Consider the following 115,617-nt stretch of genomic DNA (forward strand, 5'->3'; position numbering starts at 1 on the left):
AGACCAAACAAAATTCTTCTCTGGGTGCTGTACTTGACTTGAGAAATGAAAAGTTCCTGCTTTCATGCACTGAATACTCATTGTGGCCTGTTGTTTCTTTTCCTGCTCTTGTTTATGCAAATGATTTTTTTTCACATGTAATGAAAAAGGGTGGTGAGTATTCCCTGTCCATCCACTGTCATTGTCCCTCCACCATTCCAACACTGGGTATCAACAGATTCTTCTGGGGCAGCTGCAAAAAATTCCATTGTGGGTAAGACTTGCCTGGACAAGAAGCTGCTTCTTTTTTCATAAGCCTGGGTAACCAGTAAAAGGCTTATGCTCTTAATTTTTCAGGTCTAGCAGGTATTTTCAAAGAAAACTGATTTTTTTTAAACATAAACATGTTATCCTAACATGTATACAGTAACTTTTGCTGGCTAAAATACAACAATTATGTATTTTAAAAATAAGATAAAGAATAGTAGATTAAATCAGTTTAGTCAGATTTTTTTTTTTTTTACTCTGAAGATGGTTCTACTGATTTTCAGGCACAGATGTATTCAACTCATTCCAAAAACATCACTGCATTTCACGAGAAACACAGCTACTGTTTATTAATTTCTACTGCTATTACAGCAGAAAATAATAAATAATACATTTTCAAGGTAATTTTAAACACTGGAAAGACCAGGGGTGGAAGCTGACTCGTAAAACCCAAAACTTAAGGCCAGAAGGACTGTACTCATTGAGAAGTAACCCTAAGACAACGAGCTTCCTTAATTTGATTTTTGTGTGAAGCATGATCCTGTATTGGTCCAGCTTTGAAAACCTCTGGTTTTGCACAGTGTAACTGGAAGGTAATTGTACTGCTCTGTTTACTTGGAAAGCATGCAGCCTGTTCCCTATGACTCAGGCTCCTCAGAAATGCCAACTATGTAAGGGAGAAAGGTTATGTGATCGAGGTTTCCGTTTAATGTCTCCATGAGACCTAGCCTGGCACCAGCTGGGAATTAACTCCTATAGTTCTTTGCTGGCTTCACCAGACCCAAGGTGGCTCCTGCAGCATTGCTCAGCAATCATCTCGGTATTCTCCATGGTGAGACTCTGTTGGATCTGGTCCATGCCCAGGCCAGGCATGTACCCTTCTGCTCCTCCAGCAATTCTGGTCTGAATATGGTTCCCTGAGCAGCACAGATAATCCATGCAGATACTAGATCTGGGCACAAAAGCTTATGTAAGATCAGGCTACTCCTATATGTACTTCTATGGTACTACTATAGATTGTACCAGATGTTACTTTTTACATCCTCAGACAAAACACAACATAACGCATTAGAGAGGTCAGCCTGGGATTCTTCAGCCTGGCTCCCAGAATCTGCTGGTAGGTGGATGCCCATATGGATCACAACTGAAGGATTTGAGATTATGTTAGTGCAGGATTTTGCCGAGGGCAACACTTTGCCAGAGGGCATACCACTGGGTTTGAACTTGGTTAACCTCTTAGCCCTTGATCAGTGCTGTTGTAATCCAGGGCTCAAGTTGACACCTTTACAGAGAGATACCTTTACACCTCCCTTAAGAGAGCACAGAAGCAAAAACTCGACCAAGGGAGTGCTGATTTTGCTGTCTTTTGCACCTTTCAGCGTAGAGCCCAGTCTATTCTTCTATTACACTCTCCTGCCCACAAGCCACAGGGCATCTCAAGACCAAACTCCTTGTTTTAGAGCACAAATGGCTCTTGGTGCAACAACAAAATACTAATCTTCCCTTGCCCTAGAAGATCCTGTGCTCTGAACTTAGCAGTTTGTGAAAGGAGGATGTTCTGCATGGTGGCTGAAATTAGCTTGGTCCAGGTGCACCAGACTAAGGGAGCTGCTCCTCTCCAGCTGTTTGCTTGCATCCACAGCTGCACCCTATGAGTTCCCCAATTCACCCACCCTCCTTCACCTGTACTTCTGATGATTAATGCTACCTCCAAGCAGATGCAAAATTAAATGATGCAGACTAGAACACTTTGAAGAGAAAACACTCTTACGACCCTGAAAAGCAGCATAAAGTAAGTTAAGGCAAACTCATAGGAGGGGTAACAGGACCATGACCTTTACAGAAGTGACAGATACATCCACAGCTCTTCAAAAAGCCATTTTTTTTTTGGAAGCAAGGCGTTGCACGCAGCTTTAAAACCGGCTGTTTAAGAGCACGTGCCGCAGGAAAGAGTCTACAGCAGTGCAGCTCTTTCCCACACGATGCGGCGCATCGCCTGGGCTTGCGAGGCGGCCGCCACTCCTCCCACCTACTGTCGAGATGGCGAGCATCCCCAAACCTGTTGTTTCTCTCGGCGCCGGTACCGAACGAGCTGTGCCAATGCGGCGGGAGCCGCTCTGAAGAAAAAAAACCCCAATCCCACCTGTGTGAACAGCGGCACCTCGGCAGCCCGGGCCGCCGCGGGGGCCGGGAGCGCGGGCAGCCGCCCCCGCACCGCCGCCGCCGCATAAGCGCCTCCAGCCCGTGAGAGGCGGCCGCTCCCGGGCGGCGGGCGCCGGTTCCGCCCTCACCTGCAGCCGGGCAGAGCCGCCGGCGGGGGCGGGGGACGTGGCGCTCACCTGCCCCGGGCCGCGGAGCCGCGGGGCGGAGCAGCCGCGCTCGGCGAGCAGGAGGAGACATGGCGGAGGCCGCGGGCAGGAGCGGCGGGCGCCGGCGCCCCGCAGGTGAGCAAGCCGCCGCCGGCCGGGGCGGAGGGAGGGCGGGCGGCGGGGTCGGGCCGGGGTGCGGGGGCCCAGCGCTCCCGGGGGCGGCGGGCGCCGTGCGGAGCCGAGCGCGGCGGGGCCCGGCGGCCTCGTCCGCAACAGGTGCGGGGGCGCTGCGGGGGCTGCGCTGCTTCCCCCGGCACCGCCGGGCCCGGCCGGGGACAGCCGCGGGTCGGCCCGGGCGGCGGGCAGAGCTGTCCTGCTGGCGGTGGCGCGCCCGAACCGTGCCCGCCGTAGCAGCGAGACCCCTCCCGGGGCCGCGCCGTCGTTCCCGGGTCGCCGCCGGTCGTTCTGAAGCCTGCGCTCCGAGGGCTCGGAGTGCCGCGGGGCGCCCGCACGGCGGCGGGGATAACGCGGGGTGCGGAGCCGCCCGGCGTCCGGAGGGGAAGGGCTCTGGAGGGGGCGGCCGCCGGGCTGCGGGCTTCGGCTGGGGCTTGAGGTAGCGCCGAGCTCCCGCAGTGAGGGTGGGTGGATAGACGCAAGACGCTGCTAACGGGGACGGGGTGAGCCCCGGCGAGGGCGGAGGGACGGCTCGGCAGGGTCAAGGCACCTGGGGGCAGCGGCCCGGCGCCTGCCGAGCGGGGCCCGCTGCGGGGCCCCGCGGTTTGGCTGCGCCTCAAACGCGTGCGAGCGACGGGCTGCTGCAAGCCCGTGCTTCCTATAGGGAAAGCGAGGAGATGTCCTTGCCTCTCCTCCGAGGAGGGATGCGCACTGCGAGAGCGTTTTAACTCGCTTTTATTTTGGCCCTAAGGGCGAGGAGGGTGCAGGGAGGAGATTTTGGCTTACGCAAGCGGATCGACCGCTGTATCACTGTTGTAGGCACGGATGCTGTTTGCTTTTGCTGCTTGCTGGACTGTGAAGTCCGAGTCCAACTTTTAGTCGTCGTATTTTTTCCTTTTTTACCTTCCTCCACAGTCCCATTCTACTCACCCTTTGCTAGTCCTTCTCTAACATATGTCCAAGTTTATCTCTAAATCAAAGAGTGAGCTTTTCTATCAAAACAGCATATGAATAGGCCATATGGCTGTTGGCTGATTAATTGTGTTTCCTCAGTATATTTTTAATACATGCTTTATGTAATGCAGACATGCAATCATAAGCAATGACTGTGGGCAGACCCATCCGAGTGCTGTCTTCACTAGACTTAGAAATACAGTGTTTTTGCTCAGAAATCCTTACAAGTACCTCCCAGGCATCACTCTAAAGTTCAGGTTCAGAAAGGATGTGTGTCTGCATTCCTACGTATTTCAGAGTTTGCAACTGCCCTTAATTTTCCACGGGAAGAGCTGAGTGTCTGGTTTTTTGAAGCCATTTCTAACAAACTCTTTTTGAGTTCTCTGCCTTAGATTGCTGATGTGGTTTTTTTGTTTGTTTGTTTGTTTGTTTGTTTGTGGTTTTTTTGGTTTTTTTTTTTTTTTTTTTTTTTTTTAACTGGATCATCAGTCTTTTTCTAATTCCTTATCAAAACTAGAAATGAGCCAACAGGTGACATGTATTTTGCATATGTTCTGTTTTAAAAGGACTTACGTGCCTAGATTTATTCTGAGTTTGCTTTCTGGTTTAAATTCAAGCTGCTGTGTTGAACTTTTACTCTTTGGGACATTTGTAGACAGAAGGATCTGCTTGCATAAGTTTTTGAATATTTTGATTTTAAATTGCTTTGTGCTGTCAAAGTTCATTTGAAACTACTTCATGAGTGAAATGTCAGAGTTAAACTTCTGTGAGGCTGTTTGTTGTCTGCTGAGATCCTTTTAGGTCTCTGAGTTATCGCAGGGGCTGCTTTGCAGGCGTTCACAAACAGGAACAACCTCAGAGCACATCAGGGATCTGCTCCGTGGCTCTTTGGTCCATCCATGAACGAGCAGATGTGTGTGCCCAGGGAGGGCCATGCAGATGGCTGTGGCTGCTGTCCGCTCTGCAAGCGGAACACCTGTGTCTGGATCCGGCTCCTCAGGAAGGTCAACATCCCATCTGTGCTGGGTGGAATTACTTACTGGCCGACCTATTGCCTCTGTTGAAAATACAAAGCTCTGTGTGTGTTGTGGTGTGTGGTTGGTTTGTTTCTTTCCTTGCCTCCTGTGCCTACACACATGGACTTTCAGGCCTGATCCTGGGGAGAGCTTCAACATCACCACAAGGGTTTTGCAGGGAGATGTTACGAGTGGCTCCCTTGTATTGGCAGATGGTCTGCTGCAGTTAACTAGCTTTCTTTGGGTAAATGGCTTAATCAGGGTGAAGGTTTTTTTTTTTTAAAAATTCTGCTCTTCATACATGTATAGATGGCAAAGTGAGTACAGTGCTCAGGGGATATACTAGCTTATACCAGTTGGAATTTTTCAGTCATAGCTACTCGAGCATCTAATAGTGCTAACAAGCTCTTCAGTGATTCCTGAGATGAGAAGGGCCCTCTTGTGGGGAATACCACACGGAGAGGCTTCTGAGGCACCTCATTTTATGGCTGCCCATCCATAAACATAGGCATGTCTCTGCCTGTGAGAGTTCCCCAGGCATGCTCTGGGCTGCCTTGGCCAGCTCCGTGCACAGGTAACAATTTGCTTAAGCTCTGGGGTACCAGAGAGAGCTTTGTGTTTGTGATGTTGCAAAGAAGTTTTAATGCCATGTTTTTGTTTACTGTTGTGGTTAGTTCTTTCCTCTAAGCAAGCCTAGTATTACTCTCTACTTTTTGCAGCAAAACAAATCTGCACTTTAAATGATGTTAGTGCCAGGTGGCTTGTGAAAGCCGAACACTTGAGGTGCTCGTGCTTTAACTGCTGATGCGACTTTATATCTGTTGCTTGCTTTTCCCGGTATTTTCTCCATCTGAGAATAAATCAAATTTCATCCTGCTGTGTTTAATTTTTTTTTTCTAACAAATACATAAATTACTAGAGAAAACACAGAAGTGCAAAAAGCCTACAGCGGCTGGGAACTGAAGGCGTGCCCTGGTTCCCATGGCTCTTTCCCAGCGGTGCCAACGTGATTTGCTGGGGAGGATTTACACGACTGTGTTGTGACACACGGGTTTTGTCTCTCTGCCGGCTCAGGCGATTCGTGTTCTCTCCGAGGGGAGCTGCCGGGTGCAGGACGCCGCTGGTCACTGTGGCCAGAGGAGGGGATGGACTGTGTCCGTGCCCAGCCAGCGGGCCCGCGGGGATGTCCCGGTGCTCAGCGGTACCGCCCGAGGCCACCTCCGCCCCGGCTCCTTGCGCTCGCCCGTGCCGTAAACAGCGGCTGTGGGAGCGCCAGGTGTGAGGAAACGGGGAGGGCGGGTGCTCACAAACGCTGCAGGTGTTGAAGCTTGTGTGTGGTGGGCGTGCTGTAATTTCCATCCATCATTACCTAAACGTTAGTGCATGGCGAATTCCTTCTATCTTCTAATATATAAATCGCAGATCTGCAATTCTTCTATTGCCACCCTCCGCCTGTGATGAAAACCTATTGAAACTTGGAAATTGTATATTAGAACCTATGATTATATCTTTGGTCCCACATTAACGATTTTTTGAAGCAGTACTGAATGCACAGAGACTCAGATTTATCAAAACCTCGTGGAATGAAAATGATACAACTAAACTACATTTAGGTTAAAATCCTCATAGAAGCCATCCCTTGACTTCAGAAAGCTGTTCAAGTACTGTCTTGGTATCTCTTATTGGTCAAGTAATGTCTGGACTCACACTGTGGGAAAGTTTGAATGAGCCTTTTTATGTGCTTATTGCGTAATGGGAGTCAGGCTTTCTCCTCCCACTTATGTATTACTAGGGGAAAAAAAAAAAAAAAAAAAAAAAAGCGTGTGAAACAAACCACAAGAAACAGAAACTCAACAAGAAAAATCCAACCCCATCCAAACTAAATCCAGCTCCAAAAGAATTCAAAACCAAAGTAACACTACACACAGACATATAAACCCCACAAAGCCAAACAGTGCCACAAAAAATCAACCAACCAACCAAAAAAACCTACCCAAACCCCCCAAAAATTCCGAGTTTATGAAGAATCAGGCCTGTTAAGTGATGGTCAAACAGGTGCCTTACATAGTGCTTCCAATACAGAAAGAGAACTTTAAATTAGTAAAAGTAACATGCATTGCTGTTTTCCTTGGGCTTAATTTTGAAGAGAGATGTATTTGTGTATGTGCTGTTTCAAACTGCAAAAGTTGTAAATTTACAACTTTTACAAAATTTACAATAAAAGTTGTAAAAGTACTCTGAGATGGCTAATATTTTATTTGCACAATTTATTATCTCAGATAAATTTAATAAAGCTGAAAATTACTTGTGGTTTTAAAGGTAATTAAATGATCAGAGCAATAATTACCTCAATTATGTAAATACTGTATAACCTTTCAACAACATACTTTCTTTTCCACTTGAAAAAAAAAGTATAATTCTACAGCCACAATATAAGCCACAGTGTGCTGCTCCTGTTGTGGTGGTAATTCTCTTTGTGTATCTATCCTTCCTTCAGAAAGGATGATTCCTTATTGACTTCTATTAGAGGAATGCAGTGGCCTGCCAGGGACTATGGCAGAAAAGACTATGTGTATATTATATATATATATATATATATATATATTTTTTTTTTTTTTTTTTTTTACCTTACACATGCATGAGAAATGGTGTATTTGTGAAACTTGTTCAGGTTTAGTTCTGTAGCTCTCCCTCAGTGTTGGTTCTGGAGTCATGCCATATTTGCTTTCATGAAATCAAGTAGGCGTTGGGGAGAAAGCTTGAAAATATGTATTCTAGGGGATATGACAGAGTTCAAGGGGAACAACCACAACTTGCCTGCTAAGATGACATGAAGGACTAGATGAAGGACTAGGCTGTCTGGCTGTTCAGATAAATGGAGTTAGAAACCCTGACTCTTGTTGACAATGAAATTCTTCAGAGAGGTGATGGAATGATTTCTGCTCCAGAAGAAGAGTCACTGTGAGACTAGTGAGGGGAGAAATAAAGTACTGATGCTCCTCATCTCTGTATCTGAAACGCTGTCCTCCCTTATCCGAAAGTCCAGACATCTTGGTCATCCCCTAAGAAACATGTTGGGAACTAAGATGTCAGGAAAGCACTGCTAATTAACACGGTTCACAGGATTACATCCATCAGATACTGTCAGTAATATAACAATGGAAAAAAATTTTAATTTGGTCTTGGCATATTGCCTTTTCTTTCATGTCCCTGTTTCCGAGAAAAAGCTTGGAGCCTTTTCTTTGAAGTATTCATTTCTACTGAAAAGCTTAGTACGTACAGTACATAAGTTCTCTTAATTTTGAGTGCTGTACAAATTCTTGGTTCTCTTGACCCGTATAAAACCCATGTATTCCGAAAATAAGCTTGGTTGGGTTTTTCTTTTTGTGGTGGTGTTTGGTTTGTTTTGTTTGTTTGTTAACAGACAGAAGCAGTGACAACATTGCCCTGGCTATTAGTTGTAGGGCAATTAGAATTCATAACTTCTGTCTTCTACCAACTTCCTGTTTATTACTGTCCTGTGAGCTCCCAATTCCTTGCTGCCTTTCCTTATTTAACTTACCATCGGTTGAAGTTACATGACATGTTCTGCTGTAGGGCCTGATCCAATATCATTCTGTTATGTATACGGAAAGAGTGTTGACTAAGAATGATCGAATATGTTTTTGATGCATCATAGTGTGCCTTGTGCAATGTTTATAATTAGTCATACTATGCAAATCAATTTAATTAAAAAATGTGACAGACTTGTTCATGTAAGTCTTGTATTAGATTGTTTTATTGTGTGTATGTGTGGAAAGTGTGAATGATGAGACTCTTGATTAAGTTCTTGATGAACTCGTCATGTTCATATGCCTTTTTGTGCTGATGAATGAGTTTGACTGAAACAGGGCAGGGCTTCCAGCCTTTTTCTAAATTTTTCCTGTGCACGCAAATGCACACAGGTTTGGATTCCTTTGACAGTAGGGGAAACAGTTAACACTTAGCTTCTGAGTCACTTCTGAGCAGCTCTTAACAGCTCTTGGTCCAGTATGTGGCACCGTGCATGTCAGGGGGACAGCAAACTGGAAAGGAGGTTTCCCTTCTTACTCTGTAGCATTTTTTAGTCTGATTATTCCAAGGGGCATTTTTTTCCTTCCAATAAGGTGAAAAGAAGAAATCAATTATTATATCAGATGTTTATATACTGAAGCTGTTTAAAACCATTTCAGTAACTGCAGTAGAAATAATTGGCTGGTCCTTTGTTATCTTGTATATAGAAGAGATATCTTTGAAGAGAAACTTAGAAACCTCTATAAAGACAAGGTTATTATGGGTAATTTTTGGAAAATAAGAGGTAGAAGGAAGAGAAAATAAAGAGCAGCAGTGGAAAAAGTTAGGTGTTTGAGATAGTGGTTGACTTAATGGAAGCAAGTGTTTTTTCTGGTACAGTGGCTATTTTTGCTATTTCCAAGTTAACTGAAAAAAACTCACAAAACCAGATGCGGGGATGAATCCTGCCTGTCTTTTTAAGGCTAGTTTGTTTTGTCCTAGATTTACATGCCATAGAAAAGGATGCTTCCTGTCCTTTGATGCCAGGTAAATAGCTGTTTTCTCATATGAGCTCAAGGGGGAGGGGGGGGGGAAGCCCTCCTTTCTCCATCTTTTAAGCCTGACTTCCTGATTTAAAACTTAGTGAAGTAGAAAGTAAACAGACATATGACTCCTGAATGAAACTAGGAATAGATTGAGTTTGGAGTTTAGTTAGTGTATGTGCATTCCAGCATAGTCCTGTGAGGAACAGGGAGTTGGAGTTAATGATCTTTATGGATCCCTTCAAATTTGAGATATTCTATGATTTAGCACTGCCTATATTATGTATTCTAAATGAGTTCTTAGAAAAAGCTTTTTACATACAATGGTTAATATTGAGAGTATGAAAATCTATACAAAATATGTTTGTGTGTTTTGATGAGTAGGTACGTTGATTTTTTTTTTTTTTTGTAATGTTTCTGCAGAACAGGATAGGAGATTTTAACTGAATTTTCCTGATCTTTTTTTCCTAAGAAAGAAGCATTTGGAACCTAAGTCCCAAGGGAACCCTATTGTTTCATGCAGGGAAAACATGAATATAAAAGCAAAATTCTTTATCCTTTCTTGTCATAGCTATATAAGATATATACCTACCTTGCCCTGAACCTCTCAGTTATAAGAAAATCATAAATAACAATGAAATAGTGGCACTCTGTAAAGGAATGTGTGCTAAAAATAATATATTTACTTGATCTATTCCCTGATACGAAAAACATGTACGTTGAGGGGAAGTTATCACAAGGCAGTGGCTATGGAATGTAAAATTATGTACAACTCCTTATACTCTAAATCACAGTAATGAGCTTCATGGGCAGTTTGGATAGTTTACAGGGAATGAAACAATCCTGTTAATGAAAGAAGATAGTAAGTCTTAGAGTTCAGCCATGGTGACTGGCTTCATCTTCCTTTTCATTTCATGGCTAAAGATATCAAGTATTAATACATGATGGTAAAGCAGAAACATCACTCAGCATGTTGTCATTGGTATTTACATTTCCCATATCATGACGTAATTGTCCTAATAGTCCTTGTTCAAGCTACTGTTTAAGACTCTTGCATATCAGATGATGTTTTGTGCAGGTAATTATACCTATAGAATCCAGTGGGTGAAAGTGGGTGTGTTTAAATGTAATGGTTTGTCTGATAATTAGTTGGCAGGTATTGTAAAAACGAACACCTGAAAATGACCCAGTGCCCTCAAGATACACAGTTGCCCTCACTCCATCTCATGAGAGAGTCTCGCTCCATCAGTAAGAGAGCTCAGCTGTGATTGTTTTAATACACAGGATGACTAATGGTTAGAGGGGGGGAAAGAATCAGTAATAGGGGTTATGTAAGAAAATTGTTCCTTTTGTTTTGTTTTTTTTTTTTTTGGGTTTTTTTGTAAGCATTTAACAGCCTTGTTACTAAAATTATCCACCCCTTTGTTCTCTTGTGGGAATGTTGCTTTCATCCCAGTTTTATATAGAAGCTCCCATGTAGATGAGACAAGGCTGAAATAAGCAAAGCTTTTCTGCTAAGAGTACCTCAGGAACTTTTTTCATCCCTGGACCAATGGATTGAGGAAGGGGCGTTGTCAGTACAGTCTAGTATGCAGTACTGGTACCTTTAATATATGTTTAATACTATTTTTAGGAATGTTTTTCAGAAAAAAAAAAAAGCCTAAGTGCCTAAAGTTATGGGGTATTTTTTATTATCATAGATATCTTTTATATGTAATAGGTGGCATTTTATTAGGCATTTGGAAACATGTTGTGAGCTGGTATAGTTTTTAACCACAGGGACCTCGAAATAAAATCTTGCCATGTAAGCTGAATGTGCTGTTGATACTTTTCCTCTGTCACCTCTGTGTTATTAAATCAACAGGAAGAAATACGTACCAACACCTCAGTTGCCTGTGTGTCATTGCCCAAATCCATCTGCACCAGCCCCTGAAGCATCAAACGTGGTTGTTACTACATTTTGTATGGAGGGCAAGTCACTCCTTGTGGGTGTGGGGGATCCTGCAAGGACCAAGGAAGGCATTCTCAGTCCTGAAGCTGTTCTGCATGACTCCTTCAATAGTAGGGAAATGGAGATGTTGAAACAGTAAACATACCTGTAAGCTGGGAAGCCACTTCAGTCAGGTGTATTTTTGTGTGCAATACATTTTTTAATCTATTTTGAAATGCCTATTTAAGGAGTTTAGCAGTCAAAGGCGATTAAACATAATTTTTAAAAGGGTAAAAATCTTTACTTAATGACTTAAAGCAGCAAAATGGGGTAGAATGATATTTAATGAAGCTGCCATATAAATACTGTTTTTGTTGCTTTTGCTCTCTTGGCAAGTCTTGGCACATATGAAAAATTGTGATGGTACTAACTACTGTCCACTTTGTGTGGAGACGTGTGTTCTGTTATGTAGTGTCTGTGGGAAGCTGTAGGAGCATCCATGGACAGCAGGGAGAGGGAACTCTGCAGACCTGAGACACTTTAGGAACACGTGGTTTTTATTACAAGGGTCGTGGGTAAAAGGGCCTTGCTTCAGCCACCAGCCTCAGCTGAAGGGATGTCCTAAAGAGAGAGGGAGGAAAAAGCTGAGAGGTGGCAGGGGTAAGGGAGGTGAGGTAAGAGAGTAAAGTAAGATCATAAGGTAAGAGAGCGAGGTTCTTGTTACAATACATTATATCTCCTTTTGTGTTGAATATTCTGATTTACGTGGACCAGCCGGTGCGAAATACAAAACCTACAAACTTTGCATACAGCCTATGAGAACTGCTGCATTACCGTATCATTCTGTATTCTAAACTCTAAAGGCTACTTTTCTTATCTACCTTTTCTTGGATACCTTGGGGAGCTACTCCCTCGAGCACCTTTGTTTGCTATCACCCAACCCATCACCAGCTAATCGCTGTTTTCCTGCCTGCCATGCTTACATCTCAAAGGTAGCTTTCATTTCTATTTCACTCACAGATTTTATATTTTTAGTATCTCTTGCCAGGCAATCATATTTGTAGGCTTTTCCTGTCTCACCTTTCCCAACAGGAGGCATTAGGTGGATGGGATTTGAGGAATGAAGCTCTTTCTCTTTATGGAATAAAGTAGTAGTGCCTGCTGTATAAACACCAGAAGGCAAATCGCTGAGCCAAAGAACAGCTTGCGTTAGAGCTTTTTACCTTACCCTTTTGTCCACACCCTGTGGTACAGAGCGTCTCTAACTGCAGACAAATGTCATCGTGTACAGCTTCCGTGTACGCCCAGAGTCCAAGGTGTAGCCAAGAGGCAGGATGTGGCCGGGAGGAAATACATACTAGAGGTGGGCTCTGGCCTCGGTTCAGAAGTGGTGTCCTTCTGCAAAATGCTTCTGTTCTGGTTGGGTGTTTTGTGCCTGTGCTGGAGAGGGAAGAACGGTGCAGCTGAGCCTTCAGGTGGTGCTGTGTTCTTCTCCATCTGCTGTGATCCTGGCTCACAAGCCTGAGATGTGCAGCAACAGAGCTATCCTGCCAGCTGAGCAGGATGCAGGACTCCTCTGTAAAGAGCATCGCAGGCCACTGTGGCAGTCAACATAGTTTTTATCATACATTCTGACCCTTTTTCAGTTTTGTTACCTGTGTTGTTGAGGTGATCACGTACATCTGTATAACTCGCAGTTTTCAATGAGCCACCTACAGACTCGTCAGCTCATGTCTGTGCCATCTTGTGGTAGCTGATCAGGTTACATCAAGAATCCCTTAAAAACAACAACAACAAACCAACTAAAACAAAACAACCCTGAAGTGAGAAAAAACCCCCAAACACCAAAACAAAAACAAACAAACAAAAAACCCCCAACCTTTTAAAATTACGGAGTGATTCTAGCTAGCAGTTTTTCTGTGGTAGCATTTTGAAATTATGAGCACACACTGAATTGAGGTGGAAGCGGATGGAGATTAAGGTGTCTCTCAGGTGCAACATCCAGCATGTTGCATAGTGGCATATGCAGCTGTGAAGGATGGAGCATTCAGATTGCAAAACTTGTGAGCAAGCATTCTGTCGTAATTGTCTAAAGAAAATCCAGAATGCCAGCACAGGAGGGAAATCAATTAGCTAAAACTGCCTGGGCTGTTTGGACTTTGCTCATTTTGCGAGTGTATGTTAAAGGTTGATGCTGTAAAACTAATGGTGTGGTGCAGAATTTTCAGAATTTTGTTGTCCCGTGTTGTCCACACAAGCTAGAAATTCTCATTTTTGCGTTTTCACACGTGTAAAAGAATGTTCCAACACCTGCCTGTAATTGTGGGTGTATGCATTTCTAATGCAAAAGGTATGTACTGCATAGGAAGGTGATTAAGGGGGGTGGGGGGCGGTGGCACACACGACACCCAGCACATGCAAATACAGAAGAGGACTCATCCTCATTGTTTGAAGTTAAGCTAAAATTTCTAAACATGAATAAGCAGAGCAGCTGAGCAAAAAGCAGGTTCGTGCCTGGAGCCTTCCAGGGTTCTTTTCACTCAGTGCTCATCTGCTTGTGCAACCGCAGCTCCATTCTCCCGCTGCCTGGAGAGGAGGAAGGAGCAGCCCCTGCTGCCGAGGTGCTTCCAGCTCTCCACAAGCGCGCAGGAGACAGCGTTCCCAAGGCCGGCTGGCTGCAGCTGAGGAGACAGCACTCATAGACCCTCCTTTGATTAGGATGTGTCCGTGTTGTCAGGGCAACTGTTAACAGCGGCGTATCATATTTTCTCCTCTTGTATTGCGTGCTGAATATTTTAGTGTGCTGTGGCTGGCAGAAGGTTGCAAGGGAGAAGGTGCTGCTGCAAGGAACCTGGAGCTGTGGTCTGGGATCTGATTGAACAGGTTAAGACAGCAAAGAGCAGCATCCAAACCAATGTGCCTTTAATTAGGGCTTTTCTTCAAGAAGAGGAAGGACTGCAAGGCTTTTGCTGCCGACTGGATGTTGATGTTTGTCAGCTGTTTGCATGCTGCTTATCCATAGAGGATCTGTTACAAGTGCTCAAATGAACAGACAGCATTGCAGCTAGCAGCTAATCAGAGGCTGGAGTTTCTTACTTTTTTGTTTTTTAATAAGCAAGAGGCAAGAGTAACATGCCTGGTTCAGCTACTGCCCTCCGACAAGAGAGACTGAAGAAAAGTGCCAGGCCAAATCCCCCAGGTTTATTCACCATTAATGAGGAGGACGAGCAGCAAAAAAATGGGAATTCCACAAGACTGAAAGGTATGTTTCTGTTCTGCAGTGCAATCAGGGCTTCCTGTGGGATAGACTGCACAGCAGTGTTTTATTAGCTCTTCTGTGTGCTACAGAGACCCTGTGAGTGACTGGTGCAGTTTGGCAGTTCATGTTGGCACTCACAAATGTGAGTGTGCATTTAAATCCCCAGGCTTGTTATGCAATCGTCTGCTTTGGCTGTGAAGAAAAAAATACTTTTTAGTTATTAATCACATTTCTTGTGGTAGGGATAATGGTCCTGCGTCAGGAATAGATCAGTGAGTTTCTGTGTGTTTACTTTGATTTCTGTTTGCAGTCTGGGTAAATAACTGGTAAAAGCAAGGGGAGTACAGATTGCAATGCCCGCCTGTTATAGAAGATGGCTTTGCCAAAGACAATGTGAAACTGTCTATACTTCATTCATGTGCGGGAGGGGCAGTGTGCCTTTGGCAGAGTACAGAAAAACACACATTGTTCAAATATGCTGACTTTTATAAGTCTGACAATAAAACAAAACAGAAAACCCAAACACAAACCCAACAGAGTGTTAAAGAAAAATATTTATGGTGCTTGAGGTAGGTAAGCAGTGGTGGCAGAGGGATGCTGATGGCCATTGATTTATAGCAGGTCTGTCAAGCCTGTGTAGCCACTGTCAGTCTTGCATCATGTAATTCCTGTTTCCTGCATGGCTCCTAGTGTTTAAATTCTCTTAGTCTGGCAGGGATTCTGCTACTTACACTTGTGACTGGAATTTTGTTCCTTTATTTTTTTTCTGTGCTCAAGTGATTCTATGTGTATGAGCACTCCTTTGGTGGGGGGGAGGGAAGGGGTGGATTGTATCAGTTTTTGTTTACAAAACAAATGTTAGTTTGTAGCCTCTAGACACTGTTTTAAATTTCAGTTATTACCTTTCTACCATGTAACAGGAGAGGCTAGAAAGCATTTAAATAGCAAATCTATGGTATGTGTATTTATTAGAGCTGAATAATTTACAGCTAACTGATTATTTTCTTTTTCTGAAAGAAAAACGTAGCTAGCTTGGTAGTCTTTACAAATAAAATCAGAACTCGAGGTTTTGTTTGTTGGGAGTTTTTTGAGTTTGCAGCTTGTCCTCCTTTTTTTTTTTTTTTCCCCCTCAGAACGGTAAAAAACCTAACTGGTTAAAGCTTCATGACAAAATATATACTGCTAGTCATTGTGCACAAGACCCTAACACAGTAGGTACATTAACATAGTTACCTGCTCTTGTCTGTATTTGAAACTGTCCATATAAAATGGAGATCCAAACTCTAGTGTGAGGTTATTGAGTTCTTAATGTCTTAAGAAGCATATTACTTCCTTTCTTCACCCACTGGATGGCTTCCAGAGTCAACAGTCTATAAAGCTACAAATCAGTAATTTTCCTGTTTTTTTTTAATGGTACAGCTAGTTTCCCAACAGTTTGTTGACTTTGCTACTCTTTTCTTCTTGAAGGAGGTATACAGATGTGCTTATCCATTATGTCTCTTGTTTTAACAGAGATTAGATTTTTGACTATTCCTTTATTTTCTGTCACTGCTGTGAAATGTAAGTAGATGAATGTGCACAGTAGTACAGATAGCAAGCAAGCAAGTTCACGTGGTTTTTAGAAGAAAAAAAATTTGTCAGCTTACCTTGACTGGTCCTGGTGAAAAAATAATATAAAATGGTACAAAATATTCTGGCAGTATATTAATTTGCTTTTCATTTTACTAAATTCTTAAAATAGCTCATAGTGTCTCTAGAGCAGTACACCATTTTCACAGCGATACAGTGTGGGTAAATAGCTACGTTTGTACATTTGAATGTTATCAGTGTAGGTGGGTTAGGCTGGAATGCCAGGTAGCGCAGAATGCATGTACTCAGGGTGCTGTTCATCTCAGCTGGTACCAAGTAAGGTCACTCCAGTGCAGCCCTGACTGGGTGTTGAACCCACGTGGGGTTTTGTGAATCTTTTGTTCTCTTGCTACTTTACAGGGTTTGCCTGATCTTAGTTCTCTACCTGTTGTTTCGCTCAGCAAGCAACTGCAGTTGCTGAGATGTTTCTTTTTTTATTTTTCTTTTCTCTCTTGCACATTCTAAGTCAGTGTCATCTTTGTGGGAGATAGGCTGAATGCTGTCTTCATCTGAAGTTTCTGGTATCATGCTGGACCTATCTTTGTACAGAGCTCATAACCCAAGAGGCCTTTAATGGATCTGAGATACTCCAAAGTAAAGTTCTTTCCTCCATTAAGAGTATTTGAATATCACCACAAGGTTTAAAATAATCAATATTTTAAACTATGGTTCAGGTCTTCTCAGAGTGCTAAGGCTTGATTAGACTTTTTATGAGAGTTGATTTTGTGATCTGGGAAGCAAATATTTATGTGGATCTTAAAGTGGATGGCATTTGTGAGGTTTTCTGTAATTGTTTTTGGTATTGGCCATTCCTTTGCTTGTCTGGCTGTCTGCATTGTAATTGGAGGAGTCTGGTAGGCAAAATGAGCTTGTTTCTCCAGTGTAAAGAAATAATTTCAATGTTAAAGCTTTTTCTTTTCTGTCTGGAGATACTAAAAGCCTGCAGTGACCTTTCTAGCCATGTGCTCCTGATATTTCCTTTCTTTTCATTTGTTACTTTTTCAACAAATATTTTAACTTCCTCCTCTTGGCTTTGGGACAAGGCCTGCATATTTGTTAAATATCTGTATGGCACCCACTATTGCAGGGTCTTGAGATCCTGTTGCGTAGTAGAAGAGTGCAAGTAAAAATTACTTTGAATATCCTTTTTTACCTTTACCAACAGTATTTATTCTCCTTTCGTGGAATAACGTACAGGAATTTTGCTACTTACTGTACTCTTCAAATACAATTTCTATGGGTTTACAGAAGCTTATTTTGTACTTGAATTTGCCTATTGGTTTAGCTTTCCTGCAGTTCTGCAGCTTTCCTGCAGTTCTGCAGCTACATTCACAAAGAAACTGGACAAAACAGGAAGAGAACCACACTTTTAACAACCTCAATGCTTCCTTAAAGCTTGTGTAGTAAAACAGATATTGTTTCTGTGACTGAAGTGAGTGTGTGTATGTGGTTCTGCGTGTAAATCACAAAGACATGACTTTGGGTAGATTAGTGTTTAATTACAGGTATCCATCCTGTGTGTATGCACTTCAGCCTCAGGCATTCCTTGAATTCAGGCACAAACACTTCAATCTGCATTAGGATTTTGCTCCTCTGCTTGGTTAATTTTGGTGCACCTTGGATGTAGTCTTAAAACCTTACTCAATTTTATGAAATTTTAAAGTGATGCCTCCCTCCTCTCCTTCCTCTTAGAAAGAATACCTTCTCAACTGTTGATGATGTGTTTCTAAAACTATCATTTGACAAGGCTGGAAAAGCAATGCTCATGCTTCTGGGTTATGGGTTTGAATACTAAATAACTGAAATAATTATGATATTTGTGACAAATAAATGAAAAGTCTCAATTTAGCAATGGAATCCTTCACCATCCTGCTTACTTAAAACTTATCCAGGGAGGGTGCCTCTAATCTGCTGAGTGTTGCTAATACAAAGCTAGACATACATGCCTTAGCTTTCTGCACAGTAGCACTGATTCTTTGTCATCTTGAAAACAAGAGAAGGGCCTTTTTCAGTCCTTTGGTGAATGACAGTGATGTCAGTGATCACCAGCAGATTTTGCCAGTGTTGTGTGGCTGGTAATGTTTGTGCATACTGCTCATTTCAGATGAAAGGTTTGTTCTTCCAGAGAGATGGAGGAGATTTCATGACCGCCTGGGTGCCTAGTTGCCATGTTCTTCATGTATTAGTGAAACATGTATTTCTTTTTAGACTCAAATTGTCTAACTTTTAGTTCAGTTGTTGTCTGTTACTGTGTGTCTATACCCAAAGCAAACTTAAGATACCTGAAATAAAAGGGAACTTGGCATCTTCAAGGGTATTAAACTGATAGTCCTGGAAACTGAAACTGTATACTTACGAAACAGGTATTGCATGGGGTGTGGAAGTGTAATTTTATCCCACGCTGCAGAGTCTGTGCCTCAGGCAGGATCCAGAATGACAGCTGAGTCTCTGGCTTTCACCACACTTTAAACCAGCAAAACTGCCTGGGATGGTGGTTCTCAATGGGGCCTCTTGATGCTAGTCAGGAGGCTGACCTCCAATTTGTTTGGGGCAAAACAGTGAGCAGTTGTTAAAGCTGATGAGGTAGCTTACCAAAATCAGGTACTGGAGGTTTTTCTGACAATATGTAGCCCTATCTTGCCCATCTGCATCTGAGGCAAAGTGAGTGGAAAGAGTGGATGGAAGAAAGGAAAGGAAACAATTCTCATTATGATGCTGGTTGTGTGAAGGGGCAGGGCTGAGACAGTGTGGTCTGGTGTCCTGCACCTTCCAGTGAGTTCTGCTGATGTCTCTGTGCAGTCCTTTTCTTTCTGCTACCCAAGGCCAGGAGAAGAGGGGTCCAAAAGTATCTGTGCTTCTTCTGGACACTTGTTTACAGAATCATGGAAAAAAGGTGAGTTGGAAGGAACCCACAAGGATCATTGGGCTCAACTCCTGGCCCATCACAGGACCTGAGAATCACAACATGTGTCCCAAGAGTATCATCCAAACATTTCTTGAACTCTGTCAGGCTTGGTGCTATGACCACGTCCCTGGGGAGCCTGTCCAGTGTCTAACCACACTCTGGCTGAAGAACTTTTATCTGATTCTAACTTAAACCTGCCCTGACACAGCTTCAGGCCGTTCCCTCACGTCCTGCAACTGGTCACCATAGAAATCAGTGTCTGCCCCTCCTCTTCTCCTCACAAGGCAGTTGTAGATTGCAATGAGGTCTTTAAAAATGCCTCTCAAAGTATCTGGGAGGTACATTCTTAAAAAAGTCCTGCATTCATTGCTTACAGTGCAACTGTTGGGGGTACAAAAGGAACTTGTGGTTTTTTTCAGGAAACTGCTGCCTCTGTTTGTAGGGAGTCCCTATTAATTGCTGTAGCTGCCAGGTAGCAGGAAGCATCCCATTTTTAACCATGACAAAGAGATCCTAACATGAAGTAATTTATAAGCAGTAAAGCAAAGAGACTATGCTGGAAGTCTGGGGGATAGCAGGGAATGTGCCTGCAGACCAGTAAAGCAAATCTGATTTGTTCAGTCCCTCTGGCTTTCAGAGTGAAAGTCCAAGGTCTGAGGACTTGGCTTGTGTTGTAACACAGGCTGTTCATCAAAGTGTGTGCTGGGATTACTGACGGTGCTTATCTGTGCTGGGTGAGAATCATCTTACACTTCTAGCTGAGCCCTATGAGAAGAGGCTTCCACTCCTCATTCTAGAGGATTCTGTTCAGTTCTTTTAATGACTACTTTTTGGGGGGGGAAACAGCCTGTGTTCTGTTTGGTGCTCAGGAGCATACTTGACACTGAGTACATCAATGGCAAAACTAAAAAAGAAAATACAGTGTTGACAGTCTTGAAAATTTAAGTTGTTTAAGTGCATTCAGTTCAACTTGGCATGTGAACTAGGATAATCCCTTTTAAGGAAAGACTGAATTTTGCAAAATAGCTTTTGTAAGTAAGTGGGGTTATTTCAACCAAGATCCAAATGATAACACAGTGTTCAGCAAAACTGTCCTGAGAACTGAGAACAGGATGCAACATTTGAATGCTGTACTCGCAGGATAGGATGCTTGTTGAAATGGCAAAAAGATTGTGGTTCAGTTTATTTGAGATAACTCTCAAGAAAGCTTTGAGAAAGGTATGAGAAACACCACTCATGAAAGATTGATACCAAGCACTGGAGTTTTCTCTTTATTCACTATTACTTCTATAAAAGTCATGACTTTAAAAACCTGGAATTTGGTGTCTGATTCTGTGTGGAAAATAAATGTAAAGGAAGTGTGGGTTCATGGCCATTTCTTATGGGGAAAAAGAGAAACCTGAAAAGTGATAGATCTCTCCCAAGAATCCTGAAATTCTCCATGGTCTTGTTGCATTCTTTTTTGCCTGAAAATATGCAAATAATGCTCTTTCAAGGACTTTATACAGTAATATGCCTTTGGAATGAGATGACAGCAAGAAGAAATGAATGGATTTCTATGTCCTATTGTACTGCATTACATACCTAAGTAGTACTATGTTTTTATTATGCAGTGAAAAATTGAGGCAGTGGCTAAGCGCATGTTTTTAAAAGCTTGATCCCCTGATGTTTTTGTGATTATGGTTTTGTCAAGAGTCTTGGTGTTCTTGCTGCTGTTTGCAAGGCTTGCTCAGAAACTGCTGTATCTGTTCACTCCCTCTGAGTTTGTTTTGTACCCAGGTATGTGGCAGTCTGGATTTATTTTTAAAGAAAAGCTTTTGCTTGCCATATTGAACTCCAGAAAAATTAATGAGCACTGGCCTCTAGAGCATTGCTTCTGGCTATGAGTGGTGATGGAGCTCTGTGTATTACTAGGATCAGCTGATTCAGTGGGAGTACATAATTTTTATTCCTACACAAGCTCACATGTGTGTGTTCTTTGCTTTCTCATCTACCTACAGAGTAATTTTTGTGCCTCTTAAATTTTTTGCTTCTTTAAATTTAATCTGTACTTTACAACCGGCGATCTTGTTTTTCTGTTATTTGAGAATTAAGAGTTCTGAATGCAAGCATCTCGAAAGAGTCTCCTGGTATTATTGGAAGTCTCTCCAGAAGTGATTTCTGGATGTGGGATTTTTGGTGTTTTTGGTGACAAGTGCTATGGTATTATTTAATCAAGTCTACCCAACCTCAGGCCAGAGGTTATTACAACAGTAATATGCCAGAACAAATGCCACAATGATTGATGCAGTTTGCTCTGTTTTAATGAACTGCCTTCAGTCACTTGAAGGTGCATCTCACATCTCACAGTGCACTGTCTTTGCAGCCAAGCACTACTTGAAACTCACGAGTTTTAGATGCATTGAGCTGAAGTATGGTTTGAGTGGACACTATGTCTGCGGGTCAGATTTGTATGATCAATGTAAAAGACACTAAGGGAAAATGTTTAATAAGAAAATAAAAATGCAGATCAAATAATCAGAAATTAAATTAGGGAGTATTCTAAGACTTGGACTTTGAAGTCTTGTTGCTTGAAGTAAATTATTTTCCTTTTCAGCAGAGTGGAAACACATTTACTAGATTCTGCATAAAACTCTCATTGATTTATAGGTCTGACTATGAGAGCCATTAAATAACTAGATTGTCCCAAGCCCCATCTTAATGTATAGATGCAGCTGTAACTACTTAGTCAAGTTCAAGGGAGGAATGACTAGGGAGGTAGTATGCAGACAGTATAAAATTTCCTTTTATGCTGGCAGTTTCAGAGGAGAACCACTTGAATGCTAACTTCACTTTCTCCTTTAAATGATTAACTTGCTGATAATGGTTAGAGTAAATAAAGCTCCAGAGGCAGGTCACTGCAGCTTAACCTGCATGCAGGTTTCTCCAGAAAGCAGAATTGTGTCCCTGTTGTAGTGGAGGAGACAATGGGCTTGGAGCAGGCTATACCAGTGGAAAACTGAATTGCTTTGTCAGTACTGACACAGGCCTGTAGTTGTATTCTGTGTTTTTCTGCTGGGGAACTCTTGGGTTGTTTTGAAGTAGAATAATACCTTCTGTAGCTTCAATGGGATGATGGTACAAGATTGCCTTTCATTATTGTCTGTTGAACTTTTTTTCCCCCTTTTATTCTGGACAAATAGATTTTCATTCAGTTGTTTCAGATCTGTTAAAGCCTAGTTTTTCTTTTCAGCTCTCTGGAGGAAACATAGTTTTTCTCAGGGACTAGCTGTATTTCTGCACATTTTTATGCAGTTTATCTGTGCGGTTGTCAACAAGAAGAAACTAGGCTTGAAATTAAGAGTTGGAACAAATCAAACACAAAATCTGCTGAAATGTAAAGTGGGGCAAGTAGCAGAGATTCCAAATTATAGAGGTCTTCCAGTTGATACCTATCACACATGAATAAAAATTCAGTTAGATGAAGCACTCTTCCTTTTCTGGTACTGGTGTCTGTACAGATGGCTTCAGGGAAAGCAGGAAGAAGTCACATTTAGGGATTTTCAGCTGGTCTCTAATCTCAGCAAGTGGTCTTCAGCAGTGCATGTTTGGGGCCAGATCTACAATCAGCTTCATTCCTAGGCAAACTGACTTGTTGCCTCCTTTTCTGCTAATTATCCAAAACCCTCAAGAAGCCTGGAGAAATGGTCAAGGTACTGGAGTTCCCAGAAGGGACTCTGTACTTAGAGACTGAATTTGTAGTTTGGTTGCTGGCCACCTACTCATCAGTCTTTATTTCTTTTGTTTCACACCCAGACCAATAGTCTGAGCCTCCAGTAATGCCTCCTAATTGGCCTAGTCTTCACACAGAGGTTGATGATTTATTGATTTATTTTCACTGTCAACATTCTTCAAGGTTGTCTTCTTATATCTGAAGCTGACCTAGGACCAAATATCTACAAGATTCTACAATCTGGCCCACCAGCCACACTGCTCACAGATTTCTTCTGCCATCTGCCACTGGCTTTTTGCGTAGCATTGGAGGGCTATGTAATGAGGCTGGTACCACTGCACACCCCTGCAGGAAGTACTCCAGCTGGTGGGATTTTGTCTTCAGAAGAGCTTTGCTGCAGCATAGTGCCATACCCACCTCCTATTGCATGGTATGCTGTGCTAAAATATTTCTTTCCTAATCAAGGACAGGATGCTCCCTGAAAGATCTGAGGATAGTCAACGACATAGAAAACATTAGGAAGAATTTTTGTCATCTTTCTGCTGGGAGGCAATAAGGAAAAGGATTGAGGAAGTAACACTTTTAAAACTAAGTTTTCTGTAGGATGCCTGAGTTCTGATTTGATTGCTGGGAATACGGTTATAGTGCTGATGTCCTAGGCAGACAGTCTGAGAAGTTGAAAGTCCAGTGAAATCTAAATCTCATGATACTCTAAAATATTTTGTTAAATGTGCTGGAGAGGCTTGGGTGGGTTTTTTTTTCATTCTTGAATTCCTGATCTTTTTCAGATTCATTTTAAACTCCTGCACAGACAAGGCATATTATAGAAGTGCTGACAGAACTTGATTCATGCTGTTGTATCTTGGTGTACAAAGCTATCTTGTTTCTCAATTCTGCTTCAGGAAGCTTTTCTGAAAGCTGTTTTGGAAATGCAGGTTTATCCAGTTACCCGCCCTTGACATAAGAAGTCATTCTTTTACACAGCCTGTTCTGGCTTTGGGTTTTTTTTCTTTTTTTCAAAGTCAATTTCCTCATCTCCTGCATGCTGACTTAATGCAGTGGTGAAAATCGGAGTACTGAATTTGGGCTTGTATGCTAAGACACCACAAATCACACCAAACACATCTGAGCTGTTTCTGAAGACAGAGATGTCATGTCAGTGGAGTTTGCACTAGTTTATAGTGCAGGAGTGTCAGTGTGGTGGAAAACAATCTGATGAACCTTCTTGCCTGTCATTCCTTCTTAACTGTAACAGTGCTTTCATTGAGGAATGTACATCCCATCTTGGACATGCAGTCCATACAAATTCTAGATAATGCTACTTTCACTTTTTGTGTGCATTTCCTTTCAGTAGAAAAATAAAAAACATGTTTACCTCACTCTTATTCCCTGTAGGAAAGGAAGAAAATGTAGGTTTTGTTTTGTTGGGTTTTTTTAAACACAAGCAACTTTCTCTAGCCACCTAACTATGGCACTGATGTGGTTACTTGCAGTCTGAACTGCAAAAAAAGAGGTAAAGAAAAAAAACAGATGGCAGTTGCCGTCTGTAAACCAGAAAAGGACAGCAACAACCAGCTGCTGAGTGAAGTATTGGCAATAAAACCAGGCTGCAGACCTGGTTTGTGCTTGTTGGGCCTGGGTTATCGCTGTTTTGATATGTTCTTACACTTCCAATTTATTTTTTCTGAATTATGCTGTAATGTATTGATTTAGTTCTGTGCTAGTATTTTTCTCTACCAGGTTATCCTCAATTTTAGGAAACATAATTGTCATAGTTAGTGTCCAGGGAGTTTCTATGAGCCTCACCATCCCTGTGAGTTAAGTAGAGTCATGCTGCTGTAATCCATACCTCACATGCTCAGTGTCACTGAAGGCTGCATGCAGCACAGCTTGGCTTTTCACTACAGTGTGTTCAAGCTAAATCTTTGTAGTCAATAAATGATGCAAAGGAAAGCAGTGCTGTGCAGATTGTGGTGCTCACACACAGCCCAGAGATGCTTGTGGATGCCTCCTTTTTTGGTTAGGCTTTTTAAAAATTCCTGTCAGATTTCACATGCTTGTGGCATCTGCATGATGAGCAACATTCCAGGACTGGAATATTTAAAGTGGTAGTGTGATGGTTTGATCTTCCTTTCCTGAGAAGTGAAGGCAGCATCTCCATGATGGTTGTGTTGCAGCTCTGAAAAGGCTCCTGCCCCAAGGTTTGCAGAGGTGATTTCATCTCATTTTAGCTCTGCAAACAGGCCCTGCTACTGCCTGGCTGCAAACAGTTCAGTGTGTTTTGCTGCTACTGGCAGTTTCCTTTAAGGGAACTCTTAACTAATCTCCGTGAATATTTAGCTTACACATCGAGAAAGTGCTGCTGTTCAGCCTTTTTTTATACTCCAGGGTTGGATTATGGACTTTTCTTAAACTTGTCCTAGGATTTCTTTTCAAAAAGATATAGATAATTGCCAGTAGCAGGCTCTTGTCACTAAAATCTAGTTCCAGGTGGTTAAAGTGAAGCTTTTTTTTTATTATACATCAAGGCACGAAGGTTGGCTGATATCAAAGTCTGCCAGCCAATTTTCAGTAGAGTTCCTGGGCAGGAGTACTTTTAAGATGTCATTGGCCTCTTCTGTGTTTCTGGCTTTTTTGTGGGGGAGGTGTGGGGGGTATGGTTGGAGTTTTTTTGTTTTATTTTTGAGGTAGGGGAAACGGCAATATGGGTTTGGAAACCTGACCTGGTGAGTTCCCAGGAGCTTTCAGAAGGAAGGGAGTCTGTGTTAGGGAGAGAAGTTACTCTCCCTCTTCCATTAACTTTTGTGTGCCCTTTTCATGGCTCCAAGGAGTGTGATTTGACACACTTCATCCAATGAGTCACATAAGCAGACTCATGAAATTGTATGAGCTAACATAGCTTTAGAAGGAAAAAAGGTAGGGAGCAACTTCATGATAAGGTTCACTTCTGAATTTCTGGTGTTTGGTAACATGGTTTACCCTTAAAGTGAGCCAAGATATTTCTTAAAGTGGATTGGTAGAGTTACTGAGTGCTTATAAATGGGATGTTCTGTAAGTGACTTCTGTTCTGAAGTAAACAGAATCCAATACCTTTAAGAAGAGTAAGATTTTTTGATTTTTCTCTGTGGTTATAAAACCTGTTGTAATGTGTGTCTGAGGAGAGGGGGAGGTATTTGCTTACTTTTGAAAGACTCCTGCCATCCTCATTCTCAGCAAATTCCTTGCACAGAATATCCAACCTGACCTCACTTTGGTGGACTGAGGTAGTGTGAAATACACTGAGCTAGCTGATGCTGGGAGTGAGCAAGAATCAGAGAAGTCAGGAGAATCACAGAATGGTTTGAGTTGGAAGGAATTTTAAAGATCATATAGTTCTACCCCCCTGCTGTGAGCAGGGACACCTTGCATTAGACCAGGTTGCTCAGAGAGGCATCTACAGCTTTCATGAGCAACCTGTTCCATTGCCTCACCACCCTCACAGTGGGGAATTCCTTTCTAACATCTAATCTAAACCTGCAAACGTTCAGTTTGAAGCCAATTCCACCTTGTCCTGTCGCTACATGTCCTCATGAAAAATTTTTCTCCAGATGGCATAACAATATATTTATAAAAACTGAGACATGCTCTTCATCTGAGGAAAGCTTGTTTTTCAGTTTTAAAACTGCTGCCTTCTGAGACTGGTTATTGGAAAATAACCAGTTATTGATTAACAGTCCTTTTGAGACTGGTGCTGCAAAGACTGCCTTTTAACATGGAAAGTCTTGTGACTTACAGAAAAAATTTAATGTCTAGTAGCATTTACAGGAACAGTATCTGTTTCCCTCTCTGGGGAGAGGGAACTTGTTTTTGCAGAACATCCTGACAATAATGATTATAATGAGAGCTTTCCCATCTGATTCAAATATTTCATGCTGTGTAGAGATTATTCAGTATTACTCTGTGGAAAAACAGTCAGCCAAAGAGATTCTAATTACTTGTGGCTGAGCAACAGAGCACCTACTTTCCATTCTCTGCACAGGGTTTTCTCCCTTTGTTTTTGTCAGACTTTGCTTTTGCTTAAACGTTCTTTAAATAAAACAGCATTTATTGTATCCTCCGGAAGGATTTAATATGGAGCATAACATATATGTGTTTGTGAGGTGTATGTCACAAATACTCTTTTAATGACATGTTTTGCCTGTAAATGTTTGAGAAGACTTTGCTACTTGCAGGTATTAAAAGGACACAAAATCACTATGTGCATGTGCTTCAACCTCTGCTCCCTGTTGCACTCTTGGATCTTTAAATGGGAAAATCCAATGAGATCTGGCTTTTCTGTTACATAACACACTGCTGTGCAATTATAAATGCTAAAGCCACGTTCCAAATATCTTTTATTTTGTGCTGTACTACAAAGCAGTGCAGTGTTGGATTATGTTTTATGCTTTGCTTTTTAAAGGGAGAAAAATAAAATGAGGGAAATCGGGAGTCTGTTGGTGTCCTGCATGCCTTTAAGATTAATTGGGACTTTGTACTGAAAGAGAAGCTAATTTGTGTTGAATACAACTGGCTGCTGAGTAAGTGGAGCGTTGAGGCTTATGTTAATTGGCAGTTGTGCCTTTTCTGCTGTTTCCTGGTGCTGTACTCGGTGACCTGGTTGGGCTGGACTGGCCTGGCTTGTCTGTGGTCAGAGCTGCTCACACAGTGCTGCCTGCAGACTGGGGCTGTTTTAATGGGACACTTGCATAGCATGATGGTCGTGGTGCACTGAGCTCTGCCTGTCACATGCCAGTACAGCCAAGAACTCCATGTGCTGAGGTGCTGGTGGCCAGGCAGATGGCAATGGAGATTGCCTGCCAGGCTGGTTTGCTGGCTCTGCTGCCATTGCATTGGATTGCCTATTCATGGAGTTGAGATGGAGAGATGTACAACAGTTGTTATAACCTTCTATACAGTTTGAATATATTTTGGTAATTTTTTTGAATACAGAGCTGCCTGGTCAGCCTGGGAAATAACAGAATTTTAAGTATTTCCATTACCTGTCCCACCTGGGTAAGACATTCTAACTAATTATAGTGTGGTTTGTGATTTTGGTGAAGCTTACTGCCTAAACTTTTTACATCAGTGATGTTTGTATTCCTTCTGTCTGTGGGTACCTGTTGGAAGATGTCTTAGTGTCAGAGCTTTCCAAGCAAGGGTTGCTACTGACTGCTGTGGCAAAGTACAGAGCAGTGCTGTGGTTAAGTGCTTAGTACTTTTGATGTGAAGAGAAGTCTTTGTACCTGTATCTGCCCTTGTGCAAGTAGGGTACTACCCTTCACTCACATACTGTGATATAGATGTTTGTGAGGTGTTGTTGACAACTCTTCCAATACTTGAAATAGATTATTTGAGAAAGAACAATAGGTAAATATTACTAAGGCATTCCCTTACCCCCAGGTAAACTGAGTAGGAACACTTACCTATGGAGGAGATGGGGTGTGGTTTGTTTTGAGGGGTCTTTTTGCAAAAATCCTTAAACAAATACAGACATACAAATACAGGCAGTTTATTAATGCCAGTGGAGTGTGGGAAGAGGTGACAGTATTTATTGAATCACAGGCTTTGGCAAAATGAAACACAAAGCTTGTAGACACTGATTCTAGATCCTGTTCTTGCTCTATTGTGTCAAGTACTTTCCTTCTAAAAGAGTGGGGGAAAAGCTCTGCTAGGCTATTACCTGCTGTAGTTAATTCTACAAATAGATAGACACTGAATTTTGTAGTCAGCTGTCATGACAGGAAGGACATCCCATGGTATCTTTTGAAATCCACCTAGTAAAGGACTTAAGTACTTTTGTTTATAAGCACTGGAAAGCTAGGTGTCATGTGTGCTCCTTTCCCATGGTTTTCAAAAACCTTTTCCAAAGGTCTTTTAATAAACTCTCTGAATAGGAGTTGAAATAAAAACTGTATGAGGCAAAAAACAAGGCTTATTGACCTTGAAGTATTTAAAATGTTGCATGGGATAATTCCAACTGAATGGTTTACTCTTTTCAGAGCTGCAAATTTTTTGCACAACTGTAATTCTGCTGTATGTAGTTGTAACTCATGAGTAGTACAGAGCTCAGTTTGTCCTAAGAAGAAGTGCTATGTGTGGGGAATTCTAAATATGTCTGGCAAGAAGATCCATGCTTAGATTTGTCCAACACCATTAAAAAGGCTAGGCCAACTTTGTCCCTGTTTCACTCTTCTGAAGCAAAGTAAATTGAAAAAGTAGTGAAGCCGACCACTCTTAAAACACTTATATTCTTCTCTTGATAATGGACTGAAAGGACTTACTGCCCTGTCTGGGTCTCTCTGGCTTTATTGAACTGAACTGTATTTGCAAGTAAACAATTAGTGGTCTAATACTTGCTTGAAGAAAATACCATACAATATCCATTTCAAAGAATAAGAAAGCTCCCAAGGACAGGTATAACTATAGGTCCTCAGGTTGCATTGAAGAAATTGGTGCAAGTTTCTCAGCAGCCTTTGAATCCCAGATCTGTTTATCTTCTGAATTATGGGTAGGTCTGTACATCCTGCTGTCATATCTCAAAATAGTAGAACTACAAAAAGTTTGATGATTTCATAGCGGAATAGTTACTTTTTAAAACTTTTTTTCCTAGCAAGTGGGAAATTAGCAGGCTATTAGGCAACTTGGAGAAAGGGAGTTTGGAGCAAGGAACTTATAAAATGAATCATCCATCTCCTCAAGGCTGAGGCATTCTGGCAGGACTGGAGGCAGTGCTGCTCCAGCACAGCCTGGTATTACTTGTATGGAGAAACAAAGGGCTTCAGTCCTCAAATACCCAGCCTGCTGCTCATCAGAGAACAGGGCTCCATAGGATTTGGTGGGAAGATAGGTCAAGTGTTTGGCGCAGGGAAGAGAGGCAATATAAAGAAGAGTTGCTTCTGCTTTAATTGTTTCTCTTGTTCCTGAAATCTTGCTTTTTCACAGTTCATGTTGTTTTATTGCAATGTGTACTTACCTGGGTTTCCCAGAAGCCTGCGCTGTCTGTTTACTTGGAATAGTGTCTATTTGTGTGCCAGTAGCTCATCTGACTTGTGCTTCAGAATTTCCCAGAGATCAAAGCTGCATTTACAAGAACTGGAGAGACGCTATGCTGGACTGGGTCCAGATTCCTTGGGTTTGTTCTTATGCTATTAGCAGTGAATGTCTATATTGTTTTGCAGCCATACCATCAATTTGCTACACTGCTTATGCTGGGGGGACCTGGCACTGAGTTTGACTCTGCTGCATTTATTTTATTGCAAACGATGCATCATGAGTCAGAGAGAGGTGTTAAAATGATGGATTGTGGATGTCATCCAGGATGTATGAAGTCAGCATTTTCAAACACAAAAGACAGAAGTGACTGATACTGATGCAGTTAGCCTGTGCCTCAGAGACACTATCATAAAAAAAAGGTGAAGTGGTCCACTCAATTCTTTGATATGTGGCCTCTAAAGTCTGCATTATTTAATAGTGAACTGGTCCCAAAAGTTACTGGCTATTGGGAGACTTTCAGTTTGTATTTGTTGGGATGTTGTTGTTTGGTTTTGGTTTGTTTGGGGGTTTTGTTTTGGTTTTGTTTTTTCTTTGTTTGGGTTTTGAGGAGTTTTTTTGTTGCAAGTACTTTAACATCGGCTAACAAGGCTGCCGCCTTAAGACTAGGATTTGGCTGCAGCTTATGAACTGCCTCAAATAACACTTTGGGGAGTAATGAGGCTGCCTACTCTGCTACTGAATCAAAGACTTAACTGCTGCATGGTTGTTCAGGCTCTATTCACTGTTCAGTAATTGCTGTATTTGATAGTGTGGCTCTGTTTTTTAAATCTGTTGACCAAATTCCTTAGTCCAGAGCAGTTTCTTCAAAGATTTGCCAAGCTTACAGCTTAACTAAATGCAGAAGAGACTGTTCTTCCCACAAATTTTTTCTGCTACGAGAAAAGAACACAGCTGGGAGGAAAGGTGCACCACATTAGGCAAGGTGCAGTTCCTGGCAGTTGTCACGGAAAGGATGTGTAGGTGTGTAGTCACATCTGGATACAGATGTGCTTATTAAAAAAGTGAATGGACAGTGTTTCTGGAGGGTACATGCATCCCATGGATACTTATAGCAGTTACATATATAGAGCACTTTGAACCTACACTGAAGCATTTGGGAAAAAGGATGTGCACTTCCTAAGGAAAAGGGCCCATCCTGGAGCTGCTAGTTGAAGCTCCTATGTCTTTCCAGTAATAACATCCTAGTGAAACTAACTTTAGCTGCTTTAGCCTGCATTTCTAGGAGCTCCAAAATGACGGTAATAAACAGAGATATTTTTCTTTCTTTAATGCTACTGAACTGCAAACTATGGCACTTCGAGATTCTGGATTCTCTCTCTCTTTTCTTATTAAGGAAGCGTACATGCACTGCTTCTTAACCCTAACTTCTCATGACTGAAACTTGCCTAGTTTTGCTCAACAGTGGAAGCCGTGACTCTCCTGACAGCCTCCTACTGAAGAGTGTATCAGACATCATTGCTTAGGTACATAAATGTGCAGAATAACTCTTTAAGTTCTCTCCTCTTCTAGGATGCTGGTACAAGGGAAGCAAATTTCACCCTCAAGTAAATTCCCTCATAACCATATTATTAATCAAAATAGTAGATTAAAAAAGAAAAGAAGGATTCTGTGGATATATGCCTAACTGAAGTCCAAAAGTGTATAGTGACATAAACTACACTTAAGAAAACTTGAAATCAAATTGGCATCCTAAGGCTCATACAAATTAGTTGAAGAAAGTTCTTTTGCTAAAACTGTGTAATCAAATGTGCAATTATGGGTTAAGAATAAAAAATCTTGTGTGTGTTTGGATCACATTGTTGGGCAGAAAGAGGGCTTTTTTCAGCATCTAGTGAATTGTCTAAGACTACCTGGATCACCTACAGATCTTGTTCCTGGTAAATGGCTCATGAAGACTCAAAGAGACAGGTGTGTTTCTCTCCCCTTTCTGGAATGGGAATTGCAGAGCACATCTGGTATCTGTCAGCTTCCAGCCATGTATGGCCATACTTTGCCTTACACAGGTTGTTTTCAGGAGAGCCATGGAAAAGACTGAACTTTCAAAAGGGATCTTTACATTGTTGTTCTTGGTCTTAAGCCAATGCACTCATCTGTTTTCAGCTAATGCTCTTCGGGGTTTGGGGAGTGTTTTCAGCATGAGATCTGCTCTCAGTACCAATGCTTCTGTTTTAATTGTTCTTTTTAATGTTTATATACTAGCTTGCTTGTGAGTATGGGGGCATTGCCCTTCTGTGTGAAGTTGGAAGGACAGAGCTCACACAGTGGGCCAGGAGCAAAGCCAACAGAACAGTGGAGATACCTGATTTCTGCTTATTTTCATGCCACAGTGACTACTGACTTCTACAGAAAAAAAAAAAAATAGGTTGTGTTATTACTGCCAGGGGGGAAAGGAAGTGACTGCTTGTTCAGATTTTCAGAAGCTTTTTCTGTTCATGTGCTAAAATAATTTTGTGAGGACATTGAATCTACAGTGAAAGCATGTCTTGCCAGGAAACTCTTCAGCCCCATAATTGTGATTTTTTTTTCCTGTCCACCAGAAAACAAGTAGTTTAAAAAATAGACTAAATCTATACGTGTATGATAAATAACTAATAGGCTAATTCATTATGGAGACATTTATAGACACAAAGGAAGAGCAATAGGTGGTTCACAGGCAATTTAAGAAGGCCCACCTGGAGAGACAAGTCAGTAAGTGAGGAAGGGCATGTGTGGTGATGCCTCTTGTCTTTCTACTGCTGATCTGCCTCCTGAAGGTGAAGCCTTGCCTGCCTGTGTAAGGCAATCCTCTGCTAATCTGGGGAAATCCATTTTGTCTCAGTCAGTTGATATAGGCAATGATCTCTTCACTCAGACTGAGCTTTTTTCCTCAGAGGCAACTTGGAGGATAGCATTAGAAAGATAGAACACTGCTCTCTCTGCTGCAGAGATTAGCTCTGGTCACTCTCAGTATTTGACTGAGAAACACACACTTTTCAGTGCATTCAAAATCTGTTGAAATGAAATGGCTGAAGTTTATTAAGATGAGTGTCTGATGACACTTGCTTGTGCTAAAGTGTTCTTTATTCATCCATGGAGGTCTCTTGCCCTGCTGGCCTGATTTCTTACTCGTTGGAATGCATCATTCTTGAACCATTCTTGGCAGAAGTGATCTCAACTCTTATGGATCCTTCTTCCCATGGGAGCTTGTTCCTATGGGATTCTTCAGAGAAGATCCCTGAAGAGGCTAAAGTCAGCTCTCCTGATGTCCATGGTTATAATCTTACGTGCTGCCCTGCTTCCTCCTCACCTAATAAAGAACTCCACAATCTCGTGGTTGCTGCAGCCAAGGCTGCTCCCAACCTTTCATATCTCCAACAAAGCTTTCCCTGTTTGGTAGCATGAAGTCAAGCAGCACACCATTCCATGTTGGATGCTCTACTACCTGCAGTGGGAAGTTGTCACCAGTGCTTTCCAGGAACCTTCTCTACTGTTAGTCTCTTCTTCACTGTGTTGCTGCTTCAGCAGGTGTCAGGGTGGTTAAAGTCTCCCACGTGACATTGAGGCTGCTTCGAGCTGCTGGTAGAAGGGCTCATCTGCTTCCTTCTACTGATCAGGAGGCCTGCAGCAAACACCCACAACAGAGTGTTTCTTACTGGTCTGTCCTTTTATCCTGACCCTCAGGTCACCATCCATCCCAAGACAGAGCTTGATACATGCTAAGTGTTGTCTCATATAGAGGGCAACTCCGCCACTCTGTTCCTGGTCTGTTTCTCCTAAACAGCACATGGCCCTGCATGGCAACATTCCAGTAATCCCATCCTGTGGGAGCTATCCTGTCATGTCTCCATGACTGCAGTGAGGTCAAAGCCCTGTGACTGCACACAGATCTTCAGTTCCTCCTGTTTGTTCCCCATCCTGCATGCCCTGGTGTACAAGCACCTTACAGAACTATTTGATTGTGCCAATATCCCCATGGGGAAGCAAAGGGATGCCCCATAATCTGATGTTGTGATTACATCTTTGGCTGCTTGTGCTGGTTTGAGGTATTCCCTCTTTAGCCTCCTTTTCCTGCTAGCGTGGTTGCTACAGTTCTTCCCTTCCCACACCCAGTCTCTGTTGAGCCTATGTCCCCGTCCCCCTTCCAATCTCATTTACAGCTCTCTCAGTGAACGCTGCTAACAGACAAACAGGGTTCTTGTTCAGGTTGCTTGTTGCCAGCAGCCCCAGTGCAATAGAAACTGACCTAAACACTTAGAACCCTGAGCTTTACTTGTTTAGCTCTTCCAGCTTATAGTATTTTATGTGATCTAGAAAAACTGCTAAATTTTCCTATGCTTTTCAGAAGAAGAGTAGGAAGGGATCCTGCTTTAAAATCAATTTAGAAACTGATTAGGAGAAACATCTACCAGTGCTCTTGTAAACTCGACTCTCAATTTATTCTCTTAAAACAAACAAAAAAAGCGCACGTTTTTCTTTTATCTGGCTTTTTCATAGAAAGCCTCTACCAAGTGTTTTAATAGGCTCTTTTATTGTAATGTTTTGTGTATATCTGCATGTGTTCCAGCTCTCTATGGAAATAGTTTTCTCCCTTTTAAACTGAGCTAAAATATCATCTTCAAGGATGGAAATTCATCTTCCTCTCTCTTTTTACCCGTGGTCTGTTATGAACCTTAGTGCCTAAGTTTTCCTTGCATTAGTGCTGCTCAATCTTTATGGCCTACATGTATCTAGGGCATTCTGCAGCTACTCCAGCACACTCTGTGGCTATTTTTGGCAATGTAGCTTTTGTCTGGCAGTGCTAGAGAGGGATGGCATATGCTCACTGCTTTGCATGTGACTTGATTTAAAGGTGAATGATGTGGTTTTGTTTATGTATATGTATTTTTCAGAATTTTAAAAAACCTACTCTGTATAATGTAGAAACCCATACAAATTTAGTATGCTTGACTGCGTGAGGTTTTATTCTCCTTTTTTATGTAATTGTATGCTCAGTGAACTGTGCATTAGAAAGTGAATTAGCAAGTTAATTTACCCTACAATGTCAGTGACAGAATAGCTCTTACCTCCTCAGGCCATGTGATCTGAACTGTGTGTGAATGTATCAGAATACACAAACACTCCTTTTGGAACCATTGCTGGGAGGGGTGTTGTTAGTTTAACCTGTTCTCTCCCTAGGTTTTTAATTCTCATTTGCAGTCACTATCAGTGGGGTGTTTTTGGACATGGTCTGAGTGAGCTGGGTTTTGGGGTTTTTTGTGTGCTTTCCATACTTCATGTGCTGTACCCCAAGGGGACCTCTTGCAGAGCAGGTTACCTGCTCATCAGCTGAACAGAGATAATAAAATTAATTATAATTAATCTTTAGTATTCCTAATTAAAGGTAATTAATATTTACATTTTATTTTGAGTTTGCAACTTAAAATGCATAATGTTTAGCAATTGACTTCGCTAATATTCCATCAAATCGTCAGGCTCAGTTTCATGGGAACAGCTCTAGAGTCTTAGAGTTCCTACAACAGGGTAGCCAGTCACCTGCAAAATTTGGTTTCAGATGTTTTCAGTTGTAGGACTGAAGTTCGAGAATGTTTGCATCAGAACCAATAATTTGAATAAATGGATGGTAAAAGAGCAGAGAATAGGAATGTTTTCATCTAAAGATGTAGATCCAAGTTGTGAGAGGCTAAGTGCTGGTTAGTGCTCCTGGGATTTTCATTGCTGAGGGAAGGCTCTGACAGGACCACATGCTCAATCCCGCTCTCCCAGGCTCCCTGGTTATATCCCAGCCACATGGCTGCTTTTCACATTGCAGGACAGGACTTTGACTGCTCTGTGCCTTTTTAAGCTCCTGTGCATGAGCCAGCACACAGAGGGGGTGGGACAAGCCCTTGTGCTACACAAGTACAGTAGTTATTATGGCGTAGCAAATGGTTAGTGTAGAACCAGCAGGTTTATTAGCTGTTGGTACTGAAATGGGAGGTATAACGATGCCATGATTTTGTTGGTCTGACAAATCCGATTTTAATTGTTTTAAACAAAATGTGTAATGAGGAAATTGGAGGGGAGAATTATGTTTGGTCATATTACACAGATGTCTTATTGTCTTAGTCTTAGATGTCTTAGATGTCTCTTGTGTCTTAGTGTAAAATTAACCATGGCATAGAGTAGGTGGCCCTAGAGCACAGGTATTTCATAAAATCTGGATTAAATATGCTAATTATGCAATTAGCATATTTTTTTTAGGATGTAAGAAGTTGTATAGCAGTTGGTATTTATTTGCTATGTGAAAAAAAAGGTTCACTTTCTATGTAAATTTTAAGAAATAAGTTTATTAGAAAATAAGACGATCAGGCATTCAGCCAAGTCCACAACTTGCTATTTCAGAGGGTTTCTTTAAATACCCTTTCTGTTGTATCAATCTGTTGAATATCCATATTTTTCCATAAACTAGTTTCCATATTCCAGGGACTGTTTTGCATGGCCCCTCCTTGGGTCCGCCTTTTTAGAGTATGCGTGTTTCTTGGCTGTGTCTTCATTATCACCTCCAGATTGGGCCTTGGTCCGTGCTTTCTTCAGATGGGAGATGCTGATAGCTGGTGTATCAATAGCAGAGTCTTCTTTACATGTTCACTGGATATTATCCCAGCCAAACAGACAGTTTAAGCGTACTATATCAATACTACCACTATGCCTAATTTTCTTTACTAACAGCAGAAATAAGAACTTATATCCTTACCACAAAGTTATTAATCATATAGCACACATCTTGCGAAAAGCCAGCTTTATAATATGTATTTATAACAGCTAGTAACTTATTTGCCATGTTGAGCAAAGTATGGACATTAATGACTGCATTAGGCTTGTGGAAAAGGCTCATTTGTTATCAAGCCAATAGAAACACATCAAAAATTACCTGATGTCAAAGAGATGTTAAAATGCCAAATAATATATTTAGTACTAAAATCTTGGAAATGCCTAAGTAAGCAATCTGCTTATGTACACATGCAAAAATTCTTTAAAATCAAGGCCCCATCTCAATTCAGCTTTTGATCTTGAAATGCTTGTTGGATTTTTTTTTAGTATTGCTGTAACTGATCTTTGCATCAAACTGAAAAGGGAGGTGAGGGTGTGTTTTAAACGATAGAGCTGTTCAAGGCAAACATGGAGGCTCCACTGTTTGACTTCTCCATTTTATTTGGGAGCAGGTTGGAGCTGGCTGCCCAAGGCCTCCTTCCCAGGCAGTGTGTTTTGAAATAGGAAGTGGGGCAGTGTGGTAGACAGCTGCCAGCACCAATAACCGGTGGCTTGAGCTGCTTAACAGAGGCTAAGCCCAAATCTACTGACGCAGAGCAGGGGAAGTGCTCCACAGACTTCTCCCCCCTCCCTGTCCTTGAATATAATCTCATGATGCTGTGGATGTGACAAACTCCATTTTGATCAGATGTTGGGCCAGAAATGGTGAGAGTGGGTCAGTTTTGGCCTGGAAAGGATATCCTGATGGCATGAGTCCTCCACGCTTTCTGGAACTGCACCTTTTTCTTCCGTGACACCACCTCCTTTCTACTTCAGGTTTGCAAAACTGCTGGCCTGAAATTTTTAAATGTGGGCTGGGAGATGGAAGCCATGCATACAGGGTGATATGGATCATGCCATGGATGCACAGTAGACCTCTGCAGTGCAAATGAGTGTTCAGTACTGAATATAATGGATGAAATAGGTAAGCACCTTGATCTTCGTATTTCTGGAAAAAAGACCTTTTAAATAGCTTTCCAATTAAAATTTGTAAATGGAAAACATTATCTCTAGTTGTGGGATGCATGTAGTGGTTTTCCTTTGTACTTTCACTTTATAATTAACTGTAAGGAGTCTAAAATCATGCAAGGAGTTGCAGAAGAGAGATCTGCTAATATATTGATATTCTGATTTTCTTTCTTTCAAGACAGATTATGAAAGGGAAGGGTTTCCCTTTCTGCAGTATCTGCTATTAATATCTAAGTAATTAATTGCTAATTGTTTTCTAAAATACCAGGTTACTTATTAAAGTTGACTTCTTGGTTGTGAGTAGCCATCCTCTTGATATATAGTGTAGTTAGCTACTTGTTCACAACATCATTCAGTCTAATTAGTTTTAACTTGAAATCTATGAAACAGGAAGGGGCCTGTTTATCTGTAATGAAATCTTTTACGTAAGCTAGGGCCTGCAGTTGCTAAAACAGCTGCAGTGCAACATCTCAATTCCAAAAATACTAAAAACTTTGGTATCAGAACATTTCCTTTCCTTCATCCACTCTAGGGCAGACAGCTGGCAAAAGATATCCTGTGGTATGGAAGTACTGCCAGAGCTATTCCCCAAAGGGTGAATTAATTATGCCTTTTGTAACTTTTAATCTCTTTAGTTATTCAACTTTGTACAGGCACAGCATGAAAACAAGAGTATTATTTTATGTTTTCCCTTCTAACAGTTAGGCTATTTTCTAGTGAAAAAACACAGCAAAAATATTTTTAAAACCCCAAAACAAAACAACAAACCATTTTTTGATGAAAATACTTTTTTTGCTGTCTCAATCTGTCATTCAGCATGTCTGAATTTCTGGTAACTGCCTGCTGTGTTTACTCTGTAAACTTTGGATTGTGTCATAAGGGTGTCCTTTTTGTTTACTATGAACTGTCTCTGAAGTAATCGCTTAATTGCTCTTTATTTCCTTTGCTCTAAGTGCTACTTAACATACCTGGAAGGTAGTAGCCTGATATTGAATAGTAGCTTGATGTAATCATGCTTTCTGTATGTAACACCTTTGTCTGACCTTTATTTCCCCTCATGGATTGATAGCTCACAGTCCCTTTACAGAGATGGTCCTTTTCTTCATTCTCTCTACCCCAGGTGCCATCTGCAACAGTGTTTATTTCCCCCCAGCTGTTGGTGTCTGGCATGTCAGGCTCTAGAACTTACCTGGATGGGGTGGAAGTCACCACAGATGCTGTAAACAGAGGAGTCAGCACCTCCTGATGATGCCTGATGTTGTGGTGCCTGCCTTAGCACACAGCAGTGCTCAATCAGCCCTTGCCCATCATAGTACCATTCCAGAGGGCACAGGATGCATTTGTGCTCGCTGAACAATCAGAGGTCCTAGGAAGTGTGGCCTGATTTGATGCCTGCAACTTCCATTTGCTTGAATCATTGCTATCCTATTTGGATTATTCTGAAAGTGAATTGAGTATGAGGACTTTTTATCTCCAAGTAAGGTTGTGAAGTTATGATAATGAATAATCTGGGAGTTTTGAATTCATTAGTTAAGTGGGGCAAGTGAAACTTAGTGCTTCTGGAAATAAAGGGCTGCTAGCACTATTTGATATCTTATTACTGTTCATGCATGCTTAACTGTTTTCCTTGATGGTTATAAGAATTTCTCCCTTTTTAAAATTTCTGATCTTAGATTGCAGGCTTTTTCTCTTGGGAATGGAGAGTTCAAGGAAGGGAAAAATGGGGATGCTGAGCTGTGGAGTAGTTGTGAGGGGAAAAAGCAGTAAAAGTAAGCTGAGACCACCCACCTCACTTTAATTTCAAATGTAACTGGGACCTTCAGATATGAAAAGCTGTTGCTGTAATCTGTTGCCAAAACATTGCCAAAATCTTTAGAAATTGAATTAATCTGAAATATTAATATTGGTTACCAAAGCAGTGGAATTCTGCAGCTATCAGATAATGCTGGACAGTAGAAATGGAAGTATAATATAATAAGAAAACCATTATTGGAGGATATTATAAGGCCGTGATCAAATGAATTTGTAGAAAAAGGCAAATTTTTAGGTCGTTATAACTTAGGTTGATACATTTTTTTTACTTGGCTATTTTTAAAAATCAGTATAATAATAGAATTACTAAATTAAACAAGAAATTACTATGTTTTGAGGCTGGTTTAGTAGAAAAGAAGAATAAAGAGCTGGTGTGGAACTCTTCACTATTTATAATAAGGAAATAGCACAAAGTGAGGGGTTTTGATGTCGCTGTGTCTCTTGCCTGTGCAGTGCTACAAAGTCAGAGCTGCTACAGTTCTTAAAACCTGTGTCCAGTGGCCAGCATTTGTATGGGAAACAAAAGCAGAGGCCAAAGCAGTGTAAAATGATGCAGGTTGGAGGAGTAGGGAACGTGGAGTAGCTTGTACATTCACAGGCACATTTATGTATGCACATCCTCAGTGCTTGACTTCCAGCCCCCTGGTCTGGTTGGGAAGCAGATCTGTATTAACAGAAAGGTGGCATTGAATAGGGACAACCAAAGGTGTCATCCTTATGAAATAAAAGGTTTGTCTTGACTTTTTAAAACTAAGCTCATGTATTGAAATACAGCTTCACTTATGTTCTTCCTCCTTGTGGTTAGGGAGGTATGTTGCTAGGATGAGAAGCCCATCATACATCTACAATAACTGAACAACCTGTTTGATCACATAGAAATGATAATGCTTCTTTCATTTGGTCTATTTTTTTCACCTGCAAAGAAGATTGCACAGGTTTCTCAGACTAAAAACAAAACAAATTCCACAGTTCAGGATATGTATGGAATGTTTGCTGCTTCTGCCTAGGGAGATAGGATAGAAGCAATTTTTTGTCATGTATGCAGAACAAGTCACAGCTCAGACAGAAAGCAGATCAGCTCCAGCTATCTGAATCAAAGCAAATAAAATTTCTGTGGGTTTTTTTATTCTAGGCAGTAAAAGATTTGAAATACACATATTGCCCAGCAACAAAACATCTTTGAAAAAGACATTTATCCACCTGCCTGAAATGCATATGCTCTTTCTTCTCTGAATGTGTACAGTCAATGCAAGAAACAGAATGAGACTTTCACGTTTGGTAACAAATGTTCTTTGGAAATGTTCTCTTCCTGATTTTGAAAACTTTAACACTAAGTTGTCAAAATAAAAATGAAGCAGTGTTTGAAAATCTGCCATATTTGAAATTATAATTATGCTCTTAAATGAAAGCCTGAGGATAGCTGAGACGTAGACAGGGACTACACATACCTCCTTTAGTCATGAATAATAAAAATGGAGATGCTAATAAATAGCTGTTGCTTGTACTACTACTTTTATAATATTAGTTTTGGGTTTTCTATGATGTCAGAGGATATTAATAGACACAGCAAATTTACAGGGTTGTGTAGCTTTGACTTTCAAGCTTAAGTGGTATTTTTAACACAAGATAGCTGAAAAAAACATTTGAAATGGCCCTCTGTTATTTTTAATGTGTCTAGCACTTTAAAAAAATCCATATAATCCTCTTGAAACAGATGGCTACAGTGAGTTAAAATCACATGCTAGGATTTGGATTTTTACCTGGTACTGAAACCAACATCATGACACGGACGAATCACTGAATTTGGAGGTGAAAACTGATTTCAACACTATAAAAAAAAAAAAAAAGAGGGCTGTGGGGAACCGTGGAGTCCCTTTGGATGGAGAGTTGGCTGTTAGATTGATTTCTTTTAGTCTATGTTGTCTTTTCCAGACTGTATTGGAATGTTTCAACTAATTAACTTCAAAACCTTCCTTTCTGTGAGAAATTGAAAATAGGAATCTAGAAAACTTTTAACTTTGAATCCTGTAAATACGTGGTATGCCTAACTAAAGACGGGATTTCACCTGAAATTTTTTGGTTTAACTCTGTATCAGGATAACCCGGGAACACTCTGGGGGAGAGGACTGAGGTGTAAAGAGGAGGATGTTAGTATTGGTCTTATCTAAAACTAAAACATGCATGTATTTTCTTTTTTTCACAGGCCAACTGCTTTTTTTTTTTTTTTTTTTTTTTTTTTGTCTATAGAACCACAGTAGCAGATGACAAAACATTGGTGTTCTTGTCCAGATAACTGGAAATAATTTAATATAGCTAGTGATTAATGAAAGGATCACATAGTATTTCAGTATGCATCTTTCCTGCACTCTTCATTGTGCAAGGAAGCAAATGAATGGAAGGGTATAGTGTTGACACACATTTAAGTTTTTACAGTTAAGTCACTTAGTAGTTAAAATTTTTATCCTGGTGCATTCCAACAGATAACCAGAGATTAATTTGAGCCAATGGACAGAGAAGTTGCAGCCTTTCCTAGAATTAAGATCTGAATTGCATTAAAATGTGATTAAACTTAATAAACACAACCCCCTGTTCTGACTGTTCTACTATCTATTGATCAAGTGCACAGAAGACAATATTCTGTGTTCAGCAGGGACAGGAAGAGTGCAGCCCAAGCTATAGCCTCAGCTGGGCAGTACCCACAGCTCTGAGGATGCACACGGGCCCTGGTTGATCTCTGCCCTCAGTTCTCCAGGAGTGCTCAAGCATTTGCACCTGCCTTCTCAGCCAGTTTTGTTACCAACTGCAGCACTCAATGGGCTGCAAGTATGTGAGTATTAACAGATAGAGAAACAGTAAGCAGCCTGATAGCAGGTAAGAAAGGACCTGAACTGTGGGGAAGTGAAGCCTGGTTTTTGAACATATAATTTTAAGGTGATGTCTTGAGGTACATTCAGGACTTCCTTATGCTCCCCTAGTTTTCAGTGTAGGTCATTTCTAGCAAGATGAAGGATAAAATGTATGCTAGAATATTGAAGATCTTTCAAGAGATGTCAGAGAGATTCTTTACTGAATAAGTCCCTCAGGTTGGTAGCTCACAGTCTGTTTTTTCTAAGGCTCTTACTGCAAAGCCTGCTTTAGTGTTCTTAGTTTATTGCTCTAATACAGGCAGATAGTGCTTGGAAAAGAGCAACTTTGGCATCTTGGCAAGACCAATAGACATTTGAAAATATCTTTGTATTCTGGGAATGTTTCTGCTTCCTGGTGGAATTTAGGATAACTGGGTGATGCATGTCGGAGGTGAGAACTCATCTTGTAGATGCAGTAACTCAAGAAGCTGAGTTTCTCTGGTCTTCAGTGACAGGTTGCTGTTAGGCCCGTTGGCACATGCTAGATTTAATCATTAATAAGCTGGTGATGGGGCACAGTCAGATTTTTTTTTTTCCTACTCTACTCAACTTACTGAGAGAGCTTTTCATCTTGACGTGCTCTTATTCTCAATTTCTTAATGCTGCTTTAGCTAGACTTGCATGAAACTGCAGAGCAAGCAGAGTGTGTGAAGAGGGATATTGGGACAGGGAGTAGGTGGTTTGAATGTGTTACATCCATTAGGAATGTCCTGAACAAGAAGTACTGCTGCTGGGTCTGCCAGATGAGTAGTTCAGAAACTAGGTTATTGTGAAATAACATGCTACTGTTGCAGTCACTGATTATTTGTGTGCTTTTAGCTGAGGAAAAGATGGTGTATTTGTGCTAAAGCATGCCACTGTTTTGTGCCATGATAAATACCTCTCTGCTGCTTTGATCTATACTTTTACAACAGCAGAGGGGTATGGTAGTCTTAGGGAGACAGCTTTGGACGAGGCACCCCAGTGACTTTGTTTAATTAAATTATAACCAAGTCCTTCCCTCCGCTGTATGAAATGCAAAGGTAGCTCTTAAAGATGCACATTTAATAGCCTGAATGCACACATGGAAGCAAAGGTGATACTCCACAGGACTACAGCAGACCTAAACGTGACCTGTAAAGGAGGCTGTGACACTGGAAGCAGTCAATGAGTCCTTAGGCCCTTCCTGTACTTTCTGTAGTTTTCACAGTGGGCCAGTGAGACCTGGTCCCCCAAGCCTTGCAGTCAGTGTTAGTAAACTCTTTTTGCTTAATGAAGCTGTATTCCCCAGGCTCCCAGGGGCTTGCAAACTTATGCATGATGTAGTACCTTCTGTGCACTACTTTGTCAGCCACGAGTGGGTGATGTGCTCATGATTAATGAAGCTTGATCACCTGTCCTGGAAGAAAACACTTCATGTATTCTGTCTAGTCCTGGTGAAATATGTGTATGTGCAATAACAGAAGCGCCTGTAAAATAGAGACGAGATTTATAAGGGTCTTTCCTCACTGCTTCAGCCTTGAAGCTGGCTGACACACTGACCACAGAGCCCCTTGGGACTTAGTGCAGTGTAGAGTGTGTATTAGCATCAACATCTGCCCCTTTTTTGTTGGACTGCTACTTCTGCCCCTTGGGCACGCAGAAGGATGTGCAAAGAGTGAGGACAGGAGGCAACACTAAAAAATTTGACCCTCTCTTTTCCCTGACTGAAGGCTGAGCTCCACTTTCTACTTGGTTTTTCTTTAGAGGAGTCATCCTCACCATGTGGCAACTGAGCCCAGGGCTCCACATGCTAATGCAGAGGAACTGTATTATTTCCTTTCCCTTCTATAGCTTTCTTAATTAACATTTTCATTGCTTAAGCCACATGTCTCAGCCTGTCTGCATGCCTTCTCTTGTTACAGTCTCTGAAGCAAGTGATTTAAGAACTTGATAATTATATACCTGGAAAAGCTAATTTGTATAATCATCTTGCTAGATTCAAAACACCTGCTTGCTCTCTAGTTACTTTTTCTCTGTGGAAAGACTGATATTATTGATGGCAAAATTAGGAATGGACTCAGTGTTAACTTTTGTGACATTGAGGACTGTTAGAGATTGCTGAAACTTCTTCACAGTAAATTTTCTCTACCTCATGGTTAAAATAGGAGGACCACTTTTGAGTAGGAGAATGAAATATGTCTGGTTTGTTAAAATGTTTAAATTTTGTGACTCAACTGAGTGTTGCTCTGATCTCTCTGGGTTTCCTCTTCAGTCCTCAATCAGTATAACATGAAGGGCTTCTGAATTTCAATGCTCAAGTACAGCAATAATGTAACAAAGTCATGTCAGAGAAAGTGTTAAAATCAGCTCTAAAATGTAGTCTCGGATTAAAGCACTTTGGGATGGTTGCTGCTGTTTGGTACATCTGTGTCCTCATACCCAGAAGAGTACTAATGATGTCTGTGGCACTTACTAAGAGAAAATGCAGTTGTGAACACCTCTTCTGCACAAACAAAGCTGTAAAAACAAGTACGCTGTTGCAGATGGTTTTATGAAGAAAAAAATCAACCCAAACAAAAAACCCCAACCACAGATGAGCGAGCTGCCAACTGTTATGTAAATATAGAGAAATCCTTAGAAATCTGCACTAAGATGTCTACATGTTTAATACGCCATTAAGTGCTTAGCCTTGGGAGGGAGGCCCACACAAGGCTTTTTCTCCATCTTCAGAGCAGTAGTTCAGTAACCATTTCTCAGTGGGTCCGTTTCGGCCTGAGTGCATGTAGTGAAAAGAACCATTTCTTGGTTTGTGTGTGGTTCATTGAACAGGGTGGCTGCTTAAAAACAGGAGCGTTTAGTGTTATTTGTCATGTCACCCTTTGCTTTTACCCCACCTGACCTTTCAGCTCTGCAGAACGGAGCACATGCAGTAATTAATCAGCCTACGCTTATTATTTCAGGCCACTTGCATGGTTTAGACAAAAGGAAGAGGAATAGAAATGCACAACATTTTCTACCATTTGCTTTTAAGGGCAGGGTGGAGCACGACAAGGTGGGCCATGGGGTTTGTTACAGTGAGTTTAGGTGGTGTGCTGCCTTTGGTGGTGGAGAATAAAATATATGCAGTTGGCTGGGTGGCCACCTCTTAAATAGGAACAGCCAGAGCCTCCTTAGGCTGCTCAGCTACAGGGGAAGGGGCTGTCATATTTGCATTGGAAGGATTAAGTGCTTTGTGAGGTACAGAAGGAACATCTTGAGCCACTTCTTTGTATTCAGAATGTTTTGTGGTAGGAATTGTTACTAGCTAGTGGTCCAGGGGACATGGTATGCTTCAGACCTCATCAGGCAAGCAAAGTATCTGTTAAAAACAATCCTGGATACCTCTGAAAAGTAGTTTTATGAATAAATATGAAGAACATACATGTAACAATGTAGTTAGTTATTTGTCAAGTGTTTCATGTGCTTAGCAAACTAAGCTCTCATGGGACTTGTTTTGATAGCTTTTCTGGGGGGAAGTGGTGACTTGTCCTATAGCAGCAATTAGACACTGGTGAATCTGTGACATATTTAAGACGTTCTTTATGATAGTATTGGAATTGGAGAGGCATTATCTTCCCACTCACCTGGTATGGTTCCTTCTGATTTGTACTTATCTCAGAGGAATCTATTTGTTTTCTCTAACTTGCCTTACTTTCCCAGTTTGTCATAGAGTAAAAGTCTAGATCTACAACCTAGAGTAAAAGTCTGTTCTGTAGCAATTAGGGATTGATTTGTCAGTTCAGATCTCTGATGAAGAGCCTGAATGGACTTAGATTTACGCATAATAGTCTCTTGTTTTAAGGAGGGGTTGCAGATCTTCTGCAAAGGAGGAGATGCTTATTGGGTGGGAGCTTTGAGTACTGATATTGTGCAAAGAAATTTTTAATATATGAAAATGTGTTATGAAGCTTCCTACTGAAGATGAATAGCCTGACTCACAGTAGCATCGCCTGATGCATGAACTACTTGGAGTACAGTGTCCTTCTCCCAGGTTACTTACAGTCTCTTAATCATTACAATATCTAATCCCAGATTAGATGTTGAGGAAGAACAGTTTCCAAAGCCAGTCAGTGTTCTTTAGCTCCTGACCAGATGACTCACTAGCATGTCTTTAAGAGATTTCCTTGGAGTGTCCGCAGAAGATTATTGTTCTAGAGGAGATCTGAGAGCGTCACAGACAAATTCATGTCATCTAAAAATAACATTAATTCTTCCAAGGGGAAGATAATTTCCAACCCTATTTTTAAATTTTTTTTCAATATTATCAGAATGAGCTTCCCAAATAATCATATTCACCTCTGCATGTAACTTGGCATGTTATTGAATTTCTTCCAAATAGGGAATTGACAAGTGTTCTGTCCTCTTCAGTATAACTTCTATTCTTTTGAGGTAGAATGAGAATTGTTTTGGTTTTAAAATCAAACTGCTTTTTTCCAGTATGCACTGAGCACAGCTATGAGGGGAAGAATGAAGTTGTATACATTCTGCAAGTCAAAACAAATTACATTTTTAGCACAATCTAATTCCACAGGTCTAGTCTTTTACCAAAATAAAAATAATCTTTTCTTGGCTTACCAGAAATTAATAAAACCTGGAACTCCTTAATTTATATTATTGTTTCACATTATTTACCATCAGAATTCGGGAAAAAGGTTCTGAAGGTTCTCTCCTCAGTTTGTGAGATTGTTAGTGTCATCAAAATAAAGTCAAATGTAAACAAAATAAATCTATATATAGGGTACAAATTAATCTCTTTTCTTGCTACTATTTTACCTTAAATATTTATAAGTATATACATATTTATAGTTGCTTCCCAGTCTAGATGTAGCAATAGCAGGAGGTTTAACTTGTATAGCTAAATTTAGACTGTTCCTAATTTGCACAATAGTAGGAGGAGATGACAGCTAGGACTACCTACTGCTAATTTTGCAGGTATGAGTATCAGTTCACTATGACACTAATTACTGTTCATTTGTGTAATTTAAAAAACCTGTAGGTTTGGCATTAGTTTTTGTTAGTGAATTTTGGAACTCTAAAAATAGAGAGTTCTATTTCTCTCTGGCTTTGCATAGTGGCCCTGATGTAGTGCTGCCTTGAATCAGGTGCTGTTGTTCAAGGTGGTGTAGAACTGCCAAGAATGATCTATGCAAATATCTGACAAGTTTTTAAAGCTGTGTGAATGTTCAAAAATTTGCAAAGAATAGTGATTCTCTTGATAAACAGTTAAAAAACTCAGTGCGTTGAAGAGCTGTGGTGGTTAGAATGCTTTGGATGCTTTACAGGCAGCCTAATTCCCATCCAAAATAGTCTGTATTGTGTAAGAACACTAAGAATAATAATTTGTTCTATTATGAAGGCTGCAATCAGTTCCAAATTACTCTGTTCCTAAGACCTCTCTGAAGATCACATGTCTCTTTTTAACATTAAAAAATCATATTCAGCTTTATTGTGTTGTTAGATGGAAGATCTTATATGTTGCTGCTTTTTTTTTTTTTTTTTTTTTTTTTTTTTTTTTTTTTTCAGAATCTATTTTTCTGCTTTCTGGGCCTTAGAATAAAACTGCTTTTGATGCCCTTCAAACATACTCCAAAACAAAGCTATTTAAAAGGCATAATACCATTTTTCCCACTTATCTGTTGTGATTTCTGCTGCAAAGCAGACTATGGACAGCAGAGTAAACACTCAGCTGTGAGAGATTCCACCCCCAGGCTTGTTGTCAGGCCATGCATAGCATGGGACTTGTCAGCTGAAGAGCCACAAGAGGTGTTTCAGACTCTTTACTGGGTGAAAAGAGAAAAAAGAGAGTGGTCAGGTCACAGATCACAGATTATTTTGAGTTGGAAAGGACCCACAAGAATCATCAAGTCCAACTTCTAAGTGAGTGGCCCATAGAGGGATTAAACTCACAACCTTGGTGTTTTTAGCATCATGTTCTCACCAACTGAGCTAGTCTTAGGGTATAAAGAGAAGGGATTGTGCTCTCTATAAAGGAATGGTTTGAATGTTTGAAGATTGGCCTGGGGCACGTGACAAACCAGTAGAAATGTTGGTGCTGCTGCCTTTAGGTAGCTGGAGAGAGCCTCAGGCTGTAGTACTCACGAAACTGTTTTGGAAGGAAAAGTGCAAATAGGTGCTAGAAGCCAGGAGATGAGTTTAACACATTCCAAAACAATTCTTGATGCAGGTGATCAGTGAACTGACTAGCAGTCATGCTCTGCTGGACCTGCTGCTCACAGACAAGAACTGGTAGGTGATGAAAAGGTTGAGGGCACCTTTAAAGTGCTGTCTGGCAAACCTTAGTTTTGCAGAGTGTTTGTCTTTAGTTGCATCAGCTTTTGGCATTGATATTCCATTAAAAGCAGGAGAAGGAGAAGTGCTTGTTGGAAGTAAAACATTCTGACAAGTTTCTTTTGGTTTTGTTTGTTTTAATTGCAAAGCTGGCACAGCAATAGGTAAGCACTGATGAAAATAAGTTAGTTGGCACTCCAGTTGCTGGAAGTAATGTTTTAAAGTGTTTTGGACAGATACAGAGTGGATCTTGTTATTGTGTCCTCTGTTGTTATGGTTGTGATATGAATCCTGATTGTTCAGAGCCTGGTCAGCAATGTTCTGCTTGGCTGTGCTGATCAAGGGGCTGCGAAGCAAGGTGATCTCTTACACAGCAGCATCATGCTTCAGAGTGATTGACTTTGAAATATTCATTGTGTTGAATGAAGATAAACCAGTAAGGTGGACATGAATGATGTTATTTTAGTCACATTCCATAGAGCTTTAATAATCTTGTAGCCTGGAACGTCACTGGTGATGAGCTACTCACTGCCCACAAAAATACTTTTACGGAAGATTGAAGGAGGGTTGATGTTCTGTCTCCCTGTGGAATGGCAATCCACATGGGTAAGGCCTAAAGGAATAACCTTTTAGAGAAGTCCATTTGCATCCCCCAAAAAATTTCCACAGTGCAATAGAGGGAGCCCAGGAAGCACTTAGTACTAGCCTGGTTTCAGCAGTAATTGATCTATTTGGTCCCAAGTTTTGTGCAACACACACAAAGCCTGGTATGTGTCTCCCATATAAGCCAGGAAGGGGAGTGTGGGGATCCTGCAGGCAACTTGTGGGAACCATTGCATTGTTGGTATGGAGCCAGTTCTCTTTGGTGGTTGCACACAAAAAAACTTAATGGCTCTGGCAGCCAGCCTCCCAACCACTGTCTCTGTGAGCAAAGGAAGGGCTGGAGGACGGCGCTTGAGTGACTTGCCTGAAGATGAAGCAGTCTCGAGCACTTTTCTATCTCCATTTCACCTGTTTGAGGCAAAGAAGGGAGGTATGGTCAGCCTGTCCAAAGTTACTGGACCCGCTACCATTGGCTATCAGGCATCCAGCACAGGCTGCCTGGGCTTTCAGATATGTAATTCTAATATGGTGAACAATGCTTTTCTGCATAGAGTCAAATACTGTGATTGCAGCACTGCGGTCCTCATCCATTTTCTCCTTTTTCACTATTTATGTAATACATAAATTTATGTGAGGCTTTGTGTTTTGTGCTGAAGTGGGATATTTGAGGTGCATTATAGAGCAGTAGGTTGACTTTGAAGTACTGCACTGATGTAAGTCACTTGCAATAAACACCCCAATGAGACACTCTGTTTTTTTCTCTTTTGATTGACCACATAGAAGACTCAGAAGCAAGAACATGGTCTAAAACAAAATAACTGTAGAGATATACTTGGTGATATAGAGATACACTATAGTTTACTTTAGTGATTCTTGTAAAACTCTTTAAAGGCAGGGACACAAAATATATAAAATACAATATTAATGTTAGAAAATGTTATATAAAATACTGTTAACAAGTCCTCATTGTTTCTAGGGTCAAATTTAAAGACTTTTCATTAAATTAAATATTTAGCTTTGCTATCAGAGCAATTGGAATCCTTCATCTTTTTTATTAGGTCTGTCAAGGATACTAGGCTGCTGCCATGAAGTGTGTGGCTTAGACATCTAAATTCTTTGTTTTCTCAATCCACAATAAGAGAGGAGGCCACTTTATTGTATTAAAGAGCTGTAATTCCGTGAAGCATTTCAGTGATGTTGTAAAATCAAGATGTTTTGCATAATAGAATGACCCCAAGTGAGAACTTTATCCTTCTCATTCTTAATTTGAATTTTACAAGGCAGATGGCAAATAATAAAGGTTGCATAACATTTCCCATTTAAAGAGTCTTGTTTCAATCTCTTTACAACTTTGATAGATTTAAATTATTTGCCCTCCATTTCTTTCTTGCCAGGTTCTCTCCCTCCTTTTTGTTTTCTTCATCTTCAGCAAATGGACCAATTGCTAAAGAATGAGATATGGGAAAGTAATAGGGAGTTTTGCTTCTTGAAAAAAAAAATCTTAGTATCAGTCTCGAGGGATGGCTTAAGGCCACAATGCTTTAATGAAAAGATTTGAATCTGGGAACAGTATGAATTTGGTTTTAGAGCTACGCCTCCTCTTGACCTTATGAAAATCTATTCAAATTAGCGACATAAAAAGTCACAGCTCGTGCCTGTCAGGGATGCATTCAGCATTTGAGTGTTATATTTCTGTCCAGGATTTTTGGCTGAACTGAGGCAGCAGCCTTTCTTCTCAAATGCTTTGGGCTAATCAGTGTTCAAATTATTCACGATCTCCATGGAAAGAGTTGAGCATGGTCCTTCCTGGAGCTCTGGGGTCTGAGGGGAAGCAGCCAGGGAAAAAAAGTCCCAGTCTCTGCAGGCAGCTTTGGCACCAGGTGCACCAGCTAGGAGTGTAGAGGCTTGTTTTTCTCCAAGGCTGTTTGGTTTGGGTTTGCAGGAAAAGTGATGTGATGCCTCTAGGGAAGCAGAATGTAAGAGGAGGAAAGAGGCCAAAGATGTTGTTCAATAGGATAAGAGGAACAGGCGGACATCTAGTGGAAAGGAATTTTGCTGGTACATAAAGTTACCTGTTTTTAATGCTTATATGTTCCTAAATTTGGGTAACTGATATATGTCAGTGCATTATGCAAGCTTTTGGTTAACTTTTAAGGTTTCAAATTCAAGAACTGAAATTTAGAAAATCTCAGTGTGAAAGTTGACTCTGCACCTTGTTTAATGCAACTTATATGTGACATACTATCGAATAATTTAGTATGTGATTGTGTTATTGGAAATTTATAGCCCTCCCATCAGTAAGGGTAAATAACTGTGAAGGCAGTTAGGCTTTGATCTATCTCAGTAGCACTGTATACCTGAGGTTGTGATGATACAGCTTAATGGAAACTTCAAATATCCTCTGAGAGTTTGTAGTTGAGTTACTAGAAACAGCCCCAAAGCAAAGATTTGTGCACATCTTTGTATTAAGAATGAGAGGCATTTTTAGCAAAATACTGAGCACTGGAGGATTTTAGTTTAAAACAATATCTGGGTTTGTTTTTTATTCTTAAAACTTGGTGTTAAATAGATTTCTTTTGATTACAGGATGTTGCTGTGCTTAGAGGTTTTACATTGCATATTCTGTCATGTCATCATTATAAACCAATTAAAAATTAGAGCAGAAAGGCAAGGCTACAACTTTAACACTTACTCTATGTTTTGTGTGTTAGACACAATCCAAACAGCACCATGGTGGATTTTCTCCAGGTAACTAAGGCATCAAATCCAATGACAATAGTACTTTTTTTTTAACGCCCTATTTGATTTGTTGGATATACAGACCATTTATATATATAACTAAAAGCAATGGAAGTGGGTAAGGCAAGATTTTTTTCTGCTTCTGTTAAAAAAAACAGACTAAGATATGTTGGGTTTGATTTATTTTCAGTAGCAAACCATTTCTCCATGTGTTTTTTCTTCAGAAGACTTAATTTTCATTGGATGTTATAACCTGAGTATAGCTGAATCCTCTCAGACTGGTTTTGGAATTGTGGAAGGTGCTTAAAATAAAAGCATGTCAGTCAGAGACCGAAGGTTTCTCTGAAGACAGTAGAGAGGCAAAAAGTGAAATTTATGTCTCCAAAGGCCTAAGAACTGCAATGCAATCACCAAGAGAGCTAACAAGCAATTGCTTGGAACGCCAATGACACTAATGATTAGGGAACTAAAAGAGAACCTTCATGGACTTGGAATGTTTTATGCTTTTATGATATATGAAGAGCTGTTGTACTACTGCGCTTAGGGCAAATGTTTGTGCTGCCAATAGAGTGGTCTGTGTCTAAGAAAAATCCAGTGCCCATGGAGATTCTATGGAGAAACAAATTTTGATTTTTTTAAAAGACTTCTGCAGGTGGTGAGTTTGTGTGGAGAATGTGGGGTGGCAGTGTATAAAGACAAGATGTATTTTTTAGAGGTGTGACACTCGGGTCCAACAGCGAACCCAGGTAGATACTATACTTTGGTTATGAATTATTCTTATAACACAATGGCCAAAGAGCTATAGCAACCATTTGATATATTCATAATAAAGACTTTTCAAAAGTAACTGTTTGTGTTATTTAAAGGTTGCATGTAATACCTTCCTATTGAAATATATATCTTTGCCTTTCTAAACACATGTTCATGTGTTATAATTTTTTTATAATTTTAAAATTTTAAAATACAAGGAGCTCAGGAATTATTAAGATTGTTTGTGCAGACTCAGTTTTGTGCATGGAGTATTGTAATTAGCAATTAGAATCTGCTGCCTTTCTGCCAAGCAGTATGTAGCTCCTCAGGAAGCCCTATTTCCCGACAGCTGGACAGCAGTAAAGAACGGCTCCCTGAATGGAAAGTAAACTTTCCAGTTTCCTATGATGTTTACTTTGAAACACAAGTTTTCCTGTAAGAGGTGTCTTGAGAATCTTGTTGAGCTCTTGGCTGCTACTAGCTATATTTGTCTTCTGCTTCCTTAAATGTGATAGTGTAGGCCTGGCACAGCTTTTATTTTTCCCAGTGATTGAGGTGATTAAAGATAAGTCATGCAACAGAAATATATTTTCTTAAGTCAGAGTTTCAGCTCTGTTCCCTGCTCAGCAATGGTAGGAAACATTCCTTTTTGCTTCACTGTTTCTGTGTACATGCATTTTGCGCCACACTAAATGCTCGTTTTATTTGGCTTGCACTCATAGCATATATCTCTTAAATAAAAAGAACAGGAGACGAAGCAGCAAATGGAGTGTTGCACTTGCTCTGTGTAGTTACAGCATCCCTTCGAGCGAGGCAGAAGCAGACTACCAGAAAATCGCCTGTTTTCCTCAGGCAAGAGTACTCTGAATTAGAGTAATGGCTTGAACGTGTGCATCCAGGAACTCAACTGCTAAATAACAGCATGGAGTCTTTATAGTTTTAACTGTTTCAGAAATAATTGTCTGTACAGAGTAGGTTATATAAATGAAGTCCAGCTTCTATGAATCTTCCTGCTGTCTTTAGTTGAGAGGTGATTGTTGCTATAGCAACTTGCAGGCATTATTCATGTTTTATTTTTCTGAGGCTGGAAGGAGGACTCTGAACACCTCTGCAAAATCTGAGCTGCAGGGAGCTTTGCCCAAGAAAACCTGCAGCAGTGAAATGATTACCTATGTTACTTGTATTGATCCCACTAACTTGTAGGTAGTCTAGAATTTATCTCTTTGGAAGAGTAATCCCCGCAAATGTCCCAGGCACAAATCTAAGTGGCCTAAAGTGTTGTTGTGTGAAGATAATTAGGTACCAGGAGCAGCATAGTTATCTCAGTGTCATGCTTAACTTGGCTTTTCAGCCAAGTCAGGCTCCTGCAGGGGACTCTGGTGTTGGCACGGCTCTCCCACATTCAGTTCAGAGTGCCAAGTCAGGAGATGAAACCCATGTGGCAATGAACTTTTCCTTAGCAAACAAGGTACTGCTTCATTACTTTATTCAGAAAACTCTGCAGCTTCTATAGCCAATTATAGTAAATTTTTCTCCATGTTCCTTTGCATGGAGTACTAAGTGCCTTAGACTGTTAACATTAAATAATGCTTCTTTTCCCCCATACTCTCTTCTTGTGTTTTGAATATCTTTATTTTTACTCGTTCTCTGGTAAAGATTTGATAAGATCTCACCAAAGACAGTTGTCAGGGCCTGTGTATAGCAGTTTCTTGGGAGTTCTCCTGTGAAACTAAACCACAATGGGTATGAAACACTTTCAGTCTAAAGACACTTGTCTGTGTGTGCAAATGCACTTCTATTATGGCTGACTGTAAGAGGAAAATAGCCACTAAATCAATAGGCTGGGTTGAAATTATCCTGTTTCTCTTCTTGTGATGAGTGCCCATTTATTCTCTCTCAAATGAGGTAATTGAACAAAGTTACTCTTGCAACCCAATCTTCTTCCTAGATGCAAAAGGATGAGAGTGGAGATGCTTTAAAGCAGTTATGGGATGAAGGCCAGGACTCCACTTAGTTCAGCAGATACAGTGATTCTGAGTTTAAAGTAATTGAAAGCAGAGGAGGGGAAATCTTGGATAATGGATTTCTCTTAAGCTTTATTGTAGATGTCTTTTAATGGGAACGGGTAGTGAGGGAATAGTCATTTGTGTGACAGGCTAGTAACTTGGAATCCAGTAAGAGCTCCTGTACTGTTGGCTGAAGCTCTGTAGAAAGAAAGTGGTTGGAGGTACTGGAAGGTCAGGGAGATGGTAAATGTATTCTAAAAGTAATGCAGTGGGAGAGTCATGTTGTAATCTCAGTTGTATATTGTGTAAGGTGGCAGTGCAGAGTAACCAAATAAAGAAGGCTTTGAAGGAGAATAATTCTATTTTTGAACTTTCTTATGCTTAAAAAGTTCATATCACTTCATTTGTTAAGTGTCTTATGCCTCTTGCAGCTGCTCTTGTGTGTGTGAAATGCTAGAAGTGCCCTAGTTTTAGAGTGTGCCTGCAGCTGCACACACAGCAGAAAGAGATTATTAAAGCCAAAATCTGAAATAAAAGCAGTTCTAAAACCTCATTTATTTCTGTGGTATTTCTTGCCCTTGCCTGGCAAAGGCAAGCCTCAGAATTCACATGCTGGTGAAGATAACACGTGTTCTTAGGCAGGGCACACTGGGACTGCACCTGAAAATGGTGTGTGTGTGTGTATGGGGGCGTCCCCACAAGAATCACTTGTTTGCTGTAGATAGGAATTAATTACTGTGACACAGAAGAAGACTACTGCCTTGCTTTTAAATGATCAGTATGCTGACATGTATGAAGGAATTCTTCACCATGAAGATGGTAAGGCACTGGAACAGGTTGCCCAAGAAGGTATGGGTGCCGCATTCTTGGAAGGGTACAAGGCCAAGTTGGGTGGGGCTTTGAGCAACCTGATCTCTAGTGGAAGGTGTTCCTGTCCATAGTAGAGTGGTTGGAACAGATGATCTTCAAGGTCCCTTCCAACCTAAACCATTCTATGATTCATTCTATGATTCTGTAGTGCCAGGGGTACCACTATTATGGGCTTACTCTGTCTAAAACATGAGGTTACCAGGATGGTAGCTATGAGCTTTAGTGCACATAGAGCTAAGTCAGAAGAGTTGAAAGCATGGGTATGCACTGAGTTCAGCAGGAATGTGGTGACTTGTCAGTGGGGTGGCAAGAAGAAAGCACTGTGTCGGTCTGAAGACGTCTGTGTTTGTGGATTAATCAGTAGATATTATTCATTTTGTGGCATACTCATTTAAATTAAAAATATGTATTGCATCAAAAGAATGTTTCGTTTTCTTTTACATCAGCGAGGAGAAGTGATTATGTCCTCTTGTTGCAAAGCTGAGACCAGAGATTGCATTGTTTTCAAAAATTACTTTATCTCAAGATCAAATTGCTCAATAGAGCAATGTATAGCAAAGTATCCATTTTCCCCTTCTCTCCATGCCCACAGTCACTTTGCTGCAGTTGCTATCTCACTAAAACTCCCAGGCTGCAATGTGCTTTGATCATTGTGCCCTCTGAGTGAGGATATCAAATAATGGGATACTCAAGTTGCTTTTTCTGCAGTTCAAGCAATCTATCTCACCTTGGGTTCAGTGTGATACAGAAAGCAGGCTGGTCTGTGCCTAATTCTCCATTTCTCAGCAGTAGGTGTAAGCTTCTTTGTGGCTTGGAATTAGTCACAGGAATTACCTCATAGTTTGGAGAATGATCTCTAGTTGAAGTCCAGAAGAGTTTTTCATCTAGAAAATTGTACAGGTGCTCTATTTCATAATCTCTGAGGTGACCTTCCATGTACAGCTACTGCAGCAATACAACTGACACTGATCCTGGGTATGGGAATCTCTCTGACATTGTGTGGTAGCAAATGCTGCCTGCAGCAGTGAGAAATCTGAGGAGGACAAGCAGCTGGTACCTTGTACCTTGGCTGAAGGTGTTTGCCCTTGTGTAATAGTCTGACAAATAAATCACTGCATCTTGCACATTGCTTGCTTTTGGTGTTTGAAAAGCACATGGCCTAAGACAGGCCGCACAGCACAAATTGCTGGCTCTCTGGAACTGAGGTTGTCCTGCATACCCTCAGGCAGTGATATTTCAGCTTTCACTTTGGTGATGTGTAATTAAAAAGCTTCTATTCACGTGTCTCCTCTGGGTTTGGGTGAGCTTGCTAGCCTTCTGGTCAGCTGCAGAACTGGCTTCATAGCACAGGCTTTTCCAGCAGAAAACAGGGATCTTTTTTCCAGGGATCCTTTCATGTTAATATCCTGGCTTTATATTGCAGTAAGATGATGAAATCTAATTATCTAGAGGATATGAGTGTCAACTTTTTAAAAAATGCTGTACAGATACTGTGTTCCTTTTATCATCCTTAAGAGATTCTAAGACTCTCCCTACAAAGGCATTTGGTTTTGTATCTTCTACATTATTTAATACTTTAGGATACAATGCTTTTTAAGCTGACATACTCAGCCAAAAGTAATCTTTTATAAATATGCATCTCCCAATGGAGCAGTTACACAAGTTTAATCTTTAAAAAAAAAAAAAAAAAAAAAAAAAAAAAAGAGCTGACCCTTTCCCGATAGCCAGTTGCATCATCCAGATTTATGTCTGTGGATTGTTTCCAAATAAATCAATTTATGCTTCTGGTTTTAATGTTTTACAGTTGAGTGCTGAATTAGCTCTGACAGTTTAAAATCATCTGTTTATCTTTCTAGTCTACAATATGATGAAAACAATGACAGCTTTTATACCATTCTGTGAGTAGTAAACACTAATGCTGGTGAGTTTTCATTCTGCTTCGCTCAGCCAGGACATTAGAGATGAGATGAGGAGCATTGGTAACAGTGCTTTGTTTGGCAACTCTGGTGGTAGACTTCTATGGTAAGTGCCAGAGCAAAAAAAACCTGGTATGCTCACTGAAGCTTGGTGTCATGTAATTTATTTATATCTGCAAACCAGACTGGTAAGTTCCACAATGTTGGAAGTACAAAAAGATGTACTAAAGCATCGAGCTTTTAAGAATTGAAAATATTTTAATATAAAATTAATTAATAGGTGTATTTAAATAAGGCATGAACTTTACTTTCTTTTTTCAGTGAATAGAAATGAAACACAGATATTCTGTCACTCTTCTGACTCAAATCTCCAACTTGAAAATGTACTTTGTAAGTACAGCTGTTTAGACTGCAGAAGAACAGGCATTTTCCATTTGCTAATGATGGAAATTCCAAAAAGTTTTTATCTGAAGTTGTATTACCTGCATTAAAAATAACAAACTGGTCTATATCTAGAAATACTCTTGCTTCTCCTTAGTTCCCCAGAAATCACTTCAACCTATTTCCCTTAACAAGAGAATATGTGTGTTGACATCTAACCAAAATTAGGTACATGTCTTTATTGCTTCAAAACAGAAATCTAGATTTTAGTTTTAAAATACTGGAGTGCATTTGATCCAAGACCTCTGCAGAATTCCTGCAGTTCTTTCTGCCTCACTGCTAATGAGGTAGCAGTTGGCAAAACCTTGTAAATCTCTTGAAATAACTTTATCAGTGTTGTTAATTAGAACAAAAATTTGTTCCAAAAACATTTAGATTTGATGGTATGGCCCTATCCATCCTATGAAGAGTTTTCTGAAGACTGTAAATTAAGAAGCCTGAAGGAGTTGGTTTTGACATGTTTCTATTTTTCTTCTGGTAGCTCTGTTAGAGAAATCTTTCTAGTGTCTCTTTTGAGCCTTGTGTTTAGTGCATTCAAGAGGGCTTGGGGTTTTTTGGGTGGAATGGAATATGGGCAGTACATGTGTAAAGTTTCCAAGCTGGTGCTTCAGTTCTGTTCCTATCTATATGCTCTTCCTCAAAGGATTAACCTGAAAGAAGGACAGTAGCCCATCAGTATCTTGATTTCCCCATTGCCTAGAAAGCTTACATCTCTTGTGAGCAAGCTTCTGCAAAAGGTAGGTTGATGTTGTGCTCTCCTTGTCCCTCTTGCAATCTGTTGCTAAGTACTACAGTCCTCCATTCTCCAGAGATATTTTCCTTGTTTCCCATTCTGTTGTGCTAAAAAATCCATAAGATCTGAGCTCACCCCAGCACTGCTCTGAGCTCAAACTACCTACTTAACTGGTCACTGAACTTCCCCAGAAGGACCAGGAAGCTCTTTGTCCATAGTAGGTGTTAGCGAAGGTCTCTTAGTGTGCCCTTTGGCTCCTGTCCTCAGCAACTGCTCAGGGAGCATCTGCCAGCTACCAGGAGAGCACATCTGCTACACAGGAAGGGCTCTGCAGCCAGGGCTTTAAAGGATGAAGGTTGCTCCAAAATGGTCTGTGGATAGGAGCTGACTACACTGCTGCCAGGCTGCTTGTACTTTGGAGGCCAGCAGCAATGCACAAGGCACCATTTATTACTCCCTGTACAGAAGGGAAGTTTTAAGTTGTTGCAGAAAAAGAGGGAATGTTTTAACCTGATAAAATGCCAATGCTTAGTTCCTGTGCTCCTGAACAGGTTAAGGGTGAGTGTAACTGTCCTGCACACAGCTCTTCGGTGCAGTTTGTAAAAATGGTTTTTGGTGATGAGAGGACATGGTTTGGTTTTGGGTTCAAACTGTTGTGTTTGGGTCTCTAATCCATCTTTAAGCTTCTCAGCAGGGTCACATTGTAGCATGTGGTAATTTAAGGTGAGAATTTCCTTCCTACCTTGTTTTGAAGGACATGACTTTGGTAATGGTTATATTTGCGTGCAGGGGAGTTTACAAAAGCAAAACCAGTGCTGGTGGCAGTGCGATTTTGGTTCACTCAAGGCACTGTTTTATAATAATCTTCTGAAAAGCGTATCAGGCCCTGAACAAGATTAGGGCTCCAGGGTACTTATGCTGTGACAGCAAGGAGTAGCATTGACTTAGTGTTCAGCTCAGACACAGATGGTAGAAGCAGCAGCATAAGAAATTTGGTCTATTCTATGTTCAGTACCAGTGCAGAAGCACTGGAAAATTTTTTCTCCAGCTGTGCTGGAACAGGTTTCCAGGCCAATACCCACCCCGCTCTCTTCTTGAGGGGAAGTTTCAGAGTCATTATTGACAAGTGGATTTTGAAAACTAGCCTCTAACGAGTTTTTAAATCCGATTCTTTAGAACTTACTCTCTCCAACACCTCTAAAGAAGAGAGCAGATCACAATTTTGTCCTGACTTACTCTGAAGGTTTTAATAAACATCCAGATGCTTTTGTTTTACCTTTTAATCTATCACCTATACTACATGCATCTTGGTAATTTTTGGCCAGCCACAGAACTTTGAAACCTGTTTATCTGTGGAAAGATTGCTGTCCTTTGCTCCCAAGCTTACAGTTTTAAAGTGCAAGTAACAAGAAAGTATGGGGTGCAAGTATGGAATGAATGCATTACTTAACTTTAAAACAGTAAATTGCACTAAGATATTACTTAGTATATTGTTTGTCTAAATATATATAGACACTATTGATAACATAAAGAATATGAAATTCTAAGGACTTGCAAAATATATTTTACTGTAAACATGGAGAGTAGTTTTTGCATGTCTTACTCATAAACTATGGATGTGAAAAGAGGCAAAAGTCACATGCAGTGGAAAAAGCTTTAATTTGTGTTGAACTCTGCTTTTCCTTGTATTCAGCCACTAGATCATGGCTCACAGAATTTGCTCGTAGGATAAACAATCCAGTTTTGCCATTAAAGAGGCTCTTTAGTCTTAAATTTCAGTGATGTTGCCTTGGAATAGAACAGGTGGTTGCTGAATGCTCAGATGCTTATTCTGGGCCAGGTACTCAGGATTTTGGTCTTAATGTGTTTCTGAATTTAAGCTAATAGATTCTGTCAGCTCTGACCTGTATCTGCACTTTCAACACACTCTACCTAGCACAGCAATACCTCTGACTTGGCTGACAGTGGCTAGCTAGCCACTGTTTCCAGTGTCTAGAAAAAACTGCCTGCACTAGCCCCAATTCTTTATTATTGCTTACATCAACTTAGAATACTCTGTTCTCTGCTTCATTCTGGGTAATTCACGCTATACATTTTTTGCATTGTGCATGTGTGACACGCTATATAAAATAAAAATAGGCAAATGAATTTAAGAGTGGGGCTTTTGGTTTTTGGTTGGGTTTTTTTGTTGTTTGTTTGTTATTTTAGGTGTTGGTTTGCTTTTTGTGTTTTGGTTTTGGGCAGCATTCATAAGGAAATAATTGGAGGTAACAGGATGGGATGCTGAGGAATAAAGAATATATCAGTTCCCAGATAGCTCTGTTCTAAATTTCCCAGTTTAATGCTGAATTTCCTCTGCTATGTATTGGCAGCGCTTTTTTACTGAGGCATGAGTTTGTTCCAGCTGTCATTTCTGATGCCTTCCCTATCTCTCAACACACACCCCCGGCACTCTTTGACAGCTAAAAAAAGTAGCTGTTCAGTCATACCAGGAGGATTAGATGACAAGTGGCAGGTACAGAATAGCTAGATTTTCTTCTTTTTTCCCTGTAATCCCTCCTCCTCTGATTTAGCTATTTCTTTTTCCTTATGGCTGCTTCTCAGTAGCTTCTCTCTTGCTTGTAGAATTAGAGCAGGAAACTGGAGACTGCTCTCTCCCCTTTGGTGCTCAGAGCAGCCTGTACCCAGAGGTGTACCTGCGCTGTCAGGCACACATGGCTGCCTGCAGGCCTGGGGCTCTTCTGTGCCTGTGCTCTCCTCCACAGCTGTGCAGCCCTTACACAGCTCCCCTTTCCAGACCTGTGCTAGGATGCAGTTCTGGGGGGGCTGCTGTGCACATCCTGACCTTGACACAGGTCTGGGCAGTACTTCTTGCTTTTGGTCCCCAAGTGCCCCTTCACACTGCGTTTAATCTCTTGAGGCATACGCTTCTGGGGGTAGAGACCTTCTGGAAATAGAACTGCCTCTGTCTTGTGGCTGATTCCCTTCTTCCATGAAGCAGAGCTTAAGCATCTTCTTTCCAGCTCCTCAGCCTTGCTGTGGGGCCTTTGGTTTGCCATTCACCTCACTGGGAATAGCTGGATCAGATTGTGCAGACATGTGCTTGATGTGCCACAGTCTGAAAAACAAGTGTTTGTATTCAGCACAGCTCTTATGTTTTTAAAAAACCTGTCAAAATGCCAGTGTGATCCTTCCTCTCTCAATGTTTGGCATTCAGTGGCTTTTCCAGGGTCTGGGTGAATGTTCTTTCTGCTTTCCAGCACATCCTCCCAGGGGCTCTAATTCCAAACTTAAGTTTTCCCCCTTGAGTGTGTTATCATGTCTCTCAGGCCGTTCTTCTTTGACCAGAGCTTACCTGGAATATAAAGAAGCACTAAAAGATTATGGTTTTCCTCCTTTCTCAGTGTTTTCTATGAGACTTTTCCTTGACTTTGAATCTTTTCAATCTAAACTTTCTCTTTGTGCTTGTTTTGCTTCCCACTGCTAGCAATTCCTACTTCTGCTCACACAGGCCTCCTTTGGGCAAGCTGGAGATAGTGCTTTTGTTACTTCAAGAGGAACACAGACTGTAAGGTTATAAAGGCATTTTTGTCTGGCAGACACTGATCATGGAACAGCTCTTTCAAAGTAGTTCTGGCTATCAAACAGTGGGGTTTTTCCCTGTTAGGAAATAAACTTTGGTACTGGTACAGAGATTGTTAACTGCTGTAGGAATTGAGTGTAATTATAATGGCTGTATGAGACATGGAGTGAGCTGACATCCTATGAAATTGCTTATCAGTCCTTCTAGAGCTTGTACTTATCCTGGTAACAGAAGTATTGATTGAACCTGTCTGATTGTGAACACACAGATTTATCTAAACTACTCAGAGATTTCTAAATAGATTTCATTTCCATTACAAAGCTGTTCTTTTAGGAATAATCTGCCAGTTTCATACTTGTCTTGGTTCAAAGCAAAGCTAAAAGTTGAGCCTGCAGAGATCCTCCCTAGCACGAGTCATTCTTATGGATCTCTTTCAGCTCTGCCCCTGGTATATATACTGAATTCTGCGCTGCAACTGGTTTTACTTGAATGTTCAGCATTTACAAATACATGCATATTAATCAGTATCAATACATATATCTTTTCTCTCCTTCCTTCTCCCCCGCCTATTTTTTCCCTTCTTTCCTTGGAAGCTGAGGTACATTTTTCTGTTTGATGGTGTGCCATATAGTAATGGCATCGCTGAGAGGAGCTGTGCTTCACAGGAAATGATCCATCTCTAACACTTCTTTGTGCAACTTTTCTTCGCTTGTGTAAAGATGAAGTGGTTCAAGATAAGCAGCAGAGCAAGTATTAGGTAGTTAAATTATACCTCTTCTGGCATCTGTTAGGTATTGAAACTGGTGTTGTCAATATTTAGGTATGGATTTTAGATGTTTTGTTGTCTGATTAATCTGTTTGTATCCTAGAGCAAGAGGTATTTTATGTGGGAGCACACCTCCACTGGTTACTAAGTACTTGTGCCAATTCTTAGTTGATATCCAGCATAGTTAAAATTCATGGTGTGCCATCTGTTCTTATCATCACTTGTCATATGAGTGGTCATATGAATGTGTATTTGAACTGTGTCAAAAAATATTCTGAGGAAATGTTAGACAAGGAAATATGGGGGGGAAAGTATTATTTCCTCTATCTAGGCTTTTTTCAAGTGTATTTTCTGGATGGCATTTAAACCACCATTTTGAAGTTAATGGAGTGTTGCATAATCCCACAGCACAATACTTGAAGAAAATAAGGCATGTACTCAGTATGAAAAATGCAAAGAAATTTGTGCTGACACTATTAGAACATCAGTGTACTATTTTATGACAGTTTCCTCTTCTATCAGATGCCCTAGGCCAGGCTGATGGGATTTGTGATGTAGTCCCACTGAGTTACACTGGGCCTTTTCCTGAGAATATTCTAAATGGTTGATACATGCTGGAGAAAAGCTTGTTTTACTAGTATCTTAAATTTGAGAGGGAGGTAAGATATAAGGAGTTTAGAATCATAGAAGTGTTGAGGTTGGAAAAAATATCTAAAAAGAAGACATCTAAAATGAAGCTGTTAAACTAACACTGGCATGGTCACTACTAAACCATGGCCCCAGTTGCCACATCCCCAAGTTTTTGAACACTTCCAGAGATGGTGATTCCACCACTTCCCTGGACAACCTGTTCCAATGTCTGACTACTCTTTTGGGAAGAATTTTTTCCTAATACCCAGTCTGAAACTCCCTTGGTGCAACTTGAGGCCATTTTCTCCTCATGTTGTTGCTACATGTTCTGGGAGAAGAGGCCGACCCCCACCTGGCGACAATCTCCTTTCAGGCGGTTGTAGAGCATGATATGGTTCCCCCTGAGCCTCCCTTTCTCCAGGCTAAACACCCCCAGCTCCCTCCCCGGCTCCTCTTAGCATGTGTGCTCCAGACACTGCACCAACTCTCTCAGCTTTCTTTGGACTTGCTCCAGCACCAGGTATGGATTTTTATAATAGTGGATCCTATCATGCCTGGTAGTGCAAGTGTTCAGTGATGCTCAAATTACCTTGCCTAAATCAATCCATCTACTCATAGGTCACACCAATCTTTTGTATGAGGCCTTTAAAATGGCCAATACTAAAATCTTGTGTTGGGCTGCCTTCAGGGTGTTGCAGTTCTTATTGTCATATTTTTTAAATTCAACAGTGGTTCTTTCTGTTGATTGCAAGAGACTTAATACACACGTCAGGAAGAGGAGTGTCTGACAATTATTTAAGGTTATAATTAAGGACAATTATTTAAGGTTTCACACAATTTCTTTGGTGAGACCACATGATTTTTGAACACTGTTCTTGGCAATACATTGCTCTTGAATACTAAACATTTGATAACAGTATTTTTCTATTTCCCTCACCCACCTTCCCACTGCAAAAAAAGTTACAGTACACATAACATACAGGTTCTTCCTGCTACTTTTTAGCCTCTAATCCTGAAATATGCCTGTGGAAGGAGGTAAGCAAGGAAACAAAGACTTCTGTGAGGCCATGAAGGGAATGAACTCACTGAGGTACTAAGTGCTGAGTGTGTTAAAGCTGACATGTGTAAAGAAATTGCTTGGAGCCTTCTGAGGAAAATTTGTTTTAATTTTGTTCTCTAAAGTGGATCTAATACATTAATGCCTGTTTAACTTTTAAATCTGGAGTAATTATGGGTTTTTTCCAACTTTCGTTTCTAGTGGTATTTTTATTCAAAGGAATCAGTGTCTTTCATCCCCTAAGCTTTATTTATAACTGTCTTTTTATCTTTGTTTGCCAATACTTTCAAGCTTTTTTGGGGAGGCTTCTTAGAATTCTTAGAGTCTGCCTTTAGGCTGTTCCAGATTGGTATGTTCTGGACTCCAACACTCTTAATAGTGAAACTGCTGGATACAAAGATGAGTAGTTAGATGAAAAAATCATGGCATCTAATTTCTTGGCTTGTTTTTTAATTAGACATAGATGCTGAACCAAGGATATGGTTTTGGATTGAATAATAGTAATGAATCTTCTGGGGTTTTTTTCTTCATAAAGGGTTGTTGAAAGGTCATTCAGAGCTCCAGAATTAGATCATGTTCTAGGCTGGTAGGGCTAGATCAAAGGTCTGTTGCAAATAATGGGAATATCTCCTTGGTTAGATTTCATTCAGGTGATTAATAGTCCTCTGTTCAGTCCTGTATTACAGGTGTGTTAGTATTTTGTAAATAAGTTTTTACCATTGTCTTCTACCATACCTTTAGAAACCTGGGATCTGCAAGTCATCTTATAAGTCTTATTAAAACACACTGTTAAAATGAAATCTTCTTGTGGCTCTTTCCTCAACTTGAATTGGGAACTTGTAATGCTTTCTGTGTAGCCTTTGGGGCTTTTTTCTATGCAAAATGATGTAGAATGGCTTTAAGGTGAAATCTTGAAATAGTCTGATTTTAAAGGGAATCCGGCAATATTTAAGTTTCGTTATAATAAGGAGAGTGACCTATTATTAAGTAAAATAGTTAATTAATATCTTCTTTTCTTCCTTATTTTAGCAACTGAAGGTTCTGAAACACAAGATAAGAAACTCACTTCAGGACAAAGCAACGCTGGAACTAAACCAGGTACACCATTCCCCATGCTTCATGTTTTAAGGCCATTTGCCTCAATGGTGTGTGGAAAACAGCTGTTATCACAGGAACTTCTTAAGTTTCTTGCTTTTGTACCTCACTTACTGTTTCAGACAAAACTGGTGGCTGTTCATATTTAGATACACTGGAATATGTGATTGTTTACAAAGAAGCTAAACTGGAAAAATCTGCATATATTTTAGAGTAGCTTAGGAATGAGGGTTCAGAAGTGAGAAAAGACAACAGAAGCCACTGTGTTTGCATCTGTGCTTGAACGAGAATTACGTGCTGTAGGCAAAGATTTGCAGGTTTATATAAATGTGCCTCTGTTCAGGCACTTCCTCACTTACCACAAAGCATGCCATATTCTGTAACACACTCTATGCAGTGGGCAGATGTTTCTCATTACTTCACCCTACCTCGCAGGTACATTATGTGGATTTAATTCACTCTTTCCTTACACAGTTGAAAATGTATGTGCAAAAAAGCTTAATGCAGTCCTTGGTGTCATGGGTCTGTTCCACTTGCATGCTTAGATCAAGATCTAGATACCTAAATTTGGCTTGTGTTGCAATTCAAGTACCCAGGATTAAAGTATGCAGTTAATAATGATTTTGCTTAGATGCCTGGGAAAGCAGAGGTGCTTGTGTTGCTGGGGACTAGGCCCACTGTAACATTCTCCTTTCAGCTCCTTGACAGCTTGGCAGCTAAGTGACTGCTTTGCAGTGACAGCCTCCGCTCTATCCCCAAAAGGGATGCCTTTGGCCTCCATCCCCAGAGGGAAGGAATCCCAGCGCTGTCTGCGTTCAGATCACACCTTGTGTGCTCTGCCAGGCACACTGGGTCCTGCACAAAGCACAGGCATCACAGCTACTCTCGGTCAGAGAGGCAGTAGGAAAAGGAGGAGAAAAATAAAGACAATGTTACCTTTTCCCACAGCTCTTTGTGTTGGACAGCGTTCAATATTTGCTTTATTCTGCAATAGTTTAATCCAGTTTTCATTTTTCAGGAGGGAGTCCTAGCTGTTCCAATGTTCCTTTCATCTATGCTGGTGTGTAGAAAGGAATACAAAATTCTTGGGGCTGGAGCAAGGGAAGGTAGAGTGGAGGTGTGATAGTATGAGACACAAAAGTCATATTTACAAAGTATATATGACAGTTGTTAATATAGGAACTTAATTTCTACAAATATAAATTTTGCTTAAGAGTTTGTTGAGTCTTAGTTCTATAGAAGATTTTTAAAACTTGTTTTTTTCCTTTTGTTACTATCATTAGGGACAAAAACCTATTGATGTTTCAGTGCTGAATTTCTGCAAAACACTGTTCACAACTTCTAAGCTTTCAAAATTAACTATTAACTTATTAAAATTCATTTTGAACAGACACTAAATGTTCTAAAATATATGGATATATACTGTTTTCATATGTAATTTAGAGGCCTTATTTCCAGCAGCAGGTATAAAATTAATTTCTCCTGTGTAGAACTATAGCTTATTTCTTTTCCAAACATCCCTATCATACAAATGCTTAATTCCATGCCTTTTACATAAATGAAGGGAAACAGTTGTTAAGTGCGACTTTCCACATATTGCAGCATTAAACAGGCTGCAACTTCCAAGGCAGCATGTGGGTCTTCCTGGAATGTTGTCTTAGGCTTTGCATATGTCCAGTTGGCAATTATTTCTCAAAAAAGATGAGAAATTCTTGCAGGATTCGTTGCAGCTGACATGTTTCCCATTTCCTTTCACAGTAACTTAATGCTTATGATCTGATGATGAATATGAGCAAAAGAGAGTACAAAGTACTTTGATTGTCCTGATATTCCTACTGAGTAAGAAGAAATGCCAGTCCCCCAGGTATTTGCCTGGTGGGTTTTTAATGCATAGAGACATGAGAAATAAAATGGAGAGCAGTCCCACTGAACTCCTCTCTTGTTTTTGAAACTATTGATGCTCTGCACAGGTGGTGCCAGCAGAACATCTGGATTCAGAATGCAGATGTTGGAGGATGGGGTTGTGGCCAAACTATGAAGGATCGTTTTGAAGACTTAGAGAAGACATTTTAATTATCAGTGTAAGACTTACACTGATAATATGTGCTCCAGCTTCTAGCAAAGCAAATGCAATGTTGGTCTGCTACAAAGATGTTACCCTCATCTTTGCGTTAATATTGATTTAGCTCTTTGTGATCCCAAATGTATGCAAAATCGCCTGTTACTGAAGGCACACACTCTGCATAACCTGCAACTTGATGCAAATTCTTTAGGATTGTTCTAACATCCTAGGGTGTTGGGAGAGGGGCTGTTTTTGCGTGAACACTATCAGGTGTGTGATATGGAAAAAATAATTGGATATCTTCCAACAGAGTGACAGAGGGCAACTTTAAAAATTTATTTTATTCCTTCCTTTGCTTATAATTAGGAATTCTTAAGGGAGACCTTTTCAGTTTGCCTGTCTATGTAACCCTCCTGCTTCTTTGAAGAATTGTTGCCTCTCCCTGATAGGGAAATCTCTCTTCCCAAGAAAAGGGAAAAAAAACCTAACTGGAAGGATATTCTGAAAGAAGCAGGTTTCTACATTTTTCCCCAGTGCCTCATCATTTTCTGTCAACTCAACGTTACATTGACTTTGCTGACAGCCCTTGAAGGGAATCCTTGTTTTCCAGGGAAGATGTGCATTATTCCACAAGCGCTAATTACTCATGCCACAGAAATTCGTGTTTTGTGAATGTTGTGTGCCAGTCACCAGAGAGAAGGAATATTATTACCCCTTTGACCCGTGTCTGCATGCTAAAGGGGCTGCGTGTGAGTCAGCGTGCTGCTGAACCTCAGCCAAAAGCAGATGTGCACCGTGCAGTGGGCAAATCTCTGCCATGGCATGGCTGAGCACAGTGTCAGAAATGGCAGCACTGTGAACGAGTCAGCCAACATTAAAGTTTTGACCCATAACTGCCTGACAGATTACCTTTGTCTTTGCTGGTGACCTTTTCCTTGTTGTGCCTTTCACTGGGGCTCTCGTGTTTGAAGGTTCTCCCTGCCAGCTGTGCAGTCGGTTTTCTCCTTGCAGCTGTTACTTTGCACTGCTATTAAGACTCTTAATTGGGACTCTAGTCTGACAGTTGTTGAGATAATAATTTTTCACTAATTAGAGTTCAAGAGTAACTAAAGTGTACATAGCTGTTGGTGAACTGGTTCACCCAAAAAGTCCTGTCATGCTTATGCAGAAACTTCTGCTACAGGATGAAATGCACGTTGTTTTTTTAAATTCAAATAACTATTCAAAATTAGTCTAGCACAGCCTCACTTCAGGGACTTATTTTGCAAATATCTTTAACCTCAGTTTAATGTCCCATTGTGTTGTTTTCTAATAACTTTTTTCATAGGTATGCAGCCTATACACGAGTAGGCTGACTACATGTTTTTACAAGTTGCTTACATGTGTATTCACACCGGGGAGTGAAAAGGCTCTGTTGTCTTCTGCACCTTCATGATGACAGTATTCTAGGTAGTTCTTTATCTTAAAATTCTTAAAAACAGACTTTCCCTCAATACTAAAATAAATCGGACAGTTTATTTATACCCAGAAATCTTTTTGAATTTTCTGTGGGTTTTTTGTTTATTGTGTTCTTGTGCAAAGCAGATTTTTTCAGCGCTACTGAAAAAAAGCATAAAATTAGGAGCTTTCCAGGTTTAACAGAACAGGCTGAGTAGGAAATTAGTTTTGGCAGCATGCTGAGATGAATTGCTAACTTGGATTTTGTTCCTTTTGTCTGGAACAGCTCCATTGCTGAAACTGGAAGTTGTATGCTAGCTGTTCAGCACTTTGTTGTTTTCCAGAATCATCACTGAGCAAGCAAACCTGAATTTTTAAACTGAAACTTGGGCTCTGACACAGATCTTTCATATTATCCTCAGTTTTACTGCTGTGATCCAAGCAGCCAGTTGCAGATAGTTGTGAAGTACTCATGTAGCTAAATTTCAACCTACAAGAATAGTTAAAGCTCTCATCTTACTTGACTTGTGTTATACCAGTCCCTGCATGTGATGCCTCACTGCCTTTAATATATTTGCCAGAATTTTTAACACATGTGCACACAAACATCTCTTGAGATCAATATCAGGCTGTTTCCAGAGTCTCAGCCAGATCAGTGTTTTGATCCAGCCTGTTTCACTTGACTGCTGAGGTTTTTGTGTCACATCGGGCTTATTGGTTGTTCTGGGGTGATATCAAGGAGAAGACAATGCTTTATTATAGTAGACTTTCTTGTGCATTTTGGGGAGACGTTATGGAGTAATAAACAGTATTTTTTAAGAATGCTCGCTAACAGTCCAATTGGTTTAGACTCAGAAACAAAACTTCTTCCTAGGCTTTCACAAGCAATAGTCTTGCTAGGTATTCACAGTTACATCTTAGTCTATTCTTTGGAAATATTTTACATCTTAAAAAGTATGAATGCATTCTAATTATCAGTTTTCTGCCTTTTTTTTTTTTTTTTAAATAAGATGGATTTCTGAAAACATGATCTATTTTGACAGAAAAATTAGAGTGGTTTAACAGCCATTTTCCTAAAGGTTTGGGCTTGGTAGTATTTGATTTTATGCTATTTGCCTAATACTCCTCTTTCTCTGTTTGTAGATCATCCAACAGTACTAAGGGTTGATGACAGGCAACGACTTGCCAGAGAACGGAGAGAAGAGCGAGAAAAACAGCTAGGTAAGGCCCAGTCTGAGGTTTGTTTGTTTTTAGTGAATTATCATCTGCATGCAGTATTATGGCCAGTTTACTTTCAGGGGCAGTCAGCAAAATGATAATGCTAGATATGCAGTAGTGTCATTTTAGATACACTATCCTATCTTTAGGGTAGATGTCTTAGTTCATCAGTACTATATCTCTCACCTGTTCTATGAATGTGAATGAAAAGTAGGTTTAATTCTGAAATCACACAGGGGAGCTTCATTGATGTAAAAGGAATTTTGAACTTTTAGAATACTTTACCAGTTAAGATTAAAATGCTGAACACCAAAAAAGAGAACTGCAGAATATGTATGGTCTGAATTTTTTAATGCAAACTTGGGGTGTTTTTTTTCATGTCAAACCTTTAGTAGGTGTCAAAGAGGTGTGCTCAATATTTTATGTCACCTGTGTCTGCATATGTATAATACAGTTCAAATGAATAGTGAAGCTATTTAAAAGTGACTACTGAGTGGGCAGTATACTGAGTATGGTGCTGAGAGAATTAGGAATTATGTGAAGGCAAAGTGATGGCTTTCTGAACAACGTTTATATGTTTGACTGCCACAAAGTTCTGTGGTAATTGGGAGCTTGGGCAATACAAGTATTTCCTCTTTTTTATATGTTTACTCTGATTTGTTTCAATGCTGGATTGTCCTTAGGACTTCAGAAACAGAAGTTCTTTATTTCCCATTTCTAACTTCTGAAAGTTTATTGAACTATATTATGACTCTAGCCAGAATTATGCTTCTTTTTCTAACCTGGAGAGCCATGAGTATTTGTCACCTAAGTCTTGATAGCATTTATATCCTCCCTTTTTTACAGCACCTTATAACATTGCAGTAGCAATGAATAATTAGGATTGTTTTGGAGGGGAAAAGGAAAGCTTTAGTTTTGGCTTGCTCAAGGGGTAACATGACAGGATGTTTGATAATCCCTGAAAAGCTGCTCCTTGAGTTGAGGTTGATGGTATGTGTAGGCTTAGTTTCTTCAGGTTTCAGAGCAAATGGATATTACTAGCCCATTTTAATTAATTTTTCACAGACGATGGTTCTGTATCTTGAATTTGGGTTTTTTTCCCTCAGGTTTCATCCTTCTATAATAACAATGCTTTACTGAAATGCAGAGAAAGATGCTTTCCTTGAATTTAATTCAACTCTGATTTTTCTAGCTATTGATAAATGAATATATGTTACCAGAAGGACATGACTTCTGTTGATAAATGTGTTACTTTGTGTAACATGTTTTAAAAGCAACATCAGGAGTTATTATAAGTTGACATGGAATCCTTTATTTCCAAGAGGGAGAGATCTGCATGAGAGATCATGCATCTGTGATGTATGAGTGTATGGTGTGTTCTTGCTTGAAGAATTATTTTGAACTAACAAGAAAATTGAAAGTCCCATTGTACTTTTATCTGTTGTTTTGTCTGCTATGATTTAGGAGCTATCCCTTGAGATTTGTCTTCCAGTACAGAAAAGCAATGATTTTTACAACAGCATGCAACTTTATCTTCTATTTTTTCTTTAGTGCAGAGCCTAGATAAGCAGTCACTCATGTCGTGTGAACCACAGCAGAGAAATTCCTAAGCTGTCTCTCTTAAACTTTAAGTTGTATAATATTGTTACATAAATGTGTCTTGCTAAAACTTAGAGTTGGATTTTGTTAATACTGGGACATCAGCCATGCAACAATAAAGCAACTGAAGGAAGGAATTTTTTTTTTGATAGAATTAAGTTGGATTTAAATTTAATTCCTTTCCTTTTTATTTAGGGGATCTGTCAGGTTTAGCAAAGACTTCTATTTAAACGAAAGTTGAGAATTTCAGTCATACCTAAAGTAAAATTATTCTTTGCTTTTAGAAAAAGGAAAGGACAGTGTTCAATTCTCTAGGTGTAGAGCTGGTACTAATTTTGTTTTGTACTTTCAGCAACTTGAACTCCTGGAGGTCATGTTATCTGTCTTTCCAAGAAAATTAAGTTGTTTGACCCTTCTGTTAAGAACATGTGGAGTACCAGTTTAATAAGGATTATGTTTCTTTATTGGGCAATATTCTGATGTTAAGGGAGAGTTCATTTAAGACCTTTTTTCTTTCCCTCTTTTTTTACTTTCAAGTTTTTTTTTTTTTTTTTTGAGTTTCACTGTGCTGTGATAGATTTGGCTTTCCTGTGGTAAGGTGGGTTGGTGTGTGCTCTGAACTCTGGCGGATTTGCTTGCACCTGGAAATAGTATTTTAGCAGTCTTCTCCTATTTAGCACACTTGGCTGTCTAAGTCTTGTTTTTAGTGAGAGTTTAGAGCACAGGAAATGCTGTTATTTTTGTTGTCTAGGCATCTACCCCATGTATGGGACTGTCAGTATCTGCTGTTTCTTGAGGATCATGTTGAGCCACCTAATTGAAAAGATTAAAGAAGCTTCTACAAAAAATGTGCCTTTTACCATTAGTATATTCATGTTTTGTTTTGGACCCCTTTTAAATAACATAGAAGATACACAGGGACACAGTCAACAAATCACATCATCAAGAAGGAATGATTGTTTTAGTTCCTCCACTCTAGGGAAGGCATTGCTTCTGAAATGACATGCCAACAATTCTAAAACATGAGTTCTTTGACTGTTTTCTGTGCAGTTCATTTTGCATGACTAAAATAGTATCAATTTCAGGGGGTGTTTTTTGCTTCAATCGTTTTATTCTCCTGACCATTTGGGAATGTGTGTATTGTTGATACGCACATCAGACCTTTAAAGGATTATTACAGCGATCTTACTTGGTTTTCTAAGTAATGCTTCCAGTGCTGTCATTTGCTTTTTAGTAACCGAATTTTCCTTTTCGTGCTATTTCCAGTGCTCTTTCCCACAGCTGCTATGCATAAAAGTTAACATCTGTCCTTTCAAATACAGATATCAGATCTCTCTGTGTGAGACTAACCCTCTTGGACTGTGCAAGACAGAAATCCCAAGAGAGGCAGTGGTAGGTGAAGGTGGTAGCTGTCAAATGGGTCTGTTCCCAGGGACCAGAGGGAAGGGAGCTATCACACTCTGGCCCCAGCTTGGCACTTTACACGTGTCAGGCTGAGCAGCTGTGTTCTGGCGCTGGATGCTGAAACACACATGTTGGAACTGACCTGTTTGTGAAGGCAGCTGTGGCAGCTGAAGGCAGCTGGAAAAGGTTACTGAAAACTGCTGGTTTTTCATCATGTGGACTTTCCCTTTATCTGCCGTACTGATTGTATCTGTACTGCCAAACTAGCAGTGCTGAAGAGCATTCCCTGGTGCTAAAACTTAATTGTTCTTGCTGCAAAGCTGTTATGATGCATCCTGGCAGGGTGTTCGCTCCAGCCAACTAGCTATCTGCTTGCTGATTCCCAGACAAGGTTTGGTAATCGGCAGGGAAGATCCATGGGCTTTTGTGCATGTGCTAATCAAGTGCTGTCACCATTTTCGAGGATAGAAGTTTAGTAGTAGAGGTGGAAGTTGCCCATGCCAGTTAGTCTCTGGTTCCAGAGCACAGACCTGGTCCTCCCTAACTGGAAAGAAAAATCAAAATGTGTTTTTCAACAGGAAAACTGGGATTTTAAACTTGGTTTCATTCTGGTCACCTTAGGTAATGGCCTAGCAAAGAGGAAGAATTTTCTTGTTATTACTTAGCAGTATCTTGGTCTCTGATTGTTGAGAAAACTGTTTTAAGTCTCAGTTCTGTGCATGTTTTATTTACACTAATCCTGCTTGAAGACTTATCTTTTTAAAATCAGAATTATGATCCTGACAAGGACACATGGTTCGTTTAGTTTCTGGCATTGGGAACAAAAGATGGTAATACTGCTTTTTTACTTAGCACACACTTCCTTAAATGAAGAGTGATTAATCTTAGCTCTTTAAATATGTCTGAGTTTCAAGGTGGCTAAATTAATTAAATTCTTAATGCTTACAATGTATAAGCATTAAAATAGTATTTTAAAGATCATATTATCATGCAGATTCCTTTCCCATTTGAAAGTGATCATTAGCAAAATCATAACATTAATAAAAATTACAATCTTTTTTTCTATTAATAAATTCCTTCTGGTCTATTTTCTTCCTTGACACTTTATCTAACAGAAAGAAACCCCATTGGAAATGGGAATCATTGACCCTAGCATATGAATAATTTTGGGATCTCTTTAGTGAATTTGAATGTTGAAAGGGTTTATAAGACAAGAAAACAATTTTTAAGGATGACTAGTTTAAAAATTTCTGTGATAAATGTGCCTCAGAGCATGGTTACTGGGGAAAGGTTGGCTTAGAGAATCTCACATTAACTTCACCTTTAATTACAGCTCTGAAGTTCACATTCTAATTCATTCAGTCAGCCACTTCTGTGTAATGTCCCCATTTTTAGGTATGGTTAAAGCATCACCGATCCATTTTACTGCTAATGCAGCAAAGGGGCAATCACAGCCTCACTGCAGAGCTGAGGTGAGCAAAGGTGAAAGAGTGGTCAGAGGAGAAAGCTACTGCTGAGCTCTGTGCTGTAAAGTTAGGAGAGATAAAGCTGGAAAGTGTGACAAAGACTGTAGGATTTTGGCTCAGGTAAGCTGTCTGTCTGAGGTGGATTCAAAAGGCAGACTGAGAAAGCATGGCGCTAGATCTGCCTTTGTATAGGCAGTAAACCAGAATAAAAACGACTGAAGTGGAGAGACAGCAGGAGGAACAGAAAAAGAGAATCTGGGGGCACATTCTTTGCTTCACATAGATAAACAGAAAATAAAGGCTTTGACACTTAGTGCATGCTCCTCCTTCCCTCACAGTCTAAAATCCCTGCAAAGAATATTTCTGAGTGCGTGTGGTTGGGGAAAGAAACAAAAAAATTATTTCCAAAAAAGGAACATGCATGGTTTGTAGCTAACATCTTCCACATTACGTTAGTTAATTGCAGTGTAAAATTAATTGGTTTCAAGGCTTATGAGTCTCTTAATATTGGAGCATCTCTTTGTTGATTGACCTTGTTTTCTCTTGCTCTGTTCTTCACCTCAGGAGTGTCAGAAACACAGCCTTAATTATGCTGCTTTGTAATCTAATCCAGTTTACTAGTTTGCAAACAAGCAGAAGGTATTCAACAGCATGCCTAGGGCTTAATTTCTAAATCTTGTTTTTATGCTCTAATATTATGTCCTTGTATCATGTGACTGGGTTGAAATATATTGATTGTACTAAGGAATGGAATAGAAAATGGATCAAGCTGTGACTTTTGTTTGTACTTTCCAGCTTTAATGTAAATTTTCCTATAATATTTAACCTTTCACTAACTTAGGTCATTGTATTTGTTTTTGTCACCTATAAGGTAGGTGACAAAAACAGAGCCCATAAGTTCACAGAAGAATGTCAGTAGTGCATATAGGAAGAACTGAAAACAAAGCAGATGTTCTCCTTTGATTCTCTAAAAAGATAAAATGCAGAAATTGATACTTGAAAAAAATTCAAAGTAGTTAAGATTATATCTCTATCTGTCAAAAAAGTTTAATTCATGAGAATAGATACTACACTTTTTTCAGCAAACAGATGTATCATAAATCATACTTTCACATGCTTGTTAAATACTTGATCCAAACATAAAATTAGTAACTTCGTTATGTTAGCAGATGGGCACATATTATCTGCTGTCTTTTACCTGTAGCCTTAAGGTATTGGAAAGATGAAGCTTTTGTATTTGTTTTGAACCAGATCTATTATTTTTGTTAAAAGTTATTCCAGCTGAACACTTCCATTTGTCTGGGTTAATCCATCACTAATGAGTGTTTCTGTTATTGGGCTGTCTTGCTGTATCACAGAAGTGTGGTTTTTATCACCCGTTCTCAGAGAAGCAGAAAGCTGAAGATAAGTGTCTTGTCTAGAGATCCAACATCCTGATTGTCTTACCAGCACTAAGAATGTACAGAAATATCTTTTCAGCCTTTCTCTTCTTGAATTTAGTCTTTAAAGCTCAAATGTCCTGTTTTCATTACTTTTTCTAAACAACATGACAGAATGAAACCTATGGAAATCACCAAAAACTGTGCCTCAAGAAAGTCTAGCCATTTACATTAATGACAGAAAGAACAAATAATCTCCATGTCTTTTTATAGGCAAGTTAATATTCCAGTGATGTCAATTAAGAAAGCTGTTGGTGTTTGTTTTATTTTTTTTTTCTTTTCTTAATTTATAAATTTTTAGTAGACTACCAAAGAGCTTTTTTTGTGCTGGGTTGCCATTGTAAGCAGATTCCAGGCACAAAAGAGCCAGCTCATCACAGGATCTGTGGAACTCTTGTGTCGCACAGCAGCGGCGAGTCTTGATATGATCATTAGTGTCTGTATGTAAGTGGCTATTCACTAAAAGCTGACATGCTGCAACTAGCTGGATTTTCATGAGATATATGCAATTATGCTTCTTAGATACTCTTAGCTCTTTCAAATATAATTGATTTTTCACAACTTCTGCAAAATGGTTTGATTGAGTTCCAGTTTTAAACAACTACATTGTTTGGGTTACTTAGTGTGTTCAGGATCTAGGTAACAGGATGTGTGCACTGGGTTGGGGATTTTTTGTGGTAGGTTGGTTTGCTATGGTTGAGATTTGGGTTTTTTTTAAGTAAGGTACCACTGTGGTGAAAGGATGCTGTGAGAGTCTAGAGCATTTCCTATGAGGGTAGCACTAACTTTGACTGCAATCATACCGTGTTGCATAAGGGAACAATCTAGTTCCACTCTGGGTGTCCCATAGCTTTCAAGGCACCAGTGGGGAGAGAGCCAGAGTATCCAACTGCTTGGATCAATGGTTTCATGTGGACTGCAGTCTGAGTCTGCATTCTACAAAATTCATGAAAATTCAGACTCTGACAGGGAGAAAAATTGGTCTTGTGTAAGGCTTCTTGATTTGTCTGGCTTAGCTCTTCTGAAACATGTTGTTTGAAGCTGTGCACAAGTGGAATTATGTGACAGATTAATGTTTACCTTTAGACTTCTTTGGTTGGTAACTTCCTTCCTTCTGTTGGTCCAGGTGCTAGAATTGTCATCCCAGCCACCATCATAAGAGATTTGTATTGATCAGTAAAGGTGAACGTTACGAGAGTTTTACCTCTCTTTTTATTGTCTTTTTCAGTAAAATATTACAGAGAATTATCATGGTTTGTATAACAGAAGTTTGTTCACATACATCTGACTTCTTTATTTAGGCATTTTAAGCTAGCAAAAAATCCTGTCTTTCATATGTACGCTCAAATAACTTAATTGTTGGTAACTCATAACAAGTAAATTGAGATTAAATAAAATCAGTGTGTGGCCAGGGTACACGAGGAGAGATGAGGATATTATGTATGTTTGAAGAGAGTTCAAAAGGTTTTCCATTTTCCTTGGTTATTCAAAATGTATTAAAGATTTCATTGCATAAAGCAGGTTAATACTTCTATTTCTCATTTTTCTCACAGCTGCAAGAGAATCTGTCTGGTTAGAAAGAGAGGAAAGAGCACGGCAACATTATGAAAAACACCTAGAGGAACGCAGAAAGAAGTTAGAAGAGCAAAGACTAAAGGAAGAGAGAAGGCGAGCTGCTGTAGAGGAAAAGCGAAGGCAGAAACTAGAAGAAGAGAAGGTAAGAATGGATGTCATGGTACCCTTTTTGAACTTCTCTTGCCATGAGATACAGCACTATCAACCTTTTTCTCCAAGAGCTGATGTAAAGAATGTAACATGGGCCATGGTCAGTATGACAGAGTGTGTGGAAGGATTTTAAGCCTTACTTGCACAGGTATTGCTTCTATTATGAATCAAATGCAGTGAAGTTGAGCATGCCTGGATTACTGTGTATGGCACTGCTCAAACTCTTACAGAATACCAAATTGGATCAGATTTGTACAGTTATCTGTTAACTCTCAGCCATTCAGTTTGCAGGTATTTAAATATAAGAAAATCTTTTAAAAAATGAGTGTGTAATGAAAGATACTCTTGGCTGATTTGTCTCAGTTAAACTGGGAAGTACGTGCAATGTGATCCTATGCAAGTCACCTCACCCTTGTGGGTGTTTTTTTTTCCTCTCTCCCACTCTACTGGTATTTAGTAGATGGGAAGTAGCACTAGGAGTGTTTATGTAGTGACAAGGCCACTTAAACAGATACTACCTTTTCAAAATTTCAGTTAACATTCTAACTTATTTATGATTTACTTGCTGCCTAATTTTGTTCTAGTCTGTGTCTTAGTAGACAGCACATAAGCTTAAACACAGTTGTAAGATGCCTACTTGATTTTGTCCGTGTGGATGGAGGGTAGCAGGGTTTGATGAGAAAATAAAGTTAAAAACCCAATAGTATCCAAATGCATTATCCTGTTGTACTTGAGGAACGACATGAAGCTGTTGTACGTCGCACAATTGAAAGAAGCCAGAAGCCAAAACAGAGGCAAAACAGGTGGTCCTGGGGAGGAGCCCTGCACAACCGCATTAACAACACAGGTAAAGAGGGAGGCTTGCTTTGCTCGCCAGCTTCCCTTCCCCACCAGTCAACTGGAATTCACTTTTCTTCTTGTCAAAGGAAGGATGATTTAATTCTTTGCTCTTGGTCCTATTATTGCTAGCAGTGGCATGTTTGTGACATTCTTGTGTAGCAAAAAAAAGGTAATGAGGAGAAAGAAGTCTGAGCAAAAGTTAGAGCTTGTTTTGAGAGTTGACTTATTCTGTAACTTAGCTTGCAACAGCTTCTCGCTTCTGCTGCTTTGCTGTTGTTGGTGTGTGTCTATGTGGGTGTGCTTGTGCTGTGTCAATGTCGTGATATGAGCTACTGTGGTGAATGCTAGCTTTGTGCCTCCAAAAGTAGGCCTTGTGGAAATGACCAAATACTGAGATTAAAGTAGACACAAGAAAGAAAAATTGTTCTTTGTGGTAAGCTATATGAGGCTTGTATTGAAATTTGGGGGAAATAGAAGTCTCTTTTCTTCCCCTAAAGATTGGCAAATTAAGTTTAAGTGTATTTCAGCTATATGCTTTTTCCCCCCCAATTATCTTCTCTAACTTAATCTGCCAGTCAGTAATGTGTATATGCCCTGTTCAATATGAATCAAGCCCCCCAAAAGAGAACTTTCCCTTTACTTCTTTTAAACGAATGTGATCCCTAAAGTTATTTTCTTTCTATTCTATTTTCAATGTGTTTAACCTCTCATCGGGGGAGGAAAAAATGTTGAGAAAAGAATGCTCTGAAATCTTTGTCATATATAATTTCAATAAACAGTTATTCTTCATAAAAGGTTATCTTTTTACTTAACTTTATATAACTTATTTGATTTTTATTTTATTTTCTGTGAAAAATCATTGTCTTGCATTCTGTCCCTAGGTTATTTTTTTGAATCATCATTCACCTTTCTCGATTTAGCAGGCCTGGAGCACCACTTCAAATCTCTGGGTGGTGCTAGAAAACCTGGTACATAATGCTGTGGTTTGTTATTCCTTTACCTATAGCTAGTTCTCAGGAAGTGAGATCATCAGTAACTAAACCACCCTCATGTAGTTGCAATGCATGCTTAACACCATGCTGATAGATTAGAGCTGTTATTACTACCAGATTTTTCATTATTATTTGTTTTTATGGTGGAGAGTTACTGCTGGCTGACTCTAAAGATTTGGCACAATTCACTGAAATGAAGCATAATATTCTATCTAATGGAATTCAAGGAGAGCAAATTTGAATATTTTGTTATTTTCTAAAACCCTTTTGGCATACTGCACGTAGGAATTACAATTATTTTGCACATGAACACAGACACATAACCAGCTGCATTGGCTGTTCCGTTGCTCATGGGTATTTTATTTTTGGGTGTTGGGTTTTTTTTTTCTTTTTTGTTTTTGTTTTGTTTTGTTGGTTTTTGGTTTTTTTGGTGTGGTTTTTTTTTTTTTTTTTTGTGGATAAAGAAAGCAGCAATTTTCCAGGCAATGGATTGCATTTGGCCTATTCTACTTTTACAGGATTCGTATTGCCAACACTTGTATGCAAATCCTTATGCTGAATGTCATTCATTTAAATAAGGTTCATTGACACTAGAAATGTTGTCATGCCTAACAGTAGAGGTGATTTTCAATATTGTCATTTGTCATCTTCAGAAAGCCAGTTTATGCAGTTCATCTGTTCTGCCAGATGCAGAAGCTTTACAGCTGTGTCATTTCTCAGTGGCAGATCAGACATGAGATCAAAATCCCCATCCCATTCCCACAAATACTGTAGTGTTCTCAGGAAGCTTGAACATTGTGTCTTCAGTAGAGACTTGCATAGGGCATTCTCATAGATCAATGTGGGATCATCTTCCCAGTCTACAGGGGTCTTGTTCTTAGCTATAACATTTAGATTTCTCCTTTTTAAAACCCATTTCTGAGCTTTATTTCCCTCCCAGTATCCAGTCTGCCAGTTCTATGCCCTCACCAAGTCATTCTAACATTCAAGTTAGCAAATAATCACATGGAGTAGGGGAATCTTTCTTCAGTCCAACCAGTTATAGTGAATCCTATATAGTTTGTAGATCTGGGGAGAGTTAAGGTATTTTTCATATATTTTATTTGTATAAATTTTTTTAGTACACCATGAGTATAATTTAATCTATCGGGACAGAACACATTAATACACTTGTCATAAATAAACAAGGGCAAATAATATTTCAGCAGCAGCATCCTTAATGCTGTCATTGTTTTGAGTTTGTATCTGCTTTGAAAACAGTGTACAGACACATTTTTGCACACACAGAATATGAATCAGCAGAGCAGTTAAAGCATATGCTCAAGCTTCATTGCATTTCAGCATGGTTGAGTGCTTTGCTGAGTAGTGCTGAGGTTCAGTATGTGCTAAAATGTAAGCAAAAGCAGAATTGATTCTCACAGCATCTTTTGCATGTCAGATTTTCAAATGGAAATTTGTAATGGGGAATGTATAGTCGATGCACAGAGCTTGGAGCTCTTTTTGTTTAGGATTTTTTTTTTCTTGAGAGAGAGAGAAAAAAGAAAAGGTACAGCAAACTTCCTGTGACACATATGCACAAAGTATGTGCAGTCTATTCTTGAAGTAACCATCACCCCCTCAGCAGGGCGCAGATGCTGACTGCAGCAGTTGTACAAATGATGTAATGCCACTCTAAAATGTAGAGAAACTAAAACCAAATTATACATTTTTCATGTTATATATACCAAGTAGGTGCATTACAAGTACTTTCTGCAGAGGCTGATTTTTATATCTGCTGAGGGTGTGTGCTGAGCTGGATTTTCAGCATGCTGAAAATAACTCTGTGGTGGGTGGTTTAGCACTTATACATAACTGTGGGATTTTTAACTAAATCTTTTAATTTCTTTTGTGCTTGCTCTCACTTCCTTTGTGCACTAGTCTTCCCTTAATCTTTCAGCATGGCATTGTCACAATATTGACCATCTGCCTAGTAACAGTGCCCTGACACCTTTTATTCAGATGCCAGGGTGGTTTCTTAGTGAATAACTTTGCGTTTCCAAGCATCTTGGTCCTTTCTTGAAGCTTTCTATTTTAAGTCATGAGCAAAGGTTTTCTGACAATATTGAAAGTCCTTAGATTGCAACCCACTGAGTGATAATGAACAGAATATTTTACACATTTGGAGCTTAAACTGTGTTGTGCCTAGTCTTTGAGTCACCTGTACAACGTCTGCTGAGAAATCCATTCTATTTTGGAAGTCCTTGTGGTAGAGCAGGAGTGACCTAGTCCTGTTTTCCTCCTCCCAGTAGTGAGCTAGGAACTTGCACTATTGCATGTGGGCTGTCAATTAGCATTATCTCCATTTGTTTTAGATCGAGACAGGCGGTCTGTTTCAACAATGAACCTTTCGAAACATGTTGATCCAGTCATAAACAAGCGGCTCTCCTCCTCATCTGCAACATTACTAAATTCTCCAGACAGAGGTACAGTTTTGAAGAAAAAAGCATTAAAAGAGCAGCAAGAAAGAATGTTCTATACTGATGTATTACTTTGCACATAAAACAAGCTTCTGAAGTCATTTTCTGTACTTAATCTAAGTGGTAGTGGAAAGACTTCAAATGTGACAAGTAAATGGTTGAACATTTTTTCCTGTGAGAACAAATAATTCTTGTTTCTTAAAACAAGAGAACTTAACAATTCTGCTTTAGCAAATGATAAAAGCAGTGCTTCTGTCAGGTTTTTAGTAAATGAGGTACAACTATTGAAAGAATACATCACTCCATAGTGCATGCAATCATGTGTGACCTTTTATTTGCGTTAGACCATCTTTTCATTACTTTGTTTTCATTTCTTTTTTTTTTTGTAATAGATGTTGAATGTCTAAGAACATGTTGCATGAAGCTTTCAAGCAGTTCCTTTATTACAATTTCTGGTTATTTTATTACCATTTCCAGTTATTTTTATGGAAGAGGTGTGGGTGTTTTCCATATTGTCTGTTTATTGACTTTTTGTGTCCAGTTATTTCCCAAAGATTGCTTCATTTCAGTGTACATCTTTGGTGTTTACAAGTCTGAAAAATGATAAACCATCAAGCTTTTAAAAATTAACATAGCTGAATTGCTGCCTCTGTTCTGAGGACTTAGGAGATTGAAGCATTGAGCTTAAAAGTTTTATAAAAGAATGTCTCTTGTGTAACTTGTGCAAAGAGCTTTACAGTAAATTACTTTTCTGTCCTCTACTAAGAATGAATTTTGTCCCATTTCAATCCATAAAATTGTTTTAAAACCCAATTTTTAAAATGGACTTTTAGTTGTGTTGTCTGGTCAATGTCATTATTTGTGTGTCTTAACTAAGTTCCAAGTTTGTGTGAACATGTGTATCTGGTTGATTTGATGAGCCATGTTCATCCTAGTGGGCTAACCTAGTTGTACAGTCTGGTCACTTGTGAAAAATACAGTATTACATTAGAAAATAATTTATTCCTAAGCACCAGTCATTTCTTGCTCTTAATGTTGAGATCCAGTCGGTTTTATCTTTATTAGCTTTTCAGGTGTGTATATTTTTTCAAGTTGCTGCTGTTCTTTGCCAGGGAATGCTTTTTTGAGGAAGGATCTTGGTTTTGTGGGCAGGTGAACAGCAGCAAGCATTAAGTATGAAGGATAGTCTCTTATGGATTGTAACACAGTGTTTTAGCTTCTGCCACTCATTTCAAGTTCAGGAGAAGTTAAACTGAATACTGGGTAATCTAGTGGTAGAGAAAGAAAAGCAATATGGAAGTGATGGCCTTATGTCAAAATGCTGAGGCATTCTTTGCTTGGCATTTTTACTGAAACAGCACAGAACCCTTTAGAAATCTCTTGTTACTTCTGCAGACTCCAAGTCAGAAAGTAAATCCAAATGCTATAAATGCTTTTTCTCATGCAAAGTCAGATACCTAAATCTAGTTGTGCCAGGTATCTGGAGAAGTGCCATTAGTCTCTCCAGTGGCTTCAAACTCTTAAGGCGAGTGCTTAAAGGAAGGCTGTGACTGCCTGCTCCCCACTTCACCTTCCAGAGGGCACCCAATCACACTTTGTCTGTAATACAGACTCCTACCTGCACAACAGCAAGCTGGAGATAAGGATGATAAGCTTACCTACTAAGTGGCTTATAGCTGTCAACAAGAACTTGTCATCTGTTGTGCAGTGCCTTTTTATCATTTGAAGGACACTTTTTTCTTTTTGTGCCGCAAAAGACAGATGTTTTCATTAACTAATTGGCTAAAAGATTGGTTAATGCCATTTCAAGCATTGTATTGCCATATAACAGTTGTACAATTGGCCAGCTAGAATAGGCTTCTCACTATGCTTTTATGTTACTGTAGTAAGTGAATAGTTGAAACTGTAACATGAACACATATTTAACTGAAGAAAACTGCTGTTTGACCAATAGATTTTGGCAATTGTGTTCTTTAAGGAGAGCTTAGCAAGGTTTTAATGAGGTATGAGTTACATACTTTAGGTTCGGCAAAACTTGCACCCTAGTTGTTTTCCTCCCCTTTTCTGCAGTGATTTTTTATTTCAAGCAGATGATGGTCTCAGTCACCATTTTCTGAAACCATTAAGGGGCATTCAGAAGACATTAAGGGGCTCCAGTATTGTTTCCTGTAGAAAGAACAGTTTCCCCCTATCTACTCCTCACCATATTGTGTATGTGTATTAGCAAACACCACATTTATCAATGAGAGTCTCCTTCGTGGTGCTCATCAGAAGGCCTGTTAAATCCCTGCCTTCCATCTGTTCCTACAACTAATCAAATGCTTCTGTTTGCTTACTTGCAAATCATTCTTCTGCTGCTAGGACAACTTTCCAGTATTCAGGCTGTATTATCCTAAAGACAAATACAGATGATTGTAACCAATTTACTTTTGCCAGCTCCCTGCAACTTTGTGTGTTTTGTAATTACAAGTTAGATTACAAAGATCTTTATCTGTTAAAAATAACCTGCCTGTGGCTGGAGTAAGGGTACTTCCTTGTACCAGCAAGCCTATCACTTTGTAAAAGCCTATTACATTTACTGTTGTAAATATGCTTCCTGTGTGAAAATGGAGCAATAAAAGCTGAGAGAGTTGGGCTTGTTCTGACTGGAGAAGAGAAGGCTCCAGGGAGAGCACAGCACAGGGGTCCTCCAAGAGAGCTCTGGGGAAGGATCTTTTACAAGGCCATGTAGTAATAGGACCAAGAGGTAATTGCTTCAAACTGAAAGGTCTAGATTGGATATTAGGAAGAAAATCTCTCTGAGGTTGGTGAGATAGGTTGCTGGAGGCAGGTGGAACAAGTTGCCCATAGAAATTGTGGGTGCCCAAGGTATAGCTGGATGGGGCTTTAAGCAAACTGATCTAATGGAAGGTGTCTCTGAGAGGAAACTTGGAACTAGATGATCTTTCACATCCCTTCTAACCCAGACCATTCTATAGTTCTATAAAATAGCCCTTCAAGTGATAGCTTAACACATTATGAGAACAAAAAGTACTGCTTCCGCTTGTCTGTCAGATGGGTTGAAAGACTAAACTGTGAAAATCTTACCCTGAGGCATTAAAAAAAAAAAAAAAAAAAAAAAAAAAAAAAAAAAAAGAACCCTGACCTCATTGTCTTAAAGTTGATCTTATTATTTTGGGATGTTCTTTCTTTGGTATTAAATTTTGCTCCAGTATGGTTTGGACACCAAACTGAAGCTGTTCAATGCATTTACGTATTAATACTCTTTACAGCTGGAACCCAGTGGGTGAAAGTTTGTCTGTTCTAGGTGAATGGTGGTGCTAATCTGTTAAAATATGTATTGAATGTGTGAAGTGTGATGCCTTCAGGGAGCTGTGCTTTTGGAAAATTCAGAATGTGATGACCCTGGCCTACAAAGCCAAGTGCATCTAAATGAACTCTGATCTAAACCCATTGTAGAGAATCAGGGAGACTCACTCCAAGGTCTTGGCTAAAACTATTTTGACATCTCTGAACCAGGCCTATTGCTCATATGGAGAAGAAAGGTTTTGGTTTTATTTCACTGTTGTGCATATCAGCTAGCTCTTTCCCAAGCAGCCTCAGTGCTTCAGCTGGATGCTGTGGACACGTGGTTTCTCCCAATAGGGGATGTGGATACAAGCTCCCTTGAGTAAGGGCCAAAGATAATTAAACCATACTCACCTTTAGGACAAGGGACATGAGACGTGCGAGATTTGGCACGTGACACATTCGTGTTCTAAATCATCAATCTCTTAGCTGTGTCCTTCTGAGATTACTCCACCTCTGGAGGCTTATATGTGATGCAAGGCCTGCAGCTGGCACACTGTGACATTTACTTCTCATGTGAAGATAAACTCCAAGAAATGGATGGTGTATACAGTACTTATTTACTGGCCTAAAATATCAGGGATTGTGTTCTGAAGTTGTGTGATCTTTATGTTAAACTGCAGTAGAAGAGTTCTTCAAACTCACCAACAATCATACCTCTGAGCCTCACCTACTAAAGCCTGAGACCACAAAAAAGAATCTGTTGTCTGCAGCACTAGCTTTAATCAGTGATCATACTGAGCATGGTGCCTGGAGATGAAAGGAAGCAAAGACACTACCATTACTGCATCCAGTTTAATGGTAGCTCTGTGATTTCTTCATTGTTAAACTGCAAGTTTATGATAATGTGTGTGGTGTAATGGAGGTCTCTGTAGGGTATTTTGTGTGTCTGTATGATCTCTAACATTGCAGAATGGAACCATTAATCACAAAAAGCTCTGGCAATAGTACATTGTGTAAAAGGACAGTTATGAAAAGAGCCTGCTGTGTTTAAGAGTCCTATATTTCTATAGTAATGCCCCTCATTGCATTAGTGGAATTTAAGGGAGCTATTTGAGAAGTGCAAAACAGCACTGAGGGCAGATTAAGCAATTATATTTTCATAGGAAGAGATTGAGATCAGCCTCTTTTTTCATGGGGCTCAGCAAGGAATAGATTAAAGACAGATTCAGAGTTTATGTTTATTAAAAGTGATGTATCTCTTCCTTTAAAAATGCAAATGACAGTCAAGTTTGTTACAGCCAGTCACTTCAATGAATGTTATAGAGATTGAGCCTCATAAATTCAAGCTGCAGTTTTGTTACTGCGAACACTAAACTAAAGCTAAGGAATGCTGAGATGTAAGAAGGATCTGATTTTGCTTGCAATATCAAGATAACTGCTATAGTGTAAGCTTACTATAATTAACTACTTTGGGAACTAGTTGAATATTTTGGCTTGTGATAGTAATTATGACACAATTTGTTGCATTGGAATATCATGGAAGTACCCAATTCCATACAGAAAGTAACTTACAGGAGTCTTCTGGCTTCCCCACCATAAATGTTTAATTAGTATTTTTTAAAAAAAAGTAAAGAAACTTTATAAGATAAAAGAATTATATTGACAAGCTATGTTTGTATTGGACAACACTGGGAAAAGCTAAGTAGCAGTGTAATTGCAGCGAGGTCAATATATAGTGTGTTTTTAAAACAGAGCAACTATGTGAAAAGTTGATTCTTTTTACTCTTCTACCTGGAAACTGATCCTTAGCAGGATCTTTGGACAGAGAGTTAATGATCAAATATATTTACTGTTTTCTGTGGCTTCACCTATTACTGAGACAACGGTAGCTACTGAGCTTGGTATCTGCAGTTGAGGCGCACTTAACCTTTTGCAATACTTTGATAAAACCTCATTGAAACAATTCTCTGTGTAGCAGTAAGCAACCTTCTTTGGTTTTTCTAGGTAGGCTGGCAGACTTTGGAAAGTGTTTTAGTGTAGCTGGAAGACTATATACCTTTTAGGAAGCACAAATATCTCATCTACATATGAAGAATAGACATTGAAGTCTATATTTAGGAGTGGCAACTGTTCTTCTAGTAGGGAAATTATCCTGTCATTCCTAACATGGAATGTGGCAGATGTGCAAAATATCCGTATTCATTTGGTAACAATTTGCCATCATGCCACAGGCAGTAACACAAATTAAGTGTTCAGATGTATGTATTTCTACAGGAATTCTTCTGTTAAAAAGGAGTAATAATAAAATGCAAAACACTGAACTATTGTGGAGAGTTTCAGGATTTTAATGGTATGCAGTAGCGAGGAAATAGTACTAACGCTTGCAGCATGTGGTTATATGTGAAGTGTTTGATCTAACATCTTGCTTGTATGGTGCACGTTCAGCTCGCCGCCTTCAGCTCAGCCCATGGGAGAGCAGCATCGTTAGCAGGCTCCTGACGCCCACACACTCATTCCTGGCTCGGAGTAAAAGCACAGCTGCATTGTCTGGAGATGCAGGTAATCCTATAAGAACACAGGCTTCGTGTCTCAGACACTTATTTTTCCAGATTCCCTGCCGGATGTTGTAAAGTCATTGATCTAATTATGAGTGTATGGTAGCATCCCAGAATGAACTCCAACGTCCGTGATTAGTGTGCATGACAGCATGAAAGCTTCTCTGTACAGTTCTTTGCTATGCCTCTTTCTCTTCCTCCTACTACCTCTTTCTTACTTTTGCCTCTTCATCAATGCAATAAATGAACACAAGACATGCGGGGCAACAACATCACGCTGACCATGGCTGTTTAAGGAGAGATGCACACCTTGTTGGAAAGAGCTGATTTAGCACATCCACTGCTAAAGCTGTCAGCTGCTTGCTGCAAAGGAGTTTCAGCCCGTCCCAGAGCACTTCCCACATGGAGAGAGTTAGACTTTTATAAAGATAGGCCCTGGCTTCTGTGCATTAATACCTGTGAAGTTAAATGTGCAGGTTTTAATCATTATAAGGTTGTCTGCCAGCCCCAGCCCAGTTTCCCGATGGTTCTTACCGAGAAAACATTAATGTGTAGAAATGTGATGATATCACTAGTTGGTAATTGAAGGCCCAGGCAAAACTGTATTCCAAATACAGCCAGGGCATGCTTACATATCATATATTTTAGGCAGGTGACAGCTGCCTCTTCTTTTATCATAGAATGTTTTATAATAGGATGTTTTATAATCATCCCCTGGGAACTTTACACCCTGGGCACGTGCAGCAATATACTATTGTAAATCTATGCAAGCCTTTCTTGTCTGATGTGGACAGGATTTTTATTCTAATTAAAGAACATAGAAGGTAAGAAGGAACAGAGATCTGCTAAGATTACTTTTAAAGAAGCTTTCACTTAAGAACTCTTATAACTAATTAGGCTGTGGTACGTTTCCACAGGGGTAGTGCTGTAGGAGCAAAAACATGGATGATATTCTGCAAATAGTAGAATTAACAAGCACAAAATTCTTTTTTACTCTTCAAAAACATAGTTTGTAAAATTAATTTCCACTATTACCTACGAAGAAGGATATTGGAAATTCATCTCTTCATTAGGGAATAGTTGAGAAGGCAGCATGTAAGTGGTTACTTTCCTGGAGCAAGCATGAAGCTTTTTGTGACTGCCCTTGTTTATACTGCACAACCAACTCTAAACTGAGTGGAATATTGAGAAAGGCTAATAGGAAAGACTGATATGTCAGATCAGTCTAAGGCAATTCCCTGAAATGCCTTCCCTTTGCTAACTGGAACTATACCACCAGAAGAATAATCAATCCGCTCATTGTTTTCCAGGTATTATTCTCTAGGAGCAATAACTTCAGCCTCTTCATACAGGATGCTTCCTGGAGATTAATGAGCAGATGATGGCAATGGCTCACAGCTGTGCTCTGAGCACTCCACTCATCCCAACCTGCCATTATTCCCTAGAAAATTACCCTGCCCTTTGGCTGTAAATATAAATTGCAATGTAAAAAATCTAAACTGAGTTAAATATGGATTCATGTCCTTAAATTTTAAGTGTGTTATTAGGGACATCCAGCATAAAAGTAAGTCTGGATTTTTTTTAATAAATCCTTTGAAACAAAACAGGTTTTTTTAAATAGCTTTCAAAAAGCTCCTCTGAATAGATGTAATCCTGTTAGCACATAAATTATTGGAAGTGCTGCCTAAAGCATTGTTTGGCAACTTCACAAATGAAAACGAACTGTTTCTCTTCTAATATTTGTGTTGTCATCCTTGCTGGTAACTTCAGATAATCAGCATGCAGAAGGGGAATTGAATCACAGAGCAAGAGCCACATAAATTATAAGTGGTGTAAAGTATTATGCTGATGCCTTGAGAGGCTACCTAGAACAGAGTCTAGACAGTGTTAAAGGAGTAAGTACGTATTTATTAAAAAGGCCTTCAAAGGATACACCTTGGGCAGTACAAGAGCCCTGCCGTGGCTACATCCAAGATAGACAACAGGTCACACCTTTTCACACTTTTATAAGTTTTGGTCCATTTACATATTGAGGTTAATTGTCCAATTACAGCTTTCAGGTTGTGAAGTCTCATCCTCCCAATTTGCTCTCTTCAGTTTGCTGTTGTTTATAGTTTTTGGGCCTGAAGCTGCAATGGTGTCCTTGGTTCTCAGTCTGGAAAAGGATTGTTTTGTCTAACTACACTGTGAGAAGAATTTGCTAACACTTTTTATTAAGTTCAGAGTTATATACTAATGCAGTACAGAAACTGGAAAATATGAAAGCTAAAACTTAAGGCACCAATGCCACTGCCTCCTATCTGGTTTAGATGCCTTCAACCAAAATAAACACACAAACAAAAATCCCTGTTTTCTTGCTTGTTTTTAAGTTAATCATAATTCCTCATTAAACATAAATCCCTATAAACTATAAGGCAAGCATTAGTGCCATTGCTGCAACAATTACATGAGACTCTTTATTCATAATGTTAATCTCTTGGTGTAGGAGAATTTGCAGCATTAGTACTGTTAAGTCTATGAGCTCTTCCTGTAACAGCAGCTGTACTTTTCTAAGACTAGAAGAATTAACTGTATGTGGAACTGCATTCTTTCAGGTATGCTCAGAGAAGGATTACAGGCAAGAAATAATGGTTTGGTTTCATTTGGTTTGGCTTTTCATTACGGAAATAGAGGATGTAAATGTCCTTGACATGGAAAAAAAAAAAAAAAAAAGAATAGGGAAGATATTATATAGACCCCCTATTTTTTCCTAAAGTGACCTGCTGGATAATAATTGTGCTAAGACTCAATTAAATGACCAGAAGAGACAAACAGGAGCAGAAAAATAAAACTTTGCAGCAATAACATAGTTTTTCCCAGTCTTCTCATTCAGTTAGTCAAGAGAAAGTCCAAGAACATTTTGCTGCAAGAAGTTTCCCATTTTATGTTTTGCAGTTAAAGTTCTCTTTGAAGATAAAATCAGAGCACTGTGTATCTGATACCTGCTATTGTCAGATCTTTTGGTAATAGTCTTTTTGCTTGTACAAACCAACAAAAGCTGCCACCCTGGTTACTCAAATACTCATTTCCAAGCTGATTTGCTGTTATCAGCCTGCTTTTTTTTTTAATGTGCAAAATAGTTTGCTGTTGAGAATGTATTTGAGTAAGTTGTTATTCTAGAAGTATAAAAAAATATGATAGGCTAAAATATCCCTAAAAAGAAAAGTTTTTAAAAAGAAATCACTTGCTGTAAATTGTGAAATGTGTAAATCTCTAGAGCAATTTCATTGATTTCCTAGTTGAAACTGTTTTGTATAGTTAATGGGTTTTGATCTTTATGTGCACGTCTCCTTTAATTTTTCTTCACTTCCAATGCAATTAGTAAGCATTCTGATTTTGTTTCACTGCTTTCTATTCTGAATGTAATTGCAATTCATTTCAATGTGTGTACTAAGCTAATCTGTCAGACCAGCTATTGTTTCTACTGCTTTTTCAGAACCACCAGTTGTAGAAAAACTTAACGGGAAAATACCATCTACTACCCACCCAGTATCATGGCATACTTCTTAATTTTTTAGAAATAAATTATTACCTTACAAATGTAAAAGTGCACAAGCACCTATTGAACTTGCATCCTTACTGTATGTGAGGCCAAGCTAATGTGTGTCAAATGATGGTTCTGACTTGATAATTAGTCACTTCTCTGTGTATTAATACCTTCTTTCTTTTCTGTCTTTCTCGGTCGTTTCTGTTCCTGCTGGCTTTCCTCTGTCAATTCTCCAATGCTACTCTGTAATTAAAACTAATAAATAACACAACCAACCAACACCGTAGTTATCCCCGTTTGTCCCCGTTCAGCATCTTGCAGCCCCCTCAGCCCTCTGTCCTACAAGGCCATGAACTGTAGGAATTCAGGAGAACGAGCAAAACTTTATGCTTCTACTGATGCCGTTGGACGTCGGAGAACAACGCACCTTTCAGGGGTAAGCTCAGTGGATGTGTGCTTCGTGTCCTGTGCCATGACCACCTGACTGCAATGCCTGTTAGGACTGGAACAGCTGCAGGGATACTTCCTCCCCTCTGCACTGTCCCCACCCTCTCCAGTTTGTCATAGTTAGCTGGACTTTACCTGAAACATGCTACGTTACATGGTGGCACAGCCTGGTTATGCACCAAAGAATCCATGTGGAAAGACACTGATGCTTTCCAAACACCTGTGTTTGCAGAGCAGACGCCTCAGCTTCTCACCAGGCACAGAGGCAGTCACAGTGCCCCGTTCTCTAGGGGATTCTTTGCTGCATGTCAAGGCTCAAGATAGTTTTGCCACTTTTCCCTCAGTGAGGAACTTGTTTTTCCCAGCAGGCTCTTTTCACAAAGGTTCCGGAATCTGATGTCTTCTGAGGCCTCTAGCAAGTTCAGCTGAGCCCCTAGAATAAAGAGGGGGAATGCATGCACTCACATGTGCATAGTGTACTCTCACTTCATCTGTACTTTCTTAGGAGATGAGGCTAGTAAGTATTTCCTCACTGGGAAGGAAGAAGTTGGTTTAGAAGCATGGTTTATAAGCAGGACTTTCCACAGGTTCATTCTGAATGATTTAGTAGCAGAACTAGGGCTGATCTGAGCTTTTAGGAACATCAATACAGTAGAACAAACTCATGTTGACTGTGCTCCAAGCCAATGTGATGCAGTCAGACCCAGTTTGGATTCATTTGCTGAACCCAAGCATTTATATTTTTATTGTACTCTACAGCCTGAGTTAGAGTGTGAGAAGAGTTGAAGTCATCTCTGCAAAACATTGTGTAAGAGGTGCTTGCATTTTTGTTTGGCCTGATGGGTAGAAGGTCAAGAGGCAGTGCTGCTATTGACATCCTTGTTGGAAGCAGTGTTAATCAAAGTACCATGAATCATAGCCACTGCTTAATCTTTCAGGCAGAGGGTAGTATACTGAAGTTCAAGCTAAGGCATAACCTTAGTATGTATCTCTAGAGAAATTTCTTAGCATGTGCACAGAGCATTGCAGCCTCCCGGCCTGTTGGTTCTTCCTCTTGAGTCTTTCTGATTGCAAGAGGTTTGGGGTTTGGCTTTTTTTTCCTCTAAATTATAAAGAAGAAAGGTTGTTACTTTATGGTGGAAGAGGTGATATAAAACTGTTGTTAACATAAAATGAGGGAGTTAAGAGCTGTTTCCAGTAGTTGCATGATGAGGAGAATCTTTTGTGCTTCTGAAAACTTCTATATGAATTCAGCTTTTTACTTTATTGATATGAAAAAAGAATTTCTGATGCTCTGCTTTCAGTACTAATAAAGCAGATCCAATAGAGAGTTACTGCTAGCAAGCCAAAACTCTTGTTCATTGTAATGCATTTATTCTGGTTGTGTTTATATACATTTATTCTGGTTGTATGTATATATCTATACTTAAATATGGGAAGTATATAGATGGCTAAATTCTGATATATTGCCTTAAAAGAATAGGATAACTGGCATATCATATTTGGAAGCTTTGAGGACATCTGTGGTGTTCACTTGTAGGCGTGCACCCAAAATGTTGTGCAATATAGGAAGATTGTGACCAAGTGTGAGCCAAGGGCAGGGGGAGTTTGTTTTATGTTTTCTTTAAAAGAAATCCCGTGTTTATGGTAAGTAGTGGAAGGTACTCTGTGGCAATCAGCAAAGATCAAACTATAAAAGATAATATTTTTGCCTGTGCAAAATTAAGCCTGTGCAAATTAGCCCATTGCATCTTAGGACAGGAGAGAATTATTAAGAAGGATTCTTGTTGTCAAATGCATATCCACTGACAAAGATGGTGTCAGGTTACAACAGGTATATTAAGGAACTTGTTAAACAAGCTGTAGAAGCCACTGACTCAGCAATGCTTTTTCTCAGTCCCCCCTCAATTCCTCATCCTTAACTGAGCTTGCTTTGCTTTCTTTAGCTGTGTGAACTCTGACTTTGTCTTTTTGTTTGCTGAGCTATAGACTGACAAAAGAGAAAAGGACCATTTGTCATCCAGCTTCTCAGCCAACTTTAAAGGAGGTCATTTTACTTCCAGCCTCAAAGCTAGATCATCAGCACCCTCTCCAGTTTGGTAAGTCAAGTACATGCTTGGCTGGACATGAGCTATAGGCAGCTCTGATTGTTCTGTGAACTAAATGTGCAACAGGGCAAACTTCTTTCATGATGCAGCTGTTCTCTCTCTGCAATAAAAAGAGACAGTCCTGCTTTAAAAAAATCTTACTACTGCTCTGGAGAAGGGGCAGGAAAATACTTGGTTTCTTCCTTTCTGGCTGGGCTCATTGCTCATGCATCTGGAGAGTTGGAGAGAGGCACTTTGCATGAAACCAAATCAGTTGTTCCAGCAGTCCTGCTTGATAGAGAAACAGAGAAATGTTTTTATTTTTAGCTGCTGTGGTTGTAGAACTGATATATAGGTGGAAACCAGCATTGTCACTCTTTGATTACACAGGCATGCGTCAAAGTCTTTGCCTTTTTTGCCTGGCACACCGAAGCAGATAACTTCCCCACCTGGTTCCTCCAAAGTTTCCTCTGCTCAGACACGTCCTCCCTCTCCTGGCAACATCCGGCCAGTCAAAAAAGAGATCAAACCAGAGAGTGAGAAGAAAAGACCAGAAAAGGAGGCTGAAAAGGCCAATGAGGCCAGGACAGAAGAGAGTAAAGGAATTTCGGCAGGTGCTGGAGAACCTGCAAGTCAGGAACAGCTCACTGTCCAAGCAGAGCTAACTCAAGGTAAGAAGACATCCTACTTTAGGTTAAGGAATGTTTTGTATTTTTCCTTCCCTTTTTCTGAAATGATGTAACTTTCAGTAGTTTTCTGTCAAAGCTTAATCTGAATTCTTCACAACACTCCTGCAGATATATGTTCATTTTGAGGAAATTGTAGACAGGTTGAAGCCCTCCCGCCTCTAAGTCAAAACAACGTGCCAAGCTGCCTCAAACATTGTGGCTTCACAAGCCTCTTCTCTGCCCTTCTGAACAGGATTTCTTTTCCCCATATCACGATGTAGCTTCTTTAGAAACTGTTGAGGTAGAATAATAATGGTCTGAAGACTTAGTGGTACAGGAAGCCACCACATAAGGTTGTGTGAGCACTGAGAATGTCCAGTTCTGCTAGACACAGTGCACTTGTGCTGGTAACACTACTAGCTTATGTATAATATCGCAAGAGGACCATATCTCAGGAGAGATTAGCAGAATATGGTGGAATGCAAAGAACCAAGGAGAAAAGTAAAAAGGAATAGGGAGAATTTTTAAGGGAAAATGAGTTATTAAAAATAGTTAACAAACAAACAAGAAAACCACACCAAATCCTACCAACCCTGAAAAGCAGCAGTGCAGAAAAGGATGTACACAAAAAATAAAGGCTGTAAAGTATAGAAAGGGCAAAAAATGAATCTGAAAATGAAAAAATACAGATTTGTTCTAGCAGACATTTTAGTTCACTCTAAATATGGCATAAACTGTCTCTCACAGAAAGTCCAGCGTGACAACTGGGATACGCAAGTTTGGCTTAGTTAGGATTCTGAACTTAAAATTTGTAGACTTCCCTATAGTTATCTTTCAGATAAGAGTTTTAAGTATTAGTAATCTTGCATTTAACTGGAGCAGGTGGAGTTTGGTGAAAAAAAACTCAGATGAAAACTTCTTTTGTTTTATTGAGTTCTGTTACAGTAGTTCCTGTCTGATACCCAGGTCCTATAACAAAAGGTGCAACCCCACAAAAAGGGTGAATGGATGTATCTGTTGGCCATGGGCATGCAAAGAGATTTAATTGCCATCTTTTGTCTGCTTCCTTTTGAGGAGAAAACTTCCTTTTAAGACCATTTCAGAGATAGCACTGAGATAACTTTGCAAGTGTTTTCAAGTTATAGCTCTCCAGTACGAGGTGCAGGCCAGAGAAACCATCATGCTTGTTTGACTGTTTAGTTCAGGAGGAAGAGAGACTCCACTTCTTTGCAGCATCAGTTCATATTTGAGTTTTTGACAAGGTCTCTTAGTATTGAAACAGGTTATGTGTAATAAAGGTATTCAAAAGTCAAGCAGTTTGTGTTCACAGCAAAGAATACAAAGAAGAATACAAAGTGGAGACAAATGGAAGAGAAGGGTACTACAGTTAAAGTGGTGAGCAGCTCTTCAAATTGAATGTGTTTTCCCAAAGCCAGAGGAGGTGGTGGCTGGGACCAAAGATGGAGACCTCAATCAGAGCATTTTATGTGTGAGGTTATAGGATGGCTTTGTACAGCCCATGGAGGCCCCCGCTGCCAAAACTGAGTCGCTGGTTCAATTCAAGAATCTAGAGAGGTGCAAGTACAGCATTTGGGGTTAGAGGAATGCTGCTGATTCTCTTGGGACTGTGTTGCAGGTGAATACCACTCATGCCCTACAGGTAACAGCACTGGCCTTTCACTGCTTTGGCTCAGCTGCCTGCTGGCGCTGTGTTCACAGGAGCCAAGAGGTCAGCAGGTAGCAATTGCTGATGAAGCTGTTCAGGCTTTTGCAGGCAAATCTCACACACAACTTTACAAATGCCAGTGAAGCTTTAAGGGTCTTTTGGGTGTTATCTGTTCTGACAGCAGGGCAGGTGTGCATTAAGCTACTTGTTATGCTGCCAACGTCAGCACCTGAGGCAAGAAGTGAGCCCCAAGCAGCACAAAACTGTGCTCCCTTCAAAGCAACTATCCTGCCTTGGCCCATGTTAGTAACTTAAAAAGGGCTGATATGCAGGAACTCTGTCATATATACTGTTTACAATTACAAAGGCTCTCTGGTGTGTTCCTGGTCCAGGTTGTAATTGTAGCCTCTCATTTTCTTACCTTCTGTCCCCAAGGCTACTAAGAGCATGGCTCTTAATGGCTCCCAAGATTCAGAGTGATCAAATTGCTTACCTTTTTATATTTCAACATCCCAGAATTTTTTGAGTTCCCAGCTGCATCTTGGAGGTTAGCCCAGGTCCAGACTGTTCCCTGGGGTTCGGCTGAATACCTGTTTTGGTAATGTGAGAGAAAAGTGCTAAACTGTGCCAGCTCACCTCAAGGCTAGAGAACAGGCCCAGGCACTCTTTAAATTGCTGGTATAGAAGTATCATTTGAATTCACAGTCAAAGCCCTGAAGCAGTTATACAAAGACCTCTGTAGTTTTTAGCTGATAGAAGCGGAGAGCAGTGAAGTCAACAGATGGGAATTCAGCACAGAAAACAACTGAATTTATGTTTGTTCTCATGATGAAGTATATATAGGATGGGGGGGATCAGGGAGGAAACCCCTCTTTAGAAGTTGTTAGTGAGGTTAGGAAAATTGTCACAACCCAGTGTATGGTTAGAAATGCAATTTAAAGATCATCTGCTTGCTGTTCCTTATGAGTTATTTTACATGTATATTACTAGGACCAGAATCTGATTTCATTGACAGTTCAAAGTCTTCCCTCTCCCATGTTTGCCTGCATTACCAGATGGGATTATTCCAGGAATATTTCCTGATGTTAGCTTGTGTGTTGGTAATGGTCCCTATTGCCTAGAGAAAAGGTGATGAGTCACGCTGTACTGTGCTAGAGAATGCCAGGCAAACTTACAGAAATATGAACTAATCTTTTACTTGAAAAAAAACCTGTGACATCTCTGCCTCATGGACAAAGCTGGCCCTGAATAAAGAATTGGTATGAAGGCACTACTGAGATTTGAACACAAGCCACGGTGCACCAATAGTAGCAAAATTTAAAAAGCTGTGTCCCATGAGTTGCCTCAGGTTGGAGCAGCTGCAAAACCGATGGCAGCTGGTGTCCTTCCCTTGGTGTAGATCACTTCAGACAGTTGATGTTTGAGATCAACAAGTCACCAAAAGTGACTATCACCAAAAATTCTGGCTCTGATCTTCAGATGCGGATGATCAGACGGAAGAGAAGATAATGTTGCAATGTTTTATTTTGCTCTTCAAGCAAAATTGAGCAAGCTTAAGAAATGTGATGGTAGGAACTTGCTGAGTCAGCATAACTCGTTAAGTACCTGTCAGCATTTGTTTTGACAGAAAACTTGATTTACACTTTCAGCTGCAGGTGCTTTCACAAACCCTGCAAAACCAAACTTCCCTGAAGGTATGTGAACCTCTAGCATCTAGAAACATCTTCCCCTGAATCATTTAAAAAAAAAGCACATAAGCTTGAAAACACTTTGCAGTTCATTTAAAAGTATTTTCTGTTCAGGAGAGTGACATCTTGGCTACTGTGTCTGTACAAACTAATTTTCTTTCCCATTTGTTTCAGCAGCCAGCCCATCCCTACCTTCTGCTCCACCAGCTCTTTCTGCAGCCCAAGCCGCGCCCAAGCCCTCGGCAGGTACCACTGACCCTGAAGAGGCAACAAGGCTGCTGGCGGAAAAGAGGCGCCTCGCCCGGGAGCAGCGGGAACGGGAGGAGCAGGAAAGGAGGGAGAGAGAAGAGCTTGAAAGGTAATTCTAGGCCTCTGCAGTAGAGAAGATATGTTTTTAACAGCTTCTTGTGCGTGTTCTGCTGTTACATTGTTATAAATGAAGCACAGCACTGAAGTGCAAGAGACAGGAGTACCTGCCCAAAACTGTATTTTCCTGTTGGGTTTTTCCATTAGTGCAATATATACCTAAGCAGATCTGGAACGTTAAAACTTATTTTAAGTAGTAGCTTTAAAATAGGACAGGAGGAGAGACCAGATCCTTGAAGTTGTGATTTGTTGTTTCCCCCGAGATTAACAAAGCTGCACTTTTTTGTTCCAGCTAGAGAATTCTGCATAGCTGTTTTCAACTTGTGATCAGCACAAAGTCTCTTACTTTGAGTTGTAAGATCTTCATTGTGGGTAGTGTCCAGCTGTTGTGACTTAGACCTCTTTGTTTTCTCCTGTACACACAATAAAGGCACCCCCCACACCCTCCCAACAGTTTTGGAGGGTAATGTTACACCTCGCTTTCTAATAGCAAATGACTGGCCTATCTGGATACTCATGACTGGCTACAGCACAAATTGAGTGGTCTTTTAGGGGCTGCCATGCCTCTGGAATTTGTTGGACATCTTTAACCACTTTGCTGATAGGAACAAGGTAAACCAGTTCAAATAGCATGGCTTTCCAAAAGGATTACAACGCTGACCCTCTCAAAGAGAGTTTTAAAGAAAAAACACTGCTGTGGCATAAGAGTAATATGGTGAATAAACACTAAGACAGAAAGATTAAAAAAAGAAGTAAAGAATAATTAGCTTTCACAGTGAAAGGAGTTTCCAGTGTCCGTGCAGTGCCTTCATAAGAGAACTTGGAAGGGGTTAAGGCCACTGAAACATGTTGGTCTTCAGTGAGATAAGTGAGTTGTGAACAGATTGAGACACACCTTATGTTGCTATGCTACAAAATGGAAGCTGAATTGCTGTACTGATAAACATAAAGGAATGTGTATAGGAAATAATCCTAACTTGACTCCTGGTGTTGGTCTCTGGGTGATTTACTTCTGAGGGAACAGATCTTGTTTGGAATTGAATATATAAAAGTATCAGGTGAGTCATGGTTGACATAGTAAACGAACTGTTACAATATAATAGAAACTAAAATGAAAATGTCATTCTATATAACTAATCAGATAAATATACGTTTTGAATGCTGAGTTCTATATTTTTTAGGTAGTAAAATTAGTAAAACTAGAAAAATAAGTGCATACAGACATCAAGGAAGATCACAAGTATAAAGCAGTTCTCATATGAAAATCTACTAAACAGATGGGGATTCTTCAGCTGGGAAGATATGCTAAAAAGTCCTAAATAATCTGCGAAACATCAAAGGTGAAGGGGAAAAGTTACTCACTTCATAATGCAAGAATGAGAGGCCATTAGTAAGGTTAGGACATAACCTTCAAAAATCGGCAGAGTTATATTTTTTTAATCAAGGAATCGTTGCCATGAGGTGAGATGGGTGCTAAAAATGCACACTGTTTCAAAATAGGAGTATATTAAATGGCAGAAAGGAGTGTTTTGCAAAATGTATTTATCAAAGATACTATTTCTGAGTCAGAAAGTATGCAAGTTGTAGATTAGGTAGTGGTATCATGGAGAAGTATTGATGTTGCATTGAAGAGTTTTTTATATTCCACAAAGCTTCATGCTTGGCCCCTATGGGAAGCAGGACAGCTTAGAAATAGGACAGCAGTGCATGCTTTATCAAGCTGGGAAAGCAGTGCTGGACCAGGAACCTGTTGGTTTGGCTTTTCTCCTTACTTCTATTATGTTTTTCTTATGCTTATTTAATGATTGCAGACAAAAGAAAGAAGAGTTGTCACAGAGGATAGCTGAAGAAAGAGCTCGCCGAGAAGAGGAGGAAGCTCGCAGACAAGAAGCAGAAAAGCAAAGGAAGGATGCAGAGGAGCGGGAAAAGGAGGAACGGCTGCGCCGCCAGGCAGAAGAGAGAGAGCAGCAGAAGGAGAAAGAAGAGATGGAGCGCATTCAGAAACAAGTATGCTTCCCTCTGGGAATTTCTGGGCCAGTCTAGCTGGCAGCAAAGTGGGTGAAGCAGCAGCTTTTACATAGCACCTGAATTAGAGCAATATCTAAAATTTAAACACTATCTGAAAAGTATTGGGGCTGATTTCATTCCATAGAGTAATTCAAAGAGTAGAGATATTTCTACTTGACAAAAACATGTGGTGGGGGGTTGAGATTTGGAGTTTATTTTCCTCTCTCCCTTTACAAGGTATACAGAACAAATCCTTTCTTATTCCTCGTAAATTGTGCAAAAAAAAATCAATAGAGTTGTATTGGGGAATTTTGATAAATGCTGTTATACCAGAGAATTCTTTGTCTCAACAATTACAGCAAGTCCAGATGCAAAGATAACTATTCACTGTGTTGGACATATACTACTGCTGAGTTCTAATCCTATGTCAAATACTGCTTTTGTGTGGGGCTGGTGGGAAATGATAGTTTTAATCAAACCAAGGAGAACCTTTATCTAGCCCAGTACTCCTGAAATCAGAGTACCTAGTCGAAAGACATAAGATAATAGATAAAAATTAAGTTTTTCAAGTGCTTTCATTTTTGATAATGTTGGTTTACTGACTTCAGGAGAGGCTGTGGTAAGCATTCTGGATAGGATTCTTCTCTTCTCACATGTCCTCTTCCTTCTTGCATGTCCTTTATTCTTCAACAATCCAACACTTCAATTTGCCTTGTAGACACGAGGTTTTCTTCTGGTGTATAACCATATGCTTCTGATAATAAATGTTTAAAGGATTGTGTTAGTGAATATGGCTGAGAAATTCCCTTCTTCTTTTCCAGAAGATGTGTGTGACTTTCTTTGAAATGATAAACTTGAGGCTTAATTCAGTTTAGCACTCAGAGATAGCACATGGCCAAGGCTTTTTCGGATGTTATAGATGCAAAAAATGATCTATTGTAGCAGTTCCATCATATAAGAGTGTAATGGTCAGGGAGCAAGGCCCCTCTACAGTATATTCCAGACAAATTATGCATTTCATTAAAAAAGCAGGAATGGAAAGTTTGTGCAAATGGGCCTGTGGCTGTTTGCACTTGGTCTCGTTAAACAGTTACTCTGTTGGCCAAACAAAACATTCTACCGCATTTGTTATACTCTCAAAAATATCCACCACACAAAACACGGGCCTATGTAATACTTTCCTGGCTGTTGTTTTAATGCTGAAAGGTAGAAAATTTATTCCTTATTTGTCATCTGGTGTGTTCTGGAACAGGCACAGAACCAAACATGATGTCCATTGTTTAGTTATTCTCTCTTAATGCTACACAAAACATGGAGATTAATCAAGAAATGTGCAATTCCATCTGAAAAGATTTTTGATGGCAAAAGATTTTTGACACCCTGAAAAGTGTCTTTTCAGGGTGTTGTAGATACATATAATTAGACATAGACTATAAAACTGTCCTTAAATGGTAAATTATTCCTCACTTTTTTTTCTTTTACCACCAACACAGAAAGAAGAGGAAGCTCGCCTGCGGGAAGAGGCCGAGCGGATTCGATTAGAACGTGAAAAGCATTTCCAAAGAGAAGAGCAAGAGCGCTTGGAAAGGAAGAAGGTAACTCAGTCCATGCAGAGAAACTGTGATTGCTTTTGCCTCAGCAGTCTGTTTCCACCTCAGCAGTAGGAAGTAAATGATATAGATGTGCTCTCAGAGAGGCTGCAGTCCTCATTGGCCTGATATGACAATGAAGGGAATATTGCCAACAGTAATAAATAATTCATTTTTTTGCAATAAACAGATACAGCTGATAATGATAAGCAGTTGTGGTTTGGGGGAAAGATATTAAAATTAATGCCAGCAAACATTATTTTACCCCTTTACATTTCATTGTAGAGGCTTGAGGAGATCATGAAGAGAACTAGGCGTGTAGAAGCTGTAGATAAGGTCAGTGCTGCTACTTAATATGTGCAAATATTGAACACATTTCTGGTTTTTTCCCTAGTGCCATTTTTAATTTACCAAACTGTGCTTCCTTTGTAGAAATCCAATGACCAGCAAAATGGACATATATCAAAGGCAAATATTACTGGAGAAGCAGGTATTGTTTAACTGTGCCCTGAGCACAACAGGTGAATAAATAAATGCCTACTGAGCACAATGATTTGAGAAACAGTTCTGAAACTTGGCACACTAATTGCAGTTAAATCTATGAGAGGAGTATAAATTAAATCTTAGCAGACAAAAATTATTTAGCCTTTCTGTATAGGTAGTTAGCCATTACTAAATGAATTCAATGTTTTAGCAACTTTGTCACATTAGTGTTTAACAAAAGAAATTTGCTTAACAAGTTTAATTATTTATAAAGTGAAAAGAAATTATTTTGATTTGGATCACAAAGTAAACTGATTCTACAATTTGTTTCTTATATTATGTCAGATCTGGTTGTTGCAGATTTACTCAATTTTCTTAAAGGATTATTTCTTCTTAGTCATCAAAACAAAGTGTTCATTGTTCTAAACATCACTCTGTGACTTCTTTCTTCCACACCTGCTGCCTTATTCACTTGGTCTTTATTTCTTCTTTCGACAAAATTGAGCTACTACAAAAGCTTAGTCTTGTCACGCCCACACTCTTAGGCTTTCCTTCTACTCCACTCCCTCTATCTTTATTTCTTTTTAGGTAATCTTCTGTATAAGACTTTAATACTTATAATAAAGGATGAAAAATAAAATGTAGCTTATATTCAACAATCACCACGTGTGAATTAGCACTTTTAAAGATACTGAAGTCAAGCTATCAAATGGCTTATCCTATTGTAGTGTAACAAATTAAATTACATTAATCTTTTTCTCCTTTGTATTTGGGTTGAGTAACAGGGAAGACAGCAGCACTGACTGATGGATGACTTTTTTCCTTGATTTTTAAAGTGAACACTATAATTAATACTGTCACAGAAACCTTTTTGATGCAGACTTCATCACCTGTGTTTGTTATTTGTTTACATATTATCTCAGGGAAAAAAGTTTGTGAGCTACTAATACAGGACTCATCTGGGATGCCAGCTTTGTCTTCAGGCACTGTTAAAGGTGTTAATAAACCATTTAAAGAATTTCTAAAACTATAAAGGGTTCCACAACCTTTGGCTAGTGCTTTCCCTCTAGAGATAGATGAGAAGTAGTCTTCTATCAGTTTCCTAAGGCAGAGGAGACTTTGGACATCCATTTCCCTAGGGCCAAGGGAAGGCTGGAGTCCTTGAGTGACTGAATAAAGAGGAAACTGCTCTCAGCCTCAGGGCTGCTCTACTGTTTGACTTTGCATTATCTATATATGCCATTGAGATAAAGGTATGGATTAATGGGCATTTTCTGGCCACATTAATTTCCATATTGCATTTGAACAGACCTCTGACTCTCCACAAGCAGTTAGTTTGTAAATTTTTTTTAACAAAATAAAGTTTTGTGGGTTTTTTTGTTGTTGTTGTTGTTGTTGGTTTGTTTTTTTGTTTTTGGTTTGTTTTTTTTTTTTCCTTAAGTCTTACTGTTTGCCAGAATCTCAGGAGACATTTATAGGAATGGCCAAATCACACAATTAAAAAAAAATCTGTCACCTTTTGGTCATTTGTTTGGCCTCTGCCTCAAAATATAAGGTTGTTCCACATTTCCAAAGCAGAACAACTTTTTCTTCTGCTTTTTCCTTCACAACATTAAAGCAAATATATCTTTCTGTTATTCCATTTGTAGAAGTACAGACACTTCTATTTCTTGTATCTTCCATATGAAAACTTGCCAAAGATCAGACAAAGACATTCTGTATAAAAGTCTTCAGCCCAAACATTTGAGTACAGTGAAATAAAGCAGCTGAAGGAGGGACTTACCAGATGAGGTTTTGGGTAATGTAGATAAATGTGTCCAAGCCTATGAATACTGAATTGTCCTTGCAATTACTGTAGCAGATGTTAGCAGGGTGGGGTGCAGTTGCTTCCTCTTACTGACCTGTATATGAATAGAGCGACTCTAGATACAATGCAGAAGGCTGTGTTTGTACTTTAAAAGAAAACCACAATGCAGGCCAGAAACATCCATCACGTGGTCTGGGCATAAGGGACAAGGATAATTTCATTTTATGTTGCTCTCTGCAGTGTTTTATAGTACTAATTTGGTACTTACTGAAAGAAGTGTCCTTCCCAATGGAGTTTTTTTTTTTTTCTTGATTTCCTCGAGTCACTGGAATCAAGAAATGCCAGTGTATGGAATTATTAATGTCCAAGTTTTACTCTATTCCATTCTCTATTGCTTGAAAAGTGCCAGCGTAACATTCTATCAGATACAAAAGAGGCTACTCTTTTTGCCCACTGGCTTATGTATACTGCAGTCATGCATATGATTATAAAATGTTTATTCTTGTTCAGAAAGCTATGCCTTTGAAATCTGTGACATTTACTTTGGACCTGAAGCAGGCTTTGTGTGCCGAAAAAGTTGACAAAGGAGATGGGGCTGGGTAAAGAGGGCAAGGAGGGGTGTGAGAACCGTGTATTTTTTAAAACTGTAACTCGGCTGTGCGGGTTTTGTAGCAGATATTTTACCTTAATCTACAGGGTAGATGCTGCAGCTTGGTCTTATGCAAACCTGTTTTCTTTGCCCAGTCACAGCCAGTCCTGCCTGTCCCCCAGAGCCTGCAGCAGGGCCCCAGCAGGCGGGGCTGCCTCCACACAACGGGACTCCGGCCACCTGTCCGCACCTGGGGACGCCCCAGCAGCAGCCCCCCGCCACTGTGGACAGGTAAAAAACCATTGCCAGGCGTCAGGGGGCCGTGCTTGGAGAATGAGGGCTGCTAGAGTAATGAATTGTATACAGATCCATGATTACATGTATACATGATCCATGTATACAGATCCAGATTCATTAGCTAAGTAAGAGGCAACGGTTCAATCTGCCCACAATTTTCTGAATTCAAATAATAATATGGTGCTTTCAGAACTGGATGTTTTGATTTGTAACCTGCTTGAAGTATTAGCAGGTGGTGTTGTAGATATGTCCTTGGTGTGAGATATGGGACTAGTCACTTTGGTTATGCATTTAAAAAAAACACCTTTGTTCCTCATAAGGAGTATTTGGGGAGGCAGATATTATACCTTGGGAGCTCTCTGTAGCCACAAAGCAAGTCACTCAGACTTTGAGAAATTGTTGAAAAGCTCAGTATTGAACTGAGTGACATCCGTTACATAAGCATGAGCTGTCAGTTATTTTAATTTTAGTGATGCAGAAAGCCAAATAGTCTCACAGTCCTTTCATGTTTTATGCAGGTAGTGCCAGAATATGCATGGAAAAACTTGAATGTGGGAAGCCATTGTGCAGCCTGTAATGGACAGTATGCTTCAGGGTGTGATTGGCACTAATTGAAGGAGGAATTTGCCCTTTCTCGATCCCTCCATCTGCCTGGGGGATCTTAGCCTGCTGTCACGCTGACAAGGATGCTCCTGCTGAGGGAAGTTCTGTCAGTGACACTGAGGTGCACTGGATGAGCTGCACAGAGCTGCCTCATAATTGTCTTGGGCAGCTATTAAAATGTTAATCACTCTCAGCCTTACAAGCACCTTGATGTTTGAAACATAAAATGTGCCACACTAATGAGTGCTGTCCTGTACATTATAATCTGTGTGGAAGGAACCTCAGAATGCCCTTAGTGAAAAATGAATAAATGAGATTGAAGAACACTGGCAAAAGTAGGAAGAGCATGTAAGGTTGTGGAAGGGAAAACTGGCATGCCAGGTTGGACTGTGTCTGCTTCAGAGGTACATCAACAGTGACTGGGAAGGAAGGTGAAGCCTAGAGCACTTGGTAGTGTCCCATAGATTTTATCACATAAAAAGCCACAGGTAAAAGCCACAGGTGCCAACACCACTGCTCCTGCATCTTGTGCTGTGATTGTCTGGCATCCAGATGGTAGCACACACAGGGGCACTGGGTGCAGGTTGTCTCCTGAGTAAGCACCTCACTCCAGCCCTCACCAAGATTTGGCTTTGGTCTGAAAAAGACTTTGTCATGTTTTAAGGGCAAGAGTGCTGAGATACCTGACTAGAAGTTAAAAAGGTGTTCCCTGGGGAACTTGTGTCGTGTGCTTGTGTGGGTGAGAGGATGGAGTGATGCAGAACCCTACACCTGCCTGATCCATAGCCCACTTACAGATTTTTGTTTGTACTCAATTCTCTGATTCTTTGCCCAAGATGGATCATGCCTACTACTTCTTAGAAAAAGTTATTTCAGTGCAGTGGTTTATGTTATAGTATTTTCCTTATGGTACTTACTCTCTAATTCCTCTTTTCTGTGCTGCTTTCTACAAACACTTGGAATGCAGTGCAAAATGCCTCAGTGAGTGCAGTTCACCTCACTTGTCTCCATCCTGTGTGCATGCAGCTGGGTCTGGGTAGGTTAGATAATCAGTTTTTAGAAATATACAGTTGGTCCGGGTGATTGCCTTCATATCTTGTCCTGGAAAATAAACCTCCTCATTGCTGACTGGTTTCAGTGCTGTTGTCTCAGTGGATTAAAAATAAGCACCATTCATTTAAACAATCCAGAAGTCTGGGATCCTTTTTGCTGTTAATGTCTATTTATGTCTCCTCTGCAAAAATCCTCTCAATAAATGAGGTGACTGACATTGTCCTTCAGATCAGAAATAGCAGCTGTGAAAATATTTTGGCATTTTGGCATTTTTCAAAGGCCTGCAAATCTATTTTTTTTTCCTATTCAGTGTTAATGAATGATCGGAAACAGATATACTGAATTCTGGCCTTCTTTATTTTTAGTCTCTTCAAATTCTAATTTCAGGCTGTGCCTACATAGAGTTTTGGCTAAAATTATCTACAACAGATACAGTTTTCAGTAATTTTAATTTTTTTTTGATTTTCCAGTTCCATAAATTAAACTGGCTTCTCTTTTCTCAACATCCTGCAGTCTATCTTGTTAATATTGATGTGTCCAGGTCAAAATGTGAAGCTGCAGAGATACTTTTCAGCTGCCATGGAGATGTCCTTCAGATGCTTGCAAGACTGTTATGTTTGGAAATGCACTCTGAACAACTCAGGCAATTTCTTTTCCTCTATTACATAAGTGTCTTGCTACATGCACACTTATGGAATATGTTAGGATGCCAAAATTATCCAGTTCTTTCTGCAATATTCTATGCCTGAAAAGGCTATCTTTGGTGTTGCATTAGACACTTGGACAACATTAAGAATGTAACATAAGACAGTAGGAACAGCTGTAGCAGGTCAAACCCCTTTTTTATTTTTTTGTTTTCTTTGTTTTAATGGCCTGTAGCACAATGTAAAGAAAAAAAAAAAAAAAAAAAAAAAAAAAAAAAAAAAAAAAAAAAAAAGGTAATTACCAGGAGATCCTCTGGCCAATGAAAGGTTGCTAGGCATTGTGGTCCAAATGTGACCATAGGCTGAAGTAGTCCCTAAGCTGCTAATTACCAGAAGCTGAAGGGCATACCAATCTCCTAGGAATTTATCTAATCTCCTTTTGAGCTTGTGGCCTCTAAGATGTCCAGTGGAAATTAATTCCACTGTTCTATTTCCCCCTTTGTTTTGTCTAAATTTGCTCCTTTAGTAATTAGGTGGATCAAACAGCACAGAATCTTGAAGATTTTATACCACAAAATTTAGAATATTTATAATTCTGATTTCCTTTTCTGTACCCACTTTGTGATTGTAGACTCTGTCTCAAAAGACATTGTTCAAGTCTGAACGAATCTTGCTCTAACTCCATGTGTAATACTGGCAGTGGAATGACACAGAAATATGAAGAATTATTTATTCATTAAGTCAGCTGATAAATTGGGTAGAAAAATTCTGTTTGCAGAAGCAAGAGGCTTCTTCATTGCTCTAATACTTGTTGAACTACAGTGATGTTTAATTTATATGAATGAGCAGTTGCTCTCTTCCCACCTCTTTTTTATCCCATTCATCAAACTTGGCATGTTATCCTAGCTCTGGTATGGTTATTGGCAGTAAACGAGGATAAAATAAGTAATAGATTATAATGAATAATAACCTAATGGTCCTACATGACAGAGCAGGTTTTAATAGTCCTAAAGCATTTCACAGATTCTGCTCCTCATCTTATGGATGTGGGTCTCTGGCACAGAAGGATGATGTGACTGAGGAGTCTGTGACTCCCCCAGGCAGCCAGCAGGGTTTCTGTGCCTGCTGTAAAACTCAGTACAGTGAAACATATTTTTCACTTTGAAATTTGCCCAGCATATTCACAGTTGAAAAAAAGGGGAGTGCCTTCTGAAAAAGAACTGGTGATGGTTTGAAAAATTGGGAAGGCTTGATATGATCACCAGCATGTGATTCTCACAGGAAATCTGGGCTTTGGATAAAGCATTGCCACTTTCAAAAGAGTAATGATTTTTTTTGTCTCTTGGGGAATACTGTAAAACAATTATTTAATTGGTTGTGCAAAGTTGTACACACAAAGAAGATGACAAATGAAAATATACTGTATGCCAATTATAAGCAGGTTTCTTTTTAAGACTGGTAAATGTGCTGTCAGAAAATTAGCCTGTGAAACTAAGCCACTTGCTGAGAAACGGTCTGAGGAAATTGATAGGTAGTTTCAATGTAGGAAAATTGCATCTGTGCCTTTGTGGCTGAAGCATTTCCAAACAACTTGAGTAGTTGTGATGTGGTCCAAACAGGGAACCCATAGGTACCCATGATTGTCAGGATCAAACTGTTCAGGGCTTTAGGAAGCACTTTGTTGTATTTCTCTGGGGAATGGTTTTTTCCCCAGGGCCCCTGGAGCTTGCAACCCTATAGTTTGACCCTTCCTTCCTTTCTGGACCTAATTGGCTGAGTTCCAGCCATCCCCCCTGGCAGGAGCCTTGATAAGGTCCTGCTCTTCCTCTTCTCGCTCTCTTACCTCCTGGGGCCTCCTCTTACCTCCTGGGGCCCTGCCTCCTACCCTCTGGGCCCTTGCCTCTTGGCCCTCCTGCCTTCGCCTCCCCGTATGGAATAAACGTCTTGGATCAACCCTGGGGGTAAGAGCCTCTTTTGGAATCTTTTGCCCTGGTCCCCTCGAAGCATTTCCCCCAAAGCCTCCCAAGAAACAGAGCTAGCCCCGGGGGGCTGCGGGGGAGTGCTTCAGCACTTGTGAAAGGTCATAAGATTTTTGTGTATTGTTGAGTGTGTTCACTTGCTTGAGAAGCTTATGTCCCATTACTGTCATCCTATTCACCAAAGCAACACCTTAGTTTCTCCTCTCTGGCAGGATAGGACATGCCACCTGCAGAGTCAGATGGATTTGACAATGCAACACCTAATAAAGGGGTTGGGAGGGGAGGACCAAGGCTGTGAGACATGAGCAAGTATCATCCAGGGAGAGTACATGTAAATGCAGTGTCTGTGCTTGTGCTGCTCTTGGCTGGGGCAGATGTACAAGACTTCGCTCATAAGGTATCTCTGGCACATGGGAGATGGAAAATGAAAGTGCAGATTGACATGAGGGGTTCTGGGAGAGGGCTCTCTCGGCCTAGACCTGATCAACAGAAGAAGTGTGGAGATGGGTGGTGCCTTGATCCTAAGATCTTGTATGGGAGAAGGGACTGAAAGGAGCACTGTATTGACCAAGGGAGTTTTTTCTCTGGATAAGTGGCATATAGAAGAAGCTGTTCCAGAATTGGTAGCAGAAGGTGATCCAATAAATAATAAAATAACAGTGATCTAACCCAAGGGCAATACATTGATTTGCAATAACAGGAACAAAGGTTATGAGATCTGAAAAAAATGTTAGGGGCTGTGAATTGTATTATGAGAGTGGTTTCAGGTAGTGCTGCAGAGGTTTCCTTACTGATTCCCATTGCAATTGCTTCTCAGACTGCAGGGTCCGCATAGCACCTTGTAGTTCTGCCTGTCATGTAGCCAAAGGTAACTACTCTCCCATGGGTTTGAGGGAAGCAATACCAAGTACTTGGCTGAAAAACCAGTTTTTCCTACTGTGGTAGAAGGATAGTTTTGTTTTCACTGGCTAAAAGAATGCTTGGGATTGATGCTGACTTCTCTTCCATTTGTACTCTTGCTTTGAGGATGACTAAATTTCTGTTCTAGATAAAGTACATAAGGAAAAATGCCTATGTTTCTCTTTCAGCAATCTCAATCCAGAGGAAAACGCAAATGAAAATGGAATGTCTATGCAGAATGATAACTTTGAAGAGATCATGAACCTGCCTGTTGGTTCCAAACCATCCCGGCTGGACGCTATGAACAATGATGGAAGCAATAGTCCCGAAATTCCTTTGAATCCAATTCTAGCCTTTGAAGATAAGGGGACTCTTTTGCCTCAGGTAGACAGTGTTCAAACACATCAAACAGCAGGTAGGTTTGCTGTGGTTCACTAACACTTGTAAGCTGTTGTAATTTACAGAGGTCCCAGAGCTCTCAGTTGATTCATTAAAGCATTTTTAAACTCTATTTTTTTTTTTCCTATTTAAACCCTGTTTATATTTTAAACAAATTTAAATTACCTGGGGACAGGAGCACGTCTTGTTATAAAGCTATGCCTGCCAAATACATACAGATGAAGTGCAGTGGTGGTGAGGCCTTATAATTTCCTGGATGAGGGCTTCTCACGTGCACTTTACTTTCTGCCATTTGAAGTTGCTTGGAAAGGTTTGCCCTGTGGTTTGAAATAGAAGTGACAGGTGCTATTCTGACCTTATGGTCAGCAGTTGGGTTCCAGTTTTGCAAGTGCAAGTGCTTGACATGCACATGGAGAAGGGGAGTTACTACTTTTTAAAAACTGTCTTTTGAAATTCTGGATGTGCTTTCCTCATCAAGTTCTTGCAGGCATTGAGGGATTGTTTTCAGGACACTGGATTTTTCTGAATTATGTAATAACTTTTCAAGAATATTAGGTAAGCAGATACTAATTTAGCAAATAAATTGAGATAGCACTTTATTTTTCTCTGGCCTAAAAATGCAAGGAAAATCATCTCACATTAAAATAATTGCATAAGAACATAACATTTTGAAGGAAGAATTGCCACTCTGACCTGTCATGTTTACCTTCTGTTTTAGAAGTGATCTGATTGTTTCTTCTGAAGAACCAAAGGTGATGTGAGCATCTCTGCAGTCTGTGGAGTTTCTTCCATGCTATGAAGGAGTGGGGTTTTTTTCTCTCCAGTTTTTTAAAGATTTGTTGAATATCTTTTTTGGAAGGACTTTAGTAAAACCAGCAGAAGAAATGAGGGCAATAGACTTGGATCACCATTCTAATAGCTTTCATCACTAGAAAAATCATGCTTCATGTGCGTTACTTAATATGGCTATTTCCAACAAGCTTTTTTTGTTAGTAAATGAATATTTCTGCATTCCTTAAGACACAAGACACTGGAATCTGAAAGTAACAGGCTGATTTGGGTGGTGGGACTGATTCTTTTTTGTTTTTAAAAAAGGTGGGTGTTGGTTTAAAAGGCATAATTGTAAAATTGGCAAAGAATCTTTTACACTTCGTGGTTCTAATACTTGAAAAATAAATGCCTCATTGCTCTACAAGTAGAGTCAATGGGGTGTTTTATTTAAACCTGTTGGTTTAAATGTTATTGCAGAGAACTCTAATTATGGGGGCAAACTATAGGCTTCTGTATCAGGTTCTTGTAAATGTAAATCCTACAGGGACATTCTGTAAATTGAGATGTCACTATGATCTTCTCACATTTTCTCTAAAAACACAAAACAAGACAGGTTTTAAAATGTGAAAATTTGAAAGCGTTATTTTTTCATGGACAAGAGGAAAACCTATTGTTCTTCTAGATTATGTATTTATGAATTTTGCTCAGTACAGAAATAAATCATTTAATTGAATAAATTAGACAAATGTGGCAAAAAAGATACTGCAAACTTGATTTTTTTTAGTTACATCCATGTTCACAATACTATAAAAGATGTGTATGCATATGTGCACACACGTGTGCACACACATACAAGGAAATACCTTGTTCTGAGTCCTGTAAAATTGCTGCTGTTCCCAATGATGGAAGACTTTTCCTTTGCCTTATCAGACTATTGAAGACTGTGTGAAACCTGGAATATTTGAGTTTTGGATGATTATGATGCAGGTTTGGGGATTTATGGGGTTTGCTCGTTTCAGAGCAAAAGGAAAATGGTCATTGTGCTTTTTTATGTAGTGTGTGGTTTTTATAAAGCAGTGCAGTTTGAGTGGTAAGAGGAGCGATGCGGGTTGCTTTCTCTTTAGTTTGATGCTGATTTCTACTGTCATTCATTGTTCCATCCCACACTTTTGGTTGCTGTTGTGCAGAACTGTAAAATCTTGCACGTTTTTGTGCTTTGCTAAACAATGCTGTTGGAGGCAGAGCTCGCTCTGGGTGTTTGAGTTGGAAGCATCGCTGAAGGCTTGGGGCATTGCTCTCTGAATCAGTGAGAAGATCCTTGGGGAGGGGAAATGGAGGTTCATGGGCTCTCAGCTCCTGCTAACAGAGAATGTACCATTAAGATTGATGCACTTGCCTTTAGTGAGCACTGAGTGAGGCCTCTAGGAAGCTGTGCAGAAAGTCTGTGCTAGCAGAAGAAATCCTCTGAGACAAAAGCCGAAGAATTTTTGAAGAAATTCCTGCTGCTGCCAAGTGTTCATCTTATTGAGGAGATGGGATAAAAGCAATGGAAATAAAATGAAAGAGACTTCATCTGCCAGAATATTTATGGAAGGGAAAAAACCAGCCATTCAGTCAGAGTGTTTTCAATAGTAACTTGTGACACAGTAAAATGAATTGAGTTCCTTTCTTGCTTTCTTTAGTTTTCCATGTACATAGCCACAATATTTTGAAGTGTCCAAAATACGTAGTTTTTCTTTAAAAATATATATAGCATGTAAGTACCAAATAAAACTTGTTTGAAATATTTATTTCTACTTATATTTTCATTTTCTTGCATAATTGAAGGAAGGGCCCATCTCTGAAGGAAAACTCTTCTTGATACTCATGGTCTGCTTAAAACTTTGCTTCAGGTTTTCTCTAATTTCTTTACTAAAAAATCAGTACAGACTCACTTGCAACAAAAAAGAGAGCAAAGAAATAGGTACTTACATTTAGCTTCAGTTTTAAGTCTTAGGATTCATTTATGACCAGGTTGAAATTATATTGATCTTGAGCTATTTAGAGTTGGTTAATAAATTATGCTGGTCTGTTTTTTGGGAGACCAGCACAGTTGCTTCACTGTTTGTGGAAATATGGGTGAGCTTTATTTCTCACAGATACTTTGTTTTTTTGCTTTAATTTTTTTTTTTTTTTTTTAACAGGGCTGGATTAAAACCAGTTTATCATTACAGTCAGTACAGGTTTGCTTCAAATGAGAGCAAGAATTTCTGTTTCAGGGGCACAACATACAAAATAAAACCAAGGGAACTGAGTGTAGAAGTATGTGTAGAATTTTTTTAAAAAGGATTTAATATTGAATTTTTAAATATTTTGGTTAACCCTCTTTTAATGCAGGGAAAATAGTTTCTCTTCTGCTGAGTGTTGTTCTTGACACTAAAATAGGATGTGGGAAGAAGGCCAGCTCCTCTGCCTGCTATTGCAATTGGTTGTGTTGTTTGTACCACGAGGGGCAAGGTGGAACTGCTCAGTGAGGTAGAAGTAGCAGGTGCAGACAGCTGTTCTGAGGGCTGGGAGCAGAAGCCTTCCCCAGCAGGGAGCTGTGTGCTTTGGGAAGGCTCAGCTCCGTTCTCCCATCTCCAGCACAACATTGATGCTCACAGGGATGATGCTGTGAGTTACTTCAGTACATCACAACTACTGCATTGTTCACCATTAGCTCTGCTTGCTTCATGTCTTTTATCTCCTCATTCCTAATGAAGAATGCTTTGTTATTTCTTGCTAAGACCTTGAAATAATGTTTGAGATTAAATACCTAAGAATACAGATACAGGACACATTCTATTATCATTACTTAATATTGCACTGTTTATTTTTGGAAACTGATCTAAAATCACCAATGGAGGTGGTTTGCAATTTGAGATTTTTTTTGTTCCCAGGTATGTCATTCAGCCAGTCCTCTGTTTCAGAAAGTCCACCTGCCCAAAGCTGAGCACATAGTTTGTCACATGAGAGTTCAAAACAAGATTCCTGTCAAGCATGAATATTGAAAATGCCATATTGCTTTATACAAAGTTTCTGTCTACCCTGCACTTTATTATGCTTTTTTACTGCACTGAGTGTGATTTTGGTTTTGGTTGTTTTCACATGTTTTGTTTTGGTGGGGTTGTGGGTTGTTTGTTTTTTGTTTTTTTGGTGGGGGGTGTTATTTTGGTTTTTTGCAAGCAGTACTATCGGAAAGAACTTGCAGATATTAAAAGAAATCATTATCAAAAATGCATTATCAAAAAAGCACCCAAGCACCAATAGTAAGCTCAGATATTTGAGCCACAATAAAATGGAACATTGAGCTCTTAAATGACAGAATAACTTTTTTTAAGCTTTTTTTTTTCATCTCAGTTTTATTCCATGTTTGTAACCAGTATCAGGTCTAAAGCTCTACGTGCACATAAGAGTTATGAAATGGTCAGAAGCACTTTAAAAGACAGTATGCTGCTTTGGGCTGGGGTACAGTTAATTTTCTTCACAGTAGCTCGAAGGGGGCTGTGTTTGGGTTTGTGCTGAACACAAGGTTGGTAACACAGGGATGTTTTAGTTACTGCTCAGCAGAGCTTGCACAAAGTCTGCCTCTCATACTACCCCACCTGCATGGGTTGCATAAGAAGCTGGGAGGGGACCCCCCAGCTGGGAGGGGGTCAACCACCCCAGCTGACCACTGAGACATTCCATACCATACATTGTCATGCTGGGAATATAAAGCTGGGTGAAGGAAGAGGAAAGGGGGGATGTTTGAAGTTACAGTGTGTGTCTTCCCAAGTAAACATTAGACATGATGGAACCCAGCTTTCCTGGAGATGGCTGAACATCTGCCTGC

The 115,617-nt window shown here is 39.9% G+C and overlaps 1 protein-coding gene across 5 annotated transcripts; it reads left to right on the forward strand.

Annotated features, from left to right (window-relative positions):
• Positions 1-2,529: 2,529 nt before the first annotated feature.
• MAP7 (microtubule associated protein 7) lies at positions 2,530-113,552 on the forward strand. Of its 5 annotated transcripts, none has more exons than XM_066315613.1 (18): positions 2,530-2,690; positions 65,646-65,714; positions 70,354-70,431; positions 77,890-78,053; positions 78,797-78,908; positions 82,245-82,355; positions 88,086-88,199; positions 92,009-92,157; positions 94,158-94,267; positions 94,646-94,926; positions 98,452-98,635; positions 100,455-100,650; positions 102,144-102,245; positions 102,525-102,575; positions 102,672-102,729; positions 105,274-105,409; positions 110,783-111,009; positions 111,712-113,552. In XM_066315613.1, exons 1-18 carry the CDS (start codon positions 2,645-2,647, stop codon positions 111,720-111,722), a joined length of 2,199 nt encoding a protein of 732 aa, XP_066171710.1. In that variant the 5' UTR covers positions 2,530-2,644; the 3' UTR covers positions 111,723-113,552. The 5 variants fall into 5 exon arrangements, with proteins under 5 accessions (XP_066171710.1, XP_066171705.1, XP_066171706.1 ...); XM_066315608.1 differs by lacking the exon at positions 2,530-2,690 and adding an exon at positions 14,273-14,465; XM_066315609.1 differs by lacking the exon at positions 2,530-2,690 and adding an exon at positions 14,273-14,465 and having other exon boundaries at positions 98,455-98,635.
• The last annotated feature ends 2,065 nt before the right edge of the window (positions 113,553-115,617 follow it).

Source organism: Sylvia atricapilla, chromosome 3, assembly GCF_009819655.1.
Source record: "Sylvia atricapilla isolate bSylAtr1 chromosome 3, bSylAtr1.pri, whole genome shotgun sequence".
Lineage (NCBI taxonomy): Eukaryota > Metazoa > Chordata > Aves > Passeriformes > Sylviidae > Sylvia > Sylvia atricapilla.

Excerpts from the sequence above, each read along its gene's own strand:
- MAP7 (XM_066315608.1), top strand. The coding sequence starts at position 14,336 with ATGCCTGGTTCAGCTACTGCCCTCCGACAAGAGAGACTGAAGAAAAGT. Across the intron at positions 98,636-100,454 it reads GAGAGAGAAGAGCTTGAAAG|ACAAAAGAAAGAAGAGTTGT; the intron begins GTAATTCTAGGC and ends TAATGATTGCAG. Across the intron at positions 100,651-102,143 it reads TGGAGCGCATTCAGAAACAA|AAAGAAGAGGAAGCTCGCCT; the intron begins GTATGCTTCCCT and ends CCACCAACACAG.